Source organism: Odontesthes bonariensis, chromosome 13 (assembly GCF_027942865.1).
Source record: "Odontesthes bonariensis isolate fOdoBon6 chromosome 13, fOdoBon6.hap1, whole genome shotgun sequence".
In the NCBI taxonomy this organism is placed as follows: Eukaryota; Metazoa; Chordata; class Actinopteri; order Atheriniformes; family Atherinopsidae; genus Odontesthes; species Odontesthes bonariensis.
In genome coordinates this window covers 35665295-35798618 of record NC_134518.1, presented here as the reverse complement: position 1 = coordinate 35798618, position 133324 = coordinate 35665295, and the positions used below count along the sequence as shown (strand labels likewise).

Sequence of the window (133324 nt, the reverse complement as noted above, 5' to 3'; positions counted from 1 at the left end):
ATCAAATAAAAGACGTTTTTGCTTGAAATAAGCAAAAAAATCTGCCAATGGAACTAGTGAAAATCGACTTGTCAAGATTTCCTGAAATAAAATGTGATATTTAGGACTTTTGAGTTAAAAGTGATCTTGAAATTAGCTTAAAAACCTCTTCAAATGTTAAAAAAAAAGCTTGTTTCATGTGAAATATGACTCAAAACAAGATGTTTTCAAGACTTTTTCACTTAACAAGATATTCTAAATGTATTGTATTAAATAAGTCCCTATATCTGGCTGAAATAGTGCTTGTTAGGCAGTTGTGTCTGATATAAAGTGTAATGAGATGAGAAAAATATACTTGGAGACTTGGATCTGGAGACATGTTCTTTTCGTTTAACAGAACATCGCCACAGGGACTAATACGAGTCCCTTTGACTGAAAACGGGGGGTTTCGTGTTATTAATTAAGAGTTGATCGACGGCTGCACAAGTTGAATGTCAACAATTATATTGAATTATTTCCATACATGCTGTCAAATAGTTAGAATAATCACCTTAAAATGTAAATTGAGATGAAAAGAAACTGTAATATAGATGCATACTGTAACCTGTTCAGTCGTTTCTGACAGTTTGTTCCAGCTTTCTGTACTCTGTGCATTAAAATCTATTCTGACTCTAAATTGGTTGAAGCATTTTTTTATATTATGGTACATACTTTACCCCCCCCTCCTCCCCACCCATGAGCTGTCACCTTACTGTGGTGGAGGGGTTTGCGTTTCCCAATGAGTCTGGGAGCTACGTTGCCCGGGGCTTTAAGCCCCTGGTAGGGTCACCCAAGGCAGACAGATCCTAGATGAGGGACCAGACAAAGAACAGTTCATAAGACCCCCCCCATGATGAAGACCACGTTCTCCTTTGACCGGACTCCGGTCACACTGGGGCAATGAAACAGTGAGACTTGGAAGGGTTTGATTGGGAGGAATCTGATTCACCCCGATCTGAATCAGAGTTGTTGGACTTCTGTGCTCGTCACGGACTGTCCATAACGAACACCATGTTCAGGCATAAGGGGGTCCATATGTGCACTTTGGCACCAGGACACCTTAGGCCGCAGTTTGATGATCGACTTTGTGGTTGTATCGGCGGACTTGCGGCCGTATGTCCTGGACACTCGGGCGAAGAGAGGGGCGGAATCCCGTCAGAAGGAGCTTTAAGTCCCACCTCCGGCAGAGCTTCAACCATGTCCCGGGGGAGGTGGGGGACATTGAGTCGGAATGGGCCATGTTCAGTACCTCCATTGTTGAGGCGGCTGACCGGAGCTGTGGCTGTAAGGTGGTCGGTGCAACCCCCTAACCCGCTGGTGGACACCAGAAGAAGGAGTCCTATGGCCAGTGGGACTCTGGAAGCAGCTGATGGTACCGACGGGCCAAGCGGAACGCGGCCTCGGCGGTTGCTGAGGCAAAAACTCGGGCGTGGGAGGAGTTCGGGGAAGCCATGGAGAACGACTTCCAGATAGCCTCGAAGAGATTCTGGTCCACCATCCGGCTGAGAGAGGGGGGGAAGTGGTGCACCGTCAACACCGTGTATGGTGAGGGCGGGGCTCTGAGCTCAACTGGGGACGTTGTGAGTCGGTGGGGGAAATACTTCGAGGACGTCCTCAATCCCACCGGCACGACTTCCTATGAGGAAGCAGAGTCGGGGAGCTCGGATGTGGGGCCTCCCATTTTTGGGGCTGAGGTTGCCGAGGTGGTCAAAAAGCTTTGGGAGTATAGAGCTGTTCGGTCTCTGTATGCCAGAGTTTGGTCCGCATTGCCGGCAGTAAGTCGGATGTGTTTCCGGTCAGGGTTGGACTCCGTCAGGGCTGCCCTTTGTCACCGATTCTGTTCATAATTTTTATGGACTGAATTTCTAGGTTTTAACCTTGATATATTCTTAAGGTGATAGTAGGCCGACTTTGTTACTGCCTTAATGTGTTTTTCCAAGTTTAGGTCTGAGTCCATCACTACACCCAGATTTCTGGCCTGGTTGGTAGTTTCTGGGTGTATAGATTGAAGCTCTAATCGTTTCTCTTTGCCTCCAAAGACAATTACCTCAGTTTTGTTTTTGTTTAGCTGGAGAAAGTTGTGGCACATCCAGCCTGTACAGGGCCTGTAACACTCGTATATAACTGTGCATGTGTGCCAAAGCATTTCTTGAGGAGGTTTTAAATACACATCTCTCATCAAACTCTCATTTTATGAATTGCCCTTCTGTTGACTGCTGAATGTTGTTCCTATTGCGATCATTGGATTTAAAGTCCCTTAGTGGTCATAGAGGAGGAGGGACTTCTTTTTTTTACGTGATGTTTTATTACACTGAGTGCTCGAGATACAATTAGTGCCTCATAACAGAGACTGAGTGCTGTTCTGGTTCCAGTTGGCAACACTTTCCTTTAGGGGGAGACTTTAACGTCACCGACTGGAGGCAAAAGGAAAGAAAACAAAGTCTTACCCCTCCTCCCTCAGCTGAATTTATCCTGAAATGTTCTGATTATTAAACGTTGGTTTGAGTAACAGCTCGAGTTTGTTTAGGTTTCCCGTTTGAGTCCGTCTCTGCCACCAAAACAGAAATGTGTGGAGGGTTTCTCACAGCGTGACACAGGAAATCTGTTTAATGGCCTTTTTTTTTTTGTTTTACCTAAGATGACCCACCAAGGACTGATTAACCAAACATTTATCTAAAAGCTGCTGCATCACACTGAACATCTGCTTTAAAATCTAATTTAAGGCGGCGTTATTAGAACGAGCCAAGGTTGAGCTGCGTGACTCAAAGTTTTTTAACCACATTACGCTTCGTTTTAACCCAGATGTACTGACCTGGAAGTAACTCTGTGTTCACTGGCAGCAGCCCGCTCTGAGGACAAAGGAAGGACACGTTCTAGGAAATTATAGTGGAGAGCAAACGCCTAAAAAGACAAAGATGGCACGATGTTTTCGTGGCAAAAGGAACAACACTGCAAAAAGCCAGCTTTCAAAAACAAGAAGGAAAAGTACAAAAATTAGGTGTATTTTGCTTAAAAATAGCTAAATTATCTTTCAATGGAACAAATAAAAGTATCTAATCTCAATTAACCCACAAATACCTTAGAATTAGTGTATTTTAACTCATAACAAGTACATTTTTTCTTGATTCTAATTAAATACACGTGGCCTATTTTCTCAATATATTGAAAAATATTCTTGAATTAAGTAAATGCTAGAGCCATAATCTTGACATAGTGGTATGCACTCGGCCTTATATTTCTTAAAACCAGCTTGGAAACTGTTGATATTCTAGCTTCAAGCATGTACTTACTCAAAACAGGTCCTAACATCGCAGTAACAAGCTGTAATATCTTATTTAGATAATTAAGGACAGAAACACTTAAAACAAGTGAAACATAAAAACTGCTTACTGAGAAGAACTATCTTATCGGACAAAAAATAAGCATATATCCCTTTGATCTAAGATATTTCTTTTTACTTAGATTTCACTTTTTCCAGCAACATTCCGCCCAAAATCAGGGCTGTCTGGTTTGAATCGAACAGAAAACACAACACTGGTTCTCTCTTTTCTTTGCAGGATAGATGTAAGTATCAAGAATCAAGAATCTTTATTGTCACTATGCAGGCACAATGAAATTTATTTCAGGAGCTCTTGGCTTTGGATATACAAAAGATATAAGGCACACAGTATAAAGATATCTAAATAATAAACAGAATAAAAATAGTAAAAGTTAAAGTAAAAAGTTACAGTGCAATCCGATTGTTGTATGACTGTTTTGCACATCTTGCAGCATAAGTAAGTAGCAGCTTTGGAGAAGCTGGAAATGCACATCTGGAGTAAGAAAGTGTGGCTCAGAGAGAATGTGTCTGCAGTGATGATGCAGGACTGCAGCAGGACAAACTTCCACAAAGCCGGGGCTATAAATGTCTTCCAGCTGCCCGATCCATTTGTTTGTGTTGGTGTGAGCACACTTTACTTAATTCCCCCACCCGGAGCCGCATATAACACGGTTACAAAACGCAACATGACGCCAGAGAGCAGAATAATGGAAACTGATTTCCATTGGAGCCTCCACAGGAGGGCAGTTCTCCGGCTAAATTTATCCCTCCCTCCCTCCCCCCTGTACACACACTGTAGTTTCAGAATAACGGCGAATGGACTCGTAATCCGGAGTGTGTCGTCACCGGTGTGTGACGCAGGTCTCCGTGACGTCAGGGCGCGCTGGAAGCTCGGAGGATGGCCGTATACGGTGGTGATGTTCAGCGGAGCTTGTGCTGCTCGGTTCTGACGCAGGAACATCCCGTGACTGCAGAGAGAGAGAGGAAGGCGAGGAGGGGGGGGCAAGCAGCTGCAGTACCCCCAGTGAGCCTGCAGGAAGGGAGCTGGAGCCGCGCTGGAGCCGTGTTTGGGGGGCAGTCGTGACTGCAGAGCTGCCAGCCTGCACGCCACAGCAGAGAGAGCGATGCAAGACTATTCATAGAACAACTGTGCATGGGCTGGCTGCAGTTTCCAAGCAGAGGAAGTCACTTTATGTAGTCCACTGATCATGAACAGTCTCACTCCTAATGATTCATTCATATCACCACAGGTCCGTTAATGAGCGTTAACCCTTTAAAATCCACTTTTTTATGCTTCAATTTTGAGTTTGAGTTTATTTATTTCAATCATATTAATGAACATATACATGTAAATATGCAAGATTATAGCCAATCTATCTATATATACACACACAGATACATATATGTAAAAGTCTAAATGTGGATACTAAATCAAGATGGTGTGAAAAGATGGATAAATCTTCATTCCATCTACTTCAATATAACTTTTCTCAAGGAAATTACAGAAAAGCTGCTGCATCACACTGAATATCTGATTTAAAATCTAATTTAAGGTCCGTTAATGAGCTTTAACCCTTTAAAATCCACTTTTTTATGCTTGAATTTTGAGTTTGAGTTTATTTATTTAAAGCAGGGACAATACATATTAATGAACATATACATGTAAATATGCAAGATTATAGCCAATGGCTAATTTCCATCTTTAGTCCCTTCGGCAGAATGATGTCAACAACATAGGATAGTAAAATCAATTAAACAACAGTAACAACAATTAGAATAGTTAAAATTCTTAAAAGAGGGAATAATTACAGAGATTTTCACTTGTTTATGTTCCTAAACTGAACTTCTTTCACTCTGTATGATGTCATAATTCCTGCATCAGTTTGTTTAGACTCTTTGATAACTTGGAGAACTTGTTCAGAAATTCTGGCTGCAGAGGAGTTGGTGAAAACACAACTGGTGGAATTCGATTCAACTCAATTCACTTCAGTTTTATTTATAAAGCGCCAAATACAACAAATGTCATCTCAAGGCACTAAAATAATACAGTCCAATTCAATCCAATTGGAAAAACCTACTGTAACACCATTCACAGGATGGATTGATATAGGAACTGTGAGAAAGTAAAAAGCATCAGCCGTCATGAATAAGCCTTGAATCATCAGCTCCCTGTGAGCAATCATTTGGAGTTGTAGGACAAAAAAATGCACTCAAAACAAAGTTTTAGGCGAAGCTACGTGCCTGAACTGGTGGGGATGATGGGAAGAGTGACGACAGCCAAAAAAAACCGATTTGTTGGTCGGGTCCATAACCGCAGATCTGAAGCATGCAGCTGTGGAACCAGAGATGCACACAGTTACAGGAAGCGGAAAAGCTTAAACGTGCTACTTCCTGTCAGATCTTTGATCAACAACAGGAACATCGTCTCCTTTGACTTCCGGGTCACGACCCCGGGAAAACATCTGGAGCATGCGCAGAACGCAAAGTCTGATTCACCACGTGCTTCAGCGTCTACAAGCAGGTTTAGAGTGACTTTCAACCCAGTTATCTCGGGGTCTGAATCCCATCCGATTCAGTTCTTAGTCAGATTAAGGTGTCTACATGCACTTAATAACTCAGTCTGATTGTGATTTAGCCAATAATCCGATCCTTTCAGTGCCATGTGACCCCACTGAGTGTGAGACTGGATGTTTGTGGTCAGAAATTACTCCAAGGTTTCTCACAGTGGCTGCTGAGCCTTAAGTACTTTATATATAACTTTATATGTGACTTATTTGATGTTCATTTACATTTATGTTGTGTACAGTTTACAACTAATTGGATTCTTTCAGTTTCCAAAGACAACCGGATAAAAAGTAGCACAGATGCACCTCAGGAGGACACAGCGAGGTGATTTTCATCATTTCTGCAGGTGTGACCTGTGGGTGGGCGTGGCTTCTGGGATCAAAGCGTCTCACGAGGAAAGTTTAAAGAGGCTTATCCAACAACTCCAGCAACTCTGTGCAGAAACATCCCAAACCGGAACACTCGCTCCGCCTGCATTCGCTGGGCGATTATCAAGCTGCAGCTCTGAGAAGCCTTTGTTTTGCACCTCAAGCCTGAAATCCTCTGAGCTTTTTCTGGCATCTTGTTGGGCGAATAAGATTTTATAGGCAGCAGAAATGGTGTCCTTTACAAATCTAAAATGACAGTTAATCAGTTTCATATCTTCAGCTGAGCCCAATACAAACGTTCATATGGCACATGGCAGCTAACGGTAATTAAAACGCATCGGGGGGGGGAGTAAGGAAGGAAACCGAGCATAGAGTTAGTCAGAACTTTGGGTTAAAAGATCCGTCACAATCACAGGATCGAATGTTTCTGGTGTGTTGAGGCACAGTTTATTGGTTTTGAGTGCTTCTTAGTTTATTTATTCAAAGATGAAATAATCAAAGGTGATTAAAAACAGTTACTGTGCACATTTAAATGAAAGAAAGTTTTAGTCTTCTTAGCTCTCAACTGTCCATTTTTTCTTAAAAAGGCAGAATTTGACCTGATTTTCTATTTAAGTCTTCAATTTTTTTTAAGAGGTTAAAGGTCACCGCAAGGTCAGAAACCCAGGAGCTACATCTCACACTCTGCGGGCCTCAGTTAGCATGTTAAAGGTTAAAGGTCACCCTAAGGTCAGAAACCCAAAGAGCTACATCTCAGACTCTGCAGGCCACCTTAATATGATAAATTAAGATAAATCTTCATTCCATCTACTTCATAATCATTTTTCTCAAGGAAATTACGGAAAACCTTCCCAGATTTTCCAAAACTTGTCTTTAAGCTTATTTTTCGCAGTGTAGCTCATCTTTCCTAAAGCCAATTAAAAAGACATCCCAGTTAACCATTGCGAATGAACGGGCTATACATCTTTTAGCTTCCAGAAAACAAATATGGAGTAAGGATTTTTCATTTTTGGAGGTCACAAAGTTGTCCGGGTGAATATTTAGTAAACATAACTTTGGTTTGAGAGGCACTTCTTTTCCAATGATTCGGCTGGCCAGGTTCAACACTTTATCCAGAAAGAGAGTATCAGAGGGCACACTGGAAAAAAATGCCCCTCCAAAAATAAGTAAAAATACAACAAATTAAGACGTTTTTGCTTGAAATAAGCAAAATAAATCTGCCAATGGAACTAGTTAAAATCGGCTTGTCCAGATTTCTTGAAATAAGATGTGATATTTAGGACTTTTGAGTTAAAAGTGATCTTGAAATTAGCTTAAAAACCTCTTCAAATGTCAAAAAAAGCTTGTTCCATATGATATGTGACTCAAAACAATTTGTTTTCAAGATATTCCAGATGTATTGTCTTCAAATAAGTCCCTATATCTGGCTGAAATAGTACTTGTTAGGCAGTTGTGTCTTATATTAAGTGTAATGAGATATTTGGACTCGAAACGGTACAAATACACCTGGTAAGACTTTGATTTTTTCCTGTGCATTTGCACCTGCATGTTTTATCATAGCCGTGCAGATGATGTATTATAGCTCACCGTTTACTAACTCCTACTGTACTCATTAGATTATTTAGAAGTCTTTCTTTGGGCTCTGGTGGTATTCTCAGAGCTGATGGAGCTGCGAGTCCTCGGTTTGGCGGTGATGTCTACCTCCTGGCGTTGCTGTCCGTTACAGTGAGGCTCACGGGGATGACGCTGAGCGCCTGATCGCCGTGCACTGCACTGCAGAGCAGCTCTGTTTGCTGCAGTCACGACTGGCCCACAGTAACATCCAAACAGAGGACAGCAGGACAGGGAACGGCTGACGGGAGGATTTCTAATCTCCTCTGGCTTTTGGCTGTACAGTCACCAGATTTAAAGGTTAATACTTGTGCAAATGGCTGTATCAACAAAACCTTTAATTACTCACACATATTCCTATTCCTATTCATACGTCTGTATACGTGCACCTTTTCCTTTTGTCACACCCGTGTTTTCTCAGACCACAATGATTCCTGCTTATTTGATATTTACCCTCCTCCTGTTCTTTGGCTTTTATAGATTAAAGGTCGGTCTGAGGTGAGTCATTTGGTCCAGTTTCCCCAAATCTCCAATCCTCTTGATCTTTTTCCTTTGAGAGAACAAAAGATTATTGATTTGATAGTACTTTTTAATCCCTGACAGGAAATTATATTGCTGCAGCATTCATTATTGTTGCATTTATGCTGCAGATGAGATGAACACGAGCGGACACACCTGTAGAAAGCTGTAGCAGAGTGGGTTGGCCCACCTGTGACCTGTGACAGCAGCTCCGCCCATAACAGCAGGTAACACAGGTGAGCTCTCTGTGGGCGACATGGACAGAAACTCTCCTCAGGTCCCCCCCCCCTGAAGAAATGGTTTAACCCTCTTCCACCTTTATCTCCATTTTGTTCCAACTCTGCATCTTAGACGTCTCCTCTTCAACTTGTCTTGATTTGGGGCTCAGTTAGCTGCTAACGCCTTTCCTGTTACCATGGAGATGATTCATAACTAGGGCCGGGCAGCGATTAAACATTTTTAATCTAATTAATCACATGATTTCCCTGATTAATCATAATTAATCGCATTTGTACGCAGAATCCAAAAATGAATCCAAAAGTAGTGTATAGCTTTTAGCATTTAGCTTTATTTTAAATGTGCTGCCATATGAATGAAAGTGCCATAACATTTGTTGTGCAAACACACTTTTAACATCAGCATCTTTCTGTAGTTTTTATGTAGAAGCCTCGCTCCACTGTCTGTTTCCTTGAATGACTTGCTGCTATCAGTTGTGTGTTTTGCCTTTAAGTGATATTTTAGACTGGAACTACTACGCTGAGAAGACAATTCAACTTGGCAGAGTTTACAGATGACTTTGGTTCTGTCGACTCCGCCGTCTGGAAGAACTTTAACATGAAAATGGCCGAGTAAAAGTTCCGTACCCTTCTCCATGTTTGGTGGATCCGCCGATTACTTTCTTTTCCTGTTCCACAGCAGCAGACTTTTACAAAATAAAAGCCTGTGAGCAACAGACTTTTACAAAATAAAAGCCTGTGAGCGACAGACTTTTACAAAATAAAAGCCTGTGAGCAACAGACTTTTACAAAATAAAAAATAATAAAAATAAAATTGAGCAGGCGCCCCATGTACAAGATGCAATAGTCCTCGCTGCAGCTGGCCCCGGTTCGAGTCTCGCATCGGACGACCCTGTGCTGCGTGTCGTTCCCCCTCTCTCTGCCCAATTAGAATAAGAATGAGTTGAGCGAGGGTAATTCTCCTTGGATATATGGCGGTGAATGAATGGGATCAGAGGCACAAAGCGTGTCATACCCCGGTATGATAGGTGGCGCTGTACCCATTCCAGCTGTTGCTAATAGAGCCACTTCCTGTTGACCTCTTCACCACCAACAACAACAACAAACTCAGGCATTGGAGAAAGATGGAGAACGCAGAGCCAGATGAAGCTACGTCCCTCTACATTTGGTCTGTGATGAGCTGCTTGTTGCACAAACTCGATGCCCAACGGAGCATTCTCCATCGCGTTGTTTGTTTCTTTCTGACGGCGACAACAACAGGAATATCGTCTCCTTTGACTTCCGGGTCACGACCCCGGGAAAACATCTGGAGCATGCGCAGAACGCAAAGTCTGATTCACCGCGTGCTTCAGCGTCTACAAGCAGGTTTAGAGTGACTTTCAACCCAGTTATCTCGGGGTCTGAATCCGATCCGATCCAGTTCTTAGTCAGATTAAGGTGTCTGCATGCACTTAATAACTCAGTCTGATTGTAATTTAGCCAATAATCCGATCCTTTCAGGGCCATGTGACCCCACTGACTCATGTTAAACTCCTGTTTGTTGGTGGATGAACCTGAAAGCCAACAGCTGAACCAACACCTGATGCCTGCACAGCTTTTTTTTGGGGTCGAGTGCTTCATTCTTCTTTTATTCTGTGGAAGTTTGCTGTTCTTTGGGCTCAGAGGGACCCGGCCAGCTGAAAGTTACACATAATGACCCGTTTCTAAAAATAGTTCTTCTGCTGTGTTGGTCACACTGTCACGTGCAAGAGAAGCTTGGTCCAAACCAAGCACCACTGTGCAGCGTTACAAAGGTCGTTGTATAATGCCACCGAACCCTGTAGCACTACATGTTTTACCTATTTAAGCTTATTAGTGGTTCTTGTTTCCAGCTGCAGACGTTATTTGCAAAAAAACGCAAACTGACTCGCTGAGCATGGCTGTGCAGCAGCAAGAGGAGACGAGTTAGTGCTGTTAATCACTTCCCCTCTTCAGGAAACACTACCCAGATCCGCCCTCTGAGGACATCACCTGCTTCCTCCCAGCTTCTTATGCACTTATTTGTTTCCTAAATTGTCTTTGTTTTCTAAATTGTGTTCCCATTTGTCCAGGTACCTAACTTACCGCACTTATGACGCTTTTCCACCAGCTCGCTTCGGCTCGGCGCGCTATTGCGTGTTTCCACTAGCACGCCGTACCTGCAATCGGCACGATTTTTCGTATCACCTCAGCCCCGGTTCCAAGCAGGCTGAAGCGTTACTAAAACGTAACGTCAGCTGACTGCTTTCCACTGATTGGGCGATGAATGTCGTCACTGGAAGCGTCATAACGCGGATAATAAAAGCTAACGTTAGCAACCGATAGCTTACCTCCAAATGTCGTCTTTTTGAAGCTCGTAACAAAACTCTCCGGTACTTTTCAATACTGTTTTGTCTGGCGGCCAGGAGTGCGACAAAAAGCCACAGGGTGAGCAGCAACACGCGCAGCCGTGTTACCACCACCCCGCCCACGTCGAGGAGACACGAAGTATTCTCGTTTGTAATGGAAACACAACCAAACCGAGCCGTGGCGAGCTAGTGGAAAAGCGCCATTACTCTAGCACTAGTTCTGCTCTTAGCTGTTTGGTTTTGGAAGGAAATGCACTTATGATTTCTTGTGAGCTGAAGTTCTTTTGCCTACCGATGTGGAACGCACTTATTGTAAGTCGCTTTGGATAAAAGCGTCTGCAGAATGACCGTGATGTTAATGTAATGGAACGGAGCCGAAAGGTCAACAATCAACCAACCACTTTCACCATAGACGTTGCCAGATTGGGTCGTCTAACGTAGCGACGCCTACTAATCGGGAGGTGAACTGCCTTGCGTATTCGACATCCCGACGGAGAACTTCGAAAGGTTTAACAGCCTCTGCGTAACCACGGAGACAGATTAACAGATAGCGACGGAGAAGCAAACCGGGGCCTTTAGTCTTATTGAACTCCAGCTGGTGGAAGAGTCGCACGCTGCCTGGTCTATGACAATTGACCACGATGGAGCACCGACTCCACCGAAAACACCGAGCATGTTTAGAACTCTAATTTCTCTTCTTTGTGTTGGAAGTGCAGTAGATTAGAGGTAAATCATTCAAAGATGGAGTAAACGGGTCCGTTTGTTTGGTTTTTATTGAGTCTTTTCCCATCTTTCGACTCCTCCCGAGGCCCATTCTGGACAGAGTTGATGTCCAGCCTCGCACGTTTCCCTCTGTCCTCGCAGCCCGGGGCTTTGTGAAACATGGATGTTCCCGTGCACGTCTGGCGCGGGGATGACAGCAGACCAGAGACCGTCGGCTGGTGTCGTGATGTTCGTGCTCACACATCATCAGCGCAGCCGCTGACATGTGAATCACGGCTCAGCCAGCCGGAAAATTGCCAGCGGCCTGTTAATAGGGTGCCGTTAACCAGGGGAAGACTGGGGAAAGGGGGCGTCCATTAGTGCGTGCATGTGTGTGTGCATGTGTGTGTGTGTATGTGTGCGTGTCACCAAAGGCAGGAGACCAAGCTGAACCATAGAAAGGTTTTATAGTTCCGTTGGTTTGCTGAGAACCACCTGTTTACAGAGACATTTTCAGACTTGATCTCAAATAGGGTAAATTTCCATGGGAAGTTAAGCTTGGGAATTTTGGATATATTCCATATTGGAAACTTTCCATGGGAATAATGGGAATTATTAGCCTGGCTGACGCGTCCACATCTCGATGAGGTGGTGGTCTGGGAACTAGGTGTGCATTTTCTCGTATTTGAGGCGTGGTTTCCGAATGCCTAGAGCCGTTTATTGGGCGCTACGAATGTCTATCAAATGGCGTCTGGTTCTTCCCATGCTGCTTTGCACGCGATTCATAGCCAATTGTATCACTTATACCAGATGACGACAGAAATTCGACGAGGAAGAAGAAGAAAAAAAGTAGAATACAAGTAAACTTGCGTTCTAAGCTACTTAAAACACTTTCTAAGGCTGCATCGAACGGTAACGTTGTGTCCGCTGCCATGTTGGATTAACACTCTACAAGCTTCGGTGTCGCGCATAGACGTCGTCATCATCTTGCTGCCCCCCCCCCCCCCCCCCCCCCGTTCTGTGATTGGTTCCCAAACTCTGGCAAAAATAAGGGCGGTGGTTTCCAGGCTGCCTCTGCAGTGTGAATGAAATCGCAGGACTCAAAGCAGCATGGGAATTCCCAGGCTAGGGAATTATGGGAACTAATGGGAATTCAGGAGAACTTACTGGGAATATATTATATCCAAGCATAAATATAAACAGAAGTCATAAGAAAACATCCATACAAAATGTTTTCAACAGATTTATTTGTAAGTAGAGTAGAACACGTTCTAATTACTTGAACAAAAACAGGAGTGTTGGGTCCCCCCCCCCCCCCCAAAAAAAAAAAATCTCTACAAAGTCCCATTCAAAATGTTAAATGAAAAATGCCACTCTTCCTCCAGAACGTCCCATTAAACGTGCAAATTTTCCTTCAAGCAATCCTCTGCGTTTTTGCTCAGCCAACAGACTCTTCCTGGGCCTCATCAGCATCCAACAACATGTCCCCTTCCTCAGCATCCAGCTCTGAGTCTTCCTCATCAGTGTCACTTTCCAGCCTTGTTGAGGACGGCTCTGTGTCAGGCTCAAAGAGCCTTAGGTTTGCGCGAATGCCAACCAGCTTTTCCACTCTCACATTTGTGAGCCTGTTGCCAACCTTTGTGCGGGCGTTGCCAAACAGTGACCAGTCGGAGGCGGCTGATGATGGTGGGATTTGAAGGATGATGGAGGCTACAGGTGCAAGGGCCTCAGATTCAAGTCATGGTTATGCTAAAATATACTTTCCTCGACTATATTTAAGTTCCCTAGAAGAGCCAACCTTCAATTTTGAAAATTCCCAGTTTTATTCCCATAAATTCCCTTAAATTCCCATGGAAAGTTTCCGTCTTTGAAAATTCCGGGAATTTTGCAACCCTAATCTCAAATCATTTGAAAACCAGAGAGGTCGAACTCATTGTATTATAAAAGGGTGAGAAGGATGAGTTAGAGCTTTATCATGGCAGGTAAGAGTGAGCAGCATGTTGGTGGACTGTAAATGGATCTTTACAGAGACGATGGAGAGGAAATTACAATGTTCTGAACATTATACCTGTTAATTATAGTGCAGGAATCCTTGTAGTCAGCAAATTGGGAATCTTTAGGGCAGAAATAATATTATCAGGTACTTTTGATGGTTGAATGATGGAGCTGAGACTCATGTTTCCTGAGGAGAAAAGGAAATTGCAGCGATGCCATTGTGCTGCAGGAATGATGAGCGGCTGTAAAATGGTGCTTTTTGTGCAAAGAATGTGTTTAATAACTCATTATCATAAGGAGTGGCTCTACGTGCACATTGTTGGTCTCTCTCTTCTTACTCTTTACCACATCTGCACTTGTTGCTTCTGGTTGTATTCAGGATGATGCAGACTCAGAAACCTACACATTCTGTATCCTCTTCTTCTATTTGTCTGGACTCTGATATAAACACCAACTTTTTTCTTTTTTTTTGTTCCGGTTTGTCCTCCACGAGCTAATCTGACCACATAAATGAGAGTTCTGTACGCAGCGTCTCGGTGATGAACAAGGAGCCGTGAAACTGTGAATCTACTGCGTGGAGGTCGTCGGCCTCAGTTCTTTATGTTCTGCTTCCAGACAGACTCTCTTTTCTAATCTTCTGAAGAACCAAACCTCTTCGGGCTCTCTGAGGGTCGCCTGCATCCGACCATTTTCAGAGGAATGTGTCGTTGTTTGACCTTTTAACCCAAAGGGGATCAGCAGGGTTACATCATGAGATTTACACTCCTACAGGAGTAAAACGGCTGAATTCTCCCTGTAAATAATATATAGACTTAAACTCACAGCTAACAGTTTAATGTCCAGGATTCCACCGCGAGCACGGTGACATCTCAGCCTTTGCTTTCGCCACTTCCTCTGTTGCTCCACATCGTCTTAAAACCGAGTTGGGAGGCATCGGAGTCCAGCGTCTCAGTAAGAAACGTATCGCTGCATTCTCTCTATGTTCTCATGAGCAGGACGAGCTCGTCCACTTTACCTGCCGGTGATCTGGCATTCAGGGAGAAGAGGCTCAAACCTCAAACCTAGTTGGATCCACTTTTGTTCAGTGAAAAAATGGCAAGGCACGGCAATTTTATTTGTAGAGCACAATTCAAAGTTACAGCTACATCAAATCACAAGAAGCCAATAAAATTATTTGAAAAAAAAATAAAAATAATTTAACCTTGTAGCACCCACAGTTGCAGATATGCAACAAGCTTTCTATTTATTTACATTATTTATTTACATTACATTATTTGATTTTTTTTAAATTTACATACATTATTTACATTCATGTGTAATATTTTTTTACGTTACATTTTATGTGCCGACAGTTGTCAGCATCATTTTCTTGGCTCAGTGAATTACACTCTGCTTTGTGGTGCTCTGTTCTAGTTCCTTCTGGTCTCGTTTGGTGTGGTCTGCTTTGTCCACCTTTCACAGCGCTAATGGGAGGTCAGGTCTCCAAATTGTATCATTACAAAATTAATCAGGAAAACCCACAGCTGCAAATATGCAACATTGCCTAAAATGATCAAAAATAGCCCAATTCCAAAAATATTGGTTTATTCCCACCCAAAAAGAGGCAAGAAGAGCCAAAATGATTTTTTTCAATGATTATTCATATGCTTGGGTGCTACGAGGTTAACTCATTGGCTGCCAGCCATTTTCAGTTCAGAGCCACCCATACTGCCAAGTGTTTTTCAGTATTTTGACTGATTTTCCAAGACCCACAGAAAAGTGTGTCTTATGACTATGTACACACCGAAATTACCAAACGAAAGCGTAGACTCTCTTCTTTCATCAAGAAAAAAAAAGTTTGTTTCTACCATTTTCAGTCCTTTAGTAATAGACAGTAGAACATAGGTTGGTTTCAGCAAAAACAGCTGTTTGACCCAAAAAACGAAGAAAAACGTCTTTGGCAGTCAGCGGTTTTTTTTAAATTGACGTCTATAGACGTCAATGGCACCAAAAGAGTTAAAGAGTGCAGATAAAATACTTTCAGGTGTCATATGCACAGCTAAACAGAACTGTTTTCAGCCTGGATTTAAACATTGTCAGAGTTGAGGCCTGTCTCACATCTTCTGGAAGGCTGTTCCAGATGTTAGGAGCATAAAACTGAAACGCAGCCTCAGCTTGTTTAGTCCTGACTCTGGGCCCCAGCAGGAGACCCCTCCCTGGGGCAGGAGACCCCTCCCTGAGGCAGGAGACCCCTCCCTGAGGCAGCAGACCCCTCCCTGGGGCAGCAGACCCCTCCCTGAGGTTCTCAGAGCCCGAGTTGGTTCATATGGCTCTAACATGTCAGAGATGTACTTTGGCGCTTGACCATGAAGAGACTTGTACACGAGCAGAGCTGTTTTAAAGTCTATTCTCTGAGCGACAGGAAGCCAGTGCAGAGACCTGAGCACTGGACTAATATGGTGGTATTTCCTGGTTCTGGTCAGGACTCGAGCAGCAGCGTTCTGGATGTACTGCAGCTGTCTTACAGCCCGTTTAGAGCCCAGTGAGCAGGCCGTTACAGCAGTCTAACCTGCTGGAGACAAACGCATGGATCAGTCTCTCTAAGTCTGCTTTAGACACTATTCCTTTGATTCTGGCAATGTTTTTTAGATGGTAAAAAGCTGCTGATGTTACAGATTTAATGTGGCTGTTAAAGTTCAGGTCTGAGTCCAATATTACCCCGAGATTTCTAACCTGATTATTAGGTTTTAGAGAGAGAGTCTCAAGGTGACTGATAACACTTTCTCTTTGTTTCTGTGGGCCACAGACAATGATTTCAGTTTTGTCTGAGTTTAGCTGGAGGAAATTGTTTTGCATCCACACACTGATCTGTTGGATGCAGCGACACAATGTATCTACAGGCCCATGTTCTCCTGCCGTCAGTGACACGTAGATCTGAGTGTCATCTGCATAGTTGTGGTAGGACACATTATAGCTGCGTATTAGCTGGCCTAGTGGAAGCATGTACAGATTGAACAATACGGGTCCCAATACAGTCAACAGTGAGTTAAATGTAAATAAATCAAATGAAGTGTTGTTCATTAGGATTTTATTTTTGGAGGCAAATCAATGAATATATGTACTTTATACAGTATATGAGGAGCACATCTCTACAGTTTCATAATGTAAACAATCTCTGAAGAGAAATGTATTCAGTTTAAAAGGAAGCCGTAGTCTTCTGTTTTAAACTATTTACATGAATTAAAATATAATTTATAACATCAGATACTTTAGCTTCTATGAAACTAGATTTTAACAATTCAAAAATACTGAAATGCCTTTGTCTCCACATTCTCAAGACTTATGAAATCACACAACAAAGGAAAAAAAAAACACCATTTAAAGACATCCAAACTAAGTGGCATATAAATAAAAAAAAAAGCAAAATAAAACCAACATATGTAAAAATATAAAATCTCACTAGCAGTATTTACCTTTTTGTTTACCAAAAACTAAGTTAAAAAAAAAAGAAAAAATCATTTGTGAATTTTGATAGTCATTAGATGTAAATAGACAAAGAAATCAATAGTAATGAAAAACAAACGTATGCCCTTTTATGTCAACCGAAAAAGAAAAAACAAACCACCCACACATATTTAGCAGATCTGACAGTTTACAGTCCCTACTGACACAATCCATCAGCCTCTGTGGCCTTTACCTGTGACGCACCTGTGGAATCTGGGGCCACGCTCGGGCCCGTATTGCAAGCGCTTCCCGTCCCGTCGGCGCTAATCTGACGCCGCGACGAGCCGAAGCGACGCTGAGTGACTTAAACGAGTGTTTTTACATCTACACAACAGAATGTGAAGGGTGAGCCGTGGCCAAGCGTGCTCTTTAATGTTGAACTTTCTTTATTTTATCCATTTTTTTTTCTTCTTTTTTTTTTTTTTTTTTGGTCAAGTGAAATGTTTTTCTCGCCATTTGTCTGAAACAGAGAGTGGAAAGAAAAGGTATTGCATCGCGATGAGGGTGTTTTCCCTTTGGAAGTTTCTTCTTTTTCCTTTTTATTTGGATTCATCGCCCCGCTTGACGGCAGCAGCCGGCGGCGGCGGGTTTTTTACGTTGAAACGCGTCACCGTGTTCTCAAAAACACCGAGGAGAATGATCAACATCAAAGTTTTCTATAAGAAAGTATATAATCATCTAGATATCTACACAAACACACAAATATATATTTATATATATATATATATGTATATACCTTTTTATAATATGGCTATTGAAAAAAGTTTTAATTACGTCAGTAATTAGTCGATAATAAACCACACTGGATTGGAAAGGAGTTGAAACGGTAATAATAAAAGCTCGATTTTGGTAGCTTTGTTTGGATTTTTAAGGCTCGCCATTTTGAAACTGGGACGGCTTTGATGTCACCGGAGGCGGTTGCCGTAGAAACCCCGTCATATACTGCAGATTCCAGGAGAATGCTTTTAATTTTGGTCATCGGTGGGAAAGACTGAGTTTGTCTAAGCCATTAGACAGGGTTAGGGTTGGTTAGGGTTAGGGTTAGGGTAGTTAGTTACCCTAACCCTAACTCTTAATCCGGGGGGGGTTTCTACAGCGTCGACCTCAGCAGTGAAACACTTCCGGGGGTCAAACCAGTGTTTCTGCTTCTCCTCCCTGCCAGAGTCACACCTGTGTGGTTATTGTAAAATAAGCAACTCTCATTTAAAACTAAACCTGTGCACCATCAAAATGTGGCGATAACGTAGTTCCAACAGCAGAGTCCATCAGTGGGTCCGTTAGCACGTTAGCACGTGTTAGCTCCGTTTTACTGACCACATTCTTCTCCTTCTGATTGCCCGCCTCACACTGTACATTATTACCTTTTTCCTTTCAGAAAGGCTGTCATGAAATCATTATGTATTGCATCTGAAATTGCTTATTTAGGAACAAAAGAAACCGAACCTAAAAGGGATACTTTCATCATTTTTTCTTTTTTTTGTTCATCATCTTTGCTACGGAGTTGGACTTTGTGTGAAGTCGCTTTCCCTTCGTTTTCCTTCCTGCACCGAACTAAATTAACGTGTTAAAAACCGAACCGATTCCCGCCTGATTAGTTAATCAACCGACCCGCCACCTTTTTTAAAAAATAAAACACACGATACATTTTGTTTACAATGAGGCATAGTGCTATGTACACATTATATATTCATATATTATATTTTCTTTTTTTCATATGTAAACCAGCACATTCTCTCACTTTTTAGTAGTATACATACTAAGCACAAATACTCATTCAGTTCTTTTTTTATGAAGCGTCACCTTGTTTCCAATCAGTATGTATAGCACTAAAGTGTTTCTGTTAGATTTTAGACATCAGCGAGCCTGAAAGGTGCATCCTCACAGACTCCTTCAACTGCTGTTACTTTAGTTCTGAGCACTGAATAAGGCGCCTTTGTACTTAGTGTGCGTTCCTAATAAAGTCAAAGGAGAATCAAGTGATGTAAACATTCAATTTTTTGTGTGTGTGTGTGTGTGTTACCAAGGAGTTGATTAGTTAGAGAAGAGACGAGGGAGGAGGCGGGGAAAAGGGGGGATTATCTGTCGAAACGCTGAGACTTTGGCTGTGTTCGAAACCGCATACTACTCCTACTACTCCTACTAATCATACTGACTTTTTTCCCTGGATGCATACTAGATTCTCTGAAATGTTGGGTATGCATCATGAGGTTACTACTCATACTCAAACTACCCAAGATGCAACGTAACGTGACGTCGCCGGTCTTCGTGTCCTGTCAAAACGGCAGTTTCAAGCTAGCTACAGCTAGCTAGGTTCACTTCCTGTTTTCAAAACAAAAGCACCAATTGTATCGTGATGGCTTTCGTAGCTTTAGTAGCGCCGAATTCGTGGGAACAAAATTGTAAACAGCCGGTATTTAGTCAGATTTTCAACACGTTGGGGATCTAAACGACTACTTTCTCACCTGAAAATGTTTCAAATGTTGCTAAAGTTTACAGAGTTTAGAGCTTAAGGGAAATCAGCTTCAGGCCGGCTGATTTCAGCTCGGGCAGGAGCGAGATGCATTGTGGGTAAACGCTCTGCATACTGTCTGATCGATGAGTATGTAGTATGGAAGAATGCGGTTTCGAACACAGCCTTTATCAAGGAGTCGGGCTGCGTTTTTATTCAATTTTCGTAGGAGAGGAGAGGACCGACCAGCCTCCAGAAACCGCCGCTCGGCCCCTCGCTGACCCGTAAGCGTGAGCAGCGTCCGACTCTCAAACACGAGACAAAGACGAAACATTCAAGTTACAACGAGGACACGCGGTCGAGACTCCAAGAAACGGACGCGCTTAAAAACCGCCGCGAGGCAAGCGAAGGACAGACCAGAAAAGAGATTAATTCACCTCTCAGAGAGCTTCGTGGTATATAAAAAAAAAAAACCTTTTTATTACCTTAAATAACTGCTCATCGGTTGGGAAAAAAAACAAACTGAAGAACATTTCCAACAGGAGCTGAACTGAGTGAAAGAGTAGAGAGGAGGGGGGAGAAAAGAAAAGCTAACGGAGCCGGGATGGATGGGTGTGAGGTAGAGATGCTCATCTGGTACAGTACCTCTCAGATGAGGAATCGGACTCTGGGCCGACCGCTCTTCCTTTCAGACGATCCCTTGCTTGTTCCCTGGCTGTGTTATTGGCAGGCTGCGGGGGCTCTGGCCCCGCTCAGGGCGCGCTGCTGCTGGCTGCTGCAGGGATGGAGGTCAGGTGCTGCCCAGGCTGCACTTTAAGCCCAGAAACCGTCTCTCTCAGCGGGTCAAAAAGCACCAAAAAAGCTCCACAATCTTTGGACGGGCAGAAATGTGGGGAAACACGATGACTACATTCAGCTTCTGAAATACATTCTGTTTGAATCTGCGGTTTTATGTTGGGTGGGTGGATGTTTCCGAAGCCTCCGCTTCATAACCAGCTTCGTGACCAGCTTCAGAACACGTTTCCATGGTTGCTGAACAGAAAATGAGCTTCAGGCGCCATCAGAAGGTGGCGGTACGGTCTAAGTAATGGACGGCTGTAGCCGGTAGCGGTTGCAAACCAGAAACACATCGGCTGGGCTGGATGTTTGCAGGAGTCTTTCATATATAACTGTTGATCGTCCATAAATGTTAGAACTTATTCTCAAAATCTCAATCAGCTCTCGAACTCTTTGAATAAGGAGTTAGCTTAAATACGTTTATGCTAAATTTGATGCTTTTGAAGCTCCAGCAAACATTAGAAACGATCATCTATGACGATCGCCATCCAACTGGACTATTTTCCATGTTCCAGGATACAAAAACACGAGGTTTAAATGTATTTTAAACAGTCTTGTTTGAGTCAGACTGACAATGATTCCATCTTTTCGCCTACTTGCATTGAAAGCTAATCGATGCACCTGGTTTTATTTCCAGTTTGCAGCCGGTACCGTTTGTTCCGGCCATGCGTAACGTTGCATCTGACGCCCGATTCTCATTTTTGTTCAGTCAAACCTAAAGATTTAGCTGTAATTTTAAATCATAGCCAATGAAGTTTGTTACATTTTGCTTTAATATTCAAAGATACCTCAACTCTATCTTCACATGAATTTTTCAAATTTAGCTGTTCCTAAAACTTCTTTTTGATCCATTTCAGGAAGCTGGATGCTCACAGCAGACCGTCCGAATAAACTCAAACTATCGGCGTCTCGGTTCACATTGATTTGAGGCTAACTCACAACATTCAACATAAGTGCTTTTCGGGGAACTTTTTCCTGCCTCTTTGGGGGAAATGAAACGTATTTTTAGGTGGAGTCTGAACATGTGACGGGAGCCTGCAGCAGCCAGTAGAAGGAGCCGAGATGGTCAGCATGGCAGAGTTAGAGATGAGCTATCAGGGGAAAGGTGAGGGACAGCAGAGACAGTTACCTCCTTACAGTGCATAGATCAAATCAAGGAAGCACTACAATTACAAAAAAGAAAAAAAAATCACGTTTTTTTTTCTTCATTTTAGACTTGTAAACTTGTTCAGTCATCCATTGATTTACGTTAATGTTACTTTGTTATATTCTTTGTCCATGACATACACACAGTAAGTTTTAAAATTTATAACATCAACAATTTTTCCGCTAAAACAAAGCAAGTTTTTTTTTTTTCCCCTCCTGGTAAATACGAGCGGACGTGGCGAACGCAGCGTTGCAGGTTCACCACCAAACCCGAAACCGTAAAGAAAGGGAGGGTTTTTCTTTTCTTTTCTTTTTTTAAAAAACAGAACGAAGAACACGCACACGCAGGAACACACACCACGACGACCAACGCAACGCGGGGATAGCAAGGATTTGCTACAGGTCTCTCACGCCCACTTTTCCAAGGCAGGGCAATGATGTCACCGGTACAGACAGGAAGCAGCTTTGTTGTTACGGTTGTTCAGCGGAGAAATTTCTCATTGTTCATAGCTGTTCGAAGTCCTTTTTTTTTTTTTTTTTTCCCTCCATTGTCTCTGAAACTCTCCGGACTCCCAGTGGCGTCCTCGTTTTTAAGCAGTATCCTCCGGTGAAAGAACTTAAAAAACAAGGTCCTTGTTACTTTATTCCAATGGTAAAAATGTAAACATTTTGCGAGGTTGCCTTGCATGGAGGTACTGAGAGGCCTGTGTGAGGGCAGACCTGTTGTTGGAGGGGTGCTGCTGCAGTTAACTAAGGCTGGCTAGTCAGCAGCGCTGACAGTCAACGGTGCAGGGACTTCTGGGCCTCCTTCAGCAGAGTGTCAAAGTCCAGTGCATCATATTTGCTCTTCACAGGGCCGGGGCCGGCCTCGTCTGAAACAGAGGAGCACAGGGTCGGAGGTCAGGAGACAAACTTCTTACTAGGGCTGGGCAACGATTTCAATGTTTAATCTAATTAATCACATGATTTCCCTGATTAATCACGATTAATCGCATTTGTACGCAGAATCCAAAAATGAATCCAAAAGTAGTGTATAGCTTTTAGCATTTAGCTTTATTTTAAATGTGCTGCCATATGAATGAAAGTGCCATAACATTTGTTGTGCAAACACACTTTTAACATCAGCATCTTTCTGTAGTTTTTATGTAGAAGCCTCGCTCCACTGTCTGTTTCCTTGAATGACTTGCTGCTATCAGTTGTGTGTTTTGCCTTTAAGTGATATTTTAGACTGGAACTACTACGCTGAGAAGACAATTCTATCTAATACATTACAAATTGTCCTCAAACAGTTAATTAAAGTGTTCCACAGGGTTCTGAACTCGTACCACTTCTATTTCCTTTGTACATGCTGATGATACGCAGCGTTAATCATCTATAAAACCTGAGGGAACTTCTTTGGCTGGTTTAACTCTTCCATCTGATACTTTGAACATTACAAATGGTCCTCCAACAGTTAATTAAGGTGTTCCACAGGGTTTTGAACTCGTACCACTTCTATTCTACAATTCACCAGAACTTACATTATTTTGCTGATGATACCCAGCTTTAATCGTCTATAAAACCTGAGGAAACTTTAATACCTGAAAGCTGTAAATTCAGGCAGAACAGTTTGTTTTTAGCCCTAAAAAGCTCAGATTCAGCAGCCGTACGTAAACAGATGGCGTTGCCTTGGCTTGTTGTGATTTCTCCTTTAATTCTCGCATTAAAAGACCTTTTAGCTTCAAAGTTTAAGATGATGACATTTTATGACAACTTTATTTTTCTGTTTTTGTTCACACTTCTTAATCTTTTTAAGGTATTCTTATTCTTGACAATGTTCAAAGCAGAAAAAAAACCTTAAGCTGCTACTTTGGGCTTTAAGATGTCGATGCAGGTGCTTATCGCTGATTACCAAGATCGATGTAGCGTTTCCTCGACATCCTCCTGAGGCCGGCGTTTCCGTTCTGACAAACCGTCTCCCGTTCTCTCCGGTGTCTTTGAACACCTGCCTGCCGAATCTTTATGACCCCGCAGCGTTCCCTGCAACCAGACGGGAGAGGACACACCGAAGGTGAGAAATACAGTAACGTATGCATGTGACATTCCCAAAGGACTTGTTCTTAATATGGACTCTCGCATCAATCATTTCAGTGTTGTTAGTTAGTTCTAAATGAACAAAACGCCAAATGTTTGGGTCTGTCTGCAACAGAAGGACACTTTAGATTCATATTCAGTCCGTCTCCGTGGGAAAATGAATCCCACTCTGACTGTTCAGGAGCAGCAGGTGAAGCCTGAAGACCAAATGTAGTGTTTTTCTGTCTGTAAATGGAACAAAAGATGAAACCGAGCATAAATATTTATCGGGGAAAACTTACTCGTTGCAGATGATGACCTTGCATTCCTCCGTGTTGCCGAAAACCTGGAAGCGTTTTCTCAGCATGTTCTGGGTGACGCTGGTCGGCAGGTTGTGGATGTAAAACACCTGGCAGTTGTCCTGGCAACAGGGGGAACCATGGCAACGGTCAAGACAAAAAAAAAAAAAAAGGACAATCCAGAACACTGATAGATGTTTGAACTAGAGGAGGAAGGCTGAGTGGCCGGCAGCGCCCTGCGGTTCAGCCACATGGAGTCTGATTTGTGTGTTTACTTGGCCCGAACACTTTGCTTACGAATTCTGAAACTTAAAGAACTTGTTGCTTACCTCATCAGACTTGGCTTTGTTCCTCTGTTTGTCGTCAGGACAGATCTCCGAGTTCTCACTGAAGAAAAAGGAGCAGAGGAGGTGAGATGAAGGCAGAGTAGAGGTGAAACTTAAATATCACATGTGAGGAAACATCAGTATTTTCCTGACTGCCGTTCTTTGGCTGTGTTCGAAACTAGTAGTAGGAGAAGTATGCGGTTTCGAACACAGCCAAAGTCTCAGCTTTTCGACAGATAATCCCCCCTCTCCCCGCCTCCTCCCTCGTCTCGGCGCTACTAAAGCTAGCCGCAGTAAGCAACGCACTTCCTGTTATTTTCACAAAATAAAATACCCGTTGCCTTTTATCTTAGGGAAAGCCATTACCATACAATTGGTGCTTTTGTTTTGAAAACAGGAAGCTAACCTACCCTCGTTGTCTTTTTCTAACTGTGCTGTCATGACCTTTAACCTTTAACATGCTAACTTCTCATCCTCCCTGTCGCCTCACCTGGAGTCTGTTTTGCTGGAGGGGGAGTCGGGACATAGGTGGAGGATGGGTGAGGGTGAGCGGGACGCTGACGAGCATTCCGCCTCCTCCTCAGACACCGGCGGCGTGGCAGCCGCTGACTGGCAGTCTGACGGCGGTGATGACATCACCGCGGTCGTCTGCTGCCCCAGTGCTTCTATGACCTCCGCCATCACCAGCCTTTCGTCCACGCCGTCTTTGCCTTTTTCGTCCAGCAGCTGATCATCGCCCGCTTTGAGAGCGAGGGGAACGTCTCCCTCGCCGCCTCCGTGCGTCTGGAATATGGCGCCGAGAATGGCGGCGCTGCGCTTGCGGCTCTCCCCGAGGCTGAGCGCGCAGTAGTCGTGGTCGCCGAAGTTGCGGTGGGTGTCGGCGTCGCCGGCCTGGCCCATGCGCCGCAGCTGGGCGTACAGCTCCGTCTGTTCTGGCAGCTTTCGCTGGTGGTGGGAACGGCTCAGCCAGGACGAGCTCTTTGTGACGGCGCTGGCGTTCGAAGGCAGGTGGGAACACTCCCCGCCGCCGGCGCCGCCGTCACCGCTGGGGCCGCCGCCCTTTCCTCCCTCTGTCGGCTTAAAGAGCTCATCCTCCAAAGATTTGTGAGGCGGGGTGGTGGGAGGCGTGAGACCTGAGGGGGCGAGGGAAGAGACATGCACATGAAAACAGTCCCAAAATGATGAACCTGTACTCAGTTTGTCTCCATACACTCCATGGCTGTGTTCGAGACCGCATACTACATACTGCATACTACATACTGCATACCGCATACTGCATACTGCATACTGCATACTACATACCGCATACTACATACTGCATACTACATACTACATACTGCATACTACATACTGCATACTACATACTGCATACCGCATACTGCATACTGCATACTACATACTGCATACTACATACTGCATACTGCATACTGCATACTACATACTGCATACCGCATACTGCATACTGCATACTACATACTGCATACTACATACCGCATACTGCATACTGCATACTACATACTGCATACTACATACTGCATACTACATACTGCATACTGCATACTGCATACTGCATACTACATACCGCATACTACATACCACATACTACATACTGCATACTACATACTACATACTGCATACTACATACTGCATACTGCATACTGCATACTGCATACCGCATACTACATACTGCATACTACATACCACATACTACATACTGCATACTACATATTGCATACCGCATACTGCATACTACATACCACATACTACATACTGCATACTACATATTGCATACCGCATACTGCATACTACATACCGCATACTACATACTGCATACTACATACTGCATACTGCATACTACATACCACATACTACATACTGCATACTACATATTGCATACCGCATACTGCATACTACATACCGCATACTACATACTGCATACTCCATACTGCTACCGCATACTACATACCGCATACTACATACTGCATACTGCATACTGCATACTCCATACTGCTACCGCATACTACATACCGCATACTACATACTGCATACTGCATACTACATACTGCATACTGCATACTACATACCGCATACTACATACTGCATACCGCATACTACATACCGCATACTACATACTGCATACTACATACTGCATACTACATACTGCATACTACATATTGTACACTGCATACTACACACTGCATACTACACACTGCATACTGCATACTGCATACTACATACTGCATACTACATACTGCATACTGCATACTACATACTACATACTTCCATACTGCATACTGATCGATCAGACAGTATGCAGAGTGTTTACCCACAATGCATTTCGCTCCTGCCCGAGCCGAAATCAGCCGGCCTGAAGCTGATTTCTCTTAAGCTCTAAACTCTGTAAACTTTAGCAACATTTGAAACATTTTCAGGTGAGAAAGTAGTCGTTTAGATCCCCAACGTGTTGAAAACCTGACAAAATACCGGCTGTTTACAATTTTGTTCCCACGAATTCGGCGCTACTAAAGCTAGCCGCAGTGAGTGACGCACTTCCGGTTATTTTCACAAAATAAAATACCCGTTGCCTTTTATCATAGGGAAAGCCATTACGATACAGTTGGTGCTTTTGTTTTGAAAACAGGAAGTGAACCTACCCTCGTTGTAGCTAGCTTGAAACTGCTGTTTTGACAGGAAATGACGATCGGCGACGTCACGTTACGTTGCATCTTGGGTAGTTTGAGTATGAGTAGTAACCTCATGATGCATACCCAACATTTAGGAGAATCTAGTATGCATCCGGGAACTTCTCGCTTACTCAAACTCACATACTAACTCAGAAAGTTAGTATGAGTAGTAGGAGAAGTATGCAGTTTCGAACACAGCCCATCTTTGTGTTAAGCTAACAGACTGCAGGCTTTGGCTTCATGCTTATTGCACAACTAAGTTGTAAGTTGATTAAGCCCATTTCCCCCACACTTCCCTATTCTCTCAGGACCCTTTCTGTCTCTGCAGCCTGGGAGGAATCCTCCTGTGGTCGCTGGTCCACAGAAACCTGTTGCTTCCCCTACAAATTAGTTTGGCTGTAGACACAAAGAGCATTTACCTGCTGTTCCACACAGATCCACGCCGAGCGTCTGTTCGAAAGGCTTGCTGCTGTACTGCGCCTCTCTGGAGACGAACAAACACATGAAAGCAGAGAAATTAAACACAGAAACGCTGCAGTTCCAGCTGCTGAATCTGAATTGTGCGTCTCCCTGTGAATGCTGCTGGCATTTCTCTGCACTTCTTATCACAACAGCCATATGCACTCCGCTGTCCTCTCCCCTATTCTTCCTCTGCTATTTGTGGCTGTCTGTTTCTATTTCTACGGCTGCCATGAAAAGGCAGGAGCTGCACCGACTGGATTTGCTCCAGGCGGGATATTACTTACCCTCCACAAAAAAACCCTGTTTTTTTTTCTCTTTTAGGGAGCGCTTCAGAAGACTGATTGGGTTAGAAGATGGACAGACGCCCGGGGTTTTTACAGGAAGACCGCTGAGCCGGACGGGTCGGAGAGGTTCATTTGGAAAAGTAGGAGCAACTCGGGCAAAGATTAAAATCTCAGTTAGCCGGACAGGGGCTCCGATTCCGAATGAAAAAGGATGAATTTTGGGCCTCGTCGAGGCTTATTACAGTTCAGAGTATTCTCCAGTTTTCTAAGCTTATATGTGACCTGCATAAAGAAACAGCTCCTGCCTCTTTGTCCCCATTCTGACTCCAGAATGACTCGCATGGAGTCTTATGTTAAAGGCTTTAACCATTTTTAATGGTGCCTGATAATGAAGCAGAACATTTTATAAGAAACAAATGGTTTACGCAGGTGGTTACACGCAGTCGTTTACAGTTAACAGCCGTTATGTTGCTCAGAAACAGTTCCCACGATGCTGAATGCCTTTCTGCAGCGCTGCTGCATCACTTCTGAATTCGCAGAAAGTCGGAAACTTTAAAGGTAAACGACCATTTTCAGCATCTTAAACTATTTCTGCAGAAAGAACCCCCCCCCCCCCCCCGACGTCGGTTCTGAGGGCACACGGTACCTCCGAAGCGTCCCGACTGTGGGACGTAATAAGTTATTATTATTATTAGTAGACATAATTAGTGCGTTATAAATAAAATGTATTATTATTATTATTATTATTATTACTGGACGTGTGAGGATTCCACAGCCGGCAGCAGAACAGTGTCATGGCATGCGTCGCCATGGCAACATGGAAAAATTACGTTAAATTACACAGTAAATGTATTTTACCGTGTAATTTAACGACTAACCGCAATGTCGTCCAAACCTTAACGCGGTACGTTCAGTGTGTGATGAGGTGTAGTGCACCTTACTGCAGTAGCCCAGAAGGGACAAATCAACCGCTCCCTTTAAGGTTTTATATTGATAAAAACATTCATTTAGTTGCTTTTAGATGCTACATTTTACCCCGGGCGCTCCCGGACCTTTCTTAGAACGATTAGAGGACAGAAGCTGTTTATCGTCATGAACTCCCCAGTCAGCGTTACCCACAGTTTGTGGAACTTTAGATGGAGATACTCACCCTGTGGACTTTGGGTTGAGCGGCAGACAGAGGCAGGCTCGCTTTTCTGTAATCAGAATGAAACCAGTTAAAGCATGAAGCTAAATGTTTTTATCTTTGGTGACGGTCACATTACAACTAAACAAGTCTAAACTTTGGTGTCTTTCCAAGTCATGCGTGGTCGGCGCCACATGGCCTGGCCGTTCAGTGATATGTGTCGGATATTTATCACAGTCGATGCAGATTAGATCCAGTGAGAGCAAGAATAAGAGTAGAATGAAAGCAGAATAAGAGCAGAATAAGAGCAGAATAAGAGCAGAATAAAAGCAGAATAAGAGCAGAATGAAAGCAGAATAAAAGCAGAATAAGAGCAGAATGAAAGCAGAATAAAAGCAGAATAAAAGCAGAATAAAAGCAGAATAAAAGCAGAATAAAAGCACAATAAAAGCACAATAAAAGCAGAATAAGAGCAGAATGAAAGCAGAATAAGAGCAGAATAAAAGCAGAATAAAAGCAGAATAAGAGCAGAATGAAAGCAGAATAAGAGCAGAATAAAAGCAGAATAAAAGCAGAATGAAAGCAGAATGAAAGCAGAATAAGAGCAGAATAAAAGCAGAATGAAAGCAGAATAAAAGCAGAATAAGAGCAGAATAAGAGCAGAATAAGAGCAGAATAAAAGCAGAATGAAAGCAGAATAAGAGCAGAATAAAAGCAGAATAAGAGCAGAATAAAAGCAGAATAAAAGCAGAATAAGAGCAGAATGAAAGCAGAATAAGAGCAGAATGAAAGCAGAATAAGAGCAGAATAAGAGCAGAATGAAAGCAGAATAAGAGCAGAATAAAAGCACAATAAAAGCAGAATAAAAGCAGAATAAAAGCAGAATAAGAGCAGAATAAGAGCAGAATAAGAGCAGAATGAAAGCAGAATAAGAGCAGAATAAAAGCACAATAAAAGCAGAATAAAAGCAGAATAAAAGCAGAATAAGAGCAGAATAAGAGCAGAATGAAAGCAGAATAAAAGCAGAATAAGAGCAGAATGAAAGCAGAATAAAAGCAGAATAAGAGCAGAATAAAAGCAGAATAAGAGCAGAATGAAAGCAGAATAAAAGCAGAATAAGAGCAGAATAAGAGCAGAATGAAAGCAGAATAAAAGCAGAATAAGAGCAGAATAAGAGCAGAATGAAAGCAGAATAAAAGCAGAATAAGAGCAGAATAAGAGCAGAATAAAAGCAGAATGAAAGCAGAATAAAAGCAGAATAAGAGCAGAATAAAAGCAGAATAAAAGCAGAATAAGAGCAGAATAAGAGCAGAATAAAAGCAGAATAAGAGCAGAATAAAAGCAGAATAAGAGCAGAATAAAAGCAGAATGAAAGCAGAATGAAAGCAGAATAAAAGCAGAATAAAAGCAGAATGAAAGCAGAATAAGAGCAGAATAAAAGCAGAATAAGAGCAGAATAAAAGCAGAATGAAAGCAGAATAAGAGCAGAATAAAAGCAGAATAAGAGCAGAATAAAAGCAGAATGAAAGCAGAATAAGAGCAGAATAAAAGCAGAATAAAAGCAGAATAAGAGCAGAATGAAAGCAGAATAAAAGCAGAATAAAAGCAGAATAAGAGCAGAATAAAAGCAGAATGAAAGCAGAATAAGAGCAGAATAAAAGCAGAATAAGAGCAGAATAAAAGCAGAATAAGAGCAGAATAAAAGCAGAATAAAAGCAGAATAAAAGCTGTTTTTCTCACCGTGGCAGCAGGGTTTGGTCGGCTCTGTTGAGGTGGCGCTGCCATCGCTTGGCGTCAGGTGTTCGGGCTGCATCTCCGTCGTGGTTCCCGCTCCCGCCTGGGTCGGCAGGAGCTTGACCCCTGTCTGTCCTTCCTCTGTCCTCTCCCTGTCCTCCCTCTCTTCGTCCCTCACCCGCCCGGGCCGCAGCCTCTTAGCGAAGCGGCTGGGAAAGGAGGCCAGCCGCCGGGACCGCCGCACCGAGAAGGAGCCGCTGGCCTCGGCGGGCTCCTCCAGGCTCTGCGGGGGCTCGTAGTCAAAGTTCCTCCTCTCAGACGAGGACGAGTCTCTACAAAGCTCTGGTTTGGGGTTGGTGGAAGCGGGGAACTGGGCAGGGGCTGATTTAGTCGGGGCAGAGGGGGCGTTTGCTGCGCCTCTGCTGGGGCTGTGTGAGTGGGAGTACGGGGGGCTGTGCAGTCTGTAAGGCTTGCTCACATCGAAGGAGCTGCTCTGCTGCAGGAGCTCGCGCAGCAGAGAGTTGGCCTTCATCTCCCTCCGCCGGGCGAAGGCGAGCCTCCGGGGGGCGCCGCTCCCGGCCGAGCTCCCTGCGGGGGCCACCAGCACGACTCTGCTGTGCGAGTTTGTGACGGGGCGGGAGGCCTCGGCTTTGGCCCGCGGCCGGGGCAGCTCGCGCTCCTTGCGCTCCCAGCCCTGCTGCTTGCGCATGGGCAGGCAGTAGGTGTGCATGTACGTGATCAGCTCCACCACCGAGTGCAGTTCCTTCTCCGAGCTGAACTGAGGCTTCGGAGGCTCGGCGGGGACGGCCGCCACCGCGGCGCCCTCCACCTCGCTGCTGGAAGACTCCTCCTCCTCCTCCTCGTCCTCCTCCGATTCGCTGTCCTCGTCCTCCTCGTCGTCCTCCTCCGTGTCGGGCGCCGGGGCGTCCTCCATGTCCGTGTCCTGCGCCGTGGTGAGGTGGCGGTGCAGCTCGGTGCACAGGCGGCCCGCGGGACGCACCGCCCGGGGCTTCCGCTCCAGAGGGAGGTCGCTCTGGGACAAGCAAACAGAAGAGGACAGGTGAGACACTTCCTGAGAGACGCCCTCAGAGCTTTGCATAGCACACAGAACTCAGCTTACACCAGACATGGGGACTCGAGTCACTGTTTTGATGACTTGTGACTTGACCTGACAAAAAATAAAAGACTTGAGACTTGCACATGTGTGACTTGGTCCCATCTCTAGCTTATACCTGCAGCTTTTATTCCACTGAAAGGAAGGAAAGCGGAGCTGCGTTTTACGTCTCTGAACTTGATCTTTATATCAAACGGTTCTAAACACTTTTGTGCATTTAAAGGCTCTGCAAAGTGACACATGCACTGGTTTCCCCCTCATCTCGTGTCAGTTTCTTCCACCAGAATACGTGAACAAAGTTACTGCTTCCCAGCCATAAAGTTAAAGAATTTATAGAAAATAAAGTACAGAATTGTACCTTTAGGGGTATGATGGCTTGCCACTGGAGACCAATCTTGTACCTCTGGTGGCAATTCTGTACCCTTATACTGAAGTAGCCTAACACAGACTGTCTATTGTACCCCAGCATGTAGAAAAAAAGGTACATATATGTACCTTTTGGCCCAATAATTAACCCTAGGGGGTACATTAGTATAGATTGTACCTCAGGGGACAAAAAAGGACTCGTACTGTGCCCCTCACTCCTTCAGGTCGCAGGATGATGAAGGACGGAGGAGGATGAGGAGGCACGAATAAGGTGAGCTCTCGGTTTAAGGCCTAGGGAACTATCCCAAAGGCAGAAGTTTCTCTTTGTGATGATTTCTGGGAGAGAAAATCACTTCCTGTCGCGTTGCACATCTGCAACAACTCTATCTCTTCTTCTATCTTCCACCAGCTGAAATGGAGTTTACCTTGGTTTGCTACTTTTATTGTTACTTTTATTTTATTGCTAATTTATTTATTTATTTTTAAATTTTGTCTTTATTTAGGATCGTTACATGTCAATCATACTATTATCACAGGTTGCATCCCTTTACAGTCTGATCCTTTCACTTTTTTTTTTAATAATTAGAACAGAACATGAGGTGATACTTAAAAATAAAACCACAAAGGGAAAAAAACAAACACTAAAACATACAAGCAAGATGTTAATATGCTTCTTTCTTGTTAAACATAGGTTGGGCGTCTCGGGAGAATATAGCCTCACAGAGAAAGTAATTCTCTCCATTCGATAGATTTCATATAGAATATCATCCCATTCCCTAATAGATGGGGTATCTGGTTTAAGCCATTTCCTTGTAGTTGCTTTCCTAGCAGCTGCACTCAGCTTTCCAAACAGTTTCTTCGTTGTAATGTTTGTTGAAATTTGGAGTCCAAAAAAAGGTCGTCCCAGTTGAAAGTGATTTTTGTCCCGAATATGATTTCTAATTCGGAATGAATCTCACGCCAGAAAGAGTGACCTTTGGACAGTCCCAAAACACATGAAAGTTTATTACTAATTTTATCTCAAAATTGTATTTTTATCTGTGATGAAGTTATTCTTGTTGCTATTTTATTGATGACTCTCTTAATAAGTGATGCAGTTTGGTCAGCTGAGGTTGTTTTAATGTGCTATAGAAATACATTTTGAATTGAATATCTCAGGCTTCCGTCGATGAAAGCCGGTCATTTTCCTCCGATGTTTCCTACTGAAGCGCCTTGTCTTTTCCTCTGCTTTGAATGCTCCAGAAACAGAACGCATCTCCGGTTTTCTGCCCTGGATACAGCAGTAAATCTGGAGGGATGATTCAGTGCGCAGCTGCAGTAAAATGGCTGATTCCATATTACTCACACAGAGCGAGATGAGAGGGAGACGCTCTGATTCACTGTTGCCCTCGTGCCCTGTCAGTCAATACTTCCACCATCTGCCACAGCAAAGCCTCTGAAGCTGCAGCCCTCACAGAGGTTAGGATACAGGCTCGGCTTTTCCCCAGCTGCTTCCAGCGGGTTGCTCTGTATCCTCCTCACTTGAGCAGAAAGTCCGTGTGAAGGCTCGCCATGCTTTGTGCTCGTACCAGATAAATGACTGGTGTTGTAATCAATGAGCACTTGAAGTACAATGCTAGCAGCTATCCAATTACTGCCAAGTCATACAGTGGCAGCCACTGTAAATGTCCTCTCTTCCTCAACACCACATTCATCACGACCAGCAGCCGAAGGCTCAAAGCTTTGCTTGGACAACTAAAAATATCTAAAAAACTGCTGCTGGTTTCAGGTTTGATATCGTTTCCCATGAAGGAAAAGAGCATCTACATTGGAAAAAATCTAAATCTTACCAAGTATATTTGTCTCATTGGGTATCTCATTACACTTGATATAAGACACAATTGCCTAACAAGTACCATTTCAGCCAGATATAGGGACTTGTTTTAATACAAACAAGCTTTTTTTTTCATTTGAAGAGGTTTTTAAGCTAATATCAAGATCACTTTTAACTCAAAAGTCCTAAATATCACATCTTATTTCAAGAAATCTTGACAAGCTGATTTTCACTAGTTCCATTGGCAGATTTTTTTGCTTATTTCAAGCAAAAACATCTTGTATTTGTTGTTTTTCTTACTTATTTTTGGAGGGGCATTTTTTCCAGTGTAAGAGTCAGAAACTGGATCCTGGAAGTCATTTCTGCTTTAATTCTCCCCTGAAAGGCTGCAGCGTATCTCCCCACGTTTTGAGTCCATATGCTTGGATGTACAGTTGAGCCAAGCTATGTTTACACTGCAGCTTGACTTTTCCATTCAACTGGACTGCTGTCATTGTCCCATTATTCGAGCATGAGTGGGAAGTCGATTTATTGAGCAAAATGTGTCCCACTCCACTATGAAAGGAGGAGATACAAACCAAAACAACCGACCATGCAGCCAGCAGCAAATTGGTAGCATGTTGAGTGGTGAAATGGTCCTTTTTTCTCTGACCACAGCGGTAACTGGAGTCACACAGAAGACCGCCGATACGACTGGATTTCTATCGTCCTAACACCAGACGACGCTGCAGAGAAGCTCTGCAAAGATTCAGCAGGAATCTGTCACCAGGTCCCACTTCCACCACCAGCATTAACGATGATTATCTTGTCACGATATCAATAACAAACCTGAAATTGATGCTAATGAACTTCTGATTCTGCACGAAACATTTTCGTGCATACAACCGCATACTACATACTACATACTTCCATACTGCATACTCATCAATCAGACAGTATGCAGAGCGTTTACCCACAATGCATTTCGCTCCTGCCCGAGCCGAAATCAGCCGGCCTGAAGCTGATTTCTCTTAAGCTCTAAACTCTGTAAACTTTAGCAACATTTGAAACATTTTCAGGTGAGAAAGTAGTCGTTTAGATCCCCAACGTGTTGAAAACCTGACAAAATACCGGCTGTTTACAATTTTGTTCCCACGAATTCGGCGCTACTAAAGCTAGCCGCAGTGAGCTAACGCACTTCCTGTTATTTTCACAAAATAAAATACCCGTTGCCTTTTATCATAGGGAAAGCCATTACCATACAATTGGTGCTTTTGTTTTGGAAACAGGAAGTGAACCTACCCTCGTTGTAGCTAGCTTGAAACTGACGTTTTGACAGGAAATGACGATCGGCGATGTCACATTACGTTGCATCTTGGGTAGTTTGAGTATGAGTAGTAACCTCATGATGCATACCCAACATTTCAGAGAATCTAGTATGCATCCGGGAACTTCTCGCTGACTCAAACTCGCATACTAACTCAAAAAGTTAGTATGAGTAGTAGGAGAAGCGGAGGCAGCGGTTGGGAAAATCCAGTTTTGTTATCTCGAGCTTCCAGAGGATGCAGCGATCTGCAGTTTTTACTTTTAGGAAATAAATACAGATCATAAAATCCCATTTCTGACCTGTCGCCTCACCTTTGCCACAGGTCTGACTGGCCGCAGGCGCAAGCTTCTGTTGCTGTAGCGATGGCCATGGATTCCATCTTTGTGTACATCGATGCCCGTGGGGACATTGGGAGGAGTCAGCAGGAGCTTCTTCAGCTACAGAAAACACATAAAAAGGGATAAGTTAGGCAATATTTGCAGACTAGCATCCATCAAGCTACTAAATGAGTTTGTGTTTCTTCTTGTGATGGTTTTCCTGAGACAGAAATGTGTTGAACAAAACGAAGAAGTGACGGATATTCAAAGAGCCCTGCTCTCGTTTAGTGAAGGAATAAAGGTGCATAACAGAGGGACTGCGTCTGATGTGCTAATAAGAAGATGAAAAGGCAAAGGAGGAATGTTTGGATGCAGAAAATCTGATGATATTTCATTCGGAGATTAAAAGAAGCAACAAGAAAAAGGGAAAATGACTTAAAAGCGTTCAACATTCGGCTCTTTCACCCCATTTTTTAATCTGCATTCTGTCAGCCGTTAATGCTCCGCAGATGGGTGTTTGTATAAGGGGTTAACGTGTAAAAGGTCACCATACTGTACATTTATCACTTGACTAAAGCTGGCAGCTACATGACACATTCCTGCTGGATTCAGCCATTTTCTCCCCACAGCAACACAACGTTTCTCCTCCATCCTTAGACTCTTCCTCCAAAAATAAGTAAGAAAAACAACAAATACAAGATGTTTTTGCTTGAAATGAGCAAAAAAAATCTGCCAATGGAACTAGTGAAAATCGGCTTGTCAAGATTTCTTGAAATAAGATGTGATATTTAGGACTTTTGAGATAAAAGTGATCTTGAAATTAGCTTCAAAAGCTTGTTTCATGTGAAATGCGACTCAAAACAATTTGTTTTCAAGACTTTTTCACTTAACAAGATATTCCAGATGTATTGTCTACAAACAAGTCCCTATATCTGGCTGAAATGGTTCTTGTTAGGCAGTTGTGTCTTATATTAAGTGTAATGAGATACTCAATGAGACAAATATACTTGGTAAGATTTAGATTTTTTCCAGCGCTGGAAAAAATCTAAATCTTTCTCCATCTGACCTAATGTACTGTGTGATTACAGCCTCTTGTTCTTCTATTCTTCCCTGTTACTTGTTTATACCCGGGTCCCATTTTATTTCCTCTCTTCTCTCCACCCCTCCGACCTTTCATGCAGTCACATCAACTTTGTCCTCTTTCTCTCACTCTATCCCTTCTTTTCCAGCCCTCAAAACAAAGCAAACCTCCCTGGGTATTTACCTTCCAATGGGACACCAACACCACCGCTCCCCATTCTCCTACCTTCCCTTTCATTACCCCCCCCCCCCCCTCCATCTGTGTATTCATCCACCCATTCATCCCAGTTCTTGGCTCTATGACAGGGCTATCGGTTGATATAAAATCAGCTTAAGGAGAAAATCTCCCTCTAAGCTTTAGCAGCTTTTGCTACAGTAGATGGTGCAGAAAATAGGGATGTGATGGGAATGAGGATTGGAAGGGGCTCTTGGTATAGATGGTTCACTAAACGCAGTCTGCCCTGCGGTCGTACTGGAGCTCTGAATCTCTTGGGACACGGAGGCAACTTGCCTGCCTTTGTGAACAATTTCATCCCTTCTGATGAGGCCTGGAGCTTCAGTAAAAAAGTGATTTGGCCACAGGAGTTTAAAGTTGCATTCAGAGCGTTTCAGCAGTGGAGAGTGTTGAGTCTGCTGCTGGTTCGACTACTTCTATGGAGAGGAAACCACACCGACAGCAGCTGTGTGGATGCTGATGCTGTGCTCAGGTTTAATGGGAACCGAGGAGGGCCGAAGTCTTCACTGATTGTTCAGCGAATCAGAGTTCAGCAGCTTGTTTATTCATAGATTTTAACACACAGTCGCTGCAAAAACGGTTCATTAGCCTCCTTGGAAGAATAAGCTTTGAACTCAGCAAAGTGCAGGTCTCTAAGTGGAGGTAGTGGTCAGTAATCCAGTGTGGACTCACGTTGTTTATCTTATGTTGATCCAATCCATCTGTCCTGTTCCATCTCCATCCCTCTCATTCTGTCCTTATTTACCACTTTTCTTTATCCAAACTAAGCCAAATTGCCAAATGCCAAATTATGCATTATCTCATTAAATATACGCAAATTTGCAAATTGATCTGAACATATGATAAAGCCAGGTTCAATATTCTTTTTTCATTTTGTTTACACACAAAATAAAAAGAAAATTACAGAGGGATTTCAGGATATCTGCTTTAATTTACTAAATATACTGTCCATAGCCTAAAAAAACATAAATTTTCGCCATATTTTTTGGATTATAATGTCATATAAATCAGGCCAGGAATGATTTATCAACAAATCAAACAAGTATGAAAAAAATGTATTACAAGTTTTAGAAATCTGTATGTTTAATTATGCATTATCTCTTTAAATATACGCAAATTTGCATATATTTCCAGAAGATAGATCTGAACATATGATAAAGCCAGGTTCAATATTCATTTTTCATTTTGTTTACACACAAAATAAAAAGAAAATTACAGAGGGATTTCAGGATATCTGCTTTAATTTACTAAATATACTGTCCATAGCCTAAAAAAACATAAATTTTCGCCATATTTTTTGGATTATAATGTCATATAAATCAGGCCAGGAATGATTTATCAACAAATCAAACAAGTATGAAAAAAATGTATTACAAGTTTTAGAAATCTGTATGTTTAATTATGCATTATCTCTTTAAATATACGCAAATTTGCATATATTTCCAGAAGATAGATCTGAACACATGATAAAGCCAGGTTCAATATTCTTTTTTCATTTTGTTTACACACAAAATTAAAAGAAATTTATGGAGGGATTTCAGGATATCTGCTTTCATTTCCTAGGAAATCAAAATATACTGTCCATAGCCTAAAAAAACAACGATTTTCGACATATTTTTTGGATTATAATGTCACATAAATCAGGCCAGGAATGATTTATCAACAAATCCTTCTATAAATATCTTCAGAATACTGCTAAGTGTATAACTGAAAAGTTTGGTGTTAGTAGGTGCTCCATAGGCTGAGATATTGATACTGGAAAAATACAAAAAAATGATTTTGAGAAAACGTTTAAAGATTTAAAGATCAAAGGTGGAGCTCCTGAAAACAAGGGGCAACAATTTGTGGGCATTTTTCTAATTTCTGCATTTCAAAGCAGTCGTTTTTGTTATTGCTGGACAAGACGGATCACATTTGATGTTCTAGGGATTGTAAATTCCCACCTTTATAGGTGGTATCTCTATAAATCCAACACCAGAAAGCAGCAGTGTTGGTGCTGAGCAGCGGGTCAAAGTTCAGCCAAGCTGCATCCCTTTAGCGCCTGGGACGCTTTCATGAGCACAGCTCCACCAACCAGCGGCACCGGCTGGAACCAAAGAAAACTTTCTGGGTCAGTTGACTGAACGGCAAGATTGCCTGCATGGCTAATGGGGCCACCGTGGCCGTGGGGAGAGCCAAGTTGGCTCCGAGTGTTTGATGACGCTCCTCTGAGAGCCCCATTAAGGAAAAGAGAAGAGGAGACTGAGGGTTTGAGTCTGTGTGAAACACTGCGAACCATCCGACAGCCTCAGAGCGCCTCAAACAGTCTATCCCACTCTTCCTCCTCACTATGCTCCACTCTACTCCACTGGCATCATCAATGGAGGCCTTGTTCTGCAGTGGAACACTAACACACACCAACAGAGAAAATGAAGAGGGAACGCAGACATGCCAACAGAGACGAGTGTAAATGATGTGTTAACACACCGAGGTGAGAAAAAGGGATGGACACGTTCAAATAGTTCCAAAATATAAGCAAAATCATCCTTTGTTGTTGTGAAAAAGTGGGTTGAAGATGTTAATTAATAAAGAACACACAGAGACGACCTGTTCAGCATCTTTCAAACAGCCCAGAAGCACCTGCTGCTTCATCACCGGACCTCACAACACAGGTTTTACCACGAAGTAAACAAAAAAAAAGATTTTGTTCCACTTTGAATAAAGGTAACTGGATTTGTTTAAACGTATCATCCACTTCCTGATCGACCCAAATGGTTCCCTTTGTTACTGGTTGTGATTTAGAATAGAAAAATACTTTATTCATCCCCCGATGGGGGAAATTCAAATTAGTCAAGTAGCTGAAAAAATTCTTAATATTTACAATAATTGTATATTAACAACAACAATAATAATACCAATTCTAATGAAAATACTACTACTAACTACTACTACTAATAATAATAATAAATGACAAAATAATAAAATAAATAAATAAATGTAGATTGTATACAGCTAATGTTTATTCTCTATTTTTATTCTATTTCTATTCTAATTCTATTTATTCTATTTGCTTGTTAAATGTACGCTGCTGCAGTATCTATCTATCTATCTATCTATCTATCTATCTATCTATCTATGAGAACTTAGCAGTCACTGTTAAAAAGCCTTATGATTTAGCAACATGTACAGTCTTCATCTGTAAGCTGAGGTCATCTGCAGTTCCGCCGCTCACCAGTAGAGGTCAGCGTCTCACTCGGGGCTGAACGCATGAGTGACAGCGGTCATGTGACAGTGAGCCACTGGACTGATGCAGAGAGATGAAACGCAACATGTGGCGTCTTCAGTGGAGCAAAGAGCGTCGTGTTGTTGCACCAGAGCTTTCTGTGTGAGGGGACGCGGGGGTTTCAGCCGCTGACCCTGAGTGGAAACAGGGTCAGCGTTCAGGAGGATGGGGTTTATATTTAGCACTCTGAAATATTCTGCTTTCTGTCAGAGGGGCTGAGCTGAGGAGAAGAAGGATTCTGAAACGAGTATTTCAAACTAAGTGAGGAAAAAGCAAGTATTCTCTGCTCAGCTGAATCATACTGAAAGTTTTTCCAGTCCTCCCGACTCAGATTTCAGGCCCAGAAACTCCACCGAGCTTCTGCTCACAGGTGCCACCAAAGGGTAGAAAGCTCTGCAGAAACTGAGGTGTTATCTCACCGGCTGTCAGAGGGATGAGGCAACACTGAGCTGAGTCTGCTGGAACAGAAAATCCTTTTTCTAAAGTAAACGAGGAGGGCTGGAGTTGGGCTGGCTGCAGGATTAATCATTAGAAGGCTCTGAGGGATTCACACGCGTGTGGACGTTGGAATACAGAGCACAGAAAGATGGTTTACTGACAAAAGAAAAGACTCGGAAAGTCTCTGAACTCCACTTCATTATCGCAGAATCTGCTGCTTCATATTCTTCAGAGTATTTGAGCCGTTTGTTGTAGGAAACGTCCCGTAAAAAGTCCACCGTTGAACCCGATTTATCCGAGTGAACGACGGTAACAACCCGAGTGGATGGAGCTGGAAACTCTGCCTGCAAGGAGCCGCCTTCTGACTCGGGCTGGGCGCGTTAACTCGTTATTATCGCGTTAACTCGTTAATTATTTAACGCCGATAAATATTTTATCGCGCATTAACGCAGGTTTTATTATTGTAAAAGTTTGTTGAATGCATCACATTCATACAGTTACAGCAAACACCACGAAGTAATAAAGTAAATAGTAATAAAATAATAAAATAAATATTATTTAAAAAATATATATAAATATAATAAATATAAATATATTATAATAAATATAATGTAAAAAAATAATGAAATAAAAATAAACTAGCAGGTAACATCACCGTTACAGGTTTGAAGCTCACCGAGCTAACCGGCTACTTCCTGTTTTACTCGTTTCAACATAAAAGCACGTATTTCAAAATAAATTAAAAAAAAACCTATTTTATAAATAGCGATAAATATTCTATTCACACACAGGCTTTTATTTTGTAAAAGTCTGCTGCTGTCTGCTGTGGAACAGGAAAAGAAAGTAATCGGCGGATCCACCAAACATGGAGAAGGGTACGGAACTTTTACTCGGCCATTTTCATTTTAAAGTTCTTCCAGACGGCGGAGTCGACAGAACCAAAGTCATCTGTAAACACTGCCAAGTTGAATTGTCTTCTCAGCGTAGTAGTTCCAGTCTAAAATATCACTTAAAGGCAAAACACACAACTGATAGCAGCAAGTCATTCAAGGAAACAGACAGTGGAGCGAGGCTTCTACATAAAAACTACAGAAAGATGCTGATGTTAAAAGTGTGTTTGCACAACAAATGTTATGGCACTTTCATTCATATGGCAGCACATTTAAAATAAAGCTAAATGCTAAAAGCTATACGCTACTTTTGGATTCATTTTTGGATTCTGCGTACAAATGTGATTAATCGTGATTAATCAGGGAAATCACGTGATTAATTAGATTAAACATTTTAATCGTTGCCCAGCCCTAATTCTGACTGATCACTGAAAATCAGGGACGATGGCAGCTGAAGGTGTGACTCCTCAGAGCTGCTGACGTGTTTTGTTTTGGACTAAAACTAAAACTTTGAGGTATTTAACAGGCTGCATTCCACGACCAGTTCTGCTCCGACGCTCATAAACATAACGAGGCCTCAATTAAACGGGGAGCGTCTTCGCGTGTTAACTCCACGTAAACACGTCCCGCTGCTTAAATCCTCACATCCATCCATCCTGTCCTGTAGCCACGATGTTAATGAAAAAAAAACACTAAAAATAGGTCCAACTGACACGGCGGGGAGCGTAAATATGCAGCCTGGTTCAACTTTGACCCACTGTCCCACACGGGCTCGGGATGGTTTCTAATTCACTCACAAACTACCAGCAGAACTGAAACTGTGAGCACCTTTAAATCCAGGTTAAAAACATTTCTCTCTCCGTGTGCTTATGGTTGAATTTATATTTTTCTTTTTCTTCTTTGATTGCTTTTAACTGTGTTTTAATTTTTATTCAAATTTTTTTTTTCTCTTTAACCTTGTAGCACCCACAGTTGCAGATATGCAACTGCCAATAAACCAAAAATATTGGTTTATTCCCACCCATTTTCACATAAAATGTAATGTAAAAAAATATTACACATGAATGTAAATAATGTATGTCAATTTAAAAAATCAAATAATGTAATGTAAATGAAAATATAAATAAAAATATAATGTAAATAAATAAAAAGCTTGTTGCATATCTGCAACTGTGGGTGCTACAGGGTTAAATTGCTTGTTTTTATGCTGTTCTTTTAAATGCCTTGTCTTTATGTAAAGCACATTGAGTTGCCTGTGGTATGAAATGCGCTGTATAAGTAAAGATGCCTTGGATGCTTTTTAACTTTTAAACTTTACGGTCACGTCACAGCTGGTGTTTCTGCATTTTATCTGAACCACCGATGATCCGAACTGGTAGAAATGAAAGCAGAATCCCGTCTGCATGAATCCTTCTTCAGAAACCGGTTTAATTGTTTGCTACAACTTATGGTAGTCCTGAAATGTTGCTAAACACCCGAGCTCATTTTTTAAAGCTCGACAAATCTCAGCTGGCAGACTTGTTTTATACTTGGGCTCGGGGGTGTAATTGAAAACGGGGGGGGGCAGAGCAGCCCGCTGAATATTTACGCTGGAGGTGTTCACTCATCCGGACCGACTCGGCACCAACCAAACAATGCTATCTTTGTAAGTTGCAGCTAAATCAGAGCGTGCCAGAAAACCCTGTAAATACAGCTTTTTTTTTTTTTGCTGTGAAATTTAAGTCAAATTTAAGGAAGCGAGGGTGGTTTCAACCTGACGAGTGCAATAAGGCCGCATTACAGCGCTAATCATGAGTCGTTTGTTGCAGAAAAACGGCTTCCTGCTCCAATTAGGATGCAGAGCCGGGTCCAGGGCCGCATTCTTCTGTCGACAGGGCGGGGAAATGGGGCGCCGAAGCTGCCTGTAAAGGGATACAGCAATTTGTTGTCCCGTGTATGATCAGATAGGGGGGCTCAGGTGCAGGCGGGGGGCTGATATCAGAGCGAGGAGAGAAAAACAAGCTCCTGTTCCCAGAAGTGTGGTTCAGGGAAAGATGGAGGGGCCCAGAGACAGGCATCCAGCAGCAGAGTGTGAAAGGAGGAAGAGGGGAACACTTGGATTCCTGCCCTGCTCCCAAACAGGATTCTGATTTTAAAAGGTAGCTGTCTTTCTCTGTTTTTACTTTTCTCTTCTTTGTCTCATCCTCCAACTCCTCCGACTGACTTTAACTCCTGCAGCTGCAACAAAAGTCTTCTGTCTGCCGGTTTCAGGCTTCATTCCTTTCCCTGAAATGGTTTGTGGCCCCCCCCCCCCCCAAAGACACAGAAAACACAGAAAACCAGGCGAACCCGCACAGGACAGGAAGGGATGAAAGGTTATTTCGTGCCTCGGTGCCAATCTTTTTTTTTTTCCTGGAGTTCAAGGTGGACTTTGAACCTCGCAGGCCAACATCAAGGTTAGCAAACGCAAGCTAGATTAGAACAGCATGGTAGGGGTGAGGGGGGGTGTTTCAAGCAGGAATTAAAGGATCCACTCCAACAAGCGTCGCTTTCTGAGCTGCAGAGGACTTTGATTTGCAGACTATTAACCCATTTAGGCCGGGAAAGCATTGCCGCATTTCTACCTTTAAAGGGACAGTTCGCCTCTTTTGACATGAAGCTGTGTAACATCCCATATCAGCAACATCATTTCTGAACATCTTCTTACCCCCTGCTGCGTCCTGTGAGCAGAGTTCCAGCCTCGTTTTGGTGTTGATGAAGGTAGTCCGGCTAGTTGGCTGGGGTTTAAAAAATAAAGCGTTTTGCTCCTCTAAACAATATGCGTTAAACAGAGTAATACATTTGCGTCACAAAATCGTTCTCCAGGAAAAAGTCAGACCTCACAATCTCTTGGCCCTATTTTTGCCTCCCTTGATATCAATGCGTCAAGCCACCTAGCGATAGCCGCACCTGTTACGGTGTTTAGTGCTCGGTCTGCACAGTTTACATTGGACGCATTGATATCAAGGGAGAGGAAATAGGGCCAAGAGATTGTGAGGTCTGACTTTTTCCTGGAGAACCATTTTGTGATGCAAATGTATTACTCTGTTGAACGCATATTGTTCTGAGAAGCTAAACGCTTTAATTTTTTAAACCCCAGCCAACTAGCCGGACTACCTTCATCAACACCAAAGCGAGGCTGGAACTCTGCTCACAGGACGCAGCAGGGGGTAAGAAGATGTTCATAAATGATGTTGCTGATATGGGATGTTACACAGCTTCATGTCAAAAAAGGCGAACTGTCCCTTTAAGGCCGGGAAAGCGTACACGTCTTTTTTCCTGTATAAGGTTGTTTTGCACCAATTATTGACCTCTGCGCCAATGAAATGCATTATAATAGACACGTGAGAGTCGTCACGTTCCTCGTGTCATTGTTTTGAAGACATCGAACAAAAACATGTCAGACGGTAGCGATTGTGAGGAGTTTCTTGGCTTTGATGATGCTGATGAACGTGCTGACCCAATTGATGGAGATTTATGGCGAGCACATATGTTTGAGGATGACGATAACGACGAGGATGATTTTGAAGCGTTTGAATGCGAGTTGGAAGACTGACAATTAGATTTCAACCGCACACCAGGGGTGAAAGTCGATTTACCTGCAGATGCCACACCGTTGTTTTATTTTTATTTTATTACTGTTTTTTTATTGAAAATAGTGCTGTTCCTGCACTTTACTTTTTACATTTTCTATTTTCGTGAAGGTGTATGTAAATAAAGTCAATTTCCAAAGAAAGCCACAGACGTACGCTCTAATACTTTTTGAATTTTGTTTCTATCTGCTACAGAGGCTGAGAAATCAATCATTTAGTAGGCGTTGACACAATTGCTGAATTTCCAGAAAAACTTCAGGTTTTAGGGGGTCTTTCTGAAATCGCCCACAGGTTTTACAGGCATTCTTTTCCAGGCCTAAATGGGTTAAATGTTGCGTTCAACAGTGAGGTTTCACAGTTTAACAGGTGTCCTTACTAGAGATGGGTCCTCTGTCTCGGCCCCCAGGGACTGGCTGAAGGCCCCGCCGCTCAGAGGAAGGCCGTCCTCGTCTTCCTCGTCCTGGCTGGGCTCCTCCTCCAGAGCGGGGAACACGGACAGCCGGCCCACCTCGGCATCCACCATGCCGTCCAGGCTGTCTGTGAGCGCGGCCAGGAGAGCCGCATTCTCCTCTTCTATCTGGAGGGAGTCGAACACACAGAGAGAAAGGGTGAGATGGAGGAGAGAGAAGCTATTAACCCGTCAACATTTCTACTCAGAACAGGCTTCGGGACGCACATCCAGACACATTTTAGTTTCAGTAAAAGGATATCGTAGGTTTATCTGTAGGTTTAAAGGGATAGTTCGCGGGATGGGGAGCGACTTTGCATCATCTGCAGAACACTTACAACCAAAGCTAATTCTTCCTTTTGATGCTTCTTATCTGGAGTCAACAAAGCTTCTTTCCACCTGATAACAAGCTAATTATTATCAGGAGAAAACAAGTCGTCCCGGTCGGACCGCAGAGGCCTCACGTGTCCCATATCTGCATCGAACTGTGGAAGAGGAGCTTCCATCACTCTTACATTAGACTCACACTGAAAGGGGAAATGACAGGCTTGTTACTTCTAACCTTTCCAGAGATGTGAAGCATTAAACCAGTTGGACCGACTGACACAATCTGACTCCACGTGGAATCAGATCCGCTGGTCGAAACCCCGGGGACGGGGAGCGACTAATTATATATACATCCAGTTAGATGTGGTTCCATCAGTTATCTCCCGACTGTTTTATACTCTGAGCAGGTCCAGCAAACTTCTCTGCTTTGGTGAAGGTGAATGTTAAACAGTTGGGACAGAAATGCATTAAACTGCAAACCCATCTCTTCAGGAAACACTAACCCAGTGATACTCACTGTTTTCAGAGCAAAATCAAGGGAAGAGCCACTTTTACCACAACACACTAGAGTCCCCTTTAGCAAATATGCATTTCTACATATAAAACATCCCACAAAAAAAGAAACAACACAGCCAATACATTTTTAATTAAGACCACATTTACCCTAATACTGGGATGCATGTGCTCGACTTTCTTCATGTTGTATTTGTAGTTTGTTGTTGTAATCATAGTGAGACATTCAGGATGAGCATGGTTTTTGTGCTGGTTTTTGCCCTTTTTTAATTAAAAACCGGCTAAAGAAGCTAGCGTGCTCTGCGGTCAATGTGACGGTGGTTTAAGCGGGCTGCGTTGCCAGGTTTAACAGAGCCCCCTTTAGGAAACACCATTAAGCCTTAATTAATACTTAATAAAAATACTTAATACTACAAAAACGCAAACTTAATAAAAATACCTAATACTGTGCAGTATTCGCTGTGTGTTATTTGAAAAAAATGTATTGTTATTGTTACCGTATTGTTATAAGCTACTATGCGAGTGTGAGTCGCACAATGAGCATCTCTGCTCTACCCTGATCCGCCCTCTGAGGACATCACCTGTTTCGTCCCAGCTTCTTTCTCACTTATTTGTTTCCTAAATTGTCTTCCCATTTGTCTCAGTACCTAACTTACTGCACTTACTCCAGCACTAGCTATGCTCTTAGCTGTTTGGTTTTGGAAGGAAATGCACTTCTCTTGTATCTTTCTTGTGACCTGAATGTGGAACACACTTATTATAAGTCTCTTTGGATAAAAGCGTCTGCAGAATGACCGTAATGTTAACGTAATGTAGTCAAATGAAACCTTTTTTTATATTTCCCAGTCCCATGTAATCCCACCCTGGGACTCTCACACAACAAAAATCCACTCAGCTGGAATCAGTTAGTCATGAGTCATCAGGGCAGTTGGAAAACAAGTGTCCTCTGAGAGCTTTCTGAGCGTAAAAAAGGCCTCTTCTCCTCCATCTACATCCTCTTTTCATTCCAAACTCATCTAAACTCCCCCGTTTCTCTCCGTAGTAATTAAAAACTCCTGTTTGGTTTCTCCTCAGTGATCAGAATCACATCTCTCTGATAGAAACACTGTTTAAGCTCCTTTTCTCGGCCCTCCGCCCCTCCTGCTCCGGCCACAGAGGAGCTGCCATCTTTGTTGACGTTCTGGTGAAGAGGTGAAGGCACGGCCGGCCCAAGTTTCATTCATCCGTCTCTCCCTGTTATCGTCCCGCCTTATCTGTGCCCTGCTGCCAAACTCTTTATCTTTAGATTCATTCAGTGTCTCTCTCTCTCCCTCTCTTCCTCTCTTCCTCCGTGCTGGAAGCCACGGCGGGAGTTTGGGAGAAATATAGAGATAAATAAGCAGAATCAGACTTTAAGATGTACAGATGATTACAGTTGCTTTACCGACTGCACAGCATCACAGTCAGTAACGCATCTCCATCACTGCAGCTGTGGGTTTAAAGGGACAGTTCGCCTCTTTGACATGAAGCTGTGTAACATCCCATTTCAGCAACATCATTTATGAACATCTTCTTACCCCCTGCTGCGTCCTGTGAGCAGAGTTCCAGCCTCGTTTTGGTGTTGATGAAGGTAGTCCGGCTAGTTGGCTGGGGTTTAAAAAATAAAGCGTTTTGCTTCTCAAAACAATATGTGTTCAACAGAGTAATACATTTGCATCACAAAATGGTTCTCCAGGAAAAAGTCAGACCTCACAATCTCTTGGCCCTATTTTCTCTCCCTTCGTATCACTGCCTGCTGCCGCCTGCCAACAGCCGCGCCTGTTACGGTGTTTGCTGCTCGGTCTGCACAGCAGGCAGTGATACGAAGGGAGAGAAAATAGGGCCAAACGATTGTGAGGTCTGACTTTTTCCTGGAATAAAAACAACAAATAAAAGACGTTTTTGCTTGAAGGAAGCAAACAAATCTGCCAATGGAACTAGTGAAAATCGGTGAAAAAGTCAGACCTCCCAATCGCTTGGCCCTATTTTCTCTCCCTTTATATCACTGCGTCTAATGTAAACTGTGCAGATCGAGCACTAAACACCGTAACAGGTGCGGCTATCGCTAGGTGGCTTGACGCATTGATATCAAGGGAGGCAAAAATAGCGCCAAGCTAAGTGAGGTCTGACCTTTTCCTGGAGAACCATTTTGTGATGCAAATGTATTACTCTGTTGAACGCATGTTGTTCTGAGAAGCAAAACGCTTTATTTTTTAAACCCCAGCCAACTAGCCGGACTACCTTCATCAACACCAAAACGAGGCTGGAACTCTGCTCACAGGACGCAGCAGGGGGTAAGAAGATGTTCAGAAATGATGTTGCTGATATGGGATGTCATACAGCTTCATGTCAAAAGAGGCGAACTGTCCCTTTAAACCTTCATCTGATACATGATTTAAGAGCCTTTTTTTGACAGCTTTCCTCTCTGCTTATACAGTCCAGTGCAGCCATGAAATCATCTTAATTAGATCGGCTCACAGAGAGGTAAGTAAGTGAGTGATCTGAGGTAATAACGCAGCCCGTACCCCGGCTAACCTCTCTAACTCGATGGTCTCTCTCACTCCGCGGCGCTCAAGGTTAAATTAAGTCCTAACAGCCGAAGCGATCGATACCTCCCAACATGGGATTAAATTCCAACGTGCTACTGTAAATAACCGCCGCATCGACAGCACAGAAACGGAGACGCAGCGGGGCTCCATCCGTCTCCTTATCACTCTATTCATTACTGGTGTTTATAATCAGATGCTGCCCGACTGTCTGCGCCGCTCTGATCGATACAATATCGGCTAAGATATAACATGCAGAGCAGTGAGGGGACTGGTAGGTACACAGGTGTAAAAAACACTTCCATCGGCCTCTAAATTACTGTAGTAACGCTCTTTTAACTTCCCAAAAAGTCACAGGAAAGATTTTAAAAGCCTGCTGATGGTTTACATCTGTGATCTGTTCAGAGAATATAAAGCCAGCAGAGCTCTTAGATCCAAGGACTCAGGTCAGCTGGTCCAGTCCAGAGTCCAGACTAAACATGGAGAAGCAGCATTTAGCTGTTATGCTGCAAACAAGTGGAACAAACTGCCAGTGGAGATTAAACTTTCACCAAATGGAGACATTTTTAAATCCAGGTTAAAGACATTTCTGTTCTCATGTGTCTATGCATGAAATCTGCACGATATCTTTTAATTTATCTAGACTGTTGCTTGTTTTTAAATTAATTTAAATTCAGTTATTTGTTTCTCTTTATATTTTTTTATGTATTTTTAATGCTTCTCACACTCCCTGCTGTAATGCTTTTATTTAATTTAAAACACTTTGAACTGTTTTGTGCATGAAATGTGCTACAAATAGATTTGATTTGATTTTGATTTTATAGAAATGAAAAAATGAGGAAGGAGAAATTAGGGGCTGTTCAGCTGATGACTGGTAATCGCTGATTTAGAGCTCAGCTGGTGGTTTGTTCCATTATCTGGGGCAATTTTATCATTTGAGATCATTAAAAGAGGGAAACGGCTGCAGACCTAAAAGGTGAATCAAAGGGAATTAATTAATTATATCGATAGGCTCAAGCCTACCTCAGCTGTCATTGGGCGAGAGGCGGGGTTTTTATCTCTTTAAGATGCTACTTTCATTACCGAATATCAGCTACATGCTCAATAATCTCCACATATATTCAATCTTATGCAACTTTGTTGTTATAAATATACCTGGGATGAATCTAGAGCTTAACTGGAATTCACACGAGTGTAAATCTGAATGTTTTGTACATGAAATGTGCTACAAATAGATTTGATTTGATTTGATTTAAAGGCTCTATGTGGGTGATACAGGAGGACGGGCTGAGCTGAGCATGTAACACTACGACTTATAAAACAGAGATTAGAACCGGGAGGGTGAGCAAACGGCTCAGTGTAAGGAAAGAAGAGTTCATGCTCTCAATGAAAACATCTGTTCCCGTTAACGTCGATCCGAAGAGGCCGGCGGAGGCATCGGGTTTGGTTTCGTGTCGGCAGCAGAAAGGCAAACGGTTGCTTGGCGTCAGCAAATGGGATAAAATCAGAGATAAAAACTAAGAGAGAGACAGAGACGCTTTTCCCGTCTTCATTTAAGCAATACTCACAGCATCGGAGCGATTTCCACCGGCAGAGTAGGATTACACGGCCGACGGTCTGCAGCTAAATGCCACTTTATCTCCCCGCTGTCCGTTATTCTCAAGGTGCGCTCCATTTAGCCTTTTGTAACGGGACCACAGGACTGCGGAGAAGCTGGAAACCTTCAGACGATCAATAATCCGGGACCGACTATCAGATATGCAAAGACACGGCTGGTATTCCCTGAATCCATCCAGGAAGAGCACGGGACACTGGAGCCTCGGGGCTGGCGTTGGCCCCTGTGAAGCGCCGGGCCCCGTCCAAACTGCCTCCATCATCACATTACAGACTGTATAACTGCGAATTACTTTGTTGGCAGTGCCTGCGGAGGCATGCTCCGGGTCAGAATTTTAGCAGCAGGGATCAGGTGCGGGGGTCGGGGTCCTGCATGTGTCATTGGGTAAGAGGGCTTTGGCTGCGGTGCAAAATGTCTCAGAGGCCAAGAGCTGCTGTGTGTTTAATAACCAAAGCTTCTCTGGGAGCGTTGCATTTATGCATCACATTTCACTCTTGGTTAGCTAATTCAGGCCACAATGCTTTGACTTTCTGTTTGGTTATTTTCTGAAGAGGACGGCTGTTTTCTCTGAACAGTTTAAAGCAGCCGCAGTGTGTTAAAAGAGTCAAAATGTTGAGTTTTGCCTCATAATTCTGTAAATCTAATGAAGAATGAAGGTTCAGGCCTCAGTATTCAGCTGTTCGGGTACGATGATCAGTTCCAACAGGACAGAAACAATTAAAACATAGGGCTGGGCGACAAGTTAACGCGTTATTATCGCGTTAACTTGTTAATTATTTAACGCAGATAAATATTTTATCGCGCATTAACGCAGGTTTTATTATTTTATTTATTTTATTATTGTAAAAGTGTGTTACTCACAGGCTTTTATTTTGTAAAAGTCTGTTGCTGTCTGCTGTGGAACAGGAAAAGAAAGTAATCGGCGGATCCACCAAACATGGAGAAGGGTACGGAACTTTTACTCGGCCATTTTCATTTTAAAGTTCTTCCAGACGGCGGAGTCGACAGAACCAAAGTCATCTGTAAACTCTGCCAAGTTGAATTGTCTTCTCAGCGTAGTAGTTCCAGTCTAAAATATCACTTAAAGGCAAAACACACAACTGATAGCAGCAAGTCATTCAAGGAAACAGACAGTGGAGCGAGGCTTCTACATAAAAACTACAGAAAGATGCTGATGTTAAAAGTGTGTTTGCACAACAAATGTTATGGCACTTTCATTCATATGGCAGCACATTTAAAATAAAACTAAATGCTAAAAGCTATACGCTACTTTTGGATTCATTTTTGGATTCTGCGTACAAATGCGATTAATCGCGATTAATCAGGGAAATCATGTGATTAATTAGATTAAACATTTTAATCGTTGCCCAGGCCTAGTTATTTTCTGAAGAAGACGATTCTCCACGGACTGTTTTCTCTGTGTTTAACAGTTTAAAGCAGCCGCAGTGTCTGCCCACACTTCCCTGAATGCATCTGTGCTGTTAAAAGAGTCAAAATGTGGAGTTTTGCCTCATAAATCTGTAAATCTAATGAAGAATCAAACTCCGAAAGGTGCCTCTCAGAATTAAACTGCAATCCAGACTCACGTCTTCCAGCTAAAGTGCAGTTTCAGGGATCCGAAATGTTCAAATGTTCATCGTAAAACACTGATATGGTAATATAATCGGTGCTTTTACAGGGACTTTGATAGATTTCTGAGGAAACCTCACCTCGAAGAGCTCGTCTGCCGTGCTGTAGTGGATGGAGGGCGGCGACACATCTGCCGGCTGGTCGTTGCACCACTGCAGCTCGCCGAGGCAGTTGACGCTGTCGAAGTCACTGGTGTCCAGCTGGGAGAGGTCGATGTCCGGGAAATCAGTGTCCAAGCGGTCCGAACACACCTCCTCCTCCCCATACTGCAGCAGGAAGAAGAGAGTTCACACGGGTTAGACATCAGGATGGAAGCAGCTTTTCCAGATGTTTGTTTCCTTTTTCAGACACAGAAAAAGCTAATAGGGATAATTCTGCTCCATCTTTCAGGCAGTTGTTGCTTTTTTTTCTGTAAAATCTTTAGGTCCCACAGCAGAATCTGAGCTTTAGTCACTTCCCAAAGCCACCTTTTCCTAAAACGTGTATGCAAACCGAAGCACTTTGGATAAAAGCCTCCATCATCCGGCGTATCCTGTATATTATTACACAGTTCACTGTCTGAGTCACAAGGAGCTCTCATCAACAGCCCTTCAACTCTCAACAGCTACTCATTAGAGATAATGAGACCTCCATGTTAGAGGAGACTCAACGCTGGAACCGACGGAGGCAGAAGCCTCGGATTAGTCACAGAACATCGTCACCGCGGAGCAGCCTCGCTGCCGAGGTCGTGTTCATCAGAGTTTTATCAGTTTCTGCGTTTTTATTTCAGCGGTAAAATCTCCACCAGCTTCTGTGAACTGTGTCCTGAAACGTTTTGCTCCATGATCAGATATGACGAGGCAAAGATTGCTGAAAGAGGACAGATCGGATGAGATGTAGTTGTTCATCTAATCCAGAGATGCTCACTGTGCGGCTCCTCAAGCTCTAATTGGTCGCTCGCACTCGCACAGTAGCTTATAACAATATGGTAACAATAACAAAACTGCACAGTATTAGGTATTTTTATTAAGCTTGCGTTTTTGTAGTATTAAGTATTTTCATTAAGTATTCATTAAGGCTTAATGGTGTTTCCTACAGGGGGGACTGTAAAATCTGGCAACGCAGCCCACGCCAGATGCAGGCACAACACTGGAAAAAATGCCCCTCCAAAAATAAGTAAAAAAACAACAAATACAAGACGTTTCTTCTTGAAATAAGCAAAAAATCTGCCAATGGAACTAGTGAAAACTGGCTTGTCAAGATTTCTTGAAATAAGATGTGATATTTGGGACTTTTGAGATAAAAGTGATCTTGAAATTAGCTTAAAAACCTCTTCAAAAGAAACATAAAAGCTTGTTTCATATGATATGTGACTCAAAACAATTTGTTTTCAAGATGTTTTCACTAACAAGATATTCAAGATGTATTGTATTAAAACAAGTCCCTATATCTGGCTGAAATAGTACTTGTTAGGCAGTTGTGTCAGATATTAAGTGTAATGAGATACTCAATGAGACAAATATACTTGGTAAGATTTAGATTTTTTCCAGTGAATGGATCGGTTTTGAATTAAAAAAGGGCAAAAACCAGCACAAAAACCATGCTCATCCTGAATGTCTCACTATGATTACAACAACAAACTACAAATACAACATGAGGAAAGTCGAGCACATGCACGCCAGCTTCCGCTCATCCCAGTATTAAGGTAAATGTGGTCTGAATTAAAAATGTATTGGCTGTGTTGTTTCTTTTTTGTGGGATGTTTTATATGTAGAAATGCATATTTGCTAAAGGGGACTTAATATGTTGTTGTAAAAGTGGCTCTTCCTTTGATTTTGCTCTGCTAATGTGGCTCTTGTGAAAGAAATAGAGAGTGTCACTACTCTAATCGCAGGTGAGTGCGTTTGATTACACTCGACTACGGCGTGAAGCCGGTTAAGGACGCTAAAACATCCTCGGATCCCGTTCCCCCCCCTTACTGCCCTCCTGAAACCTCATTGAAACCCTCGCAATAACTGGTTTAACATAAAAAAAGAAGTCAATAGAACTTGTTATTTACCCCTCAGATAAAACTAAAACTAAAAGACTTCGTCTAAAAAGCCGTTGTAGTCGTTGAAGTCAGCAACGACCTTATAAGAAGCTTCTCTGCAGAACGTAGGCTCCCCTAAACCTCCGCTAACAAACCCCTGAAACACATTCAGGAGCTTCTGAAACGCACTCAGGAGCTTCTGAAACATATTCAGGAGCTTCTGAAACGCACTCAGGAGCTTCTGAAACACATTCAGGAGCTTCTGAACCCCTCTCAGGAGCTTCTGAAACGCACTCAGGAGCTTCTGAAACGCACTCAGGAGCTTCTGAAACGCACTCAGGAGCTTCTGAACCCCTCTCAGGAGCTTCTGAAACGCACTCAGGAGCTTCTGAACCCCTCTCAGGAGCTTCTGAAACCCACTCAGGAGCTTCTGAAACGCACTCAGGAGCTTCTGAAACGCACTCAGGAGCTTCTGAAACGCACTCAGGAGCTTCTGAAACGCACTCAGGAGCTTCTGAAACTTCTGAAACACACTCAGGAGCTTCTGAAACACACTCAGGAGCTTCTGAAACGCACTCAGGAGCTTCTGAGACACACTCAGGAGCTTCTGAAACGCATTCAGGAGCTTCTGAAACACATTCAGGAGCTTCTGAAACGCACTCAGGAGCTTCTGAACCCCTCTCAGGAGCTTCTGAAACGCATTCAGGAGCTTCTGAAACACACTCAGGAGCTTCTGAAACGCACTCAGGAGCTTCTGAACCCCTCAGGAGCTTCTGAAACCCACTCAGGAGCTTCTGAAACGCACTCAGGAGCTTCTGAAACCCACTCGGGAGCTTCTGAAACCCACTCGGTAGCTTCTGAAACTTCTGAAACACACTCAGGAGCTTCTGAAACACACTCAGGAGCTTCTGAAACGCATTCAGGAGCTTCTGAAACACACTCAGGAGCTTCTGAAACGCACTCAGGAGCTTCTGAAACGCACTCAGGAGCTTCTGAAACGCACTCAGGAGCTTCTGAAACGCACTCAGGAGCTTCTGAAACGCACTCAGAAGCTTCTTAAACGCACTCAGGAGCTTCTGAAACGCACTCAGGAGCTTCTGAAACACACTCAGGAGCTTCTGAAACGCACTCAGGAGCTTCTTAAACGCACTCAGGAGCTTCTGAAACGCACTCAGGAGCTTCTGAAACCCACTCAGGAGCTTCTGAAACACATTCAGGAGCTTCTGAAACCCACTCAGGAGCTTCTGAAACCCACTCAGGAGCTTCTGAAACACATTCAGGAGCTTCTGAAACTTCATGAAAGGCAGACGTTGGAGTCACGTGGTTTGCAGTTGGAGACGGCCACGCCACCGTGAGAGAAACACAGAACTACGAGCAGGAAGTCAGTGTACGTGACTCGCTACAAAGGAACCGACTGCAGCCTCCCGGGGTCGAAGGACGAAGGGAAGTTTAAAGTAAAGAAAAGAGGAGGAAACTTAGAGGAACAGAGAGCAGTTTAACTGCTTCTTTGCTTCCTGAACAGGGATGTTTGCACGTGAACTGATTGATGCCCGTTACACCCCCACAGAAACGCTTCACTCCGGTTCATCTCAGTGGGGGAAGCAGACCGGTTCAACCGCCTTTCTGACTCATTCACATGTTTTCCTGAAATGTTTTCCTGCTTAGAACCGACAGGCTTCCCTGGAATATTTGTTGTTAATAAATCTACTGCAATGACAACTTAAACGCACGATGAAAACATCTGGATACGCTTTTAATCATCCAGATGTTCACAGGACCAACAACCAGATTTATAACTTTGCTAAGTCTTTATTTAACTCTTGCTTCGTCTTTATTTAACTATTGTTTAGTCTTTATTTTCCTCTTTCTTTAACTCTTTCTTAAACTCTTGTTTAGTCTTTATTTCACTCTTTATTTCACTCTTTAACTCTTGGACAGCCCAACAAACAGATCCCAAGCAGCACAAGGCCTCAGCCGGATCTGTAAACAGCGCGACTGCAGATTAGCTTTGGCTAACTTTTACCAGTTAAACCTATTCCAAATCTTAGCGAAGCACTCTGTAATTATGAAACATTTTTAAACATGTTGACTTAAGCTAGCAGCCATGCTCTTTTCCCTCCTCTATCAACCTGAATCATCACTAAACCATTAACAGTATCTATATTGCCCCAAAACTGGTGGTAATCAACAACCGGCACACACTAAGATAAATGAACAAAATGCTACGATAATTAATTACCTCTGCTTCTGCAGAACAGTGTATGATCATCCATCTCTCCCCCCTCTGTCTCTGCAGGCTCATTATTTTGAGTTTGAAATTGACTTTATACTTTAAATTAAATGGCATTTTCATACTCAGTCAATACGGAGAAGTTTACATATCATCCATGATCTTAGACAGCCACTTATTAATGAATTATTTCCATCCTTTGGCTCTACAGTGTTTCAGAAATCAAACCTATGTCTCTACTTACAGTTTCCACTTCTCATCGAGCATGAAAACACGTTCAGCAGTAGTTTCAATAATCACTCAGATATCATATCGTATGCCTCTCAGAGCTTTGATCTGCGACCTCACACCCCTCTCCGCCTCGCAGCGTGTCCCATGTTTATTTGGTCTGCAGGAGGAGTGTTTATTTAGGTCACGGAACGAATAACACGAGCCCCCGTATCACTTATGGTTTCATAAATTAGAGTAAAAGGGAAACCGTAGAGCAGAGGAGACACGATCAAAGAGCCAATCAGTAGAGTGGAGAGAGAAAAGATAAATGGGGAGGGAGAAATGTGAGGAGGGGAGATGACAGGGAGGAGGACACGGATACTGGGAATGGTGGCAAAAGAAGGCACGAAGACGGAGAGGGAGGCAACAGAAACATGTAGGTCAGGGAAGAGGAAAGAAGAGCGTCTGGGAGCAGGAGGGGAGAAGGAGTCGTGACATGATAAAAAAAAAGAGAAGGAAGGAAAGATGAGAGGATGCCCTCTATAAGACCCTCCCAAAGCTGCCTCTGCCTCTGGCTGCTGATGCAGGTGTGTTTCCACCTTACTGTGAGTGTGTGTTAGTTAGCATGTGTGTTAGCATGTGTGTTAGTTAGCATGTGGCTCACACAGGTGTGTTTCCACCTTGCTGTGTGTGTGCATGTGTTAGTTAGCATGTGTGTTAGTTAGCATGCGGCTCACACAGGTGTGTTTCCACCTTGCTGTGTGTGTGCATGTGTTAGTTAGCATGTGTGTTAGTTAGCATGCGGCTCACACAGGTGTGTTTCCACCTTGCTGTGTGTGTGCATGTGTTAGTTAGCATGTGTGTTAGTTAGCATGCGGCTCACACAGGTGTGTTTCCACCTTGCTGTGTGTGTGCATGTGTTAGTTAGCATGTGTGTTAGCATGTGGCTCACACAGGTGTGTTTCCACCTTGCTGTGTGTGTGTGTTAGTAAACATGTGTGTTAGCATGTGTGTTAGCATGTGGCTCACACAAGTGTGTTTCCACCTTGCTGTGTGTGTGTTTGTTAGTTAGCATGTGTGTTAGCGTGTGTGTTAGTTAGCATGCGGCTCACACAGGTGTGTTTCCACCTTGCTGTGTGTGTGTGTTAGTTAGCATGCGGCTCACACAGGTGTGTTTCCACCTTGCTTTGAGTGTGTGTGTGTTAGCATGTGTGTTAGTTAGCATGTGGCTAACACAGGTGTGTTTCCACCTTGCTGTGTGTGTGTGTGTGTGTGTGTGTGTGTGTGTGTGTGTTAGTTAGCATGCGGCTCACACAGGTGTGTTTCCACCTTGCTGTGAGTGTGTGTGTGTGTTAGCATGTGTGTTAGTTAGCATGCGGCTCACACACTGGATCTGACTCATCCCCCCACAGCCACTCGTTTGCTGCTCGGCTCATCGTCCCTTCACGCTCTTCCTTACTTCCTTTCCTTCCACCAGCATCTTCCTGCGGTCTTTATTCTCGCTCATTTCTCATCATCCCACCCCCAGTTCCCTGTTTATTCACATCGTTTATGCATCTTTCTCCATCCATCTCTTTGCTTCTTCTTCATTCACCTTTTCTGTCCTTCAGTGTGCTCTTTTTCCTCCGGTTCCCTCGTGGCTCTTCGTCCCTCTCCACCTTTCTTTAAGCTTTCTTTTCTATTTGCACAACGATCCATCTTTCCCTCCGTGACCTCCCTTTCTTCCCTGCACCTTCCCCTCATCCCTCCATCTCTGTCCATCCTCCTTATAGACTCAGAGGACCGGCTGATTGATTTCTTTGTTTCTGTACCGGCTCTCTCCCTCCTCTATCATCTCTCTTTCTCTCCCTTTCTTCTGTCTATTACAAACAGACGATCAATAAAAACATCCTTGGGCACGACACACACATCCACGTACAAATGTACGTGTTTTCCAACAATGTGTGGTGTGTTGTTATGTATGTATGGATAGATAGATAGATAGATAGATAGATAGATAGATAGATAGATAGATAAATACTTTATTCATCCCAATTTGGGAAATGATTGTGTTGCAACAGCGTACAGTATAAAATATATGTAAACAATTAAAGTAAAAACAAGCAAATAGAATAAAAATAGAGAATAAACATCAGCTATAAACAAATATAAACAAAAGTATTTTTCTATTCTAGTTCTATCAATCAATGTAACACGTCCAAATGAAGGCAGGACACGTTGAACGCGGCGTAAACTGGACATACATGAGAACAGTATGCAAACACACCCACCAGGCTGCAGGTCATGTGATGTCACAAGTGTCCCATTCACATACCAAAGCAGCAGCCCTGCCTTATATGAGGCTGTGCTGCAGTGTCCTGTTCTCTGTCACACACACTGGCCCATGTGGGACATCCTACACTCCCCAAACTATGCAGCCCCTCAAAATATGGCCGAGAACAACAACCTGTGCGCTGTATTTCTGCAGCGTGCGGCCAGCAGCCGGAGCTGCGCCATGTTTATACGGCGCGGTGCCTCCGAGTCGTGATGGAGCCTCTGACAGCTTCACAACATGAGTCACAGGAGGAGGGAGGAGGGAGGCCGCTAAAGCTCATCGTGAAAAAAATAACACTCCACAACATCTCTCTGGTTGCCGGTGACGACGGCGAGCTAATTATAAACTAAATATATCTAGAAAGAGACCTTCAGGAGATTTAGGAAGTGGGTAGTAACCAGTTACATTTACTTGAGTAAGTTTTTTAAATAATATTATTAGTAAATTATACTTCTAGGAGTAGTTTTAAATCTCTATACTTTTTACTTTTACTTGAGTAGATGTGTGCAGCAGAAACTGTCCTCTTACTCCGCTACATTAGGCTACAATGAGCTGGTTACTTTTCTTCTTACCTCTTTGGTATTCTACGCCTCATTATTTTTATCCCCCCGCGTACGCCTCATTTTAATGTTTTATTCTGACAGAGAGAGAGACTTCCACCAAAGGCTCTACCACCTGACTGTGTTCCACCAATCAGACGCAGCCGTGCAGTCTGGTCACGTGACCGTACTCGATCTCAGCGGCGGGACGGGTTAGCTTTAGCATTAGCAGTCGTAGCAAACAAAGAAAGAAACAGATGAAAAATGTCAGAACCAACGGTGGGAAATGAAGACGCAGACGAGGCCTCATACTGAAAGCATGTTTACCTTACAAAGAGTGAGAAACAGCAGCTACATTATGTGTCTTCTGTGTCAACCAAAACAAACGCACATTTCAGCAGAAACTCAACATCTAACTTGAGGAAACATGTAGCGCTAAGTTTCCTAAACTCGTTTTTCCCCCCATGGATAGGTGAATGTTTGTTTTTTAGGTTACATATGGGTTACATATGTTTTAAACATTTCCTAAGTCTCTTTTATTTTTTATTGAAGTTCTTGGATTTACCTGGATTATTTTAATTTAAGCTATTTTGTAATTAATGAATTCATTTTAATTTATTTTATCAATCGGATGAACTCTAATTTGCCTAAAGATGATTATTTAGTAATTTTTTGCTTGTGTTAACAAATAAATCTGACGTTACTCAGCAGTTACTCAGTACTTGAATAGTAGTTACTCAAGTAATTATTTGGATGACTACTTTTTACTTTTACTTGAGTACAATTTTTGGCTGCTCTACGCAGAAACTTCTTGTTTTCTTAATCATACGCCCAGGATTTCACCTCTTTTTGGAGCTTCCAAAAGAACTTGGAGTGTTGAGATGGAAGAAAACACGATTCTGTGATCACATCTGAAGTAGCTGCGAGTCCTGACCGATACAGAAGTGTTTGTGTGTGTGAAAACATCATCTGCCTGATGTCAACATCACGTCCACGATCATCAATCAAGTCTTTCGGATGTCAACTCCCTATTTTTCTTTCTGTTACAGGAATATAAACACAAGCAGCCTTTGAATGGCGTCCAACGGGCATCTTTGTGAGGTTTTTCAGGCCCATTTAGGATGAGAAACGACTCACACTGATGTCTCTGTGCACATAGGCAGATAAGAAATGTAAAATATGAATAATCAGTCGGAGCTTTTTGGTGAGTAACACCAAAGTGATCAAAGTTTCTCATCTTTGCATACAATGGGCAGATTAGGCAGATGGGGGTGAAATTCCCGGGGAACACGGAGTCCTTTGAAGTTAATGAAAGGGAATGTTTCAATGAAAGAGATTCGGGGCTTTTATAAAAACATATCATTTGTAATTTCCTGCAAATTAAAGGAAAACGAGAGACAAAGAAATACTGAAAGAAAGAAATACGAGAAATATATGGGGATCTGAGGCAGCTTATCGCACCCAAAGTGGGGAAAATGGATAAAAGTAGGTGAGATGGTCCAGACCAGGGGTCGGGAACCTGTGGCTCCCGAGCCAGATGTGGCTCTGTTGATGCATCTGGCTCGCTTTCATCCATCCATCCATTTTCTACTGCTCCTGTTCAGTCGTCTCGAGGAGCAACAACTGTCGACAACCGCTATTTTAACTGGATAATGACAGCCCACATGGGTCGTTGCCAGGTCAACAGGTAAACGCCCCCCTGTGGACAGGAATGAAAAAACTTCACCCTGAAGAACAGCTGATTATTAAAACTCCCACACCACACACTGCAGAGTGTGAGTGTTGCTGTACTGACCATGTTTGCATGTGAGCAGTCATTCTCACATTTTAAAAACATCAAAACCAGCCTACGATCCCGTTTAACGGATAAAAAAAGCCTCAACGCTGGCCTGGACCTCACCAAGGATCAGCCAGACGACAAAGCCCTGAGCAAAAGCACGCAGCACCAGAAGTCGCATTAATGGTAAGAAGTGTTTCATTTACTTTTGGTTAGCTTCATTATAACAACAGATTTTAAAAGAATACATTCAGAGGCTCATTAAACTCATCTTTAGTTTCAGTATTCAGTCTTAAAATATATTATATGGCTTGTTTTGTTACAATTAATAAATCTTTTATTTTGAAACAGGAAATACATGTCACATGTCAGGTGACTCACTTCCTTTCTTATAACCAGGAAGTGCTGTTTTTGTTAGTTTCTGCCTGCATCTTATGCCCTTTGATGGCGTTGTTGGTGTGTATCAAGTAGTTTTATTGTTATTAATGATAATTAATAATAATATTAAAATATTAATGGTAATGATTGCAGATTCACAGATTATTTTTGTCTCAATGTTTAGTTTGAGAAGTTTATGCAGGAAGTCTATCGAGTCATTATAGTTACTGTTACTGTTGTTAAAATTCATATAAGGGAAGAAATGTGAATAAATAGTTGATTATACGTTAAAATATGTTAAAATACAACGGTTTTGCTGGTAAAAAAAGGTAATAAATACATGAAAGGTAGCAGTTAAAAACAAGCACTTTAGTTGATTTAAGAATCAGTATATTTAGTGTGTGTGTAAGCATAAAGTGGAAGCAATTTTATTTGTATTCATTATGTCTTTGAGTGTTTTAGTTTTACTCTTTCTTACGTTCTTTTTCTTTGGACCAAAAACAAGTTTCAGTGCAATCTGTTGGTTTCCTTAGCTAGGAAAGTGTTTTTGAATTGGCTCTATATGAATGAATTGGATTATTTTATGAATAATTATGATTACAATTAATTGAATTCCAACTGGCTTGAATTGGACTTTATTATTTAAGTGCCTTGAGATAATATTTGTTGTATTTGGCGCTATATAAATAAAAATTAATTGAATTGAATTGAATTACGTCAATAAACCTGTGGACAAGGGACAACTGTCTCCAGAGTCATGATGTCAGGACGGGGTTTGTCTAACTGCCAAAGTGTATCACAGCACATATACTGAGGGCAGCATACGGCTCTCACTGAAATAAATTTCCAAATATTTTGCTTTCATGGCTCCCTCGTTCAAAAAGGTTCCCGTCCCCTGGTCCAGACACAACTTTCTCCAATGCACCTTCTACTTGGACCTCAGAAACTCCACTTCTCCTAAAATGTTGCAGCAAACAGGAAGATTTACATTTAATTCTTCTCTAAACCTTTAACTATAGACCTTTAATCTTTTCAAACACACTAATATCTGCTGTTAGAGGACGTTACGCTGTAATGTGAGGAAGGAACCATCCCAGGTACCTTAATAACGAGGCAGAAAACCTAGTGGCCCGTTCAGTGGTGAAACGCCTGCTGGGACGATTACACATTAAACCTTTGCTATTTATAGCAGAACCGCACGTGGGAACCAATCTGGACTAAAGCGAACAAGTGGATGTGGAGAGGCCGGCGAGGCCCCGCGGTGCTGCTCCAACATGTAGACGCACTGAACCTCATCCCTTGTATTCTATCTTTAAACATGTGCAAACGCACACCAGGGACGTTCTTCCACAGGCCCAGCTCCTGCTTCCCTTCCCACCGCGGCACCGAATCTGCTCACAGAAGCCTTTTTTGGGGCTAAAATGATGTAACATGTTTCGTTTTAAGACTAAAAGGGAAAAACAATGAAGCCAGAGCTGAATCTCAGCCGTTTAACCTTTAAAGGGACAGTTCGCCTCTTTGGACATGAAGCTGTATGACATCCCATATCAGCAACATCATTTAAAAAAATGTTTTAAAAAATAAAGCGTTTTGCTTCTTTTTGTTCTCCAGGAAAAAGTCTACACAGCAGGCAGTGATACGAAGGGAGAGAAAATAGGGCCAAGAGATTGTGAGGTCTGACTTTTTCCTGGAGAACCATTTTGTGATGCAAATGTATTACTCTGTTGAACGCATATTGTTTTGAGAAGCAAAACGCTTTATTTTTTAAACCCCAGGCAACTATTCAATTCATTCTTATTTATATAGCGCCAAATACAACAAATGTCATCTCAAAGCAATTAAATAATAAAGTCCAATTCAAGCCAATTGGAATTCAATTAATTGTAATCATAATTATTTACAAAATAATCCAATTCATTCATATAGAGCCAATTTAAAAACAATTTCCTAGCTAAGGAAACCAACAGATTGCACCAAAACTTGTCTTCAGTCCAATCTCCCGTCCTGAGCCGGACTACCTTCATCAGCACCAAAACGAGGCTGGAACTCTGCTCACAGGACGCAGCAGGGGGTAAGAAGATGTTCAGAAATGATGTTGCTGATATGGGATGTTACACAGCTTCATGTCAGAAGAGGCGAACTATCCCTTTAAGTGCACAGTATAGATGCAGCTTTACTAACCCGTAGAGGACATTAAAATAATCAGCTCAGACATAAAGACGATGACTTTCCACTACTGCTCCATATTTCTTCGCATCGTAACGCATCCGAGTGTGAAATAAAATCTCAGTTACACGCTTCTGATGATGATGTGACACGTTATTGATCCATAAACAGAAATCAAAGCTCTCACAGCAGGACTTCTGTCGAGTTACGCAAGGTCAGTCACAAGCCTGGTCATGTGCCGGTGAGTCCCCGGCAGCGCTCTGGACGGGCCACACTTCCCTTTAGACACACTTTTTCTGTCTCACGCACACACACACACACGTGCACACACACACATGCACACACACACACATGCACACTCACACACTCGATCAGATACAACACCATACAAGGTCACGCTCCCTCAACTCTGTGGTGCAGACGACGGGACGATGGGAGAGTAGAGGAAAGAGAGGCCGAGTGAAAAGTCTCCCTTTGATGTGGGAGATGGGCTGTGTTCGAAACCGCATACTACATACTACATAATGCATACTACATACTACATACTGCATACTACATACTACATACTGCATACTACATACTACATAATGCATACTACATACTACATACTACATACTGCATACTACATACTACATACTGCATACTACATACTACATACTGCATACTACATACTACATACTGCATACTACATACTGCATACTGCATACTGCATACTACATACTACATACTGCATACTACATACTACATACTGCATATTGCATACTACATACTACATACTGCATACTACATACTGCATACTACATACTACATACTGCATACTACATACTACATACTGCATACTACATACTGCATACTACATACTGCATACTACATACTGCATACTACATACTACATACTACATACTGCATACTACATACTACATACTGCATACTACATACTACATAATGCATACTGCATACTACATACTTCCATACTACATACTGCATACTACATACTGCATGCTGCATACTACATACTACATAATGCATACTGCATACTACATACTTTCATACTACATACTACATACTGCATACTGCATACTACATACTTCCATACTACATACTGCATACTACCTACTGCATGCTGCATACTACATACTACATAATGCATACTGCATACTACATACTTCCATACTGCATACTACATACTGCATACTCATCGATCAGACAGTATGCAGAGCGTTTACCCACAATGCATTTAGCTCCTGCCCGAGCCGAAATCAGCCGGCCTGAAGCTGATTTCCCTTAAGCTCTAAACTCTGTAAATTTTAGCAACATTTGAAACATTTTCAGGTGAGAAAGTAGTCGTTTAGATCCCCAACGTGTTGAAAACCTGACAAAATACCGGCTGTTTACAATTTTGTTCCCACGAATTCGGCGCTACTAAAGCTAGCCGCAGTGAACAACGCACTTCCGGTTATTTTCACAAAATAAAATACCTGTTGCCTTTTATCATAGGGAAAGCCATTACAGTAGTTCCAGTCTAAAATATCACTTAAAGGCAAAACACACAACTGATAGCAGCAAGTCATTCAAGGAAACAGACAGTGGAGCGAGGCTTCTACATAAAAACTACAGAAAGATGCTGATGTTAAAAGTGTGCTTGCACAACAAATGTTATGGCACTTTCATTCATATGGCAGCACATTTAAAATAAAGCTAAATGCTAAAAGCTATACGCTACTTTTGGATTCATTTTTGAATTTTGCGTACAAATGCGATTAATCGAGATTAATCAGGGAAATCATGTGATTAATTAGATTAAAAATTGTAATCGTAGCCCCCGTGTGTGTTACAGAAACATATCTTTGCTGTTTAAAGTCGCTAATCCAATGGTTCTATACCATTTGGTTAATCTGAGATGATTTGAGGATGATTGTACCCCACGACAGCTGGGCTTAACTCCAGCCCCGCCCCCCCCCCCCATTAAAAAGGATGAAGCCGGCACACAGAAAGGCGAGATGATGGAAATGCAGGATTTTAAGAAGTGTAAGAAAAGCTGGCGCATCGTTTTTTGGAAATAAACGCTTTCTTTTGGAATATGAAATAAGCAAAAAAACTCCACTTCTTAGAGACAGCCTGTAATGCAGGAAATGAGGGAGGAGGAGGAACGTGTGAAGGTTAGGTGACACACTGCAGACCGCATGGCTGAAAAATGGTGATGAGGAGCCGGATGGAGAGTCGTAATCACCTTCCAGCCTCCAACATTCACGTGTCACGGACGACAGGAGGCAGAGAGCCAAGCAGGGGACGCTGTTAAGTGCTCCCCAAACTCACACTTTCCTGTAGGTCACAGCGACAGGAAGCCGTTTATTAAAGACAACGGAAAGAAAGCGACGCTCACAACTTGTGGGTGTGGACACCGAGCCCTCTGCAACGTCACCTGAGAATCCGTTTACAGATTTAATTTAAAGCTAGACATCTTCCACAGTTTCTGCCCTGATGTCCACAGATGACCCCTCAGTTGGACTTTCGGCTGTTTTTCTATCGCTTCGAAAGAAAATAGAAACAATAGAAATATCTGCTTAATTCAATGAAAAATAAATTGTAAATAACTAGGGCTGGGCGAGTTAACTCGTTATAATCGCGTTAACTTGTTGATTATTTAACACCGATAAATATTTCATCGCGCATTAACGCAGGTTTTATTTTGTAAAAGTCTGTTGCTCACAGGCTTTTATTTTGTAAAAGTCTGCTGCTCACAGGCTTTTATTTTGTAACAGTCTGTTGCTCACAGGCTTTTATTTTGTAACAGTCTGTTGCTCACAGGCTTTTATTTTGTAAAAGTCTGCTGCTGTCTGCTGTGGAACAGGAAAAGAAAGTAATCGGCGGATCCACCAAACATGGAGAAGGGTACGGAACTTTTACTCGGCCATTTTCATGTTAAAGTTCTTCCAGACGGCGGAGTCGACAGAACCAAAGTCATCTGTAAACACTGCCAAGTTGAATTGTCTTCTCAGCGTAGTAGTTCCAGTCTAAAATATCACTTAAAGGCAAAACACACAACTGATAGCAGCAAGTCATTCAAGGAAACAGACAGTGGAGCGAGGCTTCTACATAAAAACTACAGAAAGATGCTGATGTTAAAAGTGTGTTTGCACAACAAATGTTATGGCACTTTCATTCATATGGCAGCACATTTAAAATAAAGCTAAATGCTAAAAGCTATACGCTACTTTTGGATTCATTTTTGGATTCTGCGTACAAATGTGATTAATCGTGATTAATCAGGGAAATCATGTGATTAATTAGATTAAACATTTTAATCGTTGCCCAGCCCTATAAATAACCTCTGACAATTTCACACTGAAGTCCACAAACGTTGCGTTATGCCCCTTTGAAGCTGCGTTGGGGCCCTCCTCGGCGCCCCCGTTCTTCAAACCGATGGTGCTCGATGGCCGCCTGCGACTCGCTGAGAACTGAGAATCATTTGTTGACGGGTAATGAGAAGCGAAAGCTGCACAATTTAAACCTCAAAACTCAATTTTTTCCTCCACGCAGCCGGTTCGGCAGGGATGTGCTTAATTAAGGTGAAGAAAAAGGATGCCGCCTCCATCCATCACCCCCCCCTCCGCGCTTAATAAAGGCCACAAAGAGCCAATTATCTGCCGTTTGATTTCTGAGGCTCAAAGTTAGACGCCACAAACGCACATGGGCTAAATTAGGGTGCAGATCAATAGGCCTCATTATTCGTGCAGGAAGCCCGACTGAGCAGCCAAATGTTTGTCTTATATTCCAGGTTTAACAGGAATTCTCAGGGATTGTTTCCACCTTCGCGAGGTCAGCTCATTTGTTGTTTCATTTCATGTTTTCACAGAATGAAAAACAACAGAAGATGAGAATTATTCATCTCAATGCTGTTATCTCAGTATCAAGATCTAATTATCGTGTTATCTTGTTATCTTGTTTTCCTCATAACGGTTTAATTTATCGGGTTGAATTATCTGTGACGTAAACTCATGAACGTATCTGTTGGACAGAGCGGTCTGTGAGGCTGTTCGATGGCTCAGCTGTCAGAGTGTTCTGGGATATTTCTGAGGACTTTACACACAAAAAAAGGAACTAAACCCTGATAACATTCAGGTGTAAATCAGGTTTATATTTATACCCACACATGGAAACTGGAAAGAAAAAAGGTGAAACCGCAACAGAGTGAGAAACAGCAGCTACATTATGTGTCTTCTGTGGCAACCAAAACAAACGCACATTTCAGCAGAAACTCAACATCTAACTTGAGGAAACATGTAGCGCTAAGTTTCCTAAACTCGTTTTCCCCCCATGGATAGGTGAATGTTTGTTTTTTAGGTTACATATGGGTTACATATGTTTTAAACATTTCCTAAGTCTCTCTTATTTTTTATTGAAGTACTTGGATTTACCTGGATTATTTTCATTTAAGCTATTTTGTAATTAATTAATTAATTTTAATTTATTTTATCAATTGGATGAACTCTAATTTGCCTAAAGATGATTATTTAGTATTTTTGTCTGTCTGATTGAACGCTTGTGTTCACAAATAAATCAGACGTTACTCAACAGTTACTCAGTACTTGAGTAGTTTTTTCATCAAGCACTTTTTTACTCTTACTCAAGTAAATATTTGGATGACTACTTTTTACTTTTACTTGAGTCATATTATTCTGAAGTAACAGTACTTTTACTCAAGTACAATTTTTGGCTGCTCTACCCACCTCTGCTTATTATCTGTGACAAAACAAGGCCATCAGGCTGCTTTAGAGACATAAAGAGTCGGTCTCTATTTATTCTGGAATAAAAGACGAAGGAAGGAGGATAAATAGATGAAAAGCAGGGCGACGCTGAGCAGAATCTGTCTTTGATAAGCACGGTGCGGCAGACACTGCGTGTACAAACAGCCGACTATATTTAGCCGTGATCCCGGTCTCATGACCAGTTCTTCCACAGGCTGAGGAGCCGCTGCCAGACACAGATGACCCTTCGTGCACTCGCACATGCACACCCTAAAGCTTGATGATGCAAGTGAATGAGGATTATTGTGGAATCAATAAAGTCTAATCAGACAAGCTCTGGTGGCAACAGGCGACGCGGCTTTTTCGTGCGTCTGCGAGTGTGTGCGTGGCGCTGACCTCAAACAATGCTGCAGCCACATGACAGATAAAGTGATTTACGTGAATGAGAGCGCCTCTCTCACACACATAATGCAGCGGTAATGAATGGATGGAAAGCTAAATTGGCAGCTAGCGGTTCTCATTACATGCCTCAGCAGTGAGAGAGCATGCGTTGGAATGAGAAACGGTTTGAGGAGGGAGGCAGCTACGCTACATGTGCTCAAACTGAAAGAATAAGCTTCTCTTTATGTCTTCATTTCCTCTGATTTAGTGAACAACCTGGAAGCAGTCGCTCCGTGTTTGTGAATGCATGTGCGTGACAACGCTTTGGTTTGATGCAGCTCCGCCCCCAACTGTCCTCAAACAGTAACAGCGTGATGAGACCCCCCCCCCCCCCCCCCCGGCCCTGCTGAGGAACCATCGTGCAAAACTAGATGAACATCAGGTGCAGCAAAACTTCTAATTTATGGGGTTAATCCCACAAAATGAACCTCACCATCACTGTGAGGTCTGATTTCCCTGACGTCGACCACGAGCACGGGCCTGCAGATTCCTCCTGCCCCCAAGGACAACCTACTAACTGAAGCTGGAAGGCTTTGACAAACGTTTGGATCGTGCAGTTAAAGGGACAGTTCGCCTCTTTGGACATGAAGCTGTGTGACATCCCATATCAGCAACATCATTTCTGAACATCTTCTTACCCCCTGCTGCGTCCTGTGAGCAGAGTTCCAGCCTCGTTTTGGTGTTGATGAAGGTAGTCCGGCTAGTTGGCTCACAGGACGCAGCAGGGGGTAAGAAGATGTTCAGAAATGATGTTGCTGATATGGGATGTCATACAGCTTCATGTCAAAAGAGACAAACTGTCCCTTTAAGGCAGGAGTGCACAGTTCTTTCGTTGATTGTCTGGAAAAGACAATAACTACATTGCTGTGAGCTTTTGTTTTTCTTGGCACTGCAGCCATAAGAGTGTTGTGGCGATTGGTCTGGCTGTGCAGGACAGAGGCAGAGCACATATACTGCGTTTACTCCTTTTAAAAAGCAGTAAAAGAAAAGAAGTGGCAGGATTATGACAAACTTTGAGCAGGAGAATAAACATCAGCTGCGGTGGACAGCCACAGGGAGAAAATGGAGAAGGTTTATCATCAGGAATGACTTTAATCTCTAGAAAAATCTGGAATATAACATCCGAGAGTTCTTTATTTTCTCAGTCAGGCCTGAAAGTATTCTGAACTGTGGCTGCTGACTGTACGATGTACCTGATGAGCTCTGACCGACTGATTTAAAGCGTTAAAACTCAGTTAAAACTCAAACTCTTGCTTCTTCATCACAGGATGCTTCTCTGTAACATTGAGAAGCTCAAAGGAGAAACTTTGAGGGCAGTTAAGAGTTAAAAATGTGAGGAAAGGATGAAAGGAGCGTTCATCCACCCCCCCATTACTGCAGGAGCAGCTAATCCAGGTAATGTGCTGTAATTCTGCAAAAACTGAAGCCTCTCCTCCTTCATCTGAGGGATTAGACCCAATCAGAATGAGGATATACGATTTTATGATTACTGGCAGTTACTTGAAATGTTTGGAAACAGGCCAGTGAGAGAGGTGGAGTGATGAAAAGAGACTAATAGGTGGAGGGAAGTACTCCAACACTTTTTGCTTTCTGCTGATTTCTCTTTCTCTGTCTCAAAACTCTGAGACTCTCACTTCCTCCACGGCCCTTTATCCTCCAACAATCTAATGATCGCTTGCAGCCTCACCTCAAAAACAACCAAAGGTTGTTGGAAAGTGAGTCAAATGTGTCTTAAGTCCACTGCTCTTTGTTACTGGGTTACATTTAGAGGAAAAGTGGTGGTTTTTCCTAGACTAGAAATCTAGACGCCCCTAGCGGCCGCAAATTGAATTTGCTCCCGGGCTAGTCTAGTCAGTTGTGGTCGTTTTGCGAGGCTGATAATCGAAATTTAATCAGGCCAATCAAATGGTGAGGAGCGGGGTCGGAGGCCGGGCTACCTAGTGACGACAGAGTTGCGACGTTTCAGTGTGTAGTTCCTGAGAGAGGTAAACAGTGGCTGCGCCCAGCGAACAGTCTTTCAATTTGGCTTTGGCAGCGACTCTAGAAGATTTAAATATACATTTTTCTTTGCGAGACGAACAGATAACTGCACTTATCTTATCACCTGCGTTAATCTCTCGGCAATTGTTTGTTTTTCTTTCTGTCTTTCGAAGATATGAGCTGAATTTACAAGGACGCCAGAAATCCTCATATTCTTTTTGCAAAAACGGCAACTGTCGTTTAGTTCCATTCTTCCACATTATTCGCGTACAGTTTCTACATTAACAGATTGGAGTGCCGGTATTGAAAACACAGGCAAAGCCGAAAAGAAAAATAATGTAGACTACACTCCACCGTGTACTTTCCGTCGCGCTGACTACGTAATCCTTCTTCATCGCTCTGATTGGTTGTTGCGCCATCCTGAGTGCAGAGGCAATTTAACAGACCACCGTTTATCCCGCCCACACTGCTATCCAGCTGCACCAGACCCCTATACAGCTTTTTGCTGTACGGGTCTGGCTTGCTAGGCTAGGTTTTTCCCTTTTTGGAGCACATTTAAACCTTTGTCCACTTCCTGTTCTTGGTAAGAGCCGCACGCTTCCCAGAAGGGAGAAGGGTACGGCTACAGTGTCCCGACATCATCGAATTCCACTCGCATCACATTCACTGCAGCAGCGGGGGTATAAAATTAGAAGAAAAATCTTCCACACGGTGCTTCTTAAAATCAAGGGTTTTATTCGGGTTACTGACGACATGGAATCCAGTCGTCTGCGTCCCTTCCTTCCTGCTGGGAGATCCGTTACACTGATCTCACCTCCAGCCAACCTCTGCCACTCTGCAACCTAATCTGGCTCCAGGCTAAATCTGGAAGCAGCAATTCAGGTGATCTGTTCCCTGAATGTAAGAAGCTAACGATGGAGGGATGGAAATACTCGCATTAAGCCAAACAGCGTTTGCTCAGTTCAGCCGGCTGATAAACAGAAAGTTGTTTTATGTTGTTTTCTGCTTCTGTTTCCCAGATAAATTCTATCTGAGTGATTATTCGCTCCGAGCGGCAGGTCGCTCAAGGATGGAGCGCTCTCCACGACGGCATTACCTCATCGCCACAGTCAGCATCCTGTTTAATTGTCGTCAGATTAGCAGTCAAGGCTAAATCGGAGCGTTCCACTGGCTGGAGATAAAAGCCACGGCCAATCAAGAGCAAGTGAAGGGCGACACTTCAACCCTGTGAAACCTGAGTGGAGGTGAGGCGGGCAGATGCCGACCTTAGATACAAAGGGGTCAGAGTATAAATGGGAAATACAGCGGCGTGGCAGCCGTCCAAGTGCCTCAGAAAGCATTACAAAAGGCTCCTAAAAGCATTTCCAAGCCGTGATTGTCACATTTAATTCCACAATAATAGCATTTTTTATTCATATTTGAATGCAGCCCTTTGAAGAATGTGGCTAAAACACTCAAGAACCTCCAAATATGTCATTTCTAAAAAGATCTTAATGGTTTTTAAATCTGTCGGAGAACTAGTTCCCATCTTTTTGCCAAATTGAGACCAACAGCAGCATCAAAACGTCAACATTTTCAGCACAATGCACGGAGAAAACGGTTTGCTGAATGGAGATGATGGAAGTGTGAAAACAAGCAGAGAGCTGCCGTCCTCACTCTGCAGGTCTGTAATGGGATCGGAGGGGGAAAGCCGATTCAAAGCTCAAAAATAAGAGCGTTGGTGGCAGCTAAGTCGGTGCGGAGGCTTTGCCAGATAGGTTCGTTCGAGGCGAAGGCTTCTGTGCCGAGATTTGAAAAAGAAAGAAGAGAAAAAACGGCGTCCAAAAGGAAGAAAGAAAAGAGGATTGATGTCACTTTCAGGCGGCGCTGTAGGAGTGACTCACACATAAAACAAAATGGCTAAAGAACCGGAGGAAAAGCTCATCAAGTATAAATACATCATGACGATATGACGTGCTCATATCGATATGTTTAGAACAACATTTTGAAAAGATGTGGTTTGCAGCATACCCAGCCCTAACCCTAACCTCGCCCAACGGGAAGACTTGACGTTTCTTTAGGCACTAATCACTCCAAACTCTCCGTGAGAGACCTCAGCTGATTAAATTGCTACTGAAAAGTGGCTTTCACCCTCGGCGTCTACAGTGTTCCAGTCTCAGGTGTCCAGTCATCCCAGTATCTGATTCCAGAGCACTTGAACTCGGCCTTTCGTTGCACCAGAACCCCTGCGCTCTTTCCATTAATCCATTAAGAGTCCTCTCCGAGGGCATTTTTCTTTCCTGATTAGAATGTTTGCATTGTCAGGCGTGTGATCGGGCCCAGTGGAAGGTGGGCCTTCATCCTGCCTCTGCCCCGGATTTCAGTACCTCAGATAAACCTGCAGAACAACACGCTTCGAAGGTCGATCTGTAGCGTGTAGGTGAAGCTACAGAGCAGATGGAGAGGGGCATGCTTCAGAAACAGAGCCGTTATAAAGTGAACAAGCACCTTATTCAGTGTTTTACAGCCTTTATGAGATGGGATCACGTCACATCATTCCCATTTAAATTAAACAGAGAAATAAGCTCAGCTTCTGATCAAGAAATGAAGAAAAAAAAGATTCTAATTCCTTCCTCTGTTAAACTTTCATGCTGTTGAACTGCATGAAATCTGCAATATGAGCTTTTATGTCATTGTGATAATCTTTGGCTGTAACCGTGAAGGCATCTATGTGCCCAGCATCTGAGATTAACACGAGTATAGCATCGTGTATCGTACAGGATCGTATCGTTTCGCATCGAATCGTTTCGTATCGAATCGTTTCGCATCAAATCGTTTTGCATCGTTTCGTATCGAATTGTTTCGTATCGAATCGTTTCGAATCGAATCGTATCGTATCGTTTCATATCGAATCGTTTCGTATCGTTTCGAATAGAATCGAATCGTTTCGTATCGAATCGTTTCGTACAGGATCATATCAGGTTGTATCGTATTGAATCGTATCAAATTGTATCGTATCGAATCGTATCGTTTCGTATCGAATCGTATAGTATCTGATCGCATCGAATCATATCGAATTGTATTGTATCGTATCGAATCGTATCGTATCTAATCAAATTGTATCGTATCGAATCGTATCGTATCTGATCATATCTGATCGTATCGAAAAATATCAAATCGTATCGAATCGAATCGTTTCGTATCTAATCGTATCGTACAGGATCAGATCGTATCGTATCGAGCACCTACATGCCAGCATTTGCCTAAAATCAGCAGAGAAGTGGTTCTGTTCGTATTCTACGTTTTTTTTAGAATCTCCTTGGTGGAGCTCGATCGGGTCAAAGGAGCTGAGCAGCAATATCCCCAAACGGTTTCAGAGGAACTTCAACCAGTCTCTAACCTTCCCAGATTTATCTACCCGCCGTTTGTAGTGCCATAACAAAAAGAAAATGGCTTCTCTCGTTGTTAATGGCCGGTTGTTTTATCGCTGCTGACAAATCAAATCGGGGACCAATAAATCTGACTCTTGTTTTTGAGGGTGCAGAGCCACGAGCTGCTGAAACCTGAGCACTGAATAAGCCGAGATCAGTGTATCTGAAGGCATTCTGAGCAGCTCTGTCGGCTGATGGTGGAGCAAATCGAGGTATTCGCCAGATCGAATCGGCAGGCGGTAAAAGAAAACGACGCGCTGTCCCTGAGTGCAACTTTAAACATATCGCCCATCACTCACTCTGATCCGTTTCTCTTGTACCTTTATTTCTTATTTCCAGTTCCGCTGCGTGTGCCATCCTGCTTTAACTGATTCTTTTCAGTTTCTCTGTGGGTAACTGTATGGAAAATATATCTTCCTTCACATCCATCTCTTCCTTTTTTTATTTAAAGCCATAAAGACCACACTCCATCTTCTGTTGCTTAAATAAATCAGAGTCTCACATTTTATTAGCACACATGCTTGTTTCTCAGAACTCAAGGTCAAACCGAAGGAACTCATTAGGGTACAAAGAGAAATACGCTGCACAACATCTTGCTTTTCCTTTTCCTCTCCCTCCATCCTTCTTCTCCTTCAGTTCTTCTTCTCTCGTGACATTCATTACTGGCTGTAAATGACTAATTTCACATGAAGGTATCGTGCATTTTTTGATCTTATAGCAAGAAAACATTTGATTTCACGTCACTAATGCTAATGCTAAATATCAGCTAACTGTAGCTTCCAGTGATCTGTAAGCAATCAGCACACAACTCATCCATCCATTCCTCAATCAAGCAGAGTTTGTAAAGCCGTCAACACGACTGACGAAAGTTGGCATGGGAGCTAATGATGGTGAGCTAGCTTTTAATTAGCAGGTTTTCCATAAAGATTCAGTGCAGTCTCTGGCCCTAACATGGTCTGTTCTAGTTTCTTATCCTGGACCTTGATCAGTTATCAAGAGTCAAATTAGATAATGCCTCAATGTGTTGAGGGACCTGAATGTTCACACCTCACTGGGTAACCTTCAATGGTGGACTAAAATCCCAAAAGACAGGAAAACATGAGTGGAACAAAAAGAAGCAAAGAGAAAATGCTCCAATTGGAGAAGAGCTTTAAAAGTGGGGGAGAATTTTAAAAGAGAAGTCATTTTACCCACATCTTAATCAACCAGTTAGTGTATCCACGTCCTAAACAGGAATCAATTAGAAAGTAAAATCCTGAAAATGTCCATATTGTGATTAGACTGATAGAAAAAGTAGATGGAACAATAAAAGTGCCAAACGAAGCCTGAACAGAAGCATAAACCTGATGAAAATCTGAGCGCAAACAGCTATTTAAATCACATTAAATCACATCTTAACCCGCTCTATCACAACAACAGAAACAAACATGCGACTCTGTGTACGTCTGAGAGACAAACAGCAGCTGATTGTGATTTCTCGGCTGGTTGCAGCCAGCTGATTATAGCGTCGAGCTGCATTGTGAAGATTGGTGACCGGGCAAACCGGCTTCTCGTGACTGAGTGGTAACGTGATGCCTAACAGGCAGAAACACACAAACACACAAAGACACAAGGTGTCGATCCCAAGATTTAGCGGCGAAAATACACAACCAAAGCAGCAGCCAACACCCTGATAACACCGCACATATCCCCAAAGTCACCATCAGTCAGCCAAAAGGCTAATTCACTGGGTAAATCCTGCAGTCTCACTGTTCCCCTGCAGCAGGGTGGACCTCAGGAACAGTGACGAATGGAAAAAAAGGTTATCACTGCTCAGGGACTCTCTCTGTTTCACACGTACAAACACACACAGGTGGTTTCTCAAGGTCGAGATATCTGGGAAATGTGTAAATAAGTACAACTCAACATGTGAGCTGATGAGCAGCTGCTGAAAGGAGCTAGCACAATGTTGCATCTCCTCTCAGTATCACATCTAAATCAGAGATTAATTAAGCATTAAGTATAAATTAAGGCTTAATGGTGTTTCCTAAAGGGGGAACTGTTAAACCTGGCAACGCAGCCCGCTTAAACCACGTCACACTTTACCGCAGTGCACGCTAGCTCCTTTAGCCAGCGCGAGATGCAGGCACAATGGATCGGTTTTTGATTAAAAAAGGGCAAAAACCAGCACAAAAACCAGCACAAAAACCATGCTCATTCTGAATGTCTCACTATGAATGTCTCACTATGAATTTGAATTTCCCCCATTGGGGATAAATAAAGTATTTTTCTATTCTATTCTATTCTATTCTATTCTATTCTATTCTATTCTATGATTACAACAACAAACTACAAATACAACATGAAGAAAGTCGAGGACATGCACGCCAGCTTCCACTCATCCCAGTATTAAGGTAAATGTGGTCTGAATTGAACATGTATTGGCTGTGTTGTTTCTTTTTCTGTGGGATGTTTTATATGTAGAAATGCATATTTGCAAAAAGGGGACTTTAGTATGTTGTCGTAAAAGTGGCTCTTCCATTGATTTTGCTGCCAATGTGGCACTTGTGAAAAAAAATAGTGAGTATTACTGCTCCACATCATCTTTGTAGATCATTAGAAGTAATCGCAGAATAACCAAGAGATTGGCTGTGTTCAAAACCACATACTTCTCCTACTACTCCTACTAACTTTTTGAGTTAGTATGCGAGAAGTTCCCGGATGCATACTAGATTCTCCTAAATGTTGGGTATGCATCATGAGGTTACTACTCATACTCAAACTACCCAAGATGCAACGTAACGTGACGTCGCGGATCGTCATTTCCTGTCAAAACGGCAGTTTCAAGCTAGCTACAACGAGGGTAGGTTCACTTCCTGTTTTCAAAACAAAAGCACCAATTGTATGGTAATGGCTTTCCCTATGATAAAAGGCAACGGGTATTTTATTTTGTGAAAATAACCAGAAGTGCGTCGCTCACTGCGGCTAGCTTTAGTAGCACCGAATTCGTTGTAAACAGCCGGTATTTTGTCAGGTTTTCAACACGTTGGGGATCTAAACGACTACTTTCTCACCTGAAAATGTTTCAAATGTTGCTACAGTTTACAGAGTTTAGAGCTATAATAATTCTATAATTCTATAATAATCCAAATAATTACAACATGCTTGTATAAGTGCTGCAAACTAAAAAAGATCACGGGAGAGAAGATGAGAAGCCTGATCACACACAAGCACATTCAAGTTAAACTTAAAAGTTTTTTACTTTTTATTGTTGCCGAAGACAAAGCTGGTGAACAAAAAACATCCCTCCGAGACACGTGAGCGACGATTCGAGCTCCGACTGATAAAACTGACGAGGACAGCGAGCTTTAACTGTAACCCACCACAGGTGGCATACAAGCCAGTCGCTTCAGGCTGCCAGTTAACCCTGCTGGCAACTGCACATACACACACACACACACACACACACACACACACACACACACACACACACACACACACACAAACAAACAAAACACATGTGACTGCTTAGGACTCCCCAGGCCATCCAAAACATACCCACAAACACAGAGTCTGCAGGGGCCGGCCTGCCCATCAGCACTCTGGTATCCTTTACTCAAAGACAATGACAGCAGGTGTCTCCAGTTACACCAGCTTGGATAACACACACACATATCCTTGTTAACCACTGCAGGCCCGAAACGAGTTTAGTGAGTTGTGGGGTCCACCCGTTCTCGTGGTCCTAGAACTATGAAAAAGTCAGGCAAGTCCTCAAAAAAATCTTGATATTAAAAATCACTTTCAATAAACTCAATTTGAAACTTTATTTTACAGCATTTAGCTGTTATGCTGCAAACAAGTGGAACAAACTGCCAGTGGAGATTAAACTTTCACCAAATGGAGACATTTTTAAATCCAGGTTAAAAACATTTCTGTTCTCATGTGTCTATGCATGAAATCTGCACGATATCTTTGAACTTATCTGGACTGTTGCTGGTTTTTAAATTAATTTAAATGATTTTATTTGTTTCTCTTTATATTCTTTTATGTATTTTTTTTAATGCTTCTTCCACTCCCTGCTGCAATGCTTTTATTTTACGTGAAGCACTTTGAATTGTTCTGTACATGAAATGTGCTATACAAGTTAATTTGATTTGATTTGATTTGATGTTAGTTTTTCAGTCACATGTGGGGCCGGTCCAGGATTTTGGGCCCCACGAAGACACAGGGCCCTACATGGTTGGTGGGCTCCCTATCTCAGGACCCTCCACGGTAACAAAAACAAGTGTACACACACACACACACACACACACACACACACACACACTCGATCTCATGCACACTGGCAGCTGGAGGTGGTGCCAGCTTGTTGTGGAGGTCGAGGAAAATTCAGGGTTTAAAACTTCTGTTTCGGTTTCTGCCCTTGTGTTAGAGTCCCTGACGAGGGTGTGCACGTGAGGTTCAGGTGCTGTATCCAGGCAGATTCTACACTTATATCACAGAGAGGAAGCTAAATGGCCTGGCCTCACACACACACACACACACACACACATACAGACTGATTTATTACAGTCGCCTATTAGAGCGAACAGTGACGACTTTCATTGGTGAAGACTCCAATGAAGGAAGGGCAGTAGGCTGATAGAGAGAGAGGGAGAGATGGAAGGATGCAGAGGAGGGAAGAGGAGAAGCAGGTAAAAGGTAATGGACCGGGCGCCTCGGTCACCTGATCTGCTGGCTCATCTAGCAGATGCATCACGACTCGCTGTGTGTGTGTGTGTCCTGTTTTATCTCATTCCCATGCAGCGCTCGGTGGGTCTGTAACTTACTCTCACACCCTGTCACTCCTTTTTCTTCATCCTCTCCCTCTTTCCCTCCATCCAATCATTACATATTTCATTTAAATTCCTTTCCTTTCCTTTTTCCTCACTTCTTTTTTTGGCTTCCACGCCATTTCCGTCCCTGATTTGTATCACCCCCCCCCCCTCTCTTTATTCCCCCTCTCCATCCCTTTCTTCGCGCCACCTTGATGCAGAGCGAAGAGGTGAAACTCAGCCTCTCCTCCGTCAGCCACTCCCTCTACATCCCTCCATCCCTCCTGCATCCATCTAGTCACGACTCCCTAATCGTGCAGAGATCAACCGACTGGAGAAGGAAACACTGAGTCAGAGAGAGAACGAGGTAAACAGAGGCAGAGAGAAAAACAAACCTCGTGGTCTGAGGCATGCAAGGCTGCCATATTGGTTTTTATATTGATGTTTGGGAAATCATCTGAATGCATCGAGGGGATTTTTCCCCCTTGTTGCTTCACACATAAGTGATGGATTACCTTTTTTTTTACCAAAAAGTTTGTCTTTATTCTGGAATGAGCAGAAACTGATGGCTGCCTCGAAGGCAAGAAAATCTCCTGCATTAATCTAAAAAATCTGATTTGGAAATCTGTCAGCATGAGTTGCCTTTGTGATGAACTTTCTGTATCACTGTGACAAATCAAACTCGCATGAGAAGGACCGAACCGAACTCGCGGTAAACACAAGCATAACTTAGACATCATTTCGTTCCAGCTGCATCCCTCTCTGCTGTGCTTCAGCTCTGCAATATGAGCTTTTATGTCATTGTGATTATCTTTGGCTGTAACCGTGAAGGCATCTATGTGCCCAGCGTCTGAGATCAACACTAGTATAGCATCGTGTATCGTACAGGATCATATCAGATCGTATCAGATCGTATCGAATCGAATCGTATAGCCAGATTTTAAAACCGAGACCTTAAGCTGGGCCGGACATTTTCAGCTCTCAGTAAGGAGGAGGTAATGACAAATATAATGAAATAACACGTGATGTTTATTCATCATTTCGTATTTTTGTAAAACATGTTTCTAAACTTTTAAATGAACTGAGGTAGTCTTAATACTCTGACTCCTGAAATAACCCGGGCATTAAAACAGAAAGTGCACATCCATGGTGATGAAACAGTTTTCCCTTTTGAAATGAAATAAACACATCTGACATAAGAACATCAGAAAGTGCGTTAAAAACGTCTCTAAATAAATAGAACCTGAGGTAACAGCGATGCTATTTTTCACTTTAAATACTAAAAAAGAATATTTTGGTCTCCTTTTTTGAAATGAAATCAAAGCAACATCCTGGTCATATCTGACCGTAGCGCATCACAAGGTGTGTTTAGCCGCATAAAAAGGAACCGTGTGGAGTTGGTGGTAAAATAAAACAGCGTCTGTCCGCCCAGGCAGGGTTAAAACCACGGTTTTTAATCATCAATTCTTCCTTTGAGGGTTGAGAGAGACAAACTTTTTCAGTCGGAGCTGAGCTGCTAACATGGTTCCATCAGTAACTTTCAAAACAACGCGCTGCCTGTTGCTAGGCTACGTGGAGTGTTGCATTTTTCATTCTGATCTACTGTAGGAATTTTGAGCTAATTTTCATGAACTGTGTTTTTCATGGTTTTTCTCTGCTTTCTTTTTGGCTGAACCACAAGTTGGGCCACTCGGGTACTGCTTCTGGGCCGCATGTGGCCCGCGGGCCGCCATTTGAATAGCGCTGGTCTACGGCTCACTTGGTTGGTTGTCGAGGTGAAGTTCGTGTCTCACAAAACTGGTTGACGTTAAGGGAATTCAAGCTTTCAGGGAGAATTTTTCATGAATACCAATCCGACCATTCTGCAAGGAGTGTGAAAAAAGAAAGCCTGAATGCAAAATATGGCAGCGGAGGACACAGTTTATTAATTTATCAACACACCCGAGCTACGGTCCAAAGAACCAATTGGGTTTGTCACCTGGTATGTATCCGTTCTATTCTGCCGTCTATAGTTTTTTCACATTCCGAAAATTCAGTAAAATAACTCGGCTGTGGTTATTTTGAAGGACAAGCCGAGCAGGGAAATGTGTGATGGCTTCAAAGAGCAGCACAGAAGATGCTCTCGGGACATTTCCTTCTCGGTCCGATTGCTTTGTGGGATCTTTTGTACTTTCAGGGGGAGGATGACGCCACTGGAGATGTGCATTTCAAGTGAAATGACTCATTGTTTATAGGGCTGGGCGAGTTAACTCTTTATTATCGCGTTAACCTGTTAATTATTTAACGCCGATATATATTTTATCGCGCATTAACGCAGGTTTTATTATTGTAAAAGTCTGTTGCTCACAGGCTTTTATTTTGTAAAAGTCTGCTGCTCACAGGCTTTTATTTTGTAAAAGTCTGTTGCTGTCTGCTGTGGAACAGGAAAAGAAAGTAATCGGCGGATCCACCAAACATGGAGAAGGGTACGGAACTTTTACTCGGCCATTTTCATTTTTAAAGTTCTTCCAGACGGCGGAGTCGACAGAACCAAAGTCATCTGTAAACTCTGCCAAGTTGAATTGTCTTCTCAGCGTAGTAGTTCCAGTCTAAAATATCACTTAAAGGCAAAACACACAACTGATAGCAGCAAGTCATTCAAGGAAACAGACAGTGGAGCGAGGCTTCTACATAAAAACTACAGAAAGATGCTGATGTTAAAAGTGTGTTTGCACAACAAATGTTATGGCACTTTCATTCATATGGCAGCACATTTAGAATAAAGCTAAATGCTAAAAGCTATACGCTACTTTTGGATTCATTTTTGGATTTTGCGTACAAATGTGATTAATCGTGATTAATCAGAGAAATCGTGTAATTAATCGTTGCCCAGCCCTACTTGTTTTACTTCATTTAGTGTTTGATGACTGCGGGTCTTTAGCTTGGGTGTTTGATGACTGCGGGTCTTTAGCTTTGCATGTTTCCTCTTGTTGGAGCACCGTTAGCATCTAAGCTCGCGGTGGCTAATGTGTTGTGATGCAGCCACGGCTCCGTGCATTACTGACACCTTGTGGTGACAGTAGCACATAGCCACCAAACTGCCCGTTGAATCAGAATAGCTCCATCGGGGTACGATCGTAAACCGTTTCCTTCCCCAAAGTTCACCGACTGTTCGTGGAACAAAAGTGGAACATCCTCGCCCATCCCACAGTTGAAAGGTCAGATTGCAGCTAATGAGAAATGAAGGTCAGAAAAACAGAGAAGCTGTTATCTGACAAGTATTCATTAACTAACATCAATACCAGCAAAGAAGGAGCAAGATAAAATAGATCAAAGCCCCCCCCACACACACACACACACAATTGTAGGCTCATTTTAATTATTTGGTGATTTGTTTATCAGCCCTCAGTGCATTGCCAGGGCTATTTTAGCTCTATTAGGGCTGCTGGACATGCTTTACACTGATTTAGGACGAGCAATATTTGCTGAAAAGTGGCCCTAAAGCTCGCCATAAGAGCCTTAAAGACAGCGTTGCTCCTTTTCTTAATCTGCCTCTTGCGGGATCTGTCCTCCATTCGCCTTTCTTCCTCCTCCGAGTCTAAATATGGAAGTTGTTTTTGCAATGACAGACATCATCTATCTTTCTTTCCGTCTGTCCTCCCCGGGGAGACACTGCCGTGCAACGGGAGACTCAGACGGACGTCTAAACTATCAGCGGGGCTTTGACCGAGAACTTCCTCGCAATATCATAATAATTCCATCATCTCCCAGCGGAGAAACGGCGAGAAGGCACAAAGAAAAAGTTATGAGAGGTGCTTGGATTACTCGCCCGACTCGTCCTCGCTCCATCAAAACAACCAGCCTGGCAGAAAGGCTATATATGCATGTGATATGCTGTGAACTTTTTTGGATCTCACTGCGTCCAACATCCCTCATCTTCCTCCAGACTCACACCGGGGGGTAGGTTTGTTTTGTAACTCAAGCGCGGCCTGGAGAGGTGGGGCTGTGACCTTTCCCGCCGGACTGTTGGGGTCCGTGTGAGTGTGTGTGTGTGTGTGTGTGTGTGTGTGTGTGTGTGCGGGTTGAAAGGACACGGCAACCAACAGCTGCTCACAAATACACGCGGGTGTACACAAGTGCTGGCTACTCGCATGGCTTTTCTAAGCCTCGGGCTCGTTTGCGATGCTTGTCTCCCATTGACTCCTCTTTATTTTGATTCAACAGCCTGCCTCTCTAATACCGGAAAGGTCACGGGTTCGATCCCAACAGCTGACATGTCCTGCAGCGAAAACAAACACGCTTCGAAGTAAACACCACACACACACAGATACAGATTCGCACCTCCAAAAGTAACACGTCCCTGCAACACTGATGAACACACGTGAACCACCACATGCACACGTTTGGAACCGCAGTGGAAACCAGCACAGATGTCGCACACGTGCGGCCGCATTGACCAGGAGCAGCGGTTTCATCTGCCGGCGCCCCGGCTGAATCCCAACATTTTAAGACGTTATTCAACCACGAGCCGCGTCTGATCCAGAAACTTTTCCACACGGATAAACATTCTGCGACGGCCGTCGGTAGCTCCACACAGCGCACTACGCATCGAGGCTCAGAGCTCGAAGGTGTTTTCAAACAAAAACAGGAAATGAAGCGCTTTATGTTTGTGGAGGAAACATAAACATAGACAGTATGCAGAGCGTTTACCCACAATGCATTTGGCTCGTGCCCGAGCTGAAATCAGCCGGACTGAAGCTGATTTCTCTTAAGCTCTAAACTCTGTAAACTTTAGCAACATTTGAAACAATTTCAGGTGAGAAAGTAGTCGTTTAGATCCCCAACGTGTTGAAAACCTGACAAAATACCGGCTATTTACAATTTTGTTCCCACGAATTTGGCGCTACTAAAGCTAGCCGCAGTGAGCTAACGCACTTCCTGTTATTTTCACAAAATAAAATACCCGTTGCCTTTTATCATAGGGAAAGCCATTACCATACAATTGGTGCTTTTGTTTTGAAAAGAGGAAGTGAACTCGTTGTAGCTAGCTTGAAACTGCCGTTTTGACAGGAAACGACGATCCGCGACGTCACGCTACGTTGCATCTTGGGTAGTTTGAGTATGAGTAGTAACCTCATGATGCATACCCAACATTTCGGAGAATCTAGTATGCATCCGGGAACTTCTCGCTTACTCAAACCCGCATACTAACTGAAAAAGTTAGTAGGAGTAGTATGCGGTTTTGAACACAGCCTCTGTTTCTGTTATTGTTTTAATTGTTTTTACATTGTTCTTATGTTTTATGCCTTATACTTTGTGTTGTTATTCATGTACAGCACTTTATTTCAGCCTGTTTTAAAGGGCTTTATAAATAAAGTTGAGTTGAGATAAATCTGCAGGAAAAGACGGACTAAACACACGGCGTTCTCTTAAAGCGTCACCTGGTCTGGAGCGCACCTGATCTGACCCAGCCGCGTCCTCACATTGAGCAGCTCCCCCGCCTCCCTGCAAACCTGAGAATAAACCGTGTGATCCGAGATGGCCCCTGGCTGTGAATGACTGCTAAGCAGCCAGCTAAAGAAAGATCAAAGCCAGCATTCTCGCATCCCAATGCGCACCGACTCACACTCATCATCAAAGAAAATGACAGTCAAACATATTTCATGGAGGATGATCTTCAAGTGTCCCCCAGCGAGTGACCGGGGGAGATTCCCGGGAACTTTTCTTTGCAGGGGGAAAAGTAGAGTGTCACCAGGTGCGTTTTGCAACGGTCCCATCGCACAGCAGAAAGGCTCTTTAGACTGAGATAAAAAGCCTGTAAAAGCTCGAGTTAGGGAAGAGTTGTGGCAGATGCTTGTCGGGGGGAGACGGAGATGGAAAGCAGAAGAGTTATTCATCAGCTATTTCTTTCTAAAAGCTAAATAAAGGGACTTCTACATAGCGTTTTTCTCACTAATCAAGATAATCGCCTTCCCCGTTTCCTTCCCGTGCACACGTCTCTCTGGCATTGTGTATGTTTCTAATAAAAAAGAAGAGCCTCAGAGTCCAACGCACACGTTTCAGATTCCTACATCAGTGAGTCGGCTGTGTGTTCAGCGGTTGGAAAGATGACAGTTTCTCTGCTACAGAGGCCGACACTGTAGCAGAGAAGCTCTGCTCTCACATTCCTGGCAGCGCCACAGAGCTGCGTAATCAGTTACATCTTTCAGATTCACTTCCAGGGGACGCCGGCTGAGCCGAACTCTGTGCGCCGTCAGACTCGGGGTCAGTTCAGGAGTGAATGGAAAGTATCCGTAGGCCGATCGATGGGAATCACATTAACATTACAACATATCAACTTTAACTTTAACCAGAAAAGGCACAGACTATTTCAAACAGAGAAAAGTTAGATGTGAGAAGCACTTTTTCTTTAGCTTAGCATAAAGACTGCAGCCACCATAATGATCTATTCTTCACTTCCACTCGTAACTTGTTAGTTTCTGCCCTTCGTAGCAGGCGACGGTCACGGAAAAGGTTGGAGAACGAAGCTGCCATTTCACTCGTGAAGATATATATTCCTTTAATCTATAAAAAAATACAATAACTGTGTTGCCATTAAGGCAAAATGTTTAAAGGACTTTTAATTTGACAGGCTGTAGATCGGTTCCGGGAGTTTGAGGTCATTTCCTGTAGATTGGAAAGTAAACAATCCATCTGCTGCCAGCACCAGAGACAATGGGCCTCATGCAAGAAGCGTTCGTACGCACAGATTTGTTCTTAAATCGTCCGTAGGAGTGATTTAAGAGAATTTGCGCATTCACCAAACTTTTCGTATTTTACGTTTTCTTTCAGGTACGAACAGAATTTACGAGTGATCCAGACCTGTCGTAGGAGTTTCCTAAAGTAGTCCGCTGTTATTCAAATCACGTTTGCTTGACTAATGGATTGTATATTTAATTACTTTGAAGAAAACAGAAATAAATATATACATTATACCCAACAATGACGCTGACATTATTCTGTTTGACTTAAAATATGCACTAATCGAAGGTTAATTTGAATCTGTATATAACGGGAAGCATAACCAGCGGCTGACTTGCTACTTTTGGATGCCTTCGCGCGTCAGGCTCTTGGAAGAGACCGTGTGGGGACAGATGAATGGCTGAGATCGTGATTTAGATTGCCAAGGACTGTGCTGCTACAAATATGCAGCTTAATTGCTAGAGCCACAACTCCAGAGAGAAACACGCCGATCAAACCCAATTCCACCACACGTCCAGGACCTCACCATCCTTGGATTTTTGGCCACTGGAACCTTTCAGAGGGAGATTGGAGACAGATCGGGGGTGTCCCAGTCCTCTGTGAGTCATGCGCTCCCCTTGGTCATCAAAACTCTCATAAGTTTATCACCCATGGTACATCAAATTCCCATACACTGCTGTCCAACAAGTACAAATAAAGAGGGACTTTCATGCCGTGGCTGGACTGCCAATCATAATTGGAGCACGAGACACATATACGCATCAAAACACCCGTGCTGTTGTGGAGCGCACTGAGCTGAAGGCCAGGTGGGTGTGTCTCGATACAGCGGGGGGCAAAATAGCCCAGAGAAGGCATGCCAGATTTGCGCAATATTGCCATGAACGAGGGTCTCCCACTACCTGAACCAGTCCAGGCAGACCAGAAGGTGTGGTGCCAGAAGACCCCCCTCATGGACCACCCCATCAAAGAGCCATCATGATGAGGCAACAACTGATTGCACGGCTTTAGTTGCAGTCATCGAGCGCCTGCCCATGGCGAGACGTTTTTTTTTTTTAAGCCATTTTCATATCAAACCATTTATTTTTTATTTCGCTGACATGGTATTAACAGCACTCGTAATTGCTTCCCGTTTCTTCACTTCATGACAGATTTTCCTTTTTGGATCTCTGAAAGCAGAACTTTAATCTCAGAGCCTGTATTCTCATGACTCAGCACTTCCTGGCACAGCAGCGAGGAAGCACAGCCTGATGTGGTATCATTTAGGGCGTGGAGTATGCAAATCTACTATCCTCGTGCACGTGAACTTAAGATACGCACAGGTGTGATTCATCATTTACGCAGGTCGTTTACACACTTTTTCCGAAGTTAAGAGCGCTTGTTGAATCTGACGTGGCGTGTTCGTACGAGACCTTACGAAAAAAGTGAGAGAAATTTAGAATAAAAATACGAAAATGTTCTTGCATGAGGCCCAATGTCGTGAGTACAAATTCATGATTAGGTTAAAGGAAAGACTACACTTTGTTACAACGTTCTATTTACATATATTTACATGTGTATTTCATAACAAGATTTTTGATAAAACAGGCGAACTTTAGTCTTTTGTTACAGTTTTCACTCTGTCATGTAAGATGATGTTGGAAGCCATTGTAAACAGCAAGAAAAGTCTTTTTGCATCAGAGTTAGCTGGTTGTATAGCTACAGTTGCTACACTGCAGTGAGGACAACACAATAACCGTTCAGGAGGACTGTTCAGACCCTGGCCTGAAGAAAACACTGAGGCACAGAAAATGGCCGCTGGAAAACAAACCCAGTTGTTAGATAGTAGCTCAAGTCTTACTGCCGCTCTTACTGCCGCTCTTACTGCCGCTCTTACTGCCGCTCTTACTGGCACTCTTTCTCTTACTGGCGCTCTTACTGCCGCTCTTACTGGCACTCTTACTGCCGCTCTTACTGGCACTCTTTCTCTTACTGGCGCTCTTACTGGCACTCTTTCTCTTACTGCCGCTCTTACTGGCACTCTTTCTCTTACTGGCGCTCTTACTGCCGCTCTTACTGGCACTCTTACTGCCGCTCTTACTGGCACTCTTTCTCTTACTGGCGCTCTTACTGGCACTCTTTCTCTTACTGCCGCTCTTACTGCTGCTCTTACTGCCGCTCTTACTGGCACTCTTACTGCCGCTCTTACTGGCACTCTTACTGCCGCTCTTACTGGCACTCTTTCTCTTACTGCCGCTCTTACTGGCACTCTTACTGCCGCTCTTACTGGCACTCTTACTGCCGCTCTTACTGGCACTCTTTCTCTTACTGGCGCTCTTACTGGCACTCTTACTGCCGCTCTTACTGGCACGCTTTCTCTTACTGGCGCTCTTACTGCCGCTCTTACTGCCGCTCTTACTGGCACTCTTACTGCCGCTCTTACTGGCACTCTTTCTCTTACTGGCGCTCTTACTGGCACTCTTACTGCCGCTCTTACTGGCACTCTTTCTCTTACTGGCGCTCTTACTGCCGCTCTTACTGCCGCTCTTACTGGCACTCTTACTGCCGCTCTTACTGGCACTCTTTCTCTTACTGGCGCTCTTACTGGCACTCTTACTGCCGCTCTTACTGGCACGCTTTCTCTTACTGGCGCTCTTACTGGCGCTCTTACTGGCGCTCTTACTGCCGCTCTTACTGGCACTCTTTCTCTTACTGCCGCTCTTACTGGCACTCTTACTGCCGCTCTTACTGGCGCTCTAACTGCTGCTCTTGCCGCTCTAACTGCCGCTCTTACTGGCACTCTTTCTCTTACTGGCGCTCTTACTGGCACTCTTACTGGCGCTCTTACTGGCACTCTTTCTCTTACTGGCGCTCTTACTGCCGCTCTTACTGGCGCTCTAACTGCTGCTCTTGCCGCTCTTACTGCCGCTCTTACTGCCGCTCTTACTGCCGCTCTAACTGCTGCTCTTGCCGCTCTTACTGGCGCTCTTACTGCCGCTCTTACTGGCGCTCTAACTGCTGCTCTTGCCGCTCTAACTGCCGCTCTTACTGCCGCTCTTACTGCCGCTCCTTCTGCCGCTCCTACTGCCGCTCCTACTGCCGCTCTTACTGGCGCTCTTACTGCCGCTCTTACTGGCGCTCTAACTGCTGCTCTTGCCGCTCTAACTGCCGCTCTTACTGCCGCTCCTACTGCCGCTCCTACTGCCGCTCCTACTGCCGCTCTTACTGCCGCTCCTACTGCCGCTCTTACTGCCGTCCTGGCGGTCAGTGTGAGTCAGCGATGCTCCCCGCTGCCTCAGAGGAAGCAGAACTGAGGATTCTGGGGGTAATAACGCGCTCGCACAGATAGGTAGGTGCATGGTTAGGACAAAGCGAGAAGAGTCATCAAACTCGCAGCTCATACATGCACATAGCAGGAAGCACACACACACAGCAGGGGAAGTGTGTGTGTTTGTGTGTGAGCTGACTCCTCTCATCAGGATCTCGTTAATGTGGAGACAGACGGCGGCGCCATCTGCTCTCATGACAATCGCACACCAGCAACCTTTTCAGGCAACATTTCCCTGCAACATCGCTCTCCCATCGAGCGCAGCGATTGGCCAACAGGGGACACACACAGCCATAAGCCGAAGTGCATTTTCCTCTTAACTGCTGGGAACAGCGCGTACGCCCTTTAACCTGTGGCTATAATCTTTAGCCCGGTTGCGTCTATAAAGCTAAATAAGGCTTACTAACTAACCCGGTCTCAGCTAAAGGGCACTACTCAACCTACACACGGCTAATCTTTAGCCTGATTCCGGCACCAGGGCTTCAGAAAGGCTTTAGCGATACCTCGGAAGACTCAAAAACAAGTAAACTGAATGTTTCATCTGGAAAATTTGAGCATTTCAAAGTGGAGAATAAATAATGTTTACATGAATTATTACGAGCATCTTGAATCTGCTGCAGGGTTTTCCAAAGTCCCCTCTGTGTGCAGCACGGTGTACTTACAGGGTTTCCCAGAATGCACCTGGGAAACAGAGATTAAACAGAGATCAAACAGAAATCTTGTCTGGGTGAGGTGGAGGAGCGACAAAAGAGGCATGAAAGAAAGATTTGAGGGAGCATGAGTGAGTGTAAAAGTGGGGTAAATGCAGGGGCTGAGTAATGAAGCGTGTCCCTCTGAGTTCTGCAGATCTGACACATTTAGCAACGAGCTAAAGCCGGATCCGGCTCTGCTAAGGCAAGGCAAGGCAATTTCATTTGTAGAGCACAATTCAAAGTGCTTTACAGCTACATAAAATCACAAGAAGGCAAAGCTAAGGCTGCAGGGATCCATCCCAGCGAGCTTGGGGAGGAATAGTGAGCAGGAAGTGTTTACTATACTTCCTCCATATGTTCAGGAAGTGAACATATGTTGATTTGCAAACGACTTCACAGCTCATTAAACCCCACGTGCTGAATGAAACTGAATCTTCAAAGTCGATGGCTGTGTTCGAAACCGCATACTGCATACTCATCGATCAGACAGTATGCAGAGCGTTTACCCACAATGCATTTCGCTCCTGCCCGAGCTGAAATCAGCCGGCTTGAAGCTGATTTCTCTTAAGCTCTAAACTCTGTAAACTTTAGCAACATTTGAAACATTTTCAGGTGAGAAAGTAGTCGTTTAGATCCCCAACGTGTTGAAAACCTGACAAAATACCGGCTGTTTACAATTTTGTTCCCACGAATTCGGCGCTACAAAAGCTAGCCGCAGTGAGCTAACGCACTTCCTGTTATTTTCACAAAATAAAATACCCGTTGCCTTTTGTCATAGGGAAAGCCATTACCATACAATTGGTGCTTTTGTTTTGAAAACAGGAAGTGAACCTACCCTCGTTGTGGCTAGCTTGAAACTGCTGTTTTGACAGGAAATGACGATTGGCGACGTCACGTTACGTTGCATCTTGGGTAGTTTGAGTATGAGTAGTAACCTCATGATGCATACCCAACATTTAGGAGAATCTAGTATGCATCCGGGAACTTCTCGCTTACTCAAACTCGCATACTAACTGAAAAAGTTATTAGTATGAGTAGTAGGAGAAGTATGCGGTTTTGAACATAGCCACTGTTTTTGTTATTGATTATTATTGTTTTTACATCGTTCTTATGTTTTATGCCTTATACTTCGTGTTGTTACATGAATGAGTATGAGCATAGCATGAACCTCACCGTTCCAACACACTTTGGGTTAAATAAACAGCAGTAAAGCTGTAACACACATCTCTGTGTTCTAATGCAGCCGTGACTCAGCTGGACTCTTAACTGAAGGCTGAATAGTGCTGCCCACACTGTGCCGCGTCGGCCCAAACACACCTGGTTACCTGTGTGACCGAGCGTCTCCTGTTGCCAGGCAACAAAGAGGCAGATAAAAGGCTCGACCTGAATAAGCAGCGCACTCACACTCACACTCACACAGAGACGGTGACATTTCTTGGGTTCGCTACGCCGTGTTGGCTGCTCCTCTCGCCTCCCGGGTCTCCTTGGAGACGGTGAACACAGCAGAACTGGCCACCGCACACACACACAAACACTCACACACATGAACACAATTAATTATCTCCCCTCTCAGTCAGATCTGTGAATCAGCTCAACTGCAGCAGGTGAAGAGGAAGAAGAGGAAGAGGAGGAGGAGGAGTGTCGTCCTGAAACGACCCGCATGCAGCAGAACGCACATGACAGCGTCCTGGTGCGCACACACAACGTGTGAAAAGGGAAAAAGACAAAGTGTGAGCGGAGGCCAACCAGCTCGCCTTGCATTCAAATGCTCTGAGGCCGAGCCTCGGCTCTCTTCTTCTTCTTCTTCTTCTTCTTCTTCTCCTGCATCTCAGTTAACCATCTGCGCTTCTTCTTCTCTTCTCTCCTGACCTATCCTCTTGCCTTCTCCTCCCTTTCCTCACATCTTCCAAGATGTTTAGCTCGCTCTTTTTTCACCGTATCCTCACCCTTCCTCACCTCCTCCTGAATCCTTTTACCTCACCCCCCGTCTCCCCTTTCCTTTCAGTCCTCCTTAAGGCCAAAAGTCCAACTATCCTATAGAAATTGGATCAGATTAAGACCCCGAGATAACTGGGTTGAAAGTGGATAGTGACGGAGAAGCATACTGAGGCCTTTACCCAACACTCCCCCCATCGGTGCTCTTCTTCTTCGTCTTCTCTCCTGAAATCCTCTTTTCTTCTCCTTCACCCAAACCTCTCCTCTTTCTTCTCATCTTCCACGATGTTTAGCTCGCTCTTTCCTCACCCTTCCTCACCTCCTCCTGAATCCTTTCACCTTACCCCCCGTCTCCCCTTTCCTTTCAGTCCTCCTTACCCTCCTTCTCCCTCATTTCACCACATCTCTTCGCTCTTTCTCTTTCTCGGAATCAGAAACAGTTTTATTGCCAAGTAGGTTTACTCATCCCCAACCTTCCCTCTGACCTTTACTCTCATTTCTGGCGTCCCCTCCCCTCTTCCTCTTCCTCTCCTCTGTGCCCTTCTTTCACAGTTCCCCCCATCAGCCTCCTCCCGCCGTCCATATCTGCTGATAAAGAGCGGCCGTGAAGGGCAGCGAGCTGCTCGTGTGAAGGACGCGCGGTGGCGGTGAGCGCAGCATATGCTGCTATGCAGCACAACATGTGAGAGCCGAGCATGGAAACAGTGCAGCTATAAATATATTATTCTGCCGGCCCCTGCTGCACCTGCAGGTGGAGCGGGCAGGAGAAGCTAAACTGAGAATCACAGGATTCAGCTCCGAGCCGTGCAGCCTCTTCTCTGCGAGTCCGTCTTTTATTTATAGACCGCGGCTCGTAATCCACACCAGAGGTCCCGCCTGCATGCAGCTCCGAAGACCCGCCTGGAAAGATTATTTAGTAAATATTACATGTGTTAGGCCGCGGCGTGTTTGTTTCTGACTTCACAATGTGTGGAGGCAGCAGAGGAGAGCAGCTTAAAGCCTGAGCAGATGAATAAATCAGGTGTGGTTAGGGCTCCGGCTCTGGAAAGTTGCCCGTTTCAGCTGTAATTACAACCATATTACATCAAAATGCATATTTACTCTACCAAGCCAAAGATGCTCGCTGTGCGGCTCCTCAAGCTTTAATTGGCGGCTCGCACTCGCATAGTAGCTTATAACAATATGGTAACAATAACAATACATTTTTTCAAATAACACACAGCGAATACTGCACAGTATTATGTATTTTTATTAAGTTTGCGTTTTTTGTAGTATTAAGTATTGTTATTAAGTATTAATTTAGGCTTAATGGTGTTTCCTAAAGGGGGGCACACTGTTAAACCTGGCAACGCAGCCCGCTTAAACCACCGTCACACCTGACCGCAGTGCACGCTAGCTCCTTTAGCCAGCGCCAGATGCAGGCACAACACTGGAAAAAATGCCCCTCCAAAAATCAGTTAAAAAAAAAACAACAAATAAAAGACGTTTTTGCTTGAAATAAGCAAAAAATCTGCCAATGGAACTAGTGAAAATCGGCTTGTCAAGATTTCTTGAAATAAAATGTGATATTTAGGACTTTTGAGATAAAAGTGATGTTGAAATTAGCTTAAAAACCTCTTTAAATGTAAAAAAAAAAGCTTGTTTCATGTAATAAGTGACTCAAAACAAAATGTTTTCATGACTTTTTCACTTAACAAGATATTCCAGATGTAATGTATTAAAACAAGTCCCTATATCTGGCTGAAATGGTACTTGTTAGGCAGTTGTGTCTCATATTAAGTGTAATGAGATACTGAATGAGACAAATATACTTGGTAAGATTTAGATTTTTTCCAGTGAATGGATCGGTTTTTAGTTAAAAAGGGCAAAAACCAGCACAAAAACCATGCTCATCCTGAATGTCTCACTATGCTTACAACAACAAACTACAAATACAACATGAAGAAAGTCGAGCACATGCACGCCAGCTTCCGCTCAGCCCAGTATTAAGGTCAATGTGGTCTGAATTGAAAATGTATTGGCTAGAAATGCATATTTGCAAAAGGGGACTTTAGTATATTGTGGTAAAAGTGGCTCTTCCCTTGATTTTGCTGCCAATGTGGCTCTGGTGAAAGAAATAGTGAGTATCACTGCTCTAAACTGTAATCAAATGTGCTCGTTCTGAATAGTTTGATTTAATAAAGTGAAACTTGGATTTTATTGCTCACTTTCACCACTCGGTCTGAATCCTTGCAACACACGAGCTCATCTGCTCACACTCAGATTAAAGCTCCTGCTTCACATCGACTGTCATCATCAGAGTTTCCTCACTTTGGCGGAGCTATTCGTGGCCATCTGGTCCGGAAAGGTCTGAGATTACGTTCACATTTACCACGCGTCAGGAGCAGAGACTTTTTATTGATTGACTTGTCATTTATTTCAGAATGTCTCAGTACAAACTTTACTTTATAACTCCTCAAAGGTAAAAAAAAACACTTTATAACTCCTCAAAGGTAAAAAACAAAAACACTTTATAACTCCTCAAAGGTAAAAAACAGACTTTATATCTCCTCAAAGGTAAAAAACAGACTTTATAACTCCTCAAAGGTAAATAAAACAGACTTTATATCTCCTCAAAGGTAAAAAAACAGACTTTATATTTCCTCAAAGGTAAACAAACAGACTTTATAACTCCTCAAAGGTAAAAAACTGACTTTATATCTCCTCAAAGGTAAACAAACAGACTTTATAACTCCTCAAAGGTAAAAAAACAGACTTTATATTTCCTCAAAGGTAAACAAACAGACTTTATAACTCCTCAAAGGTAAAAAAAAAACTGACTTTATATCTCCTTAAAGGTAAACAAACAGACTTTATAACTCCTCAAAGGTAAGAAAACAGACTTTATATCTCCTCAAAGGTAAACAAACTGACTTTATATCTCCTCAAAGGTAAGAAAACAGACTTTATAACTCCTCAAATGTATAAAAACAGACTTTATAACTCCTCAAAGGTAAGAAAACAGACTTTATATCTCCTCAAAGGTAAAAAACTGACTTTATAACTCCTCAAATGTATAAAAACAGACTTTATAACTCCTCAAAGGTAAGAAAACAGACTTTATATCTCCTCAAAGGTAAAAAAAAACAGACTTTATATCTCCTAAAAGGTAATTTATTTCAGAATGTCTCAGTACAGCGGCGCTGAGTGCCGACGCATCCGTCAGAACGCACGGAAACACTTCAGCATTTCACCAAAGTGCTGGATTTCTCTCCGAGTGAAGGACAATACTTCCATGTTTTCAAAGATGGAGCTATTTTAGGTCTGAACGGCGGCGCACATTAAGTGCATTAGAGCCTTCATGTGAAACCACTTTCACATGGGGCTCTATTTTTTACCCAGCTCTGATGGCTGAGAAACTGTTTCTCTTCCCCAGGGCTCAGAACACGCTGCCTGGCCCAGATAGCCACGCAGCTAACCTGCAGCAGCGACCCAGAGTGGAGCCGTAACACCCATTCTGACACCAGAAACCTCCTGTAAATGATGCAAATACTTCTATATTTAGAGCGCTTCTGTCACGGTTTGTTGTTATGCAACTTTGCAATTACAAAACAAAAACAAAAAGACCGAAAAACAGCGTTTAATAAGCATTTATTAATGGAATTTATCTGCCAATAGAGTCCCTGAAAGTGAATGATGGTCGCATCGTAACATCTTAACTCAAAACAAACGCCGTTACATAATGTAAACGAGGTGAAGAGACGATGCAATGATCTGTTACTCTAAATGAAAACAATTCTCTCATTTAGGATCCACTTTCAGCTGAGCCCGTTCTGCTCATCTGGCTGCTGAGATCAACAACTTTGAGCCTCCTCACGGCTTCAGATACAATTTATTTCAACCTTAAAGGGACAGTTTGCCTCCTTTAACATGAAGCTGTATGACATCCCATATCAGCAACATCATTTCTGAACATCTTCTTACCCCCTGCTGCGTCCTGTGAGCAGAGTTCCAGCCTCGTTTTGGTGTTGATGAAGGTAGTCCGGCTAGTTGGCTGGCCTTTAATATCACTGCTCGGTCTACACAGCAGGCAGTGATACGTAGGGAGAGAAAATAGGGCCAAGCGATTGTGAGGTCTGACTTTTTCCTGGAGAACCATTTTGTGATGCAAATGTATTACTCTGTTGAACGCATATTGTTCTGAGAAGCAAAACGCTTTATTTTTTAAACCCCAGCCAACTAGCCGGACTACCTTCATCAACACCAAAACGAGGCTGGAACTCTGCTCACAGGACGCAGCAGGGGGTAAGAAGATGTTCATAAATGATGCTGCTGATATGGGATATCATACAGCTTCATGTCAAAAGAGGCGACCTGTCCCTTTAAGTCACCTCCTCAATCCAGAGCAGCTTCTGGAAAAAATTCCCGATGATAAAACCACAAGTGTCCTGAGGGCCCGTCCTTGGGAGGCCCAGCTGGGAGAAATGCCGGCCTCCCCCTTTCTGCTGCAACATGCATCGCAGAGTTGCTTCATATGGACTTTGGGTCTGTAAATGATGGCCACTGTACAGAGGTCAAGGGGGCGTCAAGTAGAAGACAAACGAGTGAAGGCGCCTTGATCAGAAAATAACAGCCTGACTCGTTTCCCTCATCGGGTTTCTTCGTCCACACAAACTGGAGCTTTTTAGGTTCCCCTCCAGAGCAGGAAGAGCCTGAAACCCCCCTCCTCCTCCCACACATGCAGCACACGCAGCTATAAATAGGTTGCATGTCTGTGTGCGATGTGCGGGGAGGTGACGGCAGATGCAGCCCTCACTCCAAAGCCTCTTTCATCCATCACTGTCAGGGCGGGCCAGGTGGACAGAAGCACACATTTAAAACAAAAGCCTCTGTCTGCGTTCACACATCCACCTACAGCGTGGCTTTTACTGCTGACACAGTCCCACACCACACAAAGTGCAGTCCAGAGCGGGCGTGCATCACCAGAACATACAGAATGTACAGAACCCTTGACTGCTGACCTCCTTAGCCGCTCTCAGATTCAGGAAAGGCGACCAGAAATGCTTATAGGTGCATAAATCTGTGGCCGCGGGACTCAAATACCTACAGTTAAAAGCCTCTGCGAGGGTGCTAAAGGACGGTAATGCGCTGCTACAGGTGGAAAGCAGTTGGTCAGTGAGCACGCCGTTAAAGGGCACGTCAGTCAGACTCAGAAACCCAAGGTCCGTGACTTACAAAGCACTTCCTCCACTCAGATGCAGATGATTGGGATGACTGCGGCGGCTATTTTAGAAGAACACTGGCAGCTAGCGCTAAAGAGTTTTGTTCAGGGCAAAGCTAATGCTGTCATTGCTTAACCACACCGTTAAAAAACAGACTTTATAACTCCTCAAAGGTAAAAAAACAGACTTTATAACTCCTCAAAGGTAAAAAAAAAATCAGACTTTATAACTCCTCAAAGGTAAAAAAACAGACTTTATATCTCCTCAAAGGTAAAAAATCAGACTTTATGACTCCTCAAAGGTAAAAAAAATCAGACTTTATAACTCCTCAAAGGTAAAAAAAATCAGACTTTATAACTCCTCAAAGGTAAAAAAAAATCAGACTTTATAACTCCTCAAAGGTAAACAAACAGACTTTATAACTCCTCAAAGGTAAAAAAATCAGACTTTATAACTCCTCAAAGGTAAAAAATGAGACTTTATAACTCCTCAAAGGTAAAAAAAATCAGACTTTATAACTCCTCAAAGGTAAAAAAATCAGACTTTATAACTCCTCAAAGGTAAACAAACAGACTTTATAACTCCTCAAAGGTAAACAAACAGACTTTATAACTCCTCAAAGGTAAAAAAATCAGACTTGCAGTTTCATTGTGCAACATCTGAATATTTAAGATGTCTCTAATAGTTTCAGATTCCAGGTGGAAACACCTCTGACCACCTTCTCCGGAGTATCAGGCTCTGCTAGCTTTGCTATGCTAAAACCAAAAAGTGCCCAGTTTAATCTCAGCGGGTAATCATGGAGGTTTAAGGGTTTGGATTGGGGCGGAAATGATCTGAATCCCTGTTCATCAACCTTCAGCTTGAGACGGGGTGACAAACATGTCAACTCTCCCGCCACCTCACGCACAGTTGCAACAACTCCGAGCTGTAACCAAAGCGAGGCAGCAGGGGAACCACACAGAAGCGAGTCAGCATCACCAGCTCAGCGTCATGTGACCAGCGTCATCTGACCGCCTGCTTTCTGGCCCTGTTGAGACTCCATTTCTGTTATTGTTTTTATTGTTTTAATATTGTTCTTATGTTTTACGCCTTATATTTCGTGTTGTTACTCATGTACAGCACTTTGTTTGCATGTGATTATTAAATCCAACATTTTCCAACGGATGGACACGAAGCAAATTATTACTGCAGAGAAAATCAGCTCGATTTGACAATGATAGAATACACCTGAGCCAAACAGAAGATGACTTTTGTGAGTGAAAAACTTATTAAAAACAGGAAATATGACTTTTTCAGGAAGGTTTAATGATCTAAAAACTTTATAAAGTTTCAACCCACATGTGTTTGGAAAATGTTAGATTTAATAATCACATGGGAACTGGCTTAAAGGGACAGTGATACGAAGGGAGAGAAAATAGGGCCAAGCGATGGTGAGGTCTGACTTTTTCCTGGAGAACCATTTTGTGATGCAAATGTATTACTCTGTTGAACGCATATTGTTCTGAGAAGCAAAACGCTTTATTTTTTAAACCCCAGCCAACTAGCCGGATTACCTTCATCAACACCAAAACGAGGCTGGAACTCTGCTCACAGGACGCAGCAGGGGGTAAGAAAATGTTCAGAAATGATGCTGCTGATATGGGATGTCATACAGCTTCATGTGAAAAGGAGGCGAACTGTCCCTTTAAACCAACAGGCAGGACTGAAACACACACACACACACAGAGCAGGTCATCAGCTGCTGCTATGATCAAATATCTGATTCACACACAAACACACACACACATGTAATATGCTTGTGTATCTATTAACCTGTCACACCTCGGCCATTTCTTTCCACCTGCAACCCATCAGTGACACACACACAGATGCACAAGGCCACGACTATCCCCACGTGGCCATGAGAAAAGTTAACAAACGGCATTGACATGGGAAGAAGAACAATCACTCACACACACACACACACACACACACACTCACACACTCTCACACACACACACACACACACAAACACTCACACACACACACGGAGGTAGTGGAGGATGACCGGTGCAATCAGCGACTCCGTCCTTCAGCAGAGTGAGGGTTGCCGGGGGCGACCCATCATCATCCAGGCACTTCACACACGTGCACACATGTGACATGCACACGCATGAAACAGCAAACTGCATCCACTTCATCCCTTTGATGTCCGTGCTCTGAACACACACACACACACACTGGAAAAAATCAAAGTCTTACCAAGTATATTTGTCTCTTTCAGTATCTCATTACACTTAATATGAGACACAACTGCCTAACAAGTTCCATTTCAGCCAGATATAGGGACTTGTTTGAAGACAATATATCTGGAATATCTTGTTAAGTGAAAAAGTCTTGAAAACAAATTGTTTTGAGTCATATTTCACATGAAACAAGCTTTTTTCTTCATTTGAAGAGGTTTTTAAGCTAATTTCAAGATCACTTTTATCTCAAAAGTCCTAAATATCACATTTTATTTCAAGAAATCTTGACAAGCCGATTTTCACTAGTTCCATTGGAAGATTTTTTGCTTATTTCAAGCAAAAACATCTCGTATTTGTTGTTTTTTTTTACTTGTTTTTGGAGGGGCATTTTTTCCAGTGTACCTAGACAAATGGGAAGACAATTTAGGAAACAAATAAGTGCGTAAGGAGGTAGGACAAAACAGGTGATGTCCTATTTTTCCTCTTATTTCCTTTCCTTTGCAGCCTGAAAGCGGAGTCTAATAAAGATGGAGATGTACTTTAATTTCCAATTAAAAAAAAAGTTGCTTCAAAGAGCTAAAAGCGGGAGTTAAAAAAAGTGGAAAGAAGGAGGGAAGTGCAGAGAAACAGACGAGTAGAGGGAGATGATGAAGCATCTCTTCAGTTTAATTGAAAACTGAAAGCGTGTAAAAAGATGTAAAGACACAGAAAACGGGAGGAAAATGGCAAAAGAGAGACGGAGGTGATGTTTTTTGCGAGACTCCTTCTCTCTAAAGAAACGAGCCCAAATGTCAGCGGATTAGAGGAAAATGTTAAGGACACGTACATTTGTCCTTTAATCATCTCTGTTTTGAGGAGAACTTTCTGGTATACTGTCTGTGCACACTGGAAAAAATGCCCCATCAAAAATAAGTAAGAAAACAACAAATAAAAGACGTTTTTGCTTGAAATAAGCAAAAAAATCTGCCAATGGAACTAGTGAAAATCGGCTTGTCCAGATTTCTTGAAATAAAATGTGATATTTAGGACTTTCGAGTTAAAAGTGATCTTGAAATTAGCTTAAAAACCTCTTCAATTGAAAAAAAAAGCTTGTTTCATATTATATGTGACTCAAAACAATTTGTTTTCAAGACTTTTTCATTTAACAAGATATTCCAGATGTATTGTATTAAAACAAGTCCCTATATCTGGCTGAAATGGTGCTTGTTAGGCAGTTATGTCTTATATTAAGTGTAATGAGATACTGAATGAGACAAATATACTTGGTAAGATTTAGATTTTTTCCAGTGCACCTAACTTACCACACTTACTCTAGCACTAGTTCTGCTCTTAGCTGTTTGGTTTTGGAAGGAAATGCACTTATGATTTCTTGTGAGCTGAAGTTCTTCTGCCTACCGATGTGGAACACACTTATTGTGAGTCTCTTTGGATAAAAACGCTGCAGAATGACTGTGATGTCATCTAATATAAGAAGAATGTCTCCTACATAATGAGCAGCGAGGGCGGAGGGAAGTCTGTCTGCATTCGACCCGCAGAAGTCCAGACGTTAGACTAGGCCGCTTAGCCAAATGTGAGCAGATAACCGCGGCTTAGTGGCTTAACACGTACAGAATTAGTCCAGCACAACCAGTTGCATGCTCTAAGTTCCAGTCAGACTCACCACTGCGCCTCTGAAAACAACCCGGAGATATTTCCACTATCAACAGCGGCTTTTCACTGTGAAATTTACAATTCAATTTGTAATATTTTAGCTTAAATAAACAGTCAAAAACACGCCCTAAGGACAGGTTTGGGTTTGAGGAGCGGAACACAGAGGAGGCCTTGTTCCATGTAGGCAACGTTTTGTCACAGTGTTAATTAATCAGAAGGCAAAGAAAGGCACCTGGGTGGAAACTCAGGTAATAAACAGTCACAGCTGGGCTTCTGCCGTCACATGCTTCCTGTTGTTCTAGAAAAACCCACAGAAATAAATTCATCTCCACCAAACACAAACGGTGTGCTGTCCTAATGGCAGCTCCTGTTTCTCCGAGGTCTCTAAACGTGATTAGCTGCAGAAAAAAGACGCTTAAATGTCTGAAACACGGCTCAAAACTGTCGGGAAGGAAGGAGAAAAAGAGGGAAATGATGTGCAAACAAGTCAGGAAAGAAGAGGAAAAGAAAGAAAACAGCAATACAGCAGAGGGAAGGAGAAAAGATGTGGGAAGAGAGGATGGGAGGTGGGCCAAAGGTGAGGAAACCAAAGCATGCACTGGAAAAAATCAAAGTCTTACCAAGTATATTTGTCTCATTCAGTACTCTCATTACACTTAATATAAGACACAACTGCCTAACAAGTACTATTTCAGCCAGATATAGGGACTTGTTTGAAGACAATACATCTGGAATATCTTGTTAAGTGAAAAAGTCTTGAAAACATCTTGTTTTGAGTCACATTTCACATGAAACAAGCTTTTTTTTTTACATTTGAAGAGGTTTTTAAGCTAATTTCAAGATCACTTTTATCTCAAAAGTCCTAAATATCACATCTTATTTCAAGAAATCTTGACAAGCCGATTTTCACTAGTTCCATTGGCAGATTTATTTGCTTATTTCAAGCAAAAACGTCTTTTATTGGTTGTTTTTTTACTTATTTTTGGAGGGGCATTTTTTCCAGTGTAGAAACATAAGATAAAATTAAAATACAATATTGTATTGATGGCCTTAGGATAGAAACTGTTCTGCATCCTGCGGGTGCGAGGCCGGATGCTTCTGTACCAGAAGGCAGCATGGGGAACCTTACCCTTACCCTACCTGCCTACCTGTAGGTCACTTTGGATAAAAATGCATAAACAACAACATATAAAACAGATAAGCGGTGCCTCAAGGCCTTAAAACCGGTAGTAACGCTGCGTAAAGGAGAGGAAACGGAACAAAACGCTCTCATATTAGAGACGGATGTGTTCTACCGAGGCATTAAATGATAAATGATGCATTCAGTTTGTATGAACTGTTGAAGCATGACCTGTAAAAGGGGTAAAAGTGTTTGTCTCTTCATGTTTTCCACATGCTTCATACATGTGTGTGACACAGATCTGGTGTGAAGCGAGCAGATCAAAGATGGATGATGTGTGGGGGGGGGGGGGACACTACTGTGTTCAGATGCTGCTGCACATGCAGTGTTGTGTGTTTTCTAATGGAAACATAATGGAAAATAAAAGTGTGTGTGTTCATGTGTGTTCATGTGGGGAGGAAGCAGATCTTTTGATGGGACAGCTGGGAAGTTCAAAGCCCGAGAGGCTTCGCGTCTGATGACGAACGCATATTCATATTCTGCCTTTCCGCACAGCTGCGGTGACACGCAGCCCTTTCCACGTGCACGCTCACGTCCACACGCATCGTGCACGTTTCGGCAGCCCCTCAGAAGCGGGTTCGCTTTCCGTGGAGTCGTGTTTAAAGATAAACCGGGAGGTCAGAGTCTGCCGTACGAAGTCCGAGCCTTTGTTCCTCTGTGTCTGTGCTCGGCCTAATATGGATCTGCTGCTGCAGGAGTCACGTGCACGCTCTGCGACCGCCAGGCCACACGCACACACGGAAACGCAGCTCCACATCGTGCCCCACACGCTGGGATTCATATGACTGTTCTGGTTGATTTGTTTTGAACTCTCTGCAGAACTCATCCAGTCTTCTTCAGCTGTTTTTCAGTTGGATTGAAGCTTCTCTCCACACTGGAAAAAACGCCCCTCCAAAAATAAGTAAAAAGACAACAAATAAAAGACGTTTTTGCTTGAAATAAGCAAAAAAATCTGCCAGTAGAACTAGTGAAAATCGGCTTGTCAAGATTTCTTGAAATAAGATGTGATATTTAGGACTTTTGAGTTAAAAGTGATCTTGAAATTAGCTTAAAAACCTCTTCAAATGTAAAAAAAAAAAGCTTGTTTCATATGATATGTGACTCAAAACAATTTGTTTTCAAGACTTTTTCATTTAACAAGATATTCCAGATGTATTGTCTTCAAACAAGTCCCTATATCTGGCTGAAATGGTACTTGTTAGGCAGTTGTGTCTTATATTAAGTGTATTTTTTTTTGACATTTGAAGAGGTTTTTAAGCTAATTTCAAGATCACTTTTATCTCAAAAGTCCTAAATATCACATCTTATTTCAAGAAATCTTGACAAACCGATTTTTCACTAGTTCCACTGGCAGATTTTTTGCTTATTTCAAGCAAAAACGTCTTTTATTTGTTGTTTTTTTACTTATTTTTGGAGGGGCATTTTTTCCAGTGTACCACCACACTATCCAGTCTATCCAGTTTACACCGCCAGGCCAACAGAAAAGTGATTAGTTGTGTTTCGACTTATCATCGAAGTCGTTTATCTGATGAATTGTCGTCATATTAACGCTCCAGCAGAAGCTTATCAGGGATGTTAGAGAGCACAGTCCCTGTTTTCCTTCCTTCCTACAGCCTGCAGCCGGCGGCTCGTTTGGTGGACGTCCCTCCCTGACAACATGCCTGCAGCAAATCCTTCACCTGGCAGGCTGGAGGTGGCCTTCACACACTCAGACGCAGCACAGGTAGTGGCTGAGCTCGGAAAATGTCGCAGTAAATAACACACAGGCAGCTCCTGTGAGGCCTTGTGTGTGTTATTGTGTGCGTAAGATCATGTTTATAGTGGCAGAACGACCTTCACGCCACCACCTCATTCTATTACTATACTACCCTCATTCCGCTGTCTGTCACACACTCTCATGCACACCAAACCCACACCGGTGTGTCTGTGTGTGTGTGTGTGTGTGTGTGTGTGTGTGTGTGTAGTACACTCAAAGTTTGTTTGTGTGCAAGCAACAGCTGAAGCTCAAAGCAAAAAGGAGGCAAGTATCCGACTTCAGTTCCTCACAAACACATAAATCTGAAGCCTGCTTAACCCTTCCTGTTGTCTTGCAGGTCAAAAGTGACCCACCACCATGTTTAGCTGTAGAAAAAATACCTTAAACTATCTTTTTCCAACTTGAAATGTTATGACTTTTCCTTAAGGGACCCCATCATTAGAAAAATGAATATTTTTGTTTATGTTTCCATGTGGGCTGTACACCACTAGGGTACAAAAATTATCTTATGGGTCATTTTTGACCCGTGAATTATAAAAACATTTAAGGCGAGACACTACAGGTCACTAGGGTAATATTTTAAAATAATAGATATTACCATGAAACTTCCTCAGTTGATTACTTATACAAGTATGGAAAAAAAATGTATTACAAGTTTTAGAAATTTGTATGTTTAATTATGCAAATGAGGCATTATCTCATTAAATATGCGCACATTTGCATATATTTCCAGAAGATAGATCTGAACATATGATAAAGCCAGGTGCAAAATTATTTTTTCATTTTGTTTACACACAGAATGAAAAGAAAATTACAGAGGGATTTCAGGATATCTGCTTTCATTTCCTAGGAAATCAAAATATACTGCCCATAGCCTAAAATACATCAATTTTCGCCATATTTATTTTATTATAATGTCATATAAATCGGGCCAGGAATGATTTATCAACAAATCCTTCTGTAAATATCTTCAGAATACTGCTAAGTGTATAACTGGAAAGTTTGGTGTTAGTAGGTGCTCCATAGGCTGAGATATTGATGCTGGAAAAATACAAAAAACTGATTTTGAGAAAACGGCATTTAAAGATTTAAATAGGGGAATTAATTTTGGTAAATTTGGGCGAAACGTACTGCCGCGACTAAACAAAATGTGATGAAATAAACATTTTAATTTATGTTTTGAAATAACACATATCGAAGGAGTAGACTGGCCCAAAATCTAAGAATTGACCACTGCAAGGGGAGTAAACAGAATGTTAAGGAAACACACGATTCAAGAAAAAAGGTGGATAAATTATGGACTCCGTCTTTCTGCGAGATTGCAGAATCGCGGGTATTTGACGAGCCGTGAAGTGTGTGCTGTGTGTAGGATGTTGTTATGCAAGTGTTAGTCATCTCAGCAGGAGGAAAGAAGGCAGGTCGGCTACTTATCAGTCAGAAACAGACCAGGATCCCTGCTCAACCACAGATGTTCAGATGTCCACGGTGTTACAGAACCACCGTACACTGGAAAAAATCAAAGTCTTACCGAGTATATATGTCTCATTTCTAGTCAAAATATCTCATTACACTTTATAAAAGACACAACTGCCTAACAAGTACTATTTCAGCCAGATATAGGGACTTGTTTGAAGACAATTCATCTGGAATATCTTGTTGAATGAAAAAGTCTTGAAAACAAATTGTTTTGAGTCACATATTATATGAAACAAGCTTTTTTTTTTACATTTGAAGAGGTTTTTAAGCTAATTTCAAGATCACTTTTATCTCAAAAGTCCTAAATATCACATCTTATTTCAAGAAATCTTGACAAACCGATTTTCACTAGTTCCATTGGCAGATTTTTTTGCTTATTCCAAGCAAAAACGTCTTTTATTTGTTGTTTTTCTACTTATTTTTGGAGGAGCATTTTTCCACTGTACAGCACTACTATCAGACAGGGTACACTGTTAATGGTGTCAGCATAGGTACAAATTAAGAGAAAATTGGAGCATCTCTAGGGGATTTTCTTGATCATTTTTTTTAAATACTAGAACTGCAATATTAAAGTTGATTTATTCAGTTCTGTGAGCTCATGAAACAGTATTTCAGCTCTTTAAGACGTGATATTTAGATCTCTTTCCGCTCTTCAGCTTTATCGCCTCTGAAAACATGTCCCTTGTTGCCACTGGCAACCTCTCTGCACAATCTTTCTTCAAAGTGAACAACAGAGGCTTGTGTCAGTAATCTCCCGACTCCATCTGCAGATCCGGGGGGGGGGGGCTGCTGCTTAAAGATGCTGTCAAATCATGGGCAGAACATCTCACATCTCAAGTTTTACGGGCTTCTGACACCTTAAAATCGAGGTATCTCACCTTGAAACCGCCCACATGATCTCCCTTTTCTTTATTTCAAAGTATGCAGGATCCACTAAACACACAGAAATATCTCGTTTTATTTTCTTAGTTTTCTTAGATAGGCTGCAAGACAAGTTCTCGGTTGATTATGAATAGCAGTCAGCACTCATAAAAGTGTCATTTGCCACCAAAAAAACTGTACAATTCTCAATTCTGACACAATCAGATACAATCGTCCCTTCATTTCCTCTTTTTAAGAGCTGGAAACCTCCAATATCGCTGCCAGAATGAGGCTTTACATCATTCAGGAGCCCCTACACTGGAAAAAAATCAAAGTCTTACCAAGTATATTTGTCTCATTTCTGGTCAAAATATCTCATTACACTTAATATGAGACACAACTGCCTAACAAGTTCTATTTCAGTCAGATATAGGGACTTGTTTTAATACAATACATCTAGAATATCTTGTTAAGTGAAAAAGTCTTGAAAACATTTTGTTTTGAGTCATATTTCACATGAAAGAAGCTTTTTTTTACATTTGACGAGGTTTTTAAGCTAATTTCAAGATCACTTTTAACTCAAAAGTCCCAAATATCACATTTTATTTCAAGAAATCTTGACCAGCTGATTTTCACTAGTTCCATTGGCAGATTTTTTTTGCTTATTTCAAGCAAAAACGTCTTTTATTTGTTGTTTTTCTTACTTATTTTTGGAGGGGCATTTTTTCCAGTGTAGCCAGCACCCATAAAAGTGTCATTTGCCACCAAAAAAAACTGTACAATTCTCAATTCAGACACAATCAGACACAATCGTCACTTCATTTCCTCTTTTTAAGAGCTGGAAACCTCCAATATGGCTGCCAGAGGGGGGCTTTACATCATTCAGGAGCCCTTATGAACATGCTAACATGATGCACCTGCAGGGAAATGAAAGAGCACAACGGAAAGCTGCCTGTTAGTCGGGACCAATCTGTATTGATGATGTGTTGTGGTGCACGGACAGTCGGAACAGAGCTGAGAAAAGCCTTTGCTGCTGGTTTCCGAGGTGTTGGGCTCCTCATTCAGCTCCTGGCATCGGCACTAATGAACCAGACCAGGGCTGCCATTCTAATGGGACCAGAACGCACACCCAGGGTGATCATTCAGTCCTCTGAGTAGGCGGTCCAGAACATTATCAAGACAATATGGCACCGAGACCAAAAGGAGAGCCTGAGTATAAAACAGTGCTGCTCGGCGCTCCGACACGGAGCCAAACGGGATGAAACGAGGCTTTCCAGCTTGTATGAGTTGTGCTGCTGCACAGACCAGAGCCCATTCATGTCCCCGAGTTAGAATGAAAGGCACAGAACTTCTATTAAGCCTCATTTCCACTGCAGAGCAACCGGGATGTGTTAGGCAGTCAGAGGGAGATTTAGTCCACGTCTCGTGCACTGAAAAAAGTGACTTTTTGGTGAGGTAAACTCTATTAGTCATAATTTCTACCTTGTATTTCTAAGATTCAGTAAGAACTAGAGCTTCTTAAAGGGACACTATGTAATATATTAAGTCATTTATTAGCTCAAATCAACATATTCATTCATAAATTAGTCCTCATTGGTGTAAAATTATCTCTGTCAACAATCTCACTTATCCTCCTGAGTGAAGAATAACTTGTCTGTATCTACATAGAGCGGGTAAGCTCTATGGAGGCTGCCATGTCCTTCCGCTCTATGAAAAACGACGAAGTGCCGAGAGGGACATAAAGCACTTCGAATCGCGTTTTCCCCAACGCCAGGCCTGCAAGCGGAAATGACGTCCTTTTGACGTCACGTCCGCCGAATGGCTTATTACCGGCGCTAATGCTAAATAGATTTTATCTGGTAAATTATCCCACTAATAATGCATTGATTGTTACCAAACTTCTGCCGTGGTACACATAGGCTCTTAACTCACAAAACGAGGCATTAGAAAGTTTGTAAGTTTACCGGGAGTTTATTTAAAAGAACACTTTCCAGATAGCAACAACGCTAACGCTGCGTCGACGTCACATCCGGTAACTCCCGGAATATGATTAATTGCATTGTCTGCACACCAAAGGCTATGTCAACTTATGTCATCTGTATTTATAGTGTTGTTGTATGTGTGTTATGTAATCCTTTGTACTCTGTGTCTTGATGTCTTTTTGTTTGTATGGACCTTGAGTCTGAAGCCGTAGCTTCTTGAATCTTGACACATACCGCCTGCCGTAGTTCAATAAGTTGCAGCGCACATTTGAAAACGCGAGGCGCTAGAGAGCAAATTCATTCAACTTTGCAAAATAAAATTGCACCACTAGATGGTGGAAGAAATTACATAATGTCCCTTTAAGTAAAAGTAAACATTTTATTAACGTAACACATGAATTATGGGGGAAGAGTGAGTTTTACTTTGGTTTCCTCATACAATTTAAATGTTTAATAGTTGTATGTACATAAACCTAGAAATACTACATAAACTTTACTCTGAAAGTGTATCGTTAAAATCTACTAAATTACTTCATAACAGCAAATACTACAGATATATCCAATTTGAATTAAAATTTTGAGTAAAATTATGTTCCCGCCTATGAAAAACAAGTAGACTTTACTTAATTTGTTTAACTAAATTTAACTTAAAACTTAGATGTAATTAAGTAAATGTTATGTTATATTTTATGGCAAGTAAAATTTACTTGATTTTGCAGCATTAAATATTACTTCAATCATTTGAGTGCAAATACGTGCAAAGGGGTTTTTTAAGTAAATCTTATGAGTTGTTTTTTTCAGTGTGGTCAGATAAAGCAAAGCTAGATATTAACTGCAGAGCCCCGGCCCGACATGCTCACCTGCAGAAACAACGAGGCTTTGCAGAGCTCCACTAAAATAGCCATAAACAGCTTCCCGAGGCTTTACTAATGAGCTTATTTAAAAATGCAGAAGAAGCCACACCCACAAATGGCTGCCACCAGGTAACGTGTTACTTTTCTTAGACTTACTGATTAGCTCGGCTTTTACCTATGGACTAACTGGGGTTATGTAACCCTTTCGTTTTCATTTAACAGCCATTCCTGCCCTCAGAAGAACATTTCTGGCAATGATTGCATTATTCGGTGTACCACATGAGGACGTAAGCTTGACTAAGAAGCAACAAAACATCACAGCATTTGTTTCTTTGCCCGCGCGAAGGCTAATATTACTTCACTGGAAATCAAAATATCCCACCCACTGCAGCACAATGGCTAAAATATGTGATGTTATTTTTACGTTTGGAGAAGATTAAATCTGCAATAAGAGGCTCAGACAAATTTCAGTCAGTCTGGGAACCTCTTCTGTCATACTAATTAAAAAAGAAAAAAGAAAAACAATTTCTGTCCTTCTGTGTTATTTAAAAAAAAAAGTAATAAAATAAAAAATATTTGTATATATATTATTATTATTATATTTTATCATTATATAATATTATATAATATATACTATTATTCTATATTATAGTATTATATTATATTATTATTATTATTATATATAAAAATATTCTTCATTATAAACCGACGCCTTGACATAAGCTGAGTAAGCTTTCCTTCCTAGAGGAGCAATTCCAAAAGCCACAACTGATAGCAGCGGGACTAAAGGTCAGAGCGGGTTCACATGCTCGAAATTACATCTCACCGAGCCTCTTCCAAACCTGCTTCCATCTTCCTGAACCATGAGGCTCCCTCTCACCCGCCGGACTCTTGTGTACTCCCTCCCTTCCTCCCAACATCACCTGCAGAAGAATCGATAAGCCATCAGAGCCCCGCACGCCCACTCCCATCTTCTCCCTTTGTGTTTCACCCTGTCGATCGGCCGTCAGCCTGCCTCGCTCGCTGTTCGTGCTGCACATGCTGTCAGAGCGCGTCTGTGCCGTCAAACCCAATCCCACGTTTGATTGACAAAATCTCCATCACGCACTTGTGAGTCTCGAACCAGCCGGCGCCCAAACTGTCGGAGCGATGCAGAGAGACGGAGCAGGCGATGTGACATCGTGGGGAATGGAAATGAAGGAGTACAGGAACCGAGCCCGGCACGAGACACGTGCACGTTAGAGAAAGAAGGCTGAAAGAGTTGGAAGGAAGTCGGGTATGTGGGGCAAAACAGGCCCAGAAAGGCTCGGGGAAACAAACGTGCTGGGAAACAACAGCGATGTGTCCGTGATGTGCTAATAAAAACACTGAAACAGTAAAGTGAAGCTGTAAAACGCTGACAGATCTACCAGCTAACATTTAACATCTCCATATCAGTCGAGGCCTAAAGCCAAGAGGAGATGTCATCACGCTGGTCATCTGTCATCGTGACGCCCTGCAGCTTAATCGAGTGTCTGTTTAAAATATCGCCGCTTCAGAAACGACTCGGAGAGCGAGTCCTCTGCCTACACTTCCAGCCCAGCGGTCCCAACTCCTAACCAGAAGTGTTAGTGGAACATTTAAAGGGCGAGTGGGTAGCAACGAGTTACATTTACTTGAGTAAGTTTTTGAAATAATTATACTTCTAGGAGTAGTTTTAAATCTCTATACTTTTTACTTTTCCTTGAGTAGATGTGTGCAGCAGAAACTGTCCTCTTACTCCGCTACATTAGGCTACAATGAGCTGGTTACTTTTCTTCTTACCTCTTTGGTATTCTACGCCTCATTATTTTTATCCCCCCGCGTACGCCTCATTTTAATGTTTTATTCTGACAGAGAGAGAGACTTCCGCCAAAGGCTCTACCACCTGACTGTGTTCCACCAATCAGACGCAGCCGTGCAGTCTGGTCACGTGACCGTACTCAATCTCAGCGGCGGGACGGGTTAGCTTTAGCATTAGCAGTCGTAGCAAACAAACAAAGAAACGGATGAAAAATGTCAGAACCAACGGTGGGAAATGAAGACGCAGACGAGGCCTCGTACTGAAAGCATGTTTACCTTACAAAGAGTGAGAAACAGCAGCTACATTATGTGTCTTCTGTGTCAACCAAAACAAACGCACATTTCAGCAGAAACTCAACATCTAACTTGAGGAAACATGTAGCGCTAAGTTTCCTAAACTCGTTTTTCCCCCATGGATAGGTGAATGTTTGTTTTTTAGGTTCCATATGGGTTACATATGTTTTAAACATTTCCTAAGTCTCTTTTATCTTTTATTGAAGTACTTGAATTTACCTGGATTATTTTAATTTAAGCTATTTTGTAATTAATTAATTCATTTTAATTTATTTTATGAATTTGATGAACTCTAATTTGCCTAAAGATGATTATTTAGTATTTTTGTCTGTCTGATTGAATGCTTGTGTTTTTTCACCGAGCACTTTTTTACTCTTACTCAAGTAATTATTTGGATGACTACTTTTTACTTTTTACTTTTACTTGAGTACAATTTTTGGCTGCTCTACTCTCTGGTGCAGGGCCACGGTGGGTGAAAGGCAGAGCGAGGGCTCCACTTAAGCTAGCCTTGGTGTTTCTGGACTGCGAGTGAGCGCGACACAAGCAGGAAAACATCATCCTGAAGACCAACAGTAGCTGCAGACAACCAGTAAGAGCAGCAGAAACTATCCACATCTCCACAACCACCAATAATCCAAACAGCCTTCAAAATAAGCAGCGATAATCCAAAATGATTCACTATTCATCAGCTGTAATTGGAGCCAGCCATTCCCACATAAGGACATTTAATCTTTGCGTCGCAGCTCTAATCTGCTGTTTGTTTGGCTGGGACACCATCATGTGACTCACTCATAACAACAACAACATTAAAGAAGTCTAACATCTGGATGAATTACTCCGTTAAACCTCAAATATCTACAACAAGTTTGGGAACTGACCACAAAGTGAAACGTAGCATTAGGTAAGCTAATCATGCTAATGCAGGTGAATGTGTTTCCCCACTTGGGGACGGAGGTGAGGTTGAGGCTGGCTCTATTTTTCTAGAACCAAAACACAATGAGGAGCCCCAGCCAATTAAATCGGCAGGTTTCAGCCGATAAACAAGTTAAATTTCCTTTAACTCAGTTTCCTGCAGGGAGGACTCTCTCTCTCTCTCTCACATATGTGTAAAAACAGAAGATGCCTGAAGCGTGTTTCAACACATTCAAAGAAAGAACTCGGCTTATCACCCAAATTGCATCATATTGGTAACATTCCTTGTGTCAACAGCGCCCCGCCTTGCTCTTTAACAGGCAGAAAGGTACTGCACAGCACAGCGGGGGGGTGTCAATATTTCCCGAGTGCAATCAACGAGACGGCACTCCGTCCTAATCTGTTGATGGAGATCGGATATTTGCCAACTACAGGCAGGCTGAGAGTGCGAGAGAGAGAGGGACCGCGCGCATTAATAACAAATCAGAGCTGATGAGGAATCATTTCCTGATTAACCTGAAGCTGAAGCTCCCCACAGACGCGTCAAAATTCAGTGATTAAAGAGATTAATGCAAAGCAAGGGAAATGACTGGATTCATCCAGGAAACATCTGCCAGACGCTCAACAGGTGCAGGCGGACCGGACGTTTTCTAAACTGAAAAACACAATTAAGCTTGAACTGCTTTGCATTTAAAAATCTGAAAAATGTTCAATGGCTTCAAGAGGAGCAGATTTAGTTTAATGTGATCAGAGCTTGATGATCACAGCCCAGACCCATAAGAGGATGAGAAAAAGGAGGAACTTAGAAAGGAAAGTGTTTATGGAGCCTTGAAAAAATGAGTCATTTCATTTAATTGAATTTTTGTGCTAAAGTGACAATAAGTAATGCAACACACAGGTATGTCATGGCTGTAAAAGGCAGGCTGAGGCATGTAACCATCTTGGAACCTGGAGACTGTAATAATATTACAATTTCTGAGACTTTATTAACAAACTGTTAGGGCTGGGCGCGTTAACTCGTTATTATCGCGTTAACTCGTTAATTATTTAACGCCGATAAATATTTTATCGTGCATTAACGCAGGTTTTATTATTGTAAAAGTCTGTTGAACGCATCACATTCACACAGTTACAGCAAACACCACGAAGCATGGAGGAATAAAATAAAGATAAACTAGCAGCTAACATCACCGCTACAGGTGTGACGCTAACGGCGCTAACCGGCGCTACTTCCTGTTTTACTGGTGTCAGCATAAAAGCACGTATTTCAAAATAAATTTAAAAAAAAGAATCCTGCATTTACAGCCAAGTTGAATTGTCTTCTCAGCGTAGTAGTTCCAGTCTAAAATATCACTTAAAGGCAAAACACACAACTGATAGCAGCAAGTCATTCAAGGAAACAGACAGTGGAGCGAGGCTTCTACATAAAAACTACAGAAAGATGCTGATGTTAAAAGTGTGTTTGCACAACAAATGTTATGGCACTTTCATTCATATGGCAGCACATTTAACATAAAACTAAATGCTAAAAGCTATACGCTACTTTTGGATTCATTTTTGGATTCTGCGTACAAATGCGATTAATCGTGATTAATCAGGGAAATCATGTGATTAATTAGATTAAACATTTTAATCGTTGCCCAGCCCTACAAACTAACCATTACACATTCTAGAGTGAGTGTTGTTTATAGATCATGGGCGTTGCACCCGTAGGGGATGGGGGTGTTTGGACACCCCCACTTTTACACCAAGATGATTTCACCCCCCCCCACATTTTCCAAAGGTAAACCCGTTTGCCCCATGGATGTATTATATTAACGGTTTGCCCACCCTCGTAGTGCACCAACATACAATGTGTTTTAAAGACTCTGTACCCTCCTTATCCAAATTCCATCCAGATTTGAGCAGTGCAACTAATGTAGTTTCCATTCAGGACCTGGTTTAGGGTGATCAGAATACAAAAAAAGCAGTAAAATGACCCTGTTCTGCATTTTCACAAATCAGAAAAAGGTTTCACAATTTCCAAACAAGGTTTTAATGAATCTATAGCCTCTTTAGAATAATTCTATCCAGATTTGAGCAGTCTAAGTAACGTAGTGTCCATACAGGATCTAGTTTAGGGCAATCAAAATGCAAAAATGCAGTGAAATGGCCCTTTATGCCCATTCATTTAGTTCGCGAATCGGATGCTAACTTCGGCGTCGTGTCTATGGGCTTGATGTGGCGCTCATGTGCCCCCCCTGGAACACCCCCACATTTAAATCACTGCTCCACCCCTGCTATAGATTCATCTCAAGTGACTTTAAGTAAGTCCACAATGCCGATATATATGAGCACTTATGTAATTCTATATATATATGTATATATGAGTCTGTTTTTGTCTGTTTTTGAGTAAGAATCTAGATTAAATCTGATTATGTATCGGCACAAAGCGGCCTGCTTACAGTGCGTGTTGCAGAGGATGTGGAAGTGTGAGCAGCACACCGCCTGTGTGTGTAATGCCGTATCACCATGGCTCTGAGCCGTAGTCACGCAAGCCTAAGCGGCCTTTGGGAAGTAGGTCAACGAGCGAAAAGATTGCTGAATGGAGAGACAAGAGAGGCGAGCACTGATCTTGGTGGGATGTGAGCAACAGAAGAAGAATTGCAAACAAACTGCAGGCTGCAGAAGTGGAAAGTTACTGACCGTAAACACGCAGGATGCCTGTTTTATGGCCAACGTGTGCTCACAGGCCGCGTTCGGCGTGTTTATATATGAACCCCCAAATAGCGTCTGACGGCCTCGCCCCCCTCTCCACCGTCTGCAGGTAGAAGCCTGCTTGCTTACATGCAACACGCAAGACTCACGCTCAAACACAACACAACACACACAGCTCTGAACTTTCCATCGCTGAGCCCCTCGCTCCAGCTCCACCCAAACGTGTTTATCAGGAGTTCCCCGAGAAGTTTCATCAGATTATCAGGAAAATATGTCAGAGTTCCACAGTGATTGCATCCTATACTCCCACAGAGTGTTAACTCCTCTAAGTTTCTGTGAAGCTCACTGCTGATCATCTCTTTTACGCAGCGAGCCGTAGATTCAATTCAATTCAGTTTTATTTATATAGCACCAAATACAACATGATGTCATCTCAAGGCACTTTGCAATGGCCATTTGTCCATAAAAAACAAATTAAACTTAAACCGAACCAAATCAAAAGGCCACTGATGCACCATGGGGGATGTGGTTTAACGCAGGAAAAAGAAGATGAATGTCCCAAAAATGAATTCTTGCGTTTTCTGATGATTTATTTCCAAACAATAAAACAAATAAAAGAACAAAGAAAACCTGCTGCTCTCTCCTTTTTCCCTGGTAAAAAAAAAAACAATGGCCCACCCAGGTGCATGCTGGGACTCCAGGTGCCCAGTGTGACCCAATTACCAAAAAAAATATTCTAAACAAATAACTAACAAGAAATATTAGCAAAAAAATCTAATCTAAATAAAGCACTGAAATTAATCAAATAAAGTTACTCATAATTAGGAAATTAAATTTATAGAACCAAAAAAAAACAAAAACTAACTTTACAAATAGCTCCTACACTCTTAAATAATAAAGTCCAATTCAAGCCAATTGGAATTCAATTCATTGTAATCATAATTCATTTAAAAATAATCCAATTCATTCATATAGAGCCAATTCAAAAACAGTTTCCCAGCTAAGGAAACCAACAGATTGCCCCGAGCCGTACACTGGAAAAAATCAAAGTCTTACCAAGTATATTTGTCTCATTTCTAGTCAAAATATCTCATTACACTTAATATAAGACACAACTGCCTAACAAGCACCATTTCAGCCAGATATAGGGACTTGTTTGAAGACAATACATCTGGAAAATCTTGTTAAATGAAAAAGTCTTGAAAACAAATTGTTTTAAGTCATATTTCACATGAAACAAGTTTTTTTTTTTTACATTTGAAGAGGTTTTTAAGCTAATTTCAAGATCACTTTTACCTCAAAAGTCCTAAATATCACATTTTATTTCAAGAAATCTTGACAAGCCGATTTTCACTAGTTCCATTGGCAGATTTTTTTGCTTATTTCAAGCAAAAACATCTCGTATTTGTTGTTTTTTTAACTTATTTTTGGAGGGGCATTTTTTCCAGTGTAGGTGGAGTCAGTGGATCGCTGTCCGAGCCCACGTGGTGATCTTTAGTAATCATGATGGAACCCGAGATCGAACACAAGTCAAGTGTGTGTGATGTGATGCTGATGAGAGCGCATCGATGTCAAACAATCTATTTATAACAGCCGGCGGTGCAGCGAGCGCACGCACATGCACACACACATGCACACACACATGCACACGCACCGGCTCTGACACACATTAATGTGCCTTTTATGTGAGGAAGCAACCAGAGCTAAAAATAACAACAAACACATTTCAAAGTGCAGTAATGGAAGAGGAGAGCTGCTAAGTGCATGTGTGTGTGCATGTGCATGTGTGTGTGTGTGCATGTGTGTGTGTTGCACTGAAGCGTATCCAATAACGCTGAGCTGTTTGTGAGCGGCCGCTTCAGATAAGTGAAGCTACCTGTGTGAAGGTGCATGTTCACACCGGTCCTTGCTTGCCTTCCCCTGCCACACAGTTGCCACGGCTACATGCCATGCTGGCATGTATGTGTGCGTGTGTGTGTGTGTGTGTGTGTGTGTGTGTGTGTGTGTGTTTGTCCTTTTGTCCCTGTGCTCTCTTGCACCATTGCATGGAAATTTCCTTCAACCTTTTCTCCCATTTACACCAGCACCCTTGAGAGCTCTCACAACCAACAAAAACTTTCTTTCAGACACACGTGCACGCTCACATACACACTCACGTGCATGGTTGGTGCGGTACATTGTACAGTAGAGATAAACCAACTGCCGTTCTGCTGAGATGTACAACAGTTTGTCCGACTGCAGATTTTAAACTCTTTTAAATATGAGTGTTACACTGTGGCTCCTCTTAATAGGAGCGGTCGGCTTTCTTCAAAACATCCGCTCAGGTGCAGCAGAGAAGCCGACACGTGATCCGTAATGAGCTGTTTGTGTTAAAAAATGTACAGTCTGTAAGCAGCACAGAGCATTTGCAATCATTTGGCCTGTGATTCAGCAGAAAAAAAGGCTGGTTGCAACAAAATAGAGGGCAACAGTGAGCTGAGGCAACGGTTAGCTGAAGCACCGGTTAGCTGAGACACCGGTTAGCTGAGACACCGGTTAGCTGAGGCAACGGTTAGCTGAAGCACCGGTTAGCTGAGACACCGGTTAGCTGAGACACCGGTTAGCTGAGGCAACGGTTAGCTGAAGCACCGGTTAGCTGAGACACCGGTTAGCTGAGACACCGGTTAGCTGAGGCAACGGTTAGCTGAGACACCGGTTAGCTGAGACACCGGTTAGCTGAGACACTGGTTAGCTGAGGCAACGGTTAGCTGAAGCACCGGTTAGCTGAAGCACCGGTTAGCTGAGACACCGGTTAACTGAGACACCGGTTAGCTGAGGCAACGGTTAGCTGAGACACCCATTAGCTGAGACACCGGTTAGCCGAGACACCGGTTAGCAGAGACACCGGTTAGCAGAGACACCGGTTAGCTGAGACACCGGTTAGCTGAGGCAACGGTTAGCTGAAGCACCGGTTAGCTGAGACACCGGTTAGCTGAGACACCGGTTAGCTGAGGCAACGGTTAGCTGAAGCACCGGTTAGCTGAGACACCGGTTAGCTGAGACACCGGTTAGCTGAGGCAACGGTTAGCTGAAGCACCGGTTAGCCGAGATACCGGTTACCAGAGATACCGGTTACCAGAGACACCGGTTAGCTGAGACACCGGTTAGCAGAGACACCGGTTAGCAGAGGCACCGGTTAGCCGAGATACCGGTTACCAGAGACACCGGTTAGCTGAGGCAACGGTTAGCTGAGACACCGGTTAGCCGAGGCAGCGGTTAGCCGAGACACCGGTTAGCAGAGACACCAGTTAGCCGAGGCAGCGGTTAGCCGAGACACCGGTTAGCCGAGACACCGGTTAGCAGAGGCACCGGTTAGCCGAGACACCGGTTACCAGAGACACCGGTTAGCCGAGGCACCAGTGAAGTATTTTGTGTCTTTGTGGTAAAAAGCTCTCTTATTCTGCAATGAGTCCCAGACTCAGTTTTTTCAATACTAACAGGCCGAGGTTCCAAGCAAACAGGCAGAGAAACTGATGGTGAATACGTGTTCACTGTTTATTAAATTTGTAGGAATAGTTGGCAGAAAGTAGGTCTGAATTATGAATCCATGAAAACAATATACACCAAAAGTATGTGCAACAGCAGGCTGAAATGACACGAGATCTGCAAGTAAAACCTCCCATTGCTCGTGTTCTGTTCCCATCTCTTTCCCAGCAGCTCAGTGAGGAGCAGCTGATCGTGTTGAGGGGACTCGTGCTGCAGAGGAGAGCCAACTGAAGAAGAACTGTCGGGTCGGAACGAGCCATCAAAGGCACCACAAAACATCGCTGGACCTCCTGACTGCCTCCTGCTCTGCACATTCAGCACACAGTAAAACTGTAGTTCCCCCCAACTACAACCTGTAAAACAGCTCCATTAACGGCAGCGCTACCCAGATGTTAACTTCCTGAGTAATCAGCCTTTAAAACAGTCTTTCTGTACCAACAGTGGGGCCAAAATGTGATTTGCTTTCACCATTAGAAGCTGCTCGGCCTGCCGCCACATTTGTGCAACTATTCAAACGACGGCCGGCGTCACGACTCGATGCGGGATGACACGATGCAGCAGAAATGCTGTTTAGAGAAGCCACAAGATGGCTTTACCCCCCAAAGCACCTTGTAATCCTCAAAGTTGAGGAGCATGAGTTGTAATCACACGCAATAATCCTGCTGGACCAGTGGATTACTGGAGGGGTGGGGGGGGGTGGCACTCTGGTAGATAAAATTTGGTTGGCACACGACGCCACGCTTTCAGGTGCTGGTTACACTCTCAGTGTTGGAGAACTACCAGCATCCTTCTACGTTCTGCTCGCCTCAGATATTAGACGGAGACCAAACCCCCCGGTGCGCTCCTTCGGCCTTAAAATAAGACATTTCCCAGGTGGCTGCCCTCCCCGCGATAAATCAGGTAACAGAAGAGGAGAGCTTTAAAGAAATAGGGCAGCCGGCTCGCTCCTGGTTCCCTACAAAGCCCTGAGCTGCAGGATGAGATTGGATTCCCTCTCCTTCAACCCCTCCCTGTCCTCAGATGCTGTGCAAAGCTGCAGAATGTGCAGAGAATGACGGGCTCGCTTTCATGTTGACACTATCAACACGGCCACCAGGGTCCGTGTGATGAATACAAATGTCCAGTAAAGGTTAGGCTGGGACATGTGACATGCACTCACAACCTGGACAAAAAAAACGGCCTGAACCATGAGAGGGAATATAGATTGGGGATAGATTTCTATAGCAAACATATGAAACAACTTTGAGCATCGTCACAGCTTCGGATACATTTTCTTTCAACATTAAAGGGACAGTTCGCCTCTTCTGACATGAAGCTGTGTAACATCCCATATCAGCAACATCATTTCTGAACATCTTCTTACCCCCTGCTGCGTCCTGTGAGCAGAGTTCCAGCCTCGTTTTGGTGTTGATGAAGGTAGCAAACTATCCCTTTAAAGTCTCATTTACACAGTAATAATTGGACAGAATGTTAAATAGATTGTTCAAAACAGAAAAAGCTTAAGTTTCAATTTGTTCTGCATCTTCATGTGCACTTTCCACATGTCAAAAGAGACGAACTATCCCTTTAACGCAGCACGAGGCAGCAAAAGGCCACTTTATCAACCATCTGAGGTAAAAAAAACACTCTGGATTATACTGGATGAACACAAAGACATCCGAAAAGTGCAGATTATGAGAAAATGTTAGGTCAAGGGAAAGGCTGCGGAACCCAGAACTTTGTTCAGGGATCCTGGTGGGCCTCACTTCCTCCTGAAGGCTGATTTATGGCCAACATTCCCATGTATCTATCCTTCGAGGAGACGGAGACTCGCGGAGACCTCAAGGGTTGTGATTGGTCGGCTAACAACATCATTTCCTGAATCACTTTCCCGGTTTAGCTCCTTCCTCTCAGAACAACAACGCCGCCATTTTTGAAAGAGTTTACTGTGTGCCGGGCAACATTTGGTCAAAATTATTTGCACATCAACAAGCTCCAACTCCAACAACAGTCTTTCTCTCTCGGTCGCCATCGTTCACTGTAGCGCCGCCTGCTGATCGGGAGGTGAACTGCCTTGGGTATCCGACATCCCGACGGAGAACTTGGAAAGGTTTAACAGCCTCTGCGTGACCACGGAGTCGGATTGACGGATAGCGACGGAGAAGCATACCGAGGCCTTAAGGTACATGACCGTTCTTTTAGCGACCCCTGTGACATTAGGGGTGGGCGATATGTATCGTTTGCGAAATTATCGTGAATGTTGTTTTGACGATGAGTAATTTTGCAATATCGAAAAAATTATTATTATTATTTTTTTTTTTTCAATGCCAAAAAAGTGCGGCGCCAGTGGTTCTCTGCCCTTACCACAGCGCCACGCCACGCCCTGCTTTGAACGCTCTAATTTTTTCAAAGTAAACGCTTCGGACCACGCGGGACACTCATCTAAGAGCTTCGAGGGGGCGCCGAGAGGCCGGGGCTGGGACAGCGAGAGGCCGGGGCTGGGACAGCGAGAGGCCGGGGCTGGGACGGCGAGAGGCCGGGGCTGGGACAGCGAGAGGCCGGGGCTAGGACAGCGAGAGGCCGGGGCTGGGACAGCGAGAGGCCGGGGCTAGGACGGCGAGAGGCCGGGGCTGGGACGGCGAGGGGCCGGGGCTGGGACGGCGAGGGGCCGGGGCTGGGACGGCGAGAGGCCGGGGCCGGGACGGCGAGAGGCCGGGGCCGGGACAGCGAGAGGCCGGGGCCGGGACAGCGAGAGGCCGGGGCTAGGACAGAGAGAGGCCGGGGCTGGGACAGCGAGAGGCCGGGGCTAGGACAGCGAGAGGCAGGGGCTGGGACAGAGAGAGGCCGGGGCTGGGACAGAGAGAGGCAGGGGCTGGGACAGCGAGAGGCCGGGGCTGGGACAGCGAGAGGCCGGGGCTAGGACAGCGAGAGGCCGGGGCTGGGACAGAGAGAGGCAGGGGCTGGGACAGAGAGAGGCAGGGGCTGGGACAGAGAGAGGCCGGGGCTGGGACAGCGAGAGGCCGGGGCTGGGACAGCGAGAGGCCGGGGCTGGGACAGAGAGAGGCCGGGGCTGGGACAGAGAGAGGCCGGGGCTGGGACAGAGAGAGGCCGGGGCTGGGACAGCGAGAGGCAGGGGCTGGGACAGAGAGAGGCCGTGGCTGGGACAGAGAGAGGCAGGGGCTGGGACAGAGAGAGGCCGGGGCTGGGACAGCGAGAGGCCGGGGCTGGGACAGCGAGAGGCCGGGGCTGGGACAGAGAGAGGCCGGGGCTGGGACAGAGAGAGGCCGGGGCTGGGACAGAGAGAGGCCGGGGCTGGGACAGCGAGAGGCAGGGGCTGGGACAGAGAGAGGCCGTGGCTGGGACAGCGAGAGGCCGGGGCTGGGACAGAGAGAGGCCGGGGCTAGGACAGCGAGAGGCCGGGGCTAGGACAGCGAGAGGCCGGCAGAATGACATCCATCCACCAGTGTTTCTCAACCCGTTTGAGCCACGACTCTCCATCACAGCTCCTTACTGTTGGAGGCTGCTGGGGCCTCCTGTAGAGTCATAGATGCATCGTAACACGCTCCGAAACACCAACATGAAGATGTTTTTCATTGTTTTTTTAACCCAGTTGGAGACACAAACTTTTTGTTTTTTTTAAATAAGATCTATGCTAAGACCAATTTTATCACTTTTACAGACAATTTAACGATTTAATTTCACCATAGACGTCGCCAGATTGGGTCGTTTAACGTAGCTACGCCTACTGATCGGGAGGGAAACTGCCTTGAGTATCCGTCATACCGACGGAGAACTTCGAAAGGACGGAGAAGCATACTGAGGCCTCCAAGTCCTGAAGCAAAGAAATATCCCCAAATATCTGGAAAGCAACCATTGCCCCCTAAACTAAAAAAATAGCATTTCCTGGAAACACATCGTCTTTTTGCTGTTTTCAGTTAGTTTGAGGTACTTTGGAGGTTTTATTTGAGAGCCAGGTTCCCTGAGAACAGTTCAAAGTAATACGCTGAAGCTAAAGGAGTAAGATTTTAATTCAAAGCAATCATTCATCCCGCTGATGAACCTGCTCGCCTGCAGGAACGTTAAAACTCTATGCAAATGATGATTTAAGAGTAAACAGCCAAAAAAACCTGGACGGCTCCTCCGTGGAGCGTGTGAATGCAGCTTAAAGATAAGAGCCGTAAATAAGAAGCGGGGCGATCTGATGAGAGGCGATAAGGACGCCGGCTGTAAAGTGTAAAATCTGAATTAAAAACCACGACTGAGGGCTGAGAGCACGAGATGAGATGAGATGGAGGAGAAATTTACGTCTTCGGTTCGACTCCCAACAACCTGGAACACGGCAACAAAGATTTTCATATAAATCAAAAAGGCACGAGGCAGCTGAGGAACACCTTCGCCCTCCTCCTTCGTGTTGGGCTGTTTTCCATCTCTTCCTTTTCTCAAACTCTCACTGCACTCCACTCACGTCAGCCGTGGTGTGTGTTGGACATCGTGCACGGCTGAGTGGCGTTCCACCTCAGGGGAAGATGAGCTATTAGGAAACCCTGCTGCGCACGAGCACGCCGGCATGAAAACTGCAGCAGTTTCTCCCGCTGACTAAGCCTGTCACGATAACAAATTTTGCTGGACGATAAATTGTCTCAGAAATTATTGCGACAAGCCATAATATTGTCGTTCTGAGATAATTTTCATCTAATACAATGATAATGGTATAATAATGCAGGTACACCTTTTCAAAGAGAAATAAACTTTTATTTTTAAAGAATATTTAACACTAGAACGCAATAAATGAACAAACAACCAAAAACAATGAATAAAATGGACTACAGTCCATGAAATGCTGGCTTTTCCACGATGCTAAAGGGCAGCATCTCGAAACACTCACACACTAAAGCTTAGAAACCAATTCCATCTTTTTTGTCTTTATTAGGCGTAGCCTACTCGAACTGACATATTGTGTTCACTCATCGTTACTCTAAAGGACCCGAAAGGGAGAGAGAGAGAGGCGAGGAAAACAAACAAGCATGCAAATGGCCAGAAAAATGATCGAGCTAATTTTAATTATCATGCGATTAATTGATTTATTGAATATCGCGACAGGCCTACCGCTGACCTCTGACCCCACCTACTCCCCCCGCTGTAAAATTTTACTCCGCCACGACTTACTCCGGAGAGATGAAGTCAGATTAGTGACTAAATTGTCAAATTGAATAAGCTGCAGCACTATGGCAAATGAATCACAAGTCAGTGCGTTTCAGAGTGTGATGGGGTTCGAGCTGCAGAGTTCACACTAAATAAAGAGCAGCAGAAGCCCGGCTGAGATCAGTGTGACGCAACCTTGATTTAAACCAATCAAACAAAGAAATATTGCTTAGCTGTGTTACTTCCAAAACACCATGGAGGTCTATAAGCCTCTGCGAGCCCCGTTTATCCCCGTATGGAAACTGGGTTAAAGGTTAGCGCTGCCCAAGAGCCTTACCCTGTTCTGTTCAGGACACCAGAAACAAAAGCCACAGGAAAAAACTGGTGCCTAATGAGCCCGGGTGATATCTTTAGTAATAACCGCAAACCTCTGCTCCGTATTAAAACTGCAACGTCCATAAAGGAAGATCTACAGCATCTAACCGGAGCCTTCTAATTACTCCCGAGCTGAATACAGAAAAGACATGGCTGCGTTACACCAGCAGTGTGGATGGAAACTGAGACAGATCACACGAATGAGGGCAGTCTACACACTGATGACGGGTCAATACGTACAGCGCAGGCCTTTCTGAGAGATCGCTGCCAGCGTACAAATCTGAGGATGTGTGCCAACTTTTACAAAAAAAGAAAAAGTCCTCTGGATCATTTTGAAAGGGTGTCATCGTCACACAGTCTGTTCAGCAGAGCAGCAAACGCTTGGTTACATCACTCTCATTGCTATTTGTTGCATATGTAGCAGAGAATATCCCAAAATATCCCAAAATATATCCCAATATTCCCAAAATATATCCCAATATATCCCAATAATCCCAATATATCCCGAAATATATCCCAATATATCCCAATAATCCCAAAATATATCCCAAAATATCCCAATAATCCCAAAATATATCCCAATATATCCCAAAATATATCCCAATAATCCCAAAATATATCCCAATATATCCCAATATATCCCAATAATCCAAAAATATATCCCGAAATATATCCCAATATATCCCAATAATCCAAAAATATATCCCAAAATATCCCAATAATCCCAAAATATATCCCAATATATCCCAATAATCCCAAAATATCCCAATAATCCCAAAATATATCCCAAAATATCCCAATAATCCCAAAATATATCCCAATATATCCCAATAATCCCAAAATATCCCAAAATATATCCCAATATATCCCAAAATATATCCCAATATATCCCAATAATCCAAAAATATATCCCGAAATATATCCCAATATATCCCAATAATCCAAAAATATATCCCAATATATCCCAAAATATCCCAATAATCCCAAAATATATCCCAATATATCCCAAAATATCCCAAAATATCCCAATAATCCCAAAATATATCCCAACATATCCCGAAATATATCCCAATATATCCCAAAATATATCCCAATATATCCCAATAATCCCAAAATATCCCAAAATATATCCCAATATATCCCGAAATATATCCCAATATATCCCAAAATATCCCAATAATCCCAAAATATCCCAAAATATATCCCAATATATCCCAATAATCCCAAAATATATCCCAAAATATCCCAATATATCCCAATATATCCTAGCAGAGCAGAGGGTGGTGCAGAATAATTACGCTGCTGGAAAGTTAATAAACAATGACCCCTTCATTTTTCATCATCAGCTGCAGATATTCTGCATCTCTCAGGCTCTAATGAAAGCAATTCAGCTGCAGCATCACAGACACATAAATCTCCCTCATGTTTCAAGTCATTTTTAAGCTAACAAGTCCATACAAGATGTGTCTGACAACTACGAGTGGAAAAGATCTCAGCTTCTTTTGTTCAGAAATGATATCAAATCCGGAAATTGTGAATATGTCTGCGTGAGTTTTGGCTCTAAAAGCCAAGAAAAGTCTGAGTAAGCAGCTGATGAATCACCAGGTGATTAATTATTGAGAGCCCCCCCCCCTCCTCACCTGCCTCGGCTCGCATGTTAGCTAGCAACGGCACAGTCAAATACGTGACTCGCCCCAAAGATGTATGCACACATGAGCTTTATAAGGCACAAGCACAGGCCCCCGGGGGGGATTCAGGGTCTGAGCCGGATGCCTGACGAACCTCAGAGGGATTTGGGAGGAAGCAACCGCATTCCCAGCGACCACACTGACACATCCAGGCACAACAGGGATCAGCCGCTCATCAAAATACATTCGTGGTTAAATATACCGACAGAAATGCACAGATTTCCATCACCAGCGAGGACGCAGGCCTCCACAGCCCTGCTACAGGGAGCGTTATCCTCACAGTGGTTCAGCAAATCTGACACAGCTAGCCAAAGTTGACAACCAGGCTTCTGGCTGCACATAGAAAATAATCCCCCCAACGCTTTCCCATCCCAATCTGCCAGATTATGTCAGAAGGACACATTGTTCCACCTTCTGACAGCGTCTTGATATGCCGACCGACCTGCTCACCAGTGGCTCCAGAAGCCAGAATATGTGCCCAAAGATTCCACATTATGCTACTTTATTTTGTGTTGTGTATGCACGCCTGTGTGAGGTTATCATGAGTGTGTCTGTGCAGGCCAGGTGAGTCCCACTCAGGCAGCCGGGGACAGGGGCAGTGAGGAGGATAATATGCAGAACTGTGGCCCAAACACAGGATGATGGGCTGAGGTCCACAGAAGCTTCAGAGTGTGAGCCGAGATGCTAACAAGAGCTGAGAGTCGATCAGTCCGCCCCTGGCACCGAGTAAATCCCAGTCACTGCCTGTAAGCCCTGCATCCATCACTGCTGGGGGGATCGTTACAGTCCTGATATTCAGACTCCGGACTTTCTGCTCGTCTCTCTCGTTTAAATCGTATTTATCTGCCTTCGTACGTGGAAATCTCGTCATTTTAGCTTCCAACACGCAACGCTTTTAGATAGATAGATAGATAGATAGATAGATAGATAGATAGATAGATACTTCATTGATCCCGAAGGAAATTCAAGCATCCAGTAGCAAGACATAATTATAAACAATTTAAAAACAATCTAAGAATTTTAAAAAACAGTTTAAAAATAGAAAGTGACCAGTGAAATTCAGAAGTGCATCACTGAGATGTCCTGATGGCCGGAGGAAAAAAAGAGTTTTTGAGTCTGTTGGTGGAGCAGGATTGAGACAGAAAGTACGTGAAAATTAAAGGAGTAATCCGCCTGTTCTTGTTTGCTTGACGTGGTGGTTTCTACCTTCATAAAGTTTCCACTGGATTGTTCCATAGATAAAAAATTAAATCGCTTATTTTCCAAGCTATAAACCTCATTTTTATTTAGATTCACAGCTTTTATTCATCCATAATTAAAGCGTGAAAGCTTTAAACTGCAGAATCCCCCCATCAGACCGAATCCTGCCATCCAGCTACCTGAATTCGGTCAGTAGGGGACTGTGTGACTTCCTCTTTGAAACTGGATAGGATCACCTGATAGCTGATAGGGGATGAGAGCTGACCGCCTGCTTCATCAGAGCTCGTGCACACATTAGCGTGCACATGCAGACACCGAAGCATCATGGAAACATGAGGTGCTGACTGTTGAGGCCACACAGCAGCCCAGAAACGACTTTAATCTGAATTCATTTTTCCCACGTTTGCTCTATGTGGGCGTTATTTAAAAAGAGTTTCATAAGTAATAAGTCTGTCGCGGCTTTTTAAGCTTCCAAACTATATATTTTAACAAAGGCCGTGGGTGGCAACAGGTGGTTTTGTTTTTGCACGCACTTCAGAGTTGATTGTTTAAAAAATATATGTAGTTTATTTCTAACAAAAAAAAATATGAACAAAAAAATAAAAATCTCTCACAATTTGGATGAAAAACGAAAGTTAACTTCATCTGATTTTACAAGCTCTGAAAGTGGTCAAAAAATCGTTTAACCACAACCTCGCCTAATTAATCGGAGGGTCCAAAAGCCACCAAAACAATCCAAACAATTTCAAATACAAAAAAATGAACCACAGATTCCGATTCCAGATCAACTAAAGTACACTCCAACCCGCCCAAAGAAAACCAAACTGACAGAACCCATGATCCACAAACATAAACGGCCACAGCAAAGTCCAATATTTAACACTTTCTCAGGCCGGATTCGCTTCATTTTGGACAGCACACGGATTACTTTACATCCCAGAATGCATCGCTCTTCTGGACATTGTTTGGATGCCAACTGCATCTTTAAGTAGAACAGTAGAACAGGGAAACGTGCTACTTGTACGAGCAGCTATTTGCACTTGACCTCCAGATCTGCACTTCCAAAATTAACCCGACAGAAACAAACGTTTGAACGACCGCCGCCTGTATGTCAGAGCAGCAAAACCCTTTTTCTCCCTGGAAAACAACACGTGTGCTCTCAGTTTACATGTGACTTTCTCCGCGTTGGACCAAGGTTGCTTAACCGCCTGAACAGCAGAACGGACGAGATGTGCTGCGGCTAATATTTTACCAGCGTGGGGCCCGGGGCCGGCTGTGTCCTGTTACAGCAGGATGGGGTGACTGACGCTAAGTCAGACTGATCTTCCAGGAGTCAATCCCCTGAGTGGACCAAGATCGACCCTCCGCTCCCGGTCAATGATCACCGCTGAAGGAGGACCATCTGCGATCCCAAACACGAGCTCTGGGTTTAGGTGTCCCAGCAGAAACTGCCCAGCAGGTGTGCTAATCCAGAAAAACGTGCTATCATCAAGCTAAACAAGTCTATTCAAAAGCTGATTTTAAAGAGTTTCATGCTCAGATTCAGTCGCTTTAGTGGTTCACGTTAACATCTGTGCTGAAAGAGGCAGCCGGCCTGAGCTAAAATTACACTCCAAAGCTAACAAAAGCTAATAAAACACAACTTAAGATCCTTCCTGATCCACAACTCAAACAGAACCAGATATCTGACCTTTATCCATCTGCTACAGATCTGACACAGTGAGCTGAATTAACTCGCCAACAGAAAGACTTGTAGTGTTGTTGCAGAAATGATCACAAAATGACAAATTTAAAAGACATCCGAACAGTTCTTCAACATTAAATAAGCTTAGATTAGACTCTTTGTCTCGTAACTTCTCACAAACCAAACACACCGATGGTTTGTTGATTTAAAAAAAGGTTTCATGCTCAGATTCAGTCGCTTTAGTGGTTCACGTTAACATCTCTGCTGAAAGAGGCAGCCGGCTTTACTTCTGAAGTTTGCATCCATCCTCCTTGACAGAATTTCTGTCAACTAAAAACAAGACCTGAACCTAAAACTTAACTAAACTTAAACAGAAACTAAAAACGTGGCAAAAAAACCCATGACATGGCGAGTTCCTTCCTGATCCACAACTCAACCAGAACTACAAGCCTACACTTCCTGATCCCTGACTTTTATCCACCTGCCACAGATCTAAGACGCCTCAACCTTCTCACAGTGAGCTGACTGAACTCGCCAACAGAAAGACAAATTCAAAAGACATCTGAACAGTTCTTCAACATTCAATAAGCTGCAACACGTGACTGAAATTAGACTCTTTGTCTCATAACGTCTCATAACATTGTGGTCGATGACTTTGTTGGGAACATTTAGCAGTAAAAATATTTCAAATGCCAAAGACACGTTGTTGGAAACCCTGACTTCCACGGCCAGGAAATAAAAGCCCTCTGGATGTCTGAGTTTTGATGCGACCTATAAAAACAGGCAACAGTTTCTGATGTTAATGTGCATTTGTTGCTGTTTTCCAACAGAACCATCGTGGAACGGGCCCTAATATGAATGTTTTGTGTGAAGTAGTCCAACAGTTTGGTATATTTAGACATTTCTCGTCTGCAGAAGAACAAAGAACATTCGATTTCCCAAAAAAACAATGCTTCAGCAAGTTCAGAATTGTATTTATTCCTCCACAGATGATGCAGCAGCTTTATTGAAATGTGTGATCGATAGCCTGTGAAACGCGGGGAGATGGGAAAAGATGGATTAGGAGTTGATTTGAATGACAAACGGGAGGAAAAAAGAAGTGTGTTTGTGTGCTGTGAGAGAGGAAAGTAAAGCGGCAGAAAGTGTATGAAAACCAGAGAGGAGGCAGTCACATGTCAGGAGGAAGAGGAGGGGGGAGGGACTGCCCATCCCTCCCCTACGTCACGGTAACACCTCCCTCGGCCCCGCCCACCAACTACAACTCACATGACTGCAGCAGCCCAGTTCTGTAACACCAGTCACGAGGATAGAGTACTACAATAACCAGCCGGCAGGGGCGAGCGTCTGTCTCTCTCTCACACACTAAAACACGCGTGCACGCGCACATGCACGCACGGTGAGAGCAACGGGAAAGCCATCAGCCCGCCCTGATAACCAGGAGTAAATATTAACATATTAATGCAGCGCTTGTAGAATAGATAACCACGAAGCAACAACCGTGTGATGCAGCTCTCAGTCTGATTTCTTTATTTTTCCTTCCTCTCTTTACTTAAGCTGCGTTTTATCCTTCAGCCTCTGTGCCACTCAAGGACTTTGCAGCAGAGATGTGACTGCAATACAGCAGCGTGTTGTAGGACTGTGTGTTTCTCCCTCCTGCAGACACATCTCAGCTTCTTTTATGCTCATCCTGGAACCGTAAGCATCCCATGGCGCATTATTCTTAACCCATTTCCCCCCTGAACTGAGAGCAAACCCGCTCTGCACCTTTATGGGGCTGAAGTGGAGTCTTATTTGGATGCAGCGGTGATAACATGGGACACACTGTCACCACATTACATTACAGAGCTGTGTTGTGCATTGGGCAGGCACGCTGTTGGGCCCCTTTAGGAGCAATATGTTGGCACATAATCTGCTGAATTATGGAGAGCTTTGATGCAAACATCTTCCTGTGCGCGCTGCATGCGTGTTCCGTGGCAGCACATGTCACTGCTGCAGCTTATAAATAGCCCACGGTCTCCGTGGACCCCACCACACACACCGATTTAACCTGCTTAAAGGTGCCAATCAGCTGTGACAGCTCCACCAGCACCACCCAAGCCTCACATCCTCCACGATGACCCCGAATTCAAATCACTGACAACCACCGCGACGCAATTATGTCACCCTGTGATGCAGGAGCCCGCATCCCGATGACGCGCCGTGTTCTGGCTTTGCGTGGACGGGACTAATCCGCGCGTGCTCTGCAGCCAGCAGGGAGATTAAGTTCAGAATATAAATGCTAAAATGCACGTTTTTTAGGTCGGATGCGTGAACATAAGGACCCGCAAATGTCGCCACCTTTTCACGCTTCCTTCTTCCTATCTCATCAGCCCCCCTGTGACGCCCCCCCACCCCTCCAAACAGACACAACGTGCCATAATCACCCTCATCAGACACACATAGGATCCACTCTGCCAATGCAAACAATCGTGTGAACAAGACGCGTTTTGTAACCTCCGTCAGCCGGTTACGCAAACGGTTACGAAAACGCAGAATCGCACCAACTTTTCTCAGCTGACCCCCCCCCCAAAAAAAACCCGACTGTCTGCCGTGTGCTGTCGCCGCTTTTGAAGGAGATGGTCTAATAAGTTGACCGTATATGGATAATCAGCGGGTGTTGCTCAACTTTGGGAGCGCAACAGAGTGCCTGGAGTCACCCAGAGATGCCCGGTTAAATCCGCCGTGCGGTGGCATAAAGCGGCTTATAATGAAGCAGGAGAAGCAACATTACACCGCGCTGATGTACCGCAGTGCCCCGGGAACTGCACACTTTGACCATCTGAGCCGAGTCCCACCAGGAGAGCACAGCTCCAGTTACAAAAACACACGATCGCGCCTGTTTCTCCGCACAAAATGCTCCGAAACAAGCGCTCTCTGAGCCGGTTCGTTTGTCATAATGTCATAATATCGTAATAATCCTCCAGCACAACGTCCACGCGTTAAGAGGCACGCACCACGTGTCCAAGTCCCCGGCACCGAAATGATAAAACTTCACCCAAAGAATGCGTCTAAAGTTTCCAAAGCGCCCCCGTGAATACCAAATAATCCTCCCCGAGCAAGGCAGCGGCTCCCCGGCTGCCCTCAGCCTCCAGCTCCCGGTTCCAAAACATTCATTCCTTTTCATCCATCAAAGCCCACAATGCTGATGACATTTCCTCCAAGACACGTGAAAGCCAGACGTCAAGTCTGAGTAGATGTTAACACACACACACACACACACACACACACACACACGCATGCATGTACACCGAGGCACCGGCTTGCGCTGTGCCGGGGAGATGCTGCTGAGAAGCCGATAGAGACTCTCAACAACCGGGCGTAGCGGGCACCACGGCCCGCGACGTGCAAAGACGCACCCGGGACCGCAAAGCCCGAGGAATAGTGTATCCAGAGAGGTCTTGGTCTTACCTGGCTGCCGGAGTTTTCTGTCAGGTAATTGAAGACAAAGGACGAGAGTTCCTCATCTAATAGTGGAGCGCAGTCCGCCATCTTCTAGTGAATGAGGAGCCGTGGAGTCAGAGTGTGAAGTATAGCAGGAGGAGGAGTGATGGCAGCCGGCCTGTAGGGGGCGCATCTATTTACACTCAAAAAGACAAGCGACACTTTAAAGACATGCGGCTCCTCAGAGCGGGTCTGGGGGGCCACAAGGGGTCAATACATAGAGTCTCACAGCTACATTATTTTCAGCAGTTAGTTTCACTGAGCTGCTCTAAATGCAATCAGGCTGTTCCCAGAAAAATACTTTGAACTATTTCCTCAGTCTGCTGTAATATATGTTGATGCAATATGACATCCGAGCATTTAAAGTCTTCCACATTAACTGAATCTGCTGGAGCCAAACTGTTGAGGAAAAGCACAAAACATAAAAAAAACAGAGAAAACACAAAGCAGAACAGACGAGGCCTCATACTGAAAGCATGTTTACCTTACAAAGAGTGAGAAACAGCAGCTACATTATGTGTCTTCTGTGGCAACCAAAACAAACGCACATTTCAGCAGAAACTCAACATCTAACTTGAGGAAACATGTAGCGCTAAGTTTCCTAAACTCGTTTTTCCCCCCATGGATAGGTGAATGTTTGTTTTTTAGGTTACATATGGGTTACATATGTTTTAAACATTTCCTAAGTCTCTTTTATTCTTTATTGAAGTACTTGAATTTACCTGGATTATTTTAATTTAAGCTATTTTGTAATTAATTCATTCATTTTAATTTATTTGATCAATTGGATAAACTCTAATTTGCCTAAAGATGATTATTTAGTATTTTTGTCTGTCTGATTGAATGCTTGTGTTAACAAATAAATCAGACGTTACTCAACAGTTACTCAGTACTTGAGTAGTTTTTTCACCAAGCACTTTTTTATTCTTACTCAAGTAATTATTTGGATGAATACTTTTTACTTTTACTTGAGTCACATTATTCTAAAGTAACAGTACTTTTACTCGAGTACAATTTTTGGCTGCTCTACCCTTCTCTGGTTATATGATGGCAAACAGAAAAACCCCAGAGCTCCCGATCACTGGGGATACGCTCCGTGGACTCCAAAACTCCTCCATCACGCTGCCTTTGTCGCAGAAGCACAGCCAAAAGTGGCAGCCTCCTGTTGCTGGGCAACTGCAACATCGACTTCTGTCAGTTACTTATTTGACAAAGCTGATGATGTCTAAATCCATTTAAAGCTATGAAGGTTTAAATGTCTCTAAAAGTTTACGCTGAAGTTGGGATTTTTGGCATAAAGTGCGCAGGGAGAGAGAATTCTTTTCATCATCTTGGCATCATCTCAGCTACTACTGTGGACGTTAGTCCTTTTTCACTACTGGGGGCTTTTCTGATCATTCAATCACTGGGGTCACATGGCTCTGAAAGGATCAGATTATTGGCTAAATTACAATCAGACTGAGTTATTAAGTGCATGTAGACACCTTAATCTGACAAATCGGATTCAGACCCCGAGATAACTGGGTTGAAAGTCACTCTAAACCTGCTCGTAGACGCTGAAGCACGTGGTGAATCAGACTTTGCGTTCT

The 133324-nt window shown here is 43.2% G+C and overlaps 1 protein-coding gene across 1 annotated transcript; it reads right to left on the bottom strand.

Annotated features, from left to right (window-relative positions):
- Positions 1-16749: 16749 nt before the first annotated feature.
- On the bottom strand, positions 16750-131800 carry ppargc1b (peroxisome proliferator-activated receptor gamma, coactivator 1 beta). The gene is made up of 12 exons (XM_075482006.1): positions 131703-131800; positions 52190-52375; positions 45390-45590; positions 35492-35617; positions 30588-31614; positions 28872-28917; positions 27395-27459; positions 24782-25424; positions 24295-24352; positions 23969-24087; positions 23506-23633; positions 16750-22486 (listed from the first exon to the last, which is right to left on the bottom strand). Exons 1-12 carry the CDS (start codon positions 131781-131783, stop codon positions 22395-22397), a joined length of 2772 nt encoding a protein of 923 aa, XP_075338121.1. The 5' UTR covers positions 131784-131800; the 3' UTR covers positions 16750-22394.
- Positions 131801-133324: the final 1524 nt, after the last annotated feature.

Excerpts from the sequence above, each read along its gene's own strand:
- ppargc1b (XM_075482006.1), bottom strand. The coding sequence starts at position 131,783 with ATGGCGGACTGCGCTCCACTATTAGATGAGGAACTCTCGTCCTTTGTC. Across the intron at positions 25,425-27,394 it reads GGATCTGTGTGGAACAGCAG|GTCTCACGCCTCCCACCACC; the intron begins GTAAATGCTCTT and ends TCGCCCCCTCAG. Across the intron at positions 24,088-24,294 it reads ACAAAGCCAAGTCTGATGAG|GACAACTGCCAGGTGTTTTA; the intron begins GTAAGCAACAAG and ends CCCTGTTGCCAG.